Source organism: Urocampus carinirostris, chromosome 2, assembly GCF_059441175.1.
Source record: "Urocampus carinirostris isolate Australia breed hairy pipefish chromosome 2, RoL_Ucar_1.0, whole genome shotgun sequence".
NCBI lineage: Eukaryota > Metazoa > Chordata > Actinopteri > Syngnathiformes > Syngnathidae > Urocampus > Urocampus carinirostris.
This window is the reverse complement of record NC_142350.1, coordinates 15,945,241-16,089,419: the sequence shown is the minus strand read 5'-3', so window position 1 is coordinate 16,089,419 and position 144,179 is coordinate 15,945,241. Positions and strand designations below refer to the sequence as shown.

Genomic DNA, 144,179 nt, shown 5'->3' with positions numbered 1-144,179 from the left:
GTGCCCATTCTTCAGAGAATACTGCCAGGGAATTAAATGTGTCAAAGGGAATGAATCGGGGACATTCAGCTACCAGAAGATACTATAAATCATGATCTAAGTTTAGTGAGTGACAAAATATCCCTGTGACGTATCATGCAGTAACAACAGTAGAATTATTTCAGCTTGTCAATAACGCGTTACAGTACTCGTTAAGGAGAAAAGTAATTGTGTTCCAGTATTGCGTATCTTTGAAACACATTCATCCCATCACTTGTAGTAACTGTGTTTTTATAGGAATTTCTACGCGCAGGTAACGACTGAATTTCTAATCGGGTGTCTTATGTTATTAACTCTCACATCAAATGGTCTCAGGCTGCTTCAGGACTTTGCCGTCGCAACATGCACAAAATTAGGTCAGCGGGAAAACGGCAAGCGACGTTGACGGGAGGCCTGTTGTCACCATGACAACCTGAAACGTGTTGACACAGCTAATGGCGGATGCCCCCACAGCCCGCTTTCGGTCGGATGCCATTTGGACGCGCCATTGACGTTTTCATTTTGCAAAATCGTTAAAGAGACTCCGCTTTCATCCGTCGATGTTGCTCAATCAGTCGTATGAAGTCGACAAGACACCCTCGACTGTTATTTAAACTGCTATTATTGTCACAATCCTGCACTCAGTTTCCTTTTTCTCTGTAGGTTTCTCTCTCTGTCTCGCTCTAATTTCTCTCAAACTTACCTTACTTGGCCTTCGATCTACAGGGTTCAATTTTCCTTCTCTAAGCTTTGGTCCTTTATCTTGATTTCCCCACGGTTTTTCCTCTTACCTTTATTCATACTGGCCCCGTGATGAGTTTTTCCACGGCCCCTGAGATCTCTTCCTATAGTGATATATGTATAGTCAATGTATTAATGTTCATAACATTTCCAAGCAAAAGGTTTCAGTATTGAAGCTGTATCGATAGTTATTACCATGTAATTATTTGAATCGGATTAATACCAAAATACAAGTATCTCCCAGACTTAGTTCCTGTTATGGTGGTTTTTAGCTAGAAGAAAATTTGTCTTTAGTGTCTGCTAAAAATTAAAGATCACCGAAAGAGCCTTTAAAAATATTTCTCTTTTTGTCTGATAAAATTGGAAAATATTTATAAGTGTCTTAGTTCGATTAGGTTCACTACACTAGGTGTATTATTTTAAAAACATTTAATTAACCTGGCCTTCGACTTATAGCCATTTTTATTTAACCCAATGTCAACTCGTCCTTTTCCCTTTGTTATCACCCTATCCCCTTGGTTCCTTGCTAATTTGTGGTCTTATTTGTCACGCCCAAAGAGCACTCTTGTCCCTGTTTCTTGTTTTTTTCAGTGTACCGTAGCCCTGCCTGCCCTACTTTGACACCCATGCCCAATATCATCCGTTGTTGTGTAAACCAGAGACTGGATTTGGTTTGCATGTGAACGCCGTGTACAAAACCCCTCTAGAGTACTGTACTAAATGCATGCCAGCGATTTCATTCCTGATTAAAAATCGAGATTTCCTCGTAATTAGAGGCTCGGTTGCTGTGTAACTCTTCACATGGGTCACGCAATAGTTCAGAATCTTGCCACCCTTGATTGAAACAGACGCTTCATTTCGGGAGCTTCCCACTGAGATTAGCGAGGAGGGCTAAAGGTTAGGCAGACAGAAAAAGGGCGGGGCAGAGTGGAATAAAACGAAAGCACATGACACCGGGATGTTTGTCTGCTGGCGTCATCTTTTGTGGCATTGCATGTCTTTGTGTCACGTTCTGAGCATTACGTCACTAACAAGCATCGTTACTGATAATTCGTGATTAGATAAAGTTCTTACTACTTGTTTTAAAGTAACTCCGTTTATCCCAGATTACTGACATGCAAAAGTAGCACGTCACTGTCTTGTGTAATCTTAAAGAGCTTGCAAACAAACATTTAGCTGAGATACTCCATATCCATTTTGTCTATATGTTTTAAACCACTCGAATATTTCCTCCTTGATCTATCCTGGGCAAAGTTGACACAGGAACCCATTATATGGCATTGAAATTGGTGAATTATTTTTAATAAGTAGCGGATGCACTACTGAGTTATACTTTGCATCCTTTTTATTCTACGTTGTATATATCAATAAATACACATTTTCTTTAAAAACACGTTACAGTACTTACTAAGAAAAGTAATTGCATTCCAGGAATGCGTTACTTTGCAACGTGTTACTACCAATACTGCTTACAAGTGTCAACCAACTTTGTTGTTCATATCTCTTTCCGTGACGCGGCGAGCTGTTAAGTACCTGTAAACCCATGCCCCCCTCCCCCAAGCCCACAGCGCTCCTCACCTTGAATCGATGTCCAAAGAAAAGGAAAGCGAAGGTTTCCATGGCAACAGGATCTTCCAAGAGGAATGGGAAGAAGTTGAGGTGCCAAAATTACATTTGCAAAACACACTGTTTGAAACACATTTTTCCGATATAACATCAAACCAAATTGACGTCGGTTTGTTAGTTATTGATAGGTTTATTCTGTTTTTAATATTAGACACCTTGCAAAGGTGATTGCACAGGATGCCAATTTGTTATTTTGACTGTTATACCTCACCGTTTTTCGTTGTTTTGACTAGTATGCACTGTTTACATCATTGTCCCTATCAGTCAATCATGTTTCTGTTCGTTGAAAGCCACACACTTACAGGCAGATCTGCTTTAGTAACCCAAAAAATTGTATAAAAAGAAAGGGTTCTTAGAACAAGTTTGAATTTCTTATCTGAGGTTTGGTCGATCTCCTGTTCTCCTTGCAAGTTCAAAATATTTTGATGTCGTCTTTCCTTATTTTGAGTGATTACTATTTAGAAACTTATCAGTTACATACTTAGATCAGTTTTTTGCAACATTTCTCGACACGGGGCACACAATTTTTGATTTAAAAAACTCGAGTCGCACCCTTCGTCAGAACAGTTTAAAAATCAGATTCATGTTTTGTTTTTTTTAGTTTTTTTTTTCAAGCCTAAATAATTGTGTTGCCCAAATTGACTCTGTAAATTTTATGTTATACTTTGTGGTGACAGTTTAGGCGGTAACAGAAGTTATTCTTTTAAGTAATTTTGCAGTAACTTTGAAAAACACTATATTTAAAACTTATTTTACTTTATTTGTTTTCTTATTTTTCTAGAAAAACGAAAAATTCTAAAAAGTATGCGTGAGTGCAAGTTCTTTTTCTATTAACTTTTTTCTGTTCTGTTTTTTTAGTAAAATGAGAAAATAATTTTAAAACTGTTTATTCTTTAATTTATGTGATTTGTTATATTGTTTTTTTGCAGTGCAATATTAAACAGATTACCTGTAACAAAATACACTGATAAATATATTTCCCTGTACACTTCTTTATTTCCTGTGATGCAATTAGAAAAAAAAACAAATGCATTCATTCCAAATCAATTCATTTTTAAATTTGTTGATTTTGGGTCACAACCTACTGCTATACATTTTAATGAAATTGTAATATTTTGAGATGGGATATTTGAATTTTTGCCATATTCCGCAATATTGAAACAATTAAAAACTTTCAGTTGATTTGTTACGAGTCTAGAATGATTTTTGTTTATTAACATTTAAAATAAAGAGACTATATCACAATATTCTAATTTTCAGTGACAGAAAAACACTGACTTAGATATTATACTAATACAGGTACTATGTATACTTATACAAGGAATCCTGGTAGACTTACCGAGGCTAAGCTTAAATGCCTGTCTGGTCCAAGAGTTTATCATACCCTGCATGTTTGAATTTAACAATATGCACATTTGTGCCAACGGACTCGGAACGATCAATATAAATATTATCAACATTATCGACTTCTACCTCACGTTCAACTTTGCGAGCTAGCAGTAAATGTTAGACATCGATTGTCACACCGGATAGTCGCTGGAAGTGTTCGAATATAATGGAATTAATTTAAAATTTCCAGTCATAAAGTAATTTTTCACAGATCAATTTTTACGCCAAAGTATGAATGACCCTATTCATAAAACCATAGATAGAAACAATTCATTTGTAATTATTCGTGATGAAATACAAAAATATAATGGAGAAAGGATAAGAAAAAGTACTAAATAACTAAATTACTTAAAAAAAATCACAAGTATAGGCTGGCCACGGCCACATCCTTTTGCCACCACATAGCACCCCTGTTGGTACAATAAATATTTGAATGTGCATAATTAAAACCAAATGTGGTCATCCAAGCAAAGCAGCGTGGTGAGCTGCAACGCTCTATAGGGAAAATACTGGTGTACATAATATATTTCTTAAATAATCTGTGCTACTAAAAACAATAGTCATGGGCATTACTTGGAATTTTGGGATCGATCTGAGCCAATTGAATACGGGTGGTATCAATCGATACGGATCCGAGACTGATACTTTTTGCTAGAAAACTTCATAATGATTCAATCATTGACGCCACACCGCTGAATTAGTGTATAACTTCTTTAAACACAAAACAAATATTTTAGATAATGAAATGTCTTCTTTTTAATTGTTCTATTTTAATGTTGGACACCTGCAAAAGAGATTGCATGGTTTATCATTATGATTATTATGCACTGTTGGCCAGCCACGTTTCTGTTCTTTGATATCAAAACCTTTTAGGGCGGATTTGCTTTTTATCACCCAGGAGATTTATAAAATGAAAGGGCTCAGGGAAGGACCTATTAGAACAGGTTGGAATTTATTATCTGAGAGTTGGGTCCTCTCCTGTTCAATAACGGTAGACGTCTTCTCTTCTTAATTTGAGTACAATGCAAACGTTAACAGTATACAAATAAGTATACATATTTCACAGACTATTCTTCTATGCCGCAATTGACACTAGCCAAGTGAAATAATGGCGGGTAGGGCGGCGAAAGCTGTGCCAGTAATCAAATGGACAGAACAATTTAGAGGCAGTGGTGGATTTCTGACGCTGCGTTCTTCACATTTTTTTTTTTGTATAACTTTTTTTATCTAGCATTTCTTATCATATTTAAGCCTATGTTGTGTTTTTTCAGGTAAATCTGTTTTTAAAAATGTATACTTTTTAAGGGTGCTTGGGTTGAATTTGAGCAATGTTTGATGCTGTTTTGTGTGTGTTTGCTCTGCCTGAAAAAAGCCACAAACAAACAATAACAAATTTTTGAAGCTGGATGACATTTTAGGTTAAGTTTGATGGATTCCTCAACTTTACTGAACACATTATTTTAAGCGGTTTTCATCAGGATCTTGTTGTGTTTTTTGATCATTGAACGCATTTGGGGGAAGCAGGTACTGAAGGCATGGGTGCTCAAGAAAGAGGGATGAATTTCAATGACAAAAGGAGGTCCAAAGTGACAAACATGGGTTCACAAAACGACAAAATGTCCAAACAAAACCAAACCTGACAAATACCAAACCAGAAACAAGGAGCAAAACCGTAGAGACTGACAAGTGGCTAACTAAATGTCCACACCAGAAACATAAGAAAACAGACCTGGCATGGCAGTGGAATAGAAGAAAATGAGCCAAACACGTGCGCTGTTTAAAATGTCCTTATAAAGGGGTGAGGATAAGTGTGACAAGTGTGTTGATATTGAACACACCAGTGCCCAATTTCAAACACGCTCATCGCCCCTTGTGGAACGAGGCGCACAAAACCCTAACAGATCTAGGACATCACCATTCTCCAGATATTTTTTAAAGGCAGACGGACCGACTCACACACCCACATTCCTCATTACGAGCACCTGACTGTAATTAAGAAGCCAGTATTTAAGGACTGTGCCAACAGCAGAGGCTTCTGTGTCATTGTCATTCATTTCCATTTCCAGTTTTGTATTATTTTATGGTCTGGACTTTGACAAACGTGGTTTTCATTTGGACATTTTGTTTTTTGTTTTTGTTTGTTATGTTGTTTCTGATTTTATTCTAAAATGCAAGTCATTTTTTGAGCAATTAAAAACCCATGCTACTTGCTGATCACATACTTTTTCTTATTATTAAGATTCAACCCCAAGTCTCCTCACTCGGCCTCGCAGCGAAATGTTGTCAGCCGTTTCGATACACTGCTCCCTTCCTGGCTCTTGTCGAAAGATTTAAAAGAGCACATTGCTTCTGGAAAATCAGGAACGCTGCCGGCATTTTGAAAAATATAACGGTCTGGCGATAAACAATAGTATTAAAAAACAAGAACAAAAGAAACCAACGAATGCTAAGAGATATCGTGAGGGGCCTTCTTTTATGGCCTCCCTCCTCCACGCGGTGAAAAATTTATGCAAGTTCCCAGCAAAGAGCCCGCTGCGATTAAACATTCAGATTGTAAGTCTGAAATAGGAAGCTGCAATCGCTCACGCCTCCTTTTTTGCTGCATATTGGGCGCTCAACATTGCTTAATGTATTTATTTTGCTATCATTGATTATACCTGATTCTTTCAGAGGATTTACGTTTTAGCACAAAAAAACTTTGTGTGCCTTATTAAGTTTAATTAATTATCAATAAATACAACCCAAACATTAACAGTATAGAAATAAGTATACATATTTCTATCAAAACAGTTTCAGAAGAAAAGGCAAAATAGTCAAACCAATAAAGCAGCGAGGTAACAAATTACAAATACAACAATGTCCACATGACAACTATACCTTCCATTGCATAATATTTTGGAAATAAAGTCAGAAAGTGCAAATAGTGTAAACAAAATAAGGGAAAACCTTTGACTGTATACAAAATAAAACACTTCTGTAACAACTGTCTCGGACGAAAATTCAAGAAAGTCAAACTCCTCCAAAAAAACAGCCAAAAGATTAGAGGAGGAGTGAAGAATCAATCCAAGGACAATAGTATCAATCAGGGGCGATTTTCCGTTCAGAGCTTTGAGAGGGTTGAGCACCTAGAGTGTCTGGCTGGTTTTAAAAACTGCAGTTTCACTCAAAGTATTTAAGACCAATCCCCACCATTTAGGACTGTCACTTCCCGTCTGTGAAGATCACATTACACTTTGGGGTTAGCAGAAACACAAATACTATGCCATGCCCTGTCTTTACTATTGTATTTCTAATAGAGTACACACCAACATACACATACAGAAGAAAAATCATGGTATTTATTAGACAATGATGCATTTTTTTAACACTTCATAATTCCACCATAGACCTCAGGACTCTGTTGATGATAACAAAGTCATGGTATATGTAAAATAGTTGTTCAATATATCACCTGTATAAGATACTCTCACCGGAGCCTCCACAGACTCCTTCGCTATTCCGCAAGTAACACTAGCTGAACGAAATAAGAGCGGGTAGGGGGGTGAGAGCAGTTCAGTACAATTAGGCACACAAATGTGTAATGTACAGTGTCTTTGTTTAATGAGTGCTTATACTGATATAGTATTGTACAATTAAAGATAAAGCTTGGCTGTGTTTGGGGCTAGCACCACCCAGATCAACTCATTTGAAAAGCAGTGGGGGTCAAATATGTAACTGTCCTCAAAGAAAAACAAAAGTCCCTCCCCGGCGTTTGTTTATAGACAACAAACGCGTATATGAAGACCCAAAAGGCTCTGAGCTCCCTTGTGTGTTCTCTGTCCTGAATTACAGTGTTATTGCGGTACAGGCCAACGGCTCTCAAAAGCCACTTTCATTACCCCGGACAAGGCCTCTGTAATTTTAATGGAGCCACATACACAAGGCGGTGAATTTCGGCCGAAGGGACCGACCACTTTTGTGCTGGTCGCACACTGCCCTGCTGTTTTACAACTCTCAATTTGGATGTTTACCAAATGAAAACGGCATAAAAACTAGAATAGCTGTGCACCAAGGTTGAGACCCTAAACCACGGGTGGCCAACCGTTCAGCAAGAGCCAATTTTTCGTCCGCGTTACTACAAAGAGCCACATCATAGTTGTCAACGGGGGCGAGTCGATTGTTTTTTTTTCCTTTATTAATAAAAAGCCACATTATACACATGGGTACACATAAACATAATCTTTTAATCATGTACGCACGCATACACAAATCTCTACTTGGGTAGATCTGATGAAAATAACCACACCAACATGACAATATCAATAATTTTGAACAGTTACCATTGTGAGCACTGTTCCAGATCCATAATCGACTTGAGGTCGGAGAGCTCGGGATAGTCCTTGTCCTTCTCTTCCATGGACAGTTTCACTGCATCCAAAAGCTCAAAGAAGCAAGAGAGTACCTGGATTTTTGACAGCCACCTCACAGTGCAGTGCAGCGCCAGGCCACCTGGAAGCCCTTGGTCCAGCTCAGGGATGAGATTCCTGAATTGCCTGTGTGCAGATGAAGTTGACGATTTCCATCACAGATTTCATGACATTGTCAAAATTTAGTGATCTATTCACGAGTTGCTCCCTATGGATGAAGCAGTGGAAATCCCAAATGTCTGGAAATGTTTGATCAGTTTTGCATAGCCCCACCAGCCTGTTCATGGAGCCATGATCGGGCTGGCGCTCCATCCGTATCTCTTGCAGTTATTTTCGGTGTGGGTAGTTTTGCTTTTGCATACGGAGCCATCATTGCTTCTTTCACATCTATGCCACGAGTTCTGTCTTTTAATGGCACAATATCAAGGAGTTCTACTTTGATCGCACATTGATTTGACACAGACCGTGCAAATATTGCCGAGTGAGGCTTGTCTTGTATGTCACAGCTCTCATCCAATGCCACACTAAAATATTCACATGTTTGAAGGTCAGTTTGCAACTGCGATTCAACAGCTGCATTAATATCGGATATTTTTCGTTCCATAATGTGGCGAGACAGTTGAAGATCTGATTTGCTCTATTTTAGTTTGTTGTCTCCAGGAGCCAAGATTTCAAAAGCGTCAATGAGGCATTTTTTTAATGAATTCCCCTTCGTTGTATGGCTTTTTAGCCCGCGCTATGTTCCAAGCTAACTGATACATTCAAGCGTTACGGTCTCCGAGTGTTTCATAATTGTTTGGAGAAAATGAAACTATTTTTCTGCCTTGCTTTTCGTAGTCAAAAACTTTTTCTCACGAAGTTTAGTCCCACTTGGAAATTCCTGTTCGATGTTAGAGTGGAGTGAGCTGTAGGGACGCTGAAGAATTGACGATTTGAAATGTGCTAATGCCGCGCCACATATAAGCGGATAGGCTTGCCATTACGTTCAATAAAATAATATAAACTCTCCCACTAAACGTCCTGTGTTCTTCTTCATGTTTTCGTTTGGCTGTGCATTTTTACCTGCTACTTCAAGAGGTAATTTCACGACAACAATACGTTTTGTCAAGCAAATATTTTCTCGTCGCTCGTTTTACGTCACTCAAACAGGCTTACATTGTCGGTGTGGCATCTAGCTGTAGGGCTTAACATTTTTGATGCATGTCATGTTACAGTTCATAACAGCTCCTAAAGAGCCGCATGAAACATCCCTGCCCTAAACCGTTTTTAGGAGGCTCATTCCCTTCTAGAATGACCTACATGATTGTGATCCTGGCCAAACTTTTCTGGCCTGGGAGAGTAGGATGTCTTCCTGGGAAAGCTGCTTAGTCAGCAAAACCAAAAAATGCCGAGTGAGCTTGTTCTTCAGCAGTTTTCACACCTGGGGTTACCTACATGACTGCCTGAAAAATATGGTGTTGATATTCAATGTTTTTCTTTTCTGGGAGAGTGGAAGGTTTTTCTAGAAGAGTGCTGAGTCAACAAAACCAAAAGTGCAGAGTCATCAACGTACCTGACTGCCTTTTAAAATTGTGGTCATACTTATACCTTTTCCCCCTTTTCTTGGGGGGACAGACACACAAACAGATAAAAAGACAAACAAATATATTTGATCCCAAGCGAAAATATTAACACCACCCTCGCTTTGCCTGCGGGTGATAAAAATACGATATGGCAGAGGCAATTCCAACAGATGGTCTTAACTAATGCATTATGTGCCATTGACGGCTATGCACATCAAATTCAAGATGGTGGCGCGCAAGAGTGCAGTGACAAATGGCTTTCCACATATATATTTTTTTAAATCTCTTCTCTTATCTTTTTTACATTCAGACTACTGGGATAATCTCTGTCCAGTCCGAAGGACATTGCCAGTTTACAATACGGCAGCAGAAACAGCAACATTATTAAGGACTCGGCTCACTCTGGACACCACCTCAGACCTGCTGCTCTCAGGCAGATACTACAGGTAACTTAAAACAAGAATTAACCGGCTCAGAAACAGTTTCTTCCCCAGGGTCATCACCCCCCTTAACAAGTGCACAAGACTGCAAAAAAGTTTTCAGTATTCCCTTGTTAATCACGGCGGTTTGTTCCAAGAAGAACCCATGGTAGGCGCAATCCTTAAAGGAGAAAACTTTATTTTTTACAACTATTATACTAATTACAATTAAACTAATATACACTGAAAGCAAAGTGTGAAGAACCAGAACTGGATCAGGACCCGAACGCGTGACGTATCTCACACAAGCCTTTTATTTATGGGAAATGGGGAGTCATGCAAGTTAGGCAGCAGTCTGGCATGGAAAGACAGGAAGCCAGAGACCGACGAGATCGATTCCAATTGCCCGAGTTGATATCGGACGGATGGGGTCGATACCGAACTGGACGGGACGGACAGGATAGATAAAAATGAACAGGACAAACTAGACGGGTACAAAAACTGGAGAGAATAATAAACAGAACAAAAATTGATGAGAACGAACTGGAAACCGATATTAAACAGGACAAAAATAAACGGGCTCAATACCGGACAGAGAATACCAACAGGAAAACCCACTTCTTGCAGGGCAGAGGTTCATTGACGGGCGGACAAGGGAAGCGTGACAGCGCTGAGCTTAAAATAGACAGCTGGCGCCACACGGGCGGGGCCAATTGGGCGCCATGGCAACAGTAACACAAAGAACAGCCCCTTTTTACAGGCTCAAACTTTTGTTTAACATATAAAAGTACCATATATACATTTTTTTTAACAAAAAATACTGTACCATAAAATGATAATAAGTGGGGGAGCCAATCAGAATGCAGAACACAATGCACGATGCAAATCCGTGACCTAACTAAACAATCAAAAGTAAACAGCGTTATAGCGCGGGATTACTGTATCCTGCCTAAGTAAGGGATAATGGCTATTCATACCTTCTTTATTTTTCATTGCACTACTGTTACGATGCGCTTACATCTGAAGCCAGTCTCCAAGCACTTCGAAATGTTTTTGCCTATTTATCCTGCCATTGTTTTCATCCTACTTTTCTCTTTAAAATTTTTTATTACGCGTTTATCCTTGAGTGCCATGTCTAACCTCGTTGTAAACAATGTTCACTACATTGTTATCGATGACATTAAAGACAATTCTGATTCCAAAAATGAGTTTGAATCGGGCTGGTCCTGAATGAGCTTAATAAGGTTTATTTCCCAGACGACTAAAAGTCCAATCCCAGTAATATTCTGTCTTGTCAACGTCGCGCTGTTGTCATCGAGCAACGAGCGCTTATAAAGCGCATCTCCGGCAAATATTTGGCACCCGCTAGGCGTGTGAGAATTGGTTGAGTGTCGGGTAATCTATTAGCTGCTGGGTGGCGTCCGTCAATACGGGCGACGGAATCCCGACGGCACGCAGTCATCTCAGATTACTGGGATTTAAAGACCAGCCTTGAGGATTTTAATCTCTTACAGGTGTTAGACGGTGGATCAGTGGATAAACATTCGCTTCGATATTTGCCGGGGGAGATTAACAAAAAAAAAAAACAAGTTTGGTAAGAAGAATGTTGAAAAAAAGTAATTGAAGTTTGAATTTTTCTGCATACTCCTTCATTTTGAATTCAAATAATGTGTTCCCTTACGGATTTTCATATCAGACCAATTTTCTTGGCTTATTACCCCGTTTCTCATTTGGGTGAACCACGAAGTCCTATGTTTGACCAATATTTCATGTTGACAATATCTGTGTATTGCTTGTAAATGCTACATCCATTGCAAACTGGTCATCCTTTTTATTTTATTTGTATTTTTTTTTATTATATTTTAACTATTTTATATTTAATTTTTATGTTATTGTTTGTTATTGCATCATCTGTTGCAGCCAGGTCATTAGGGTGGAGCTTATGTGACGAATATTTTTTTATTTCATTTATTCTTTCATCTTACCCGACAAAAATGTTCCACTTCCACCAAAAAACTACACAGCAGAAGTTTCAGTCATGTAAGTTGATATTTAGAGGTAGCTCAATCACTGTATACATTTGGATTAGCGCCCATTAAGTCGGTTACACACACAAAATAATGATGGCTTAGGTACATAACACAGACAAGAAAAAAAGCTCAGTCCTTTATTAGAGTCTCTTTACGGCTGTCAGGAAAAGATTTGCCGTGTTTTTCAGCAATTTGCAGCAGATGCTGCAGATCAGTTTCATCTTTTGTGATATAACCACATTATTCCTGAATCAATTACAAAAGTAACTTTTCCATCAGACATCTTGGTGCGATCTAAAGCAGCAGCTAACTCTGGAGTTATGTTTTTCATGCCTCTTTTGAGATACCAACACCTGATATGTCATGACTTGTTCTTGGTTTATCATCTTCCAAACGACTACTGCTACATGATCATTGAATTGACTCACCCGCAATTTTTTGTTCAGCTTCAGATTCTAGGCGTCCTTTCAAGGTCTTTCCTTGATTTTCTTCAAGTCTTTTTTTCTTTTTCTGCTATTTTTTTTGGCAACACCTGTCATTGACCCCTTTCTTCCCTTTGCTCTTTGAGCCAACAAAAACTCTTTGTCTTCTGGAATTGTCATAATGTTGAGAGCATTAGTATGAGCAATGCCAAACAAGTAATCAAGTTCTTTTTTGAATTCACTTTCCAGGGCTTTTTGTGTTACTGTTTGTCGTCCTTTGTTCTTTTTTAGAGAACGCCATGCTTGAAAATGGTTTTCAAGTTTAGTCTGACAATTTTCTGGATCTCGAATTGGAATTTTTTCTCTATACCAAAATTATGATATTTCTTTCACTGTCACTGCGAAAGACGCTCTGATGGGCGTTTGCAATTCCAAGTGTTGATAAAGAAAGAAACCAAAAGCAATGTGAACTGATGGTAGCTTGCTTCCAGTGAGTTCAGACACATAAGTACCAAGCAGATACACTTCTTTCTTTGATCTAATTGAAACAATGTACTGCCTGATGCTGATCTTTGAATGTCAATCACTTCTTGGAGGACAAAGAAGGTCTGCTGGCCTTGTCTTCAAAAGTAGGTCAAGGGAAATTATACTAGTTGATTTAGACTGATTTGCTGAGCAATGACTTGTGGGTAATAATTGTTCGAGATACAAACTTACACATATGTGGCTTATCCCAGCATCTCTAGAACTCCCATTTAAGAAAAATGATAGAAAACGCCAAACTTCTCAGGAATTGAGCTACCTCTAAAATTTATTTTATTTAGACCAAACTGCACAGCAATTGGTCTTTTGTGTAATGGAACACAATTAGGGGGTAAGACAGTGACTTTTTGCAACTTTGAAAACAAGTTCCACCCTACTGGTCATCCTGACAGAGGGATTTCCTCATGTGCGTATATAACAAAGTGAAGAAAAGGAAGGGAAAGCAGAAAGACTAACTTCATTTCAGGACTATAAGGCACACATAGTCTCAGATCCTCTTCAAATTGTTGCGGTGCGCCCTGTGTGTGATGTAAAGCGGCAGACGTAAGGTTGGCCGCCCGCACTGAGACTATAAGGTTCGAACCTTGGTCGAGTTATATCTAAGACTTACAACATTTTTGGGTGAAATTCAATGTTTTTGTGAGATGGTCCAAATGTCCTACTAATTGCAACCTGTATCCGATCTTCAGTGACTTTTAAGCTACTCTTGTTTGGACGCCATAAGTTTCCAGCATGTGCAAAATCTGACAAGTAACGTCACACAGATGCATTGTTGGCGGAAGTAGTCATGAATGCTAACGCCATAGCATATCCAGCACTTTGAAAGTTATTGTGTTACCTGAACAGAGTTGTCCCCCCATGTATGAATGAAATCCAAAACCTCACTTTACCTCAATTGAATTCTTTCCCTGTTTTTATATTTTTGCTCTTGTGTGTTGATTTCTACGCCATGCAGAACTTCATGGGAACAGAGAAGCCGCCAGAGATGTTCAGCACACTGGAATAACAAGCACACCAACAATAGCCACAGGGCGCCATGGAAGTGATTGCCTAATTCAGCACACGTTGTTCTCATTGAGACTTTAGTATTTAAAGACAACTTTGACAGACATTAATTGTCATTGCTGTCTCACTCGTCTTTAAAAAAATAAACCTCTACGCTGTATAGTAATACATGCATTTATAACAGCCTCATTTTTGTAAGGACTGTGTTTTCTCCTGATCATTTACTGTTTATTTTCTCTCAATTTGACAAGTGTGTCTGTGAATGGATCCTGTACCTCGAAATCATAACACAAAGAGCTGAGACCATGGTGCTTGGGATGTGACAGGAAGATAACCATCTAGCAAGGAATCAAGGGGACAAAGTACAAACAAAGGGAAGACGGTGAATTGTAACAGGAGAAAAAACTTCGGGGAAATCAAGACAAGTGACCAAAGCTGTGAGGAGGAAAATTGAACCTGAGCTGAATGGCCCAAAAAGTTAATCGTATTCATGATCATTGATAACAACGTAGTGAACATTTTATACGAGACATAGCATTCTGGGACAAACACGTAATAAAAAGAAAAAAATAAGAAAAAGAACGTCGGGATGAATAGGTAGTGCTTTGAGACTGGCTCGAGTTGTAAGTGCATCAAAACTAAAGTGCAAAGAAAATAATAGTACAATAACATTTAGCAGCAACAAAATTCCAACAAAATAAGTCGATAAAAAAGACACATGTTTAGGGTGGTGATGGCCCTGGGAAAGTAACCGTTTCTGAGCTAGTCTTTAATTTAAGGAATCCTTAGCACCTACCAGAGGGCAGTAGGTCAAAGAGGTGGTGCCCAGGGTGAGAGGAGAGCGGGCTAGCATCACGCCAACTACCAAATAAACAACTTTTGAAAAATGTATCTTTATTTTCTGAATTGTTTCTTATGCTGTTATCACAAAATGGTTACAAAAAACAGTCGAGAGAAAATGTCGGCCATATGAAAACAAACTGTTAAAGCAGGGCAGGCAAACTATGACCTGCGGGCCTCATGACGGTCTTTTTTTTACATGACAATAATATGTATTTGTATTTATGATATGCTCCCCTGCATTAAAGGCTATGATGTAAAACCAGCAACAGTGTAATACTGTTGCAGTGTGCTAGTAAATCAAACTTGTCCAACAATAGTCTGTGAGTAACCCCTTCCAAAACCCAACTTCCCCCCCTCCACCCTACGTTGGTGGCTTATAGAGTAGCGATCTGCAGCTGAAGGCAGCAGTGAATCGAGCACTGTGGCACAGAAAAGGCCGCCATTGTTCAACGGCAGCCGTGACAATAGGAGCTCTGTCGCAGAGGATCATCTGTTTTCTTGGCTAGTTGGCCTGCTAATAGGGCTACTTATGCTCCGTAAATGGGCTGGAGCCGGGTCGCAAACAAACAAATGCACAAGCACGGCAGTGGTGGGCGTGTGTTTCATCAATTCAAGGGGCTTTTCGATTGGATGTCTTGGCACATATCCGCGGAAACGAGAACACGGATTACAGCTTGCCGACAACCCCAACACGGGTGCTTAGGTTTTTTTTACGACGCCGATGCTCACATTAATCTCACGCGACGCTCGTTTGGAGACGCCTGTTACGGTGCACTTTCACGTCAAGCTTATAAATCGCAAAAATGAAACGTGAGGTATCGGGATCAGTAGTGGGACTAGAGGTAAGATTGGGCCTAACGAATCCAGCCTAACCCGGCCACACGGGTATTAAAGCCCGACCAAGCCCCATCCTGACAAATTAACTGGATTTGAGAACCGAGCCCGAAGATAACCGGACTTTTCGGATTTTATTTGTGAGGGCCAGGTCAGGCTTCTCTTTCAGAGACGTTTCTTTTATTAATTACCCACCTGGCCTTGTTCTTTGTTTCTTTTTCCTTGTGTCGTGGATGATCCGTGGGATGGGGGATCTTTTCGGTGGAGGATTTGTGCAATGGACGCTCAGAGTGGAATGAATCTATCGTGCGGACTCTCCACCACGCGACACAAAGATAAAGAAACAAAGAACAATGACAGGTGGATATATTTTTTTTAAGTCAGCTTAAGAGGTGCCCAAACGTAATCATTGACATTTCAGGCCCAACCTCAGCCAAATTTCAGGTTACGTCTAAAATTTCGGATTCAGGCTTAACATCTTACAGCTAAGTGGGAATAACGAGTTACAAAGGAACGGACTCTTGGAATGCCATTACTTTCATGACATTGTAACCTGTTATTAATCAAATTTTGTAACTCATCTGTTTTTACAACATGGTGCATTACTTCATTACTTAATAAAAGCAGATCATGAATTATGACGTCCATCAATTGCACACCTATTAATTTATACTTTCCCCACATTTTTGAAATATTTCAAATTGTGTTTGCCATATAGCAATTTTGTACTGGAAAAAATAGTTGGTTTTTTTTGTTAGACCGATCTCTTCTTGCCCAATTCGGCTAAACCTGGATCAACTCGACCAATGGTAGCAGACGACAACATCATTGTAGATTACTAACATTGTAACAGTATTCTTGCTATCTTGCTCTGAATAAATAGGTGACACGTTGTGTTTGTAAGGTTTATTATCGCTTAATCAATAAGAGTAGCGATGTGATTGATATAACATACAAGCTGAAAGCCACCAGCACGATAAAGGAGGGTAGCATAATACAACTAAATACATTTACAGAGGCGCTGTCTCAGGCACAATGTACATGAACGCTGAATTTCTCCTTATGGAGATAATCTCCCTACCGAATATACTAGAATTCAAGCTATGTTTACAGCTATAAAAATAAAATATTAAAATAGGGTGGTCAGTTTTTATGTGCATATTCGGTTGTGAGTCATCATAAGTGAACGGTAGGAAGCACGTGGGGAGTGGGTGTTGTTTGTACAGGAAGAATAAAATCGACGGAGCAAACTTGAGCACAGAATTTATTGTAAACATGTGTTGAATTTTGGTCTTCTTACTTGTAAAATTAAAAGAAATTTACTGTACAGTACCTAAAAATGGAGAAGGATTTTTTCAAGTGGTTTGACTTGTTGAGACAAAATAGATATGGATTATCTCTTACGGCTGGCATATACCTTTACTTCTTTTTCTCGTCTTATCTGTCTATATTAAAGCAGTTTTAGGGGTCTGATACAATGCGAGTATATACGGTAATTTAAAACAAGATAGTTTTTTCAGAGTAACGTGCTACTTTGTGGTGTCAGTAATCTGGGGGGGGGGAACAGAATTACATTTTTAATGAAGTAACTACAAACCGTAACTACTGTTTTTCAGCCCGACACCGATCGGGATCGACGAGAAATATTCAAGAGGGGGTATTAAATGGAGACAATGGGCAAGACAAAAGGGAGAGAATGAGCTCACGCCCAACATTTTCCAGGTCAGCCCAATCGCCCCGGGCTAAACTCACGGCCAGTCTGTTACTGTTTTTCTTCTCCCTTTGCCCCCCCCAGCTTTTTCCCCTCTCTCTCTCGCTCTAACACTCTCGCCCAGGGGCAAAGTCGAGCCGGATTCAGCCGTTTCCATGGAGACCAGAGAGACATTGCTTCCATAGCAACGCAGCATCGCTTGCTGAAGCGTAGTCGTGTGTCCCTCCTCCTCCTCCTGTTCTAAATACTCGGCTGTAATTCTCTGATCTTTGCTCAGCTATTATTTTTAAACGTTGTTTATATTTTGGGGTACACGCCCCTTTATGTAATTAGAGGCCTGCCGCTCCAAAGTGCTCTAATTGAACAGCCCCGAAGAGGGAAAACATTGGGATCGAATGGAGCGGCCTCAATTACGCTCTCAATAGATCGAGAGGTTAAATACTCACTGAAAAGCTGTTAACTTTCGCTTCGCCTCCCTGCCAAGAAAAGTTGGCAATCAGGGCAAATTTATCAAGTATCGGTTCTGAAAACAGCAGATTAAACTTGTTTCAGGGAAATTATTTTAATGAAGCTTTGAATCTGTTTTGTTTGATTTGGATTACTATGGATTTGTTGCATAATGTCGTTAGTTTTTATGAACTTTCACCTTAATCCTCACATTGTCAAAATGTAAAATTCTAACCTCATTAATACCAAGCATCAATTCTTAAAAGTATTCTCAGTTCATCTTCAATTTGTTGTTGTTTTATCACATTTGGTGAACCTCAACTCATTGCGAGATGTTTTCCCTTTCTTTAGTGTTGTTTTGTCATGTGAAGAATGCATGGTTACAAAACTGTTAAAATATTGGTTGAGTAAAGGATCACCACTATCGAAATATGAGAATACGGTAGATTGTTTAGTAAAAACAAAGCAATCTACCATGTGCCAAGTCAACCGATTTACCCCAATTTACATTATTGTATTGGAAAAACAATACAATACATCTTAAAATTTCAAAAATTACACTTAACATGAGCCTATTTTTCTGCCAAAGGGGTAATTATTCATTTTATTGTTTTTATTCATTCTAACTCTGAGAAAATTGTTGCATTTTTAGCTGTCTGCTTGTGCTCATTTTCCTTGACTCTGGTGAACCCAAAAACCTTTTTATGACCCGTGGGTTTCCAGGGTTAAAGGGAAAGTGCGTATAATGGTACCACAAAAAGGCGCTTGATGATAAGACACTGTCCCTTTAAGGACCTTCCCATGAGAGTGGATTTTTTTAAGCCTGCTTATATTGGAAGGAGGATGATATTGTTTTTCAGCTTTAATTGCTGTTGTGATGATTTTTTTTGTCTCCCTCGTTTGAAAAAAATAACTAAATAAATAGAGTAGATAAAATAATAGAAAAATAAATGGAAATTTCCTGGCTCCGTTTTAAAGAAAAAATAAAATTTTACCCCAAATTATTATGTTGTATGGGTACACTTGTTTTTATCTGTTTAAAGGGACCGGTTGTATGATTTAGCACTTTCTAAAGGTAAAAATTACCTTGAAAAACAAACAATGTTGATTTGACTAATATGCAGAAATAAATGAATTATCCTATTTTTTAAAAACATGTAAATCAAGAAATCTCTCAAGTCATGTTTATTTTTTACAGCCTTTTATCATAAAAAGGCCTGCACAGACCACATTACACGATCCCCTGACCTGAAACCTACATGAGGGCAAAAAGTTCAGAACGAGGGAAGGAAGAAACTGTACAAAGGGGCCAGGCGTGAGGTAATTCCACTTCCAGGATAACTAGGATGAAACTGATGTTCCAAGGGCATCAACACACAATACACAAACATCATAAACATAAAATATATGTAGGTAATAACAAAATGTCCAGTTGACAGCTTCCTGCCCCAAAATCTTGACCGATGTAGCAGGTTCTATATAATTACGTACATCAGGTCCAAGTTCCAGTATGAGGGCTCGAAATGCAAGCACCTTGCAACATCCCGTCTCGTACTTTTCCCTCAAGGACAAGAAGAAAATTGTATGTGGCCAACATCACATCATTAAAACACTTTCACTGAGGTTCCAGATTGTATGTCAGAGGCCAGGGCATTTCACAGTACCGGGGCCGGAATGGAAAACGCTTTCGAGCCTGCAGATTTCTTCTTGGCTCTTGGAAACACAAGTAGACCAACATTCTCTGAGTGAAGCCTCCAAGTAGAAACTTAGGGGGCAATAAGATAAGAGAGATGAGAAGGGGAAAGTCCATGCACAATGTTGTATGTAAACCGGAGAGTAGTACATTACAGTAGTCAAGGTAACGAAGGCATACGTTATTATCTCGGCATCAGACTGGGAAAGCATGGGGCGAAGACACCATGTGGTAACAACAGTAAAGTTTCCAATTTTTGCAGAACTCATTACCGAGAAAAGTGCCTAGGAATGAGTTCATTTGTAACGCCTAAGTCCCAACACTGGTCTTTGCACTGGGCGGAGAGCATAATAGTGGACTGTGAATCTGCACAGGGGGAAAAAAACTGGTGCTGGGGGGAGGCTGAATTTATAGATTATTTATACGGCTGTCAAGGAGTCTCAGCCTCAGGAGGAGCGGGCTCAGCTTGCGACACGTGCCGGGTAAAAGCGGTGGAAACGGAATTGGTTTTGGGGTAGCGCCTTTAGGAGAAGCCGCTTAGCTTTGAGCCTGTCATCATGTCATTAGGTGAGCGCCGACGAGCCCTTTGGAAGCAACACTTTGGCGCACACGCAAGCGGGGGCGCTCTCACTCAGGTGGTGCAGAAAAGGTCGACTTTCTTTGTCACTTCGTATTCCATCAGGCCTGGAGCGTTTTGCCTTATCCAACATTTCCTTTTTCTTACAGTTGAGAGTTTTCAAGTTGGATGACGCGTGTGTGTGTGTGTGTGTGTGTGTGTGTGTGTGTGTGTGTGTGTGTGTGTGTGTGTGTGTGTGTGTGTGTGTGTGTGTGTGTGTGTGTGTGTGTGTGTGTGTGTGTTTGAGTGTACGTGTGGGGGGATGAAATGCAGTTGAAAACAGTTGTGGTGAGAAAAATGAATGTATGGATAAGGACAGACGCTTAAACAGAGCTTTTTTCTTTCTAAAAAACATGGCGTCCCTGCATCATTGCCGGGGGTGCGAGGGATGATGTTTCGTGCACTTCCACAAGAACGCGATCACAATGATAACCAAAAACGTGTGATCACGTCACCGAAAACATCGGGTGCTGAAAGGTTCTGGCAAAGTGCATGCATAAGTTCAGTGTTCTTGCAATGAAATGTTATTTTGCATCTAAAGTGAAAGCATGGTTTGGATATCGGATGTATCACAAATGAAAAAAAAAACAAGCACCATAGTGAAAGTTCTGCTTGAAATGCACAAAAGCCTTTTTTCTCAGAAGTTTTCTTTGAAACGAGTATTTTCAGGAAACGCAACAATGTTTGATAAAAAACTATAAAATCTAGAAACATACTTTTTTCTAATGAAATATGAGGATTGAAGCTTTCTGTAGACAGGTCCCAGGCCTTTATAGCTATAGATCAACTGTAGGTCTTCAAAAAGAAGTCAAAATGGCAAAAATTGCCTGCCACGGGTTCTTCATTTGAGCAAAACAAATAGCATTGAATGATTATACATGATACAAGAATATCCATCCATCTATCCATTATCTGCACCGCTTATCTTCAGTAGGGTCGCGGGGGTGCTGGAGCCCATCCCAGCTGTCCTCGGGCAGTGGGCAGGGGACACCCTGAACTGGTTGCCGGTCAGCCGCAGGGCACATAGGGACAGACAACTTACTTGCTCATTCACACCTAAGGACAATTTGGCTTCTGACAATTAACCTGGCATTCATGTTTTCAGAATGTGGTATGTAACCGGAGTGCCGGAGGAAACCCACGGGAGTACGGGGTGAACATGCAAATTCCGCACAGGAAGGCTTGTAACTAGATTTGATCCCATGACCTCAGAACTGTGCCACGGACGCTCCAACTACTCATCCATCGTGCCGCCTGATACAATAATGATTGACATTTAAATTCAAATATAAAAGGAGAGCTACAGTATATACTCAAGCATACCGTTTTTTATGTAGCATCAGAAGCAATATGGAATTCACAGCTTCACATATGCAAATATCCCGTGATTTTCAGTGCGAAATGCACAAGTTTCCCAACTTGCAGTGCAGCAAAGTATACACACAAATGACAACACACAAGCTTCGACCCCCTGGCAGGCGTCTAAATAAAAATCCGCCGAGCGGACCGGATGTGCATCATTGGTTGCCATGGCCACCGGGGAATATTCTTGAGGGTTGCCAAGGTAACAGCTTGGAAAACGCTTCGCCGGTTTGCCACTGACTGCTCTGAGCACAACGGAGCGATTAATGATTTTTTTTACGATGACGGGCTACGTATGTGGATGATCGGAGGTGTTATAATTTATGAGGCCTGGTGGAGATATGAGTTCAAGAAGAACATATAGACATATCGGTACGTGTGTGTTGTAGGACTAAAACATGCTAACAGAATACCTCCTGCTCTTTGGTGTGGGGCTATAGTGATTGCGACGCTTAGCAAGGCGTCGGGCGCTCATGCCAACAGGCAGGATGAGGGGGAAGAGAAAGTAGGACCTTGTTGCCATGGTGATGCAATCAGGATTCGGCTTTCCAACCCAGCTAGTCAACTTCTGGGTATTGGCAAAAATCTACCTGACAACAACATCCCTGCACACTCAAATCTATCTGTGATGTACAGTGAGGTTTTGTGTCTGGTGAGGCATAGACATATTTACAAATAAATGATTTATCATTGGATTAGCAGTGGAAGAAAACAATATGGAAATATGTAGGGCTATACAAATAAAAATGACTTGACTTGACTTGACATGTAGAAAAAAAATGCTTTAAATTGTATTTAATTCATTGGGTACCGATTCGGTCAGCAGGTAGTGCTAACGGTTTCCCACTCGAATTAATTTGACATAGCCTCCTATTGTCTCTAGCATTTATCATGAAGAAGGCAATACTCGAAACATATTTTATTTTATCTTTAAATTATCGATTCCTCAGTTCAATGATATTGATAATGATTCATCAGTGCAGAAGGAAAATAGTAGAGACACACAAATAAAAGTTACATGCGGTAGATACTAACAAACTAGATTGATTTACACGACCAGGAAATTAGAATCACAAAAAAACAGTTATGAGGTCATGTGTTACCAACCCATTTACCATCCTTGCTCTGAGGAGTTTGCATGTTCTCCCCGTGCTTGCGTAGGTTTCCTCTGCGCACTCCGGTTTCTTCCCACATTCCAAAAATATGCATGTCAGGTTTATTGGCTGGTCAAAATTGTCCCTAGGTGTGAATGAGCAAGTGAGTTGGCTGTCTCTGTGTGCCCTGCGACAAGCTAGCAACCCGTTTAGGGTGTCTCCTGCCTATTGCCCAAAGACGGCTGAGATGGGGTCCAGCATCCCTGCGACACTACTGAGGACAAGCGGTTTAGAAGATGGATAGAAGGATAGATGTTGAGACAAGCACTGGCAGTCTTGGAAAACAGGAACAGGGAAAGAAATCTGGTAGGAATAATGAAATTATTGATCCATAAACCCGATTAAGATAATCAAGTCATTTAAATGATCAGGTGTTATTTTTATTACCTTTCGGAAATGAAATAATATTTGCCCCTGCACCAAAACAGTCAGTTGTGATTTTTTTTCTTGGTTTACCTCACGGGAACCATAAAGTATCTTATTGGATGAGTTTGTAGAGTATGGTGGCACACCTGAAGAGGCCAACCTTCTGCTTTCAGGTCCGGGCATGTGTATATACAGTATATATATATATATATATATATATATATATATATATATATATATATATATATATATATATATATATATATATATATATACATATATACTACAACAACTAAATGTGTAAACCCTCAATATATTTTTAGGTGTATTATTTTGTCTCTGCGTTTCCCACTTTCATACTTTTCTCATTTCTCCTGCCCTATATTCATCCTCTAATCTGGTCCAGTCTGTCTTCTTGTCTGACTCCAGTAATCTTGTCAGGACAGATGGCACACACACACAGCAGCAGGAGCATCTGTCACCAACTTTAGATTACATCTTTGAATGAAAAAAAAGAAATAAACGTTCAACAAAATAAATGAAAATGGAAACCGGATCTGAATGGCCGCAGCAGCGCCTGGAGATTTCGCCATTTAGGGTTAGCTCCATTTTTATGTCAATGGTCGCACTAATTCGGGTGAACATTTACTGGGTGTAGAGATAAATGACAGGTTATTGCATTAGATGGAATAGAAAACAAAATTATGGCTTTATTTCAGTAGCTGTTTTCTCTCTTGGTATCAGACTTGATATCTTACCATGAACATTTTATTCAGCCCTCTGAGTGTCAATTCATTGCCTTAAAAGTGCTTTACACATATATTTTGATTTGATGTGATTTTTGCTATTTTTGTCTTCTAGTAGCAGTTTTATAGTGAAATTTCATATTCCAAAACATGGAAATTGGCGACAATTTCAAGTAACTTAATAGTATAAAAGCATAATGTAAGTCTTTCAGTAAAGTAAATTTTTCATTTTTTTAGGTGTTTTTTCATCTTTTATGTATTTCAAGTATCGCAATTGATAAATGATATCAGCATCTGTCCTCATACAAGTCATCATTTTAAAAAAACAATTCTCAAGATGTTTTGTTGTGATAATTTTCTAGTTTTAGCAGTACTATTGTCGTATTTGTAGTTGGTTACCAGTATGAAGGGTTAAACAAACATTGGGATATATTATATTTCAAGTAATTTTGCTTAATAATAAAAACTATATACTTTATTTCTAATAAATAACATTGATTTCACAACTAGGAGACGCTCAATACTACCGAACGTGCCTTTAAAAGAAAAAGAAACACCCTGTGTGGCTTTTGCAGCCACACGCTGCACTTTTTAAGTAAAACAATATGTGTCCTGACGCAAATCAATTCCGCAGTGAGTTTCAGGCAGGGCGTCATAAAACAACGGGACGTTGATCCCTAATCATCGTGACTACAGCTCAACATTTTGCATGTGATGTCAAAAAACAACAAAAAAAAACCACGAATTTCTAATAAAACGGATGATGGTCGCATTCCATTTGGCTGGTTGAGGGAGCGAGCACAGCTGTGGATTATGAAGTTATCCCAATGGAGGAGCCCTGCTGTTTTTCCACTTTGCGAGTCGTGAGTCATCTCAAATCGTGTCGTCAGGGTTCGCCGTACCCGCTATGAACTCAGCAAAAACAATTCGTCCAGTTTCAAAATAAGCGAATATTCTTGAAGTAAAAACGTTTACTTTTAGGTTTTAAAACCATTTCCAGGCTCATTTTGAAAAATCAGAAATCCCATTCGATTATGGTAATTGTATATGTCAGAGGTCTCAAACTCAATTTATATGGCCACAGCCAGATTTAGGGTCTGGGTCGAATCGAGTTTACCAGGAAAACCTCCCGTAAAACATTACACTGTTCTCAAATATATTCAAAAGCATGCTACATAAATAAGATCTGAAAAAAACAATAAAAATACATTTTAAAATAAATCAATCAATCAGTAATAAGTGAATCAGTATTTTGATGAATTTTATGATGAATGTTAAGATCAATCCCATTACTTACCTTTTCTCCTTGTTTATCTGCCTCCTTCCACTAATACACATGTGTCTGACTCATTGTATAAGGCTTTCGAGAGCTTAAAGGAACTGTACGGAATTTGTAACTTTTTTACTCACTGCCGCCATCTCCTGGCACGTGTCCTCACAGCCTCAGTCACCTCATTCATGATGTGCATGCAAGAACGTCTTCTTTTTTCATCTTTCTCTGGTTGGCATTTAGGCACTACTTGAAGCAGGCCTTTTCTCACTTTCAACATTTTCATGCTGCACTAAAAATAAAGAAAATTAAAAACTGTGGGGACGTCACGCTTCAGCATTCCTTTCTACGCCTAATTTTCCAATCTTACGTGTTGTGCCCCGAACAGCATTGATAAAAGTAAGATAAAAGCAGATAGGCGCGGTGGAAAATAAAGCATGAGGGCTTTTTTTTTTAACTCTGTAGGGTATTGTTAACACATACTTAATAGAAAATATATTGAACTTTCAACTTTTTAAGGACATCTCAAACGGTGCACCCCACCTTTGAGCATAGGATTGAGCCTGTAAATTGGGTTTATTCTTAGGTGTCATTGTATAATTGAGTATTTGATACATAAATAAGATAAAGGTTTTTTACTTCACAAGGTCTGACTGGGGCAGCACGGCGGCACAGTGGTCAGCGCATGTGCGGCACAGTTCTAAGCTCTCGGGAACCTCCTGTGTGGGTTCAAATCTAGCGACCAGACTTCCTGTGCAGAGTTTGTATGTTCTCTCCGTGCTTGCGTGGGTTTCCTCCGGGCACTCCGGTTTCCTCCCACATTCCAAAGACATGCATTTCAGGTGGATTGGCCAGTCCAAATTGTCCCTAGGTGTGAATGAGCGAGCGAATTGTCTGTCCCTGTGTGCCCTGCGACTGGCTGGCAACCAGTTCAGGATATCCCCTGCCCACTGCCCGATGATTGCTGGGATGGGCTCCAGCACCCCCGCGACCCTACTGAGGATAAGCGGTGCAGCTGATGAGATGAGGTCTGACTGTCGCAGGACCTTTTCGGAAATACCATATTCAAGTTTGAAGAGAATCGATTTTTGGTGGATAGAATATGTTATTTTCTGAGCTTTTACTGAAAAAAAAATCGGGTTCATTTTGCAAAATCTGAAATCCCATTTGATGACATTAATTGTAAAAATAATCGAGCGATCAATCGCCAATCGTGAACCCCAGTTTATGACTCTTTGGCCTGTCCTGAGCTCCTCGGTCTGGCAGGAGGCATTCAGGGTCCATCCGTTGATGTGTGATGCAACCAGTGGTCCCAATTATCGGACCAAGCAGGCCGCCGATTAGATACCCGTCAACGAATGATTCGATACTAGTCATCGGATGATTGATAGACAGAAATTCTGAGGATTGAAGGGGCGGCTATACGGATGAAGGGGAACGGAGGAAGCAAAACGAATGGGTGACAGGGAGTGGGGGATGTCGGCAGTGGGAAAGGAGACAGGGGGGTGGGCTACATGACGTTTGTTTCCATGGTAACGGTCTCCCTGTCTTCAGCACATAAAGACGATGCTTAAAAAAAGGCGGGTGCACGTTTGCACATTTGTGTAATGGCATTTTTGTCAATATATCAAACAGCCTTTTCCAGTTACTGTGTTGATTTCATGCAATTGAAGCAAATACGTTGTTTTAGTCGGAAAGGTGTTGTATTTTATTAAAACAGGAGGGGGTGAAAGGGGGTCGGGCTTTTTTGGGTGGGGTTATCATCATGCGGACGCCATTGAAGACGAGACAGGATTTCACTCGTTGAATGTTAGTCTGGTGTTAAAAATAGTTCTGTATGGGTACACGTCTCTCCAATGGGCTTAAAAATACAGCGATTTCATCGGTTTTGAAGGGATTGGGGGTGCAGCTTCTCAGAGCCCCTGAGATGGAGAGAAGTCTATGATTGACACCCGGCTACGGTGTGGGAGCCGCCCTGCAAGCATAATGGCGTGTGCACGACGTTTTGTGTTTTTTGAGGGGGGAAAACGGGTCTGATATCTGCGTGGAGCGTGACTGGCATGATGAAAAGATGCCAAGCGTCGCGCCAGACCCGCTGAGCTGGAAGAAGAGGACGAGAATGAAGAGAAAAGCAGGTGGGGGTGCCTCGGCTGGGGAATTTGGGTGTATTCGGAAGACTGCACTGCCCTCTGGCGTTTAAATTAATACTGAATATGAAAGAAACAGCAAACCTAATCAAGTTTATTTGTACAGCCATCCATCCATTATCTGCACTGCTTATCCTCAGTAGGGTCGCGGTGATGCCGGACCTCATCCCAGCCATCTTCGGGCAGTGCACAGGGGACACCCTGAACCCATTGTCAGCCAGTAGCAGAATTTGTATAGCCGAAGAGCTGCACAGATCACCATTACATTTCCTAATCTAATCACTCAGAAATGCTTAATATTTGACCACTAGATGGCACTGTGTTATCTGATAAGAGTTAAGGCCAGTGATCCATTGCACGATGCGACGGCAGGATGCCGGACAAACATGACGCCGATCTACGGCGTAAGAGATATAGACAATTTCTCGACCTATAATTTTTTTCATTAACATTGGTGCGATAGTTAAAGTATTATTCTCTAGTGTTCGAATCAATGATTTATGTTTTTTTACAGGATGAAAGTTTTTTGTACCGGTGGGAGGCACTAAATATCACACACTGTCCCTTTAAGCATGGATATTAACACATCCTTTGAGATACTAACAAACTAGGTTGATTTACATGACCAGGAAATTTTAATCTCACAAAACAGTTATGAGGTCATGGGTTACCAACCCAGCTACCAGTCTTGCTCTGAGGAATTTGCATGTTCTCCCCGTGCTTGCGTGGGTTTCCTCCGGGCGCTCCAGTTTCATCCCACATTCCAAAAACATGCATGTCAAGTTAATTGGCCGGTCCAAATTGTCCCTAGATGTGAATGAGCGAGGGAGTTGTCCGTCTCTGTGTGCCTTACATCTGGCTGGCAACCAGTTCAGGGTGTCCCCTGCCCACTGCCCAAAGTTAGCTGGGATGGGCTCCAACCCCACGACCCTACTGAGGATAAGCGGTGCAGATAATGGATGGATATCTGTGACTTTTATACTAGGCAAAATAACTCAGGAATCGGACTCCTTGATGTTCTCTCGTTAATTACTGGTAGTCAGGAAATACAGCTACAGTTGGTGTTTTGAGAGTGGGCCCTGGCTTTAGCAACATCCACTGGATATATTTAAAACTGCAAGTCATTTTTTATCTTGTGCTTCTCTTAGAATTGTCTCGTGAGCCACATAAAACGATAAGGCGGACCACATTTGGCATGCAGGCCATGAGTTTGACACAGGTGGGTTAGGTACTTAGGTTTTGCAAATAAATGAAATTTGCGGGTAAAAGCAAAATATCTGCCTGTTTGATTCCTATTTCTTTTTAGATTAAACTAATCTGCATCCAAGAGACCAATAGTTTGAATTAAGTTTATAGTAAAAAAAAAGGGGAAAAAACATTTATGAAGTTTAAAGTTATCAAAACGGTGGAGAAGTTAGGTGAAGAAAAAATAAAGTATGTGGTCGTTGTCTCTATCTTTAAAGAAACAGATTTTTGTGTGTCGTTTGTGAGTACTTCTATTCATTTGTCAGTAGAGGTCACTCTCGATTCGTTCGTCAGTCGAAAGTAATCAGCCGAATTGTACTTGTGAAAATAAAATGATCTTTTAACTCAATCCAAAATGTAATAAAAAGTAATCTAATCGTCTCCCCGGGTGTATAAACGAAATACTTGTGTCTTGCATTATCTTATTATGATTTAAGCGCATATGTCTAAGATAATTAACACCTCAGGATTTAAATTAACTGTATTCTACAAAAAGGAGCACATTTTCCCATTTCAAATGTTATGTTCAGATTTTACAGAAAGTTGTTGAAAACATAATCATTTTATAAAACATTAACATTTAAAAACGAAAAAAGGGAAATCTGAGCTTTTAAAAGGTACCAAAAACATCTGGGGAATTAGGAGAATAAAAGATGAGCTCCGGCTGTTTTAATTCATCTAGGACACCGTCTTTGAATTCAACCATTCCTAAGCCAAAGAGGTCCTGACTATTTCTTCTCCAGGGCCATCACGGCCCAAAAAAGGGCAAAAAAACTGGAAAACCTGTATATTACTTATGAATGGAAACATTGGTATTAATATCTTATTTGTCGACTTTCTTGGGGATTTTTATTGATTTGTATTGTTCAAATGTTACGATATAGTTACAACTTGCGCCTTTCTCCAAACACAACTTTGTTAATACAGTCGTACCTTTACTTAAAAATGTCTCTACATTTGAACATTGCCTCTAATTACAACTTCACGATATAAAGTCAAAAATACAGTAGTCTACGCACTGAATGCGTAGGCGTGAATCCCGGTACACTGTTGGTGTCTCTTTCCCGCTCTCTAAACAGTCTACGGTATGGCACCGCTGCAAAGAGCTATCATTCACAATGGACCGCACAAAAGACATGCAGGTAAGTGGACAAGGAGAAAAGAAGAGGAAGAGACTTTTTCTGGCCATTGAAACAAAGCAAGAGAACATAGAAAGGTATAAAAAGGTAGAGCGTTTGTGTTATCTTGCAAAAGACTATGGCAGTTATACATCTGTGGTCGCCATGATAATAAACAAAAGCAGACATCGCTGGATCAGTTTTTCAAGACACGCAATACAAAAAAAAAACACTGCTGAGGACCAGTAAACAAAAAGGCCGTTTAAACGGTAAATTAAAATTGCCTCTCGCTTTATATTTATTGTGCAGTGATATCATTTTCACATGTATTTGTTTCATGTTCCGATGCTCTTTTATGATTTATTCAAATATATATCATACTTTTGAGGGGCTTGGAACAGATTAGCACATTTACATTCAAAATGTATCTCTACTTACTAATCTTTCAGGTTACATTGCTACTCTCAGAACAAATGAAAATCATAGATAGAGGTATCACTGTACTTTTGACTATTTAGCCTTACACTCTTTTTCTCTTAATTTTCTCTTTTAAATCTTTATTACCTGTTTAGCCTGTAGTGCCAGCTGTAGTAGGAAATTTATCTGAAGTTGAAATGAATGAGCTAAATATTAACAGTTGGTTAATTTCGGTGGAAAAACACTGAATTGTGGGGAAATTACTTGTGTTAGGAACGAAGAAAGAAAGAGCATGCCAAGTGTGAATTTTGGGAATATCTTGGAATTTGAATGGTTCGAATAGGTTTTGAAGTAGTGGGATGGCAAAGGAGGAAAGACTTTTCTTTTACTACAGGGGTCAAGAAGGGACAGATAAAACAAACACTGGGGGGAAGCAGTTCCACTGAGGTTTTAATTGCAAAAAAAAAAACAATTTAAAAACAAATAAAACATAATATTGTGGGATTTTGAGTACAGAATAAAGCTGTAATGGTTTCACAATTGCCTTTCAATTTGGCTGACGGTCATTTATGCTACAAAGGGGCAGAACACAGCAGGCTATCACAAAAATGAAACCTAAGTCAGTGGAAAATTCCCCAAATCCCAGCTTCACAGACGGTGTCTGGCTAGTACTGATTAAACTCAAGGACTTCTAACTAAAAACATCATGGCAAACAATGTAGACACTGAATAACACCTGAATGAATTACACTTTATTTATATAAATAATCATTAGGTGGATTAATTACTACTATATAACAGAGATACAATTGACTGAAATACGTAATAAGAAGGCTATACCTGAAAAATCATGCAACCATGCCTTTTCATGCAGTGACACATTTCAATATTACAACAAAGGCAAATTGTTGAATGAAAACAAATAATTCACACAATTCATTCTGACATATGCATTAGTCAAGTAAAGTCATGTTTATTTGTATAGCCCTTAATCACAAAGAGTCTCAAAGGGTTGCACAGACCACAGATTATTGCAAACCACAGACTATATTACACCGTCCCCTGATTTAAAACCTACATGAGGGCAAGGCAAAACTCAAAAACTTCGACATTAGGAAAACGAAGAAACCTTGAGAAGGGACCGCACATGAGGTCATATCCCTTCCAGAATGAGCAGGCTGCAATGGATGTTCGAAAAACAAATAATACACACATATTGTCAACATGAACTATGGGACATTTATGAGCTATACAATACAAGTGTGTTTTAATCCTGTCATTAATTAGTTCCACTGAGGTTGCAGATCGAATCTCAGTGGGCAGATCATTCCACAGCACCGGGCCCGAATAGAGAATGCTCTCGAACCTGCGAAACTCTTCTTGGCTCTTGGGATCAGTGGTAGACCAACATTTTCAGAGTGAAGGCTCCGGACCAGAACATAGGGGGAAATTAAATCTGAAAGATCTGAGGGAGCAAGTCCATGCATGATTTTGAATAATACCAACAGAACCTTAAAATCTCATCCTAAGCTAACCAATGCAGGTTAGCTAAAATCGGGGTAATGTGGTTGAACTTTCTTGTCTTAGTTAAAAGCTTCGCTGCAGCATTTTGTACTCTTGATTTTGGATTTCGAGAGACCGGAGAGTAGTACATAATCAGCACAGTAATCGAGACGTGAGGTAACAAACGCATGAATTATAATCTCCGCATTGAACTGAGACAGCAAAGGGTGAATTTTTTTCAATGTTCCGAAAATGGAGAAAAAAAGGTTGAAGTAATATCTAAACGTGTGTTTGGAAGGACAGATACGCTTTTATGTGAAAACTAAATTTTTGACTGAGTCACTCTAGGTCAGGGGTCGGGAACCTTTTTGACTCAAAGAGTCATAAAAGCAAAATATATTAATTTTATTTTGGGAAAGAGCCACACCATATATTATGAGACAAATTTACTAAATTGCTAAACCCGCACCCCAGACAAAAGCTTAGTCTTCAGCACATTTATTTTTGATGATTTGATAAAAATTATGAAAAGAGAATAATGCCAGAGCCCGTGTCCCAAAATCAACAAACATACCACTTTAAACTTGTGTCTTTCTTGCAATTACTCAAGATCGGTTAAACTCATTTTGACCCTTTTTTTCCATACTTATTGGTTTCAAAACCAGATGTAAGCAGTTATTTTGTAAAAACGTCACAACATTCTGCAAACAGGGAGCCTGATGTGCTTATCTATGGCGCAGACGGCGTAGGGTGAGAGATGGGAGGGAGTGCTTGCACTTTTTGCATAGCTCCACCTATCCCTCCCACTCACCCAATCAAAAAACTTTAAATTCTCTTCCGGTGTTTTGGCGTATTTACAGTGTGTTCTGTGGATTCATCATAAGGTATCTGAACACTGAAGACAGATAATATAGTGAGGTTTTATATAACGGATTCTTTAGCGATGTACAGCCAGAACGAGTTTTTTTTTTTTTTTTTTTTTTCGTGCAACACCTTGACTGTAAATTGTAGTGAAAAACGTGCCCTATATATACTGCCAAGCACATCAATGTTGACAGCTTTGGTTTGGCTTTGTGAGTCTTTGAACAGGATTAATAGCTTACGTTTTGGACGAGATGTAGAAAATTTGCATGCAATCAAATTTGTCTCCGAGCCACAGGTACTCATAGAAAGAGCCATATATGGCTCGCGAGCCATAGGTTCCCGACCCCTGCTCTAGGTGATATTACATTTGTCAATATTCAGAGCAGTTTTTGAGAACAAGTCACGCCATTTAGATGGACCAATAATGAACATTTCTGTCTTTTCAGGGTTGAGGCGCAAGAAGTTGAGTGACATCCATCTTGTTATTTCAGTGAGGCAGGCCTCCAAATTTCCACAGTTTAGTGTGGCAGATTCCTCCATCATAAGATATAGTTTAGTTTTAACTGTGTATCAATGGAAACTGATATTATACTTGCGATTAATATCATCAAATTCTGAAAAGAAGGGGGCCAAGTACTGAACCCTGCGGAACACCACAGGTCACACTAAAGGGCTCAGATGTCATTTCACCATATTTAACACAATGCGTCCTATCTAAGAGGTAGGATCTGAACCATAAGATTCCTGCCAAGAAAATTTAAAATATTTTCACTGCCGGTATTGCCCTGAAAAGCATTTAAGAGCAAGAGCAAGTCTCACATCAGCTAAAAAATATTTGTGACTGGTAAAAAAAACCAAAAAAATAGTGAGCACACCTGAATTCAGTGTTAGGCTATAAGACAAGTAGAGATAATAGTGGGCCTAAAAGCATTAGCCCGAATCGAGGGTTTATAAACCCGAACCAGGCTAAAACCCGACGGATTAACTTGATTTGATTATCGAGCCCAAAATTAACCCGAAGCTTTAATTCACCACCAAAGTAAACACCAACCTTTACTTCGGCTGTGCGTATTTCAGCGCAGAACTATGTATTTCAGCTGGACTACGCAGCTAAGGGTTTGCTTGTGGCCGAGTCCTAAGCGCCGAAGGATGTGCGCGTTTCGGTGACGTGCAAGGAATGAAGGTAAAAGTAAAACTGAATGAATTGGCACCCAAAAGAAAATCATATTCTGAAGATTACAAGCTGCAAACAGTGAAATATTTGGCTGAAAAGCTGAAAGAATGTTTGTTAAGTTTGTAAGCTTGGGGAGAAGCAAAAATGACGTCTGACGGAAGGTAGGTGCAAGGAGGAAGCGGAGCATCTTTTACCCCAATTTCTTTTGATTAAGTGATTTGGAGTTAAACTAATAGTTTGGTTAGCAGGTTCTTTATCTAAATTATTAGTTGAATAAAAGCAATGCTGTGCAAAACCTCCATGAAGAGGAATTTTTAGGCCAGATTCTGACCCAGGTCCAAGATCATACCTCTACCACCAAGTGACTGAGCGAAAATCCTCACCGCCAACTTTAGCATCAGCATTCACCCATTTTTTTGGATGATACAAACTAAAAACGACGTGAAGGTTACAAACACGGCTCTCCTCTGTTTCACTCAAGTTATGTCCTCTACTCCTGGCGAGGACACGCATACAAGTGATGCCAACACTTTGGGACCACTTAGGGAAATAAGCCCTCGCCACCTTCTTTCTCTTTGCCGTCCCTTAATGCAACAGTGCAGATTTTTGAGAACGGCTGGGGAGCTACGTCAACGATTTACTATTTGTTCCCAAAAATGAACCTTTATGTTAATTTAAATGAAATCGGCTCACACAAAAAAATCAAGAGGAACATTACCTCTTGTGTGTAAGCATTGTTTTGCAAATGAGAAAGCGACACCACACCATATGTAGGTGTATGAAATGTAGTTCTTGTTACAGTGACTCACATTAGACTGTACATTTTCAGATATTTAGCTGACCTGATGTATTTGAATGTATTCTAGTGATTACAATAGTAATCGGTCCTTCGAGTCAGACATGACAATAGGGGAAATTGAGTAGTAGGACAGCAGTCTTACCATGATTTTGCTTCTGTTGGTTTAATTTTTCTGTGATAAGAATGTTGGTAAAATCAGAGGCTGTATTGGAACATTTCTCAAGATTTTTTAATGCAGAATGTTCTGGACAACACTCATGTTGTAGGCAAACACTACAAACTGCAAAAGTATGTCTAGGTAACAAGCTTTTATACTTTTACTGAGGCGTAGCCTAAGTAGTATGGGGCGGAATTACAACACACTGCAGTTCTTGTTTTTTTTTTTTCGATCGTTGCTCGATATCCTGCCGTTCAGCCATTTGGAGTCCTCTGTGGTTTTACAGTTTATATGAGGTTTGTCGTTTTTGGGATGTCATTTGAGTGCGCCCCAGCGTCACTGTGATCTTGCAGTCAGTTGAACCTCCTGTCATGAGACACGCTGGCAGTTTGTACGGTTAGCAAATATTCCGTGGCAATTTGTATAGTTAGCATAACCTCTTCTCGGGGACATTTTGTTTGTCCAGGTACCTTGCAGTTTACACAAAAATATCCATATATGGCTAGAGCTGATATTGGTTGGATCCCCTAAACAGGTCATAGGGAGCTTCATTTTCTGTGCTTTGTCTTGGGCAAGTACAGCCTGGTGGCACCCATCACTCTCCAGGCCTACATATGTTTCCACCCTGTCTCAAACCGGGGACCTTTTGAATGCTAGGTGAATGTGCTACCCACTGCACTATAGTACAGTCCTCAACACCTTGAACCAGGTGACACATTAGACAATTTCCTGTTTTTGGATGTTTCCTACTAACAACAAAGGCAACTGCTTAATTTGACACAGTTGTCAACCTAAGCTAATTTAGGGTTCATATAGCACCAGGCAAACATCAATCCATTATCTGCACAGCTTATCCTCAGAAGGGTTCAGGGGGTTGCTGGAGCCCATCCCAGCTATCTTCGGGCGGTGGGCTGGGGATATCCTGAACTGGTTGCCAGCCAGTCGCAGGGCACACAGACACTGACAATTGACTGACTCATTAACATTAACACCTAGGGACAATTTGGACAGGCTTATTAACTTGACATGCATGGTTCATTTTGGAATGTGGAAGAAACCCGAGTAGCTGGAGGTAACCCACGCAGGCACGGGAGAACATGCAAACTCCACATGGGGAGGCTGCGGTAGCTGGGCTTGAAACAGGCAAACAAAAAAACAACTAAATATAATGATTAACCTCTGTTTTTATTTTTTTTGAGCCACCTGCAAAACTTTCAGTCAAATAATGATTGTTTTGGTTTATTGTCACTGCCGGAAGGAGTTTTTACCTCTGTCTTGATGCGATTTCTTGATTCATTCCTTCAGGAAGGTTCTTTACAAATAATGTCAGTAAACACATTTTTCTTCTACCTGACACATGAGTATAACCATCAAATCTATATTTACATGGAAGGGAAGTTCGAAAGAGAGTAGAAGGGTGTTGTTATCAGTGTTCATCACGGGAGATTGTGCACATGTGAGGTGCAATAGTCGTAAAACTGTCCGCATAGAAGCAAAGATGTATAACGGTGCTCATCTGAAATCGCCCTTCCAACCTTGAGGGTTGAGAGTAGACGGCAAAGTGAGTCCCTGGCTACATCTCTTCTCCTTCAGGCTATCCAAGAATCTTTCAAATGCCTCTGTTGGGAATTTTAATCATTTATCGATCTGCAGAATTAGTTTCCCTGGATCTCTCCGTGCGAGTAATGAGGGTCATTCGTTCACATTACAACAGGTCCCGGTACCCTTGTCTTGAAATCGCATGTCCTTATGGAGTTCTCATACAGTGGACTTGTTATATTGAATTTCCAATGACCGCAATAAGAGACTATCGAATTGGACACTCTTGCTCTTCATTTCCCAGCAAATACAGTTGATTAATCGTCACCTCGTGAGGACCTTTTGGATTCGAAATCCTGGAAATTCTCTGAATTCCAGCGTCCCCATACATTGATTATGAGTGGATTTCTAGTACCTTCCATTTTTGAGGACTGATCGGGTCTCCAACCTGGTTCCCGCGGGCCCCAAATCGCCCCTTAAGAGCACCTGAGTAGCCCGTGGGCTGGTACTGAAAATAGATCACCAGTGATGGGTCACAGTGATTTTCTCGAAAATGTGATATCTACCTGGCATGACAAATCATTTACACAATCTGTGTCTTTAAAAATAATGTTAGAGTGGTTGAATGTGCTGATGTTAACCCTATGTCTAATCATTATAACCTGGTAAATAATGATATAATTTTAACAACATAGTAATAACATAGGATGCTATTTTAGAAATGCATTTAAAACTCATAGCCTGTCTTGCTAATCAGTAACAAAAAAATATTTCTCATATTCAAAAAGGTAAAACATTTATTTTCTATGCTCAGGGTTCACCTTTCTCCTAACCACCTGGGTTGTTGCAAAAACCACTACCTGTGGTGTTTCCTGGGCAGGTACAGCCTGGCAGCACCCAAACTTCTCTAGGCTGTTTTTGGGGTGGGGGTTTGCTCCCCCACATGAAACAGGTGATACTGCTTTCCATGGTTACCAGTAGCAAGAGAAGCCTCCTGATATGACTCCGATACAGCACCTTCATCATCTGGTCGCTGTTTTTTTTACGTGTCATCCCGCTGAGTCAGATCTTGTCATTGACTGGCAGCGGCGTGTGCGCTACAATTTAAAAAATAATTTCTTGTCAATCGTATGATGGATAAAAAGTCGGTACTGTGCCTCAGTAGACATGAACCTCACCTCACGTTACTGTTGGTGTCATTGTTTGTGGAGAAATGACACCCTGAAAAAGAGAGATAGCAGGAAGAATCATAAACACATGATAACGTAATAATTTATATTTAGGTTGAGAGGTGAGGGAGGGAGGGGGATATGGGAAGAGAGGGAGAGCAAGAGGGACTGCACCACATACGTTCTTTTTTACTCTCGTCGCTTCCTTCCAACAGCTGGACACTCCTCCTCCTCATCAGCATCGTCCCCATCATCATCCTCCTCATCCCGCTGCAACGAGCTCCAGTCGAAGCGAGGAGCTCGGGATGATGCGAGCGCTCTAAATGGGCCACGCAGCGTGGAGCAAAACGTTAGAAGATGGAGGGGGAAGCGGGAGGGACGTTCGGATCTCTGTGGCGGTCATTGATCCTGTTCGGAATCTTGCTGGTGCCCCCCGTCGGAGCTGGTGAGTACGAAACGCAGACGGTCATGCGAAACGACGACACGTGTTGCTCGAAGCGCCGCTTTGAAGAAACGGTTATCGAAAACGATCAGCCTGATTGATAAATGAGGTACAGGCACACGTGAGCGTTCAAATGATATTTATGCACGGTGCCTTCACCGTGCATAAATGACGTTTGACGTTATTCCATGCCGTTGACGCTTACGGACGTCAAGGGGGCGTTTTAAAATGCCGTTATTCATCGGTCGATCATGAAAAAGCTGGACGGCATTATTACAGCAGTCCCCTGATAAATGCAAATGAGTTTGCTATAGGTTGTGGACCGCATACACATATAAACAGGAAGAGTAGGTTAATGCCTTAACGGTCTGGACCCTTTTTGACTCAAAGTAGAGTTAAGATCACGGGCCCAAGCCCAAACCTGGCCGAAATTCGGGCTTAAAATGTCAATCATTAAGTCGGGACCGGTCGGGCTTCTCTCTCAATATTTTCTTTTTCCTTGGTAAAGGATCTGCACAGCATGTACTTACTTTTACTCAAGTAATGATTTCAGATAAAGACATTTTAACCCATCCATCCATTGTCTGCACCGCTTATCCTCGGTAGGGTCGCGGGGGTGCTTGAGCCCATCCCAGCTATCTTCTGGGCAGTGTGCAGGGGACACCTTGAACTGATTGCCAGCCAGTCGCAGGGCACACAGAGACAGACAACTCACTCGCTTATTCGCACCTAAGGACAATTTGAACCAGCCAATTAACCTCAAATGCATGTTTTTAGAATGTGGGAGGAAACCGGAGTGCCCGGAGGAGACCCACGCAAGCACGGGGAGAACATGCAAACTCCACACAGGAGGTTCGATCTCATGACCTCAAAACTGTGCTGCACATGCGCTAACTACTGTGCCGTCATGCTGCCCTTGGTTTAACCCAAAATCACTAAATCCAAAGAATTTTTCCTCCTCAGTGTTGGGGTAAAAGACGCGCGGCTTCCTCCTTCAACCTCCCTCACGTCAGACGTCATTTCTGCTTCTTGCCAATAGCTTACAAGCTTTACAAACTTTCTTTCTGTTTTGGGGCAAATATTTCACTATTTGCAGCTTGTAATCTGCAGAATATGATTTTCTTTTTTCAGTTTTCACTGTTGTTCGCTGCACGTCGCCAAGATATGCACTTCGGCACCAAACTGTTCATTCAGGCGCCGCGCTTGCAGTGCACACTGGATATGAGGAACCTTAAGTAAACCCCAAAACTACGTAGTTCAGCCGTAACGCACAGTTCGGCGCTGAAATTCGCAGTAAAGCTTTGTGTTTACTTTGGCGGTGATTTAAAGCTTTTGGTTTATTTCAGACTCGGTTATCGAATCAAGTTATACTGTAAGGTTTGGGCAGGTTCAGGTTTGAATATCCGCAACTTGGGTCGGGTCGGGCTAAATTTTTAGCCCCGGTCTTACCTCTTACTCAAAGAGACGCGAAAGTAAAATGATTTCCTTGGTTTTGAGAGCCGCACCACATTTTTTAGGGGAGGAATAAAAGCTAATAATTTTACTTCTCTTTGTGACGTTAGATGATTGGATAAAATCTTAGAAATAATAATCAAGCCAGAGCCTGTGTCCATGAGCTCCATTATCATAAAGACACAAACAGTTGAAACAAAGGACACGCTCAAATAATTGGGACACCCGATGACAAACTCACCTTTGACCAGCATCAAAGAGATATTGGGGAAAAAAAGACTCCACAAAGACTGTCAGTCGTTCGCAAACTCAAAAATCTGCTGTATTTGTAATTTAATGCCTTTGATCTCCCCTGTTGCTGTCAGTGGAAATAAATGTCTCTAAATTAAATCTAAATCAAATCTAATCTCAACAAATATACTACTTAAAATTTGTCTCTCTCCTGCAGTTACCTCATAACATGGAGGCGCATTTTGACCTTCATTTTTGTCCTAATTAATGGTTCAAAACAAGGTGCGAGCGAAGTTCTTTTGCAAAAATGTCACAAGATACTTATAACAAGAAGGATATGTGTGTGGACAGATAATCCCACCCCTACCACTTACCAAAGTTGGTATGTGGATTTTAATAATAAAGTGTCTCAACGGCGAACACAAATATCCCGTGAGCATCCATATGATGGATTCTGAGGGTTTTAACACCATAAATGTAAACTATAGGTAAAACCTTGCCCTATAAATTCGCTACACTAACACTGGAAAATTACTGAGAGGATTATCACAGCCTTAATTTTAACTCCAAGCCAGATGTATTTTATGAAGTAAGTCATATCCGGCTGGCGAGCCATACGTTCTGGATACCTGCTTCGGATGGAAAAATTCAATGAGGGGCAACAAAGGTGTAAACGTAAACGAATTAGATTGAATTCATAATGAGAGTAGTCATACTACATCAGTGTTTTTCAACCATGAGACCTTGACCTGTGTGCCTAGTTTTATCTTTGCAACATAACATGGCATTATTCAGTATTGTTGCTTTCTTCAGACGAGTAACTTTAACGTTCCTCCATATCAGAAGGTGCCAGCAGATTAATTTTGTTCTCATTCTATATACAGTCGTACTTCTATATACATGCTTAATTTGCTCCTCGTATGTCAAATTGCTCCTGTACCAAGCAAATATTCTTCATATGAAATAGTCAAATTGATCAGTTCCCGACCTCCTAAAAGCATCCAAGTCAACACTAAAGCGCTTTAAAACACATCTTCCGGATCACCAAAAACAGATTCAAATAGTAAATAAACATAAAAATACAGTTACAAGATTATGTAAATGAAAAGAAAATGTGAGTTTATTATGAGCACTCACCGTAACAAAGACGTAAGCAAGGTGCGGTAGGAGTGGGGAAACGGAATGTACGTAAGCACTTATGATACACTTAAAATTAGTTACTGTATCTTAAATGTATCCAAACACATATTTTATAGCTGATTTTTTTTTTTCTGTCATTCTCTTTTTTCCCGGTTTCAGTTTTTAGTTTTCACTTTCTTTTGCCCTTTTTGCTGGACTTGCAACACTTTCACTTTCTAATGGCCTTTGGGAAAAAAACACATCCAAGCATTCCTTTCCAAATGTTATGGAAATGTGGACAGCTGTAGCACAAAAAGCGCATGTATTAACCAGGTTGAGCTAGTGGTGGCAGTGAGCGGTCTCAAGTGGTCTCTAGCCTCTGGGATCTTGGATATCAAAATGGGAATTTTAGAGCTGCTCGTACAGTATACAGAGGTATGACATGCAGAGAGTAGTCAACAAGGCCCAGGATATCATTGCCTGCTCTCTGCCCAGTCTGAAAGACATTGCAGGCCTGCGATACCACAACTTAGCGGACGACATGATAAAAGACTCCCATCTCCCGAGCCACCACCCTTTTGACCTGTTGGCCTCTGAAAGACGCTTCAGGCCCCTTAAAACATGGACTGACAGGCTCAGATTGTTTCCCAGTGCCATCACCACCCTAAACAAGCATGCGATACTAATACCTATTTATAGGATATCTTGTCAGTTGCTTTGAAAATGTTTTTTTATATCAAATGTAGGGATTTATTTGGGAAATTTTGCCAATCAGTAACAAAAAGGTTGCGTTAAGCTCCAAAAACTTGGCGACCCCAGCACTACACCACACAGTGAAATCTAGTGGTCAAATATACACACTGTCCCTTTAATGTTAAAAAGAAAATGTGCTATTTTGACTGTCCTCACACGTGTCTTATTGATAGCTAGAATGCAGCATCCCCACGCTCAAAGCCATCTGGTCGAGAAGGGGGAGGGTGTCACGCCGTGCCCGGTCACCCCAGAAGAAAATGAAATTCCATGCAATATTATGTAATCCGCCTGATGGCTTTAGTATTGAACTGAGAAAAAAGAGTGGGAGTCAGTACATTAGTCTTTGAAGAATACCATTAGCGAAAGTGTTGTGTGCTCAAGAGACATTCACAGCTCTTTGTGTGCAGTTCCCTGTCCCGATGTGATGTCGTCGTCATGGCGACTCTCCCAAGTAAGACAGGTGGCATATCCCGAGAACCATGGAGAAAGCACGCTAACTGCTAAGCTAACGTGAGACAGTCACAGACAGTGTTGGGCCAGTTACTAAAAAATGTTTGTTAATTACAATTACTTCATTCAAAAAGTAACTCGGTTACCCCCAAGATTACTGACACTAAAAAGTAGCGTGCGACTCCCAAAGTTACCATCTAGTAACAAATTACCATATCTACTCTTACAGAAGACAACCTCTGTAAACTACCTTAACACAGACACATAATAAAACAAATAGAAGAAAATGTGGAAGCAGTGAAACTTTCCCATTTGTTGGCTTGTGCAATCTTGAGCGCCTTGAAATAAACACAGCCAACATGCCCCATATCCATTTTGTCTCTGGGCTTCAAACTACCTCAAGATCTGCTTCTCTGTTTCTCGGTACTGTCCAAGATGTTTTCATTTTTTCTCCAGTCATGGTGCATTGCAAAAAAAATTGAAGATTAAAAGGACCAAAATTAAGCACATGCTTACCTTAAATTCTGTGGTTACCTTTCTCCCATTGATTATACGTTGGTTTGTTCCTATTTGAGCTACACACCTTTTCCAAGCGCTGCCTACAACATGTGTCACTCAACCAAATTTGTGCATGTAAGTTGAATCCTGATTTTAGTTTAAAGTTATACATTCAGCTTGGATTTGCGTATGTATGGCAGGGAGAATATCTCCGTGACAAGAAATTCAGGTTCCTCGTACTCTGTGCTCGAGACGGTGCAACCCTATCTGTATTCAGTTCCACCACCTCTCAAATTATGTTGCTGGCGGATTGAGGGTTTTACGTGACAACTGTATGATTTCCATTTAATGAGTAGCCGAATAACACACCATGTGGTAACCTTCGTGGCGTAAGAAGTTTTTATTGATAAAGTGTCACAGTCTTTGTTACAGAGGAAAGTAACTGGATTTTTTGTCACGCGTCGGTCCCAACAATGTTTAGAAGACCAAGCACACCTTCTTGCTGATAGTCATCTTGCACAGTAGTGGGTTATACCTGTCAGATGGCAAGAAAACGTGTATTTGAACCCTTTTAACCTTGGAAATTCTGCTTGGATGTGAGTATATAGAGTAAGGGGAATATATCCTTTGTAATACGTTAGTCCCAACACTGGTCACAGCATGCAATGATATTTTGACATCCTTGTTTTGTCCCCATCAGACAACCTCCTGTCAGCTCCACTCAATGTGACAGTCAAGGAGATCGACGTCAACTCAGCCGTGGTCACGTGGGAAACCCTGGAAGGAGACCCTGTCATCGGATTCGCCATCACTCAACAGGTAAGTCCAGAAGCCGCATTGTAGTTAGCTTGTATTTCATTGAGGTTTACAAGTGCTTAAAGGAACGCTCTGTGAAATTTGAAAACTAAATGTTGCTGTAATGTATAGTGCAACCAAAAACAAGTTCTACAAAGGATAAGGAGAAAGAGAAATACAGAGACTCAAAGACCGAACGATACAATTTTTCTTATTTTTTTACCCAGCCTTTCACAAGGTTTTTTATTTTTCAAAGGTACCCCTGACAACAAGATGGTAGACGATCATGTCAGCTCATTCTAGATGAGTCTCCCTGTTATGTAATTTTAAGTACACATTTTTATATGATAGTACTCAAAACAATGTTTTTTCTTTAATGAAGTATGTTTTTTTGGTTTATAACTCATGGTTCATGGTTCACGGATCCCTTAACCGCATGGGTCTTCGGGGTACCAATGAGGACGCTATTCTGGACAGCCTTCTTCACTGTTGACAGTCCCTGTCCTGTCCCTGACCCTATCATGGCAAAGTTGGGACCAGTCCATTCCGTAATGTTGTTCCTCTCTTACTGCCACTTTGGACTGTGCCCTGGAGAATTATCTTGATCAGTCCTAATGATCTTGTGACGTGACCATACCGCTGAAGTTTCTGTTCTTCATAGGGCCCAATGTGCCCTCTGATGGTGTTGTGCACCGTTTCATTTTTCACATGGGCTTAATAGTGGATGCCTAGAGATTTCCTCTGGCATCGCATCTCCAAGGCCTGGATTTTCTTTCCAGTTTTTTTGTGAGAGTCCACGTCTCGCAAGCGTTTAGATGGAAGTAACCAGCGCTTGCATGAGTTTTTTTATTTTACTGCTATGTTCTTTTCCCTCCTGATGGGTTTAGGCTGGTAAAGTGCGGCTGTGGTTTAAGTTATCGTAGCCATGATTTCTGGTTCTGATCCATTTTCTAATATGAGAGCTCCAGGATATTTAAATCTAGCTCTCTGTGACTGGTGGGGATGTTTGTGGTCATACCTTGGGGATTGTTGGTCATTACTTTTGTTTTTTTTCTGTGCTAATTTCCATCCTTTACTGGGTTAATGCTTTGTCCAGGCGATTGACCAGATCGCTGAGTTCCTGTTTGTCGCCTGCCAATTCGGCAATACTGTCACGCATGATCTTCTCCGGGATGGTGTTGAATTAAGTTGGAGAGAAAATGCAGCCTTGTCTCACACCAACTGTGGTTCCAAACCACGCTCTAATGGCATCATTGATAAGTACCACAATATTGGCATTGGCATACAATTGTTCAATAGTCTAATCTAGTTTCTGTCCCATGTTGTACTTCCGCATGGTCGCCCATAAAGCGGCTTGCCCTACTCTGTCAAACGCCTTCTTGAAATTAACAAAAACGTGAAGGAGGTTTCTCTGGTGTCGTTGAAGCTTCTTACAACTACGAGGTGCTAAATAATACAAAATGTCCTTTAATGGAAGTTTAATAGAGCTACGTTAGCTTCATTTGGCTAAAGCATGGGTCCTAAGCATAGGTGTTCTAAACATGCTTAGTTGAAATACTAACCACCACAGTGTTTTGGAACCACATACATTTAAATCAAGCAGGCTTTTTGGACACCACAAATTTGTGGCAGTTAAGATATCGTTATATGGCAATTTTACATTGAATTATTTTTATGTTCCTCAGAAAAAGGACGTACGCATGCTACGCTTCATCCAGGAGGTGAACACCACGACACGTTCTTGCGCCTTGTGGGGTTTGGACGAGGACACCGAGTACATCGTGCATGTGCAAAGCATTAGCATGGGCGGCAGCAGTCCGCCCAGTGAGCCCGTCCTCTTTCGGACCCCCAAAGAATCAGAAAAGCTTGCATCCAAGACACCAGGTAAGAGATAACAGGAACATCAAACCTGCTTGCCTTGTGCTGCCAATGGAATGCTATTTGACTTCTCCCCTACACAATAAAGAAGCATAATTGCCGCGGATAACCTCCACCCTTGCGTAACGCTCACCCTCTCCAAAGCGGGGGAAAAGGTTTATCTGCAGCCGCAGCATGCGGCGCTTCCAATTTTATCAGGGCCGACCCAGTTAGAACGTTAAGAGCGGCCGCTTTAGAGGGACCCTGCAAATATTAAACACTCATCAGTAGGGGGTGATAAGAGAGGGGAAATGGGGGAGCATCAAATCTCAAAGAAACTGCCCCGAGTGAGGAGAAAAGAACACATTCTAAATACACTTAAAGCTGTATATAAGAGCAGCAAAGAGTTCTTTCATTCTTGTATCGGTTTGGTGCAGGATAATATCCACTTTTCTTCCCCTTCTGCAATATTTTTGAGGCAAATATCCATTTTGTGGTATAATATATTAAAAATAATAACATCAAAAACACATTTCAACTGAGTGAAACTTTATAACTGTGTGTTCCAATTGAAAATTTGGAAATGAAAAGAACAAAAAAGTTACCATTTATGATTAAAATTCTGCACTTAAAAATGTAGTAGCATGAATACAATTAGGATTAATCCTATTTTTTGGTGTTTTTTACATTTTATTTTTTATTTTCACATTTTCTGAAGATTGACACTATATACATTATGTGAATAGCACGCACTTCAACTCAGTTCTAAGGGACAATGTCGCTGTATTGTGTAATCATTACACGGTAATCCAACCTATAATGAGTGCTACACGCACACAGAAGACTACAAACTATGGAGACTTGATCTTACCAAACCGCTCCGTTTTTCTTCTCATTTTCTTGCCAGCCTTTCACAAGGTCTTTTGTTTATTAGGGACTATTTTACTTCCAACAATTACAACCTAGTAATATCATAATAAGAAAGTAGTAAAAAAAAATAAGTTGTTATTTTGTGAATGTGTATGAAACTGTTAGCACTTTTATGCCAATCGGTGACAAAATTTGTCTTCAGCTTCAAAAATGTCAGTGGCCTGTGCACTACACAATAGAGCAATAACTATTGGTTAGATATTACACAGTGTCCTTTTAAATAAAGTATGTAAACTTCATTTAACCCTCATTATATTTTCCTGAAATAAATACATCCTCAAATGTCTTAAAAACAAAAATTTCATAATGCGGGGTACTTCAAACCCTATTTCAGAAACTCTGGTTTAGTGTTCATTAATTGTGTTTGAATAATCTGTATAAAGGACTTCCTGTTAGAACCAGAACAGGAGGAGGACCCAGATGCGTAACGTTTACTCATAAGTTTATTGAGATATAGAGGAAAAACAAACGCCAGCGATCCGGTGCTTGCTGGACGAGGGCAGCAAGCCGCTCATGGGATCGGAGCGTGTTCGGAATGCGGAAGTGGATCTCCCGGAGCGAGTGATCGTAGCTGGTCAAACGGAAAAAAACGTGTCGATAGCTGGAGCGGGGGATCGGCTTGGTCGGTAGTCAAAAACGGGTAGTTGCCGGAGACAAACGGGAAATCAGGAACAGACGAGTGGGATACAGATGAAAAAACGGGACGGACGGGAGCCAGAGTAAAAGTGCTTGCCTTGCATAAGCAGAGGTTCGCTGACGGACTTAAAAGGGGTGCGTGAGAGCACTGAGCTTAAATAGGAGGATGAACAAATCAGACAAGTAGCAGCAGGTGGCGCCAAACGAGCGGGCACAGGTGAGTGCAATGAGTAATCATGAAACTTGTGGGTAACTTTTTTTAATTTTCTTCCCTAGACGAGCTCACAATGGAGGAAATGGGACAAGCGGCTCAGCTCCGAGCTGGTGAGGTCATTATCATCGCTGTCGTCCTCGTCATGTGGGCAGGTAAATATTACTTTGAAGGAAAGAGCTATGTGGCACACCATCTGGATTTTTTTTCAAGAAGTATTAGCCACTCCCAGTTGAAGTTTTTTGACAAACATTGGTACAACTTCAGTTCATATACAAAACCGTTGCATCGTTTTGACTTTGTTATACGCGTCGTTTTTTTCTAACTCAAGTGAAAGGGTAAATGATGTTCACTTATTACTTATATAATATAAATGTATCATTAAAAAAAATCATGCAGTGACGTGTGGCGAGGTTGGTGTGGTGAGGCATGTAAGATTTAAGAATACATAAACATACATCTTATTCATTATGTGATTGGCAGAACAAGAAAGCAAATATAAAAAGAGTAGCATAGAACAAAAATGTTCGATTTTCTCAACATATGAAATACGACTGAGCACTGTTCCTTTTCAATAAAATCATCACCACATTGGTGTGCCTCGATTTATGAAAAAAATGTGCATTCAAGAAGAAAACAAAAATACTAGCTGGTTTGACTTGTTAATTGCGAATTCTATTGTTTGGGCCTGAGGTGTGCGCCACATCAGAATTCTTGGTCTCACTATCGCCCTCTGCCATGAAGCAAGAGAATTCTGTGCCTCACTCTGTATGTGCAGCCACTTGTACATTACATACTAATTGTATTAATGATATTTATAGTATATTAGCCCTTGTTTATTCGCAGGGTTTATGTTCCAAATACAGCCTGTGATAGGTAAAATCTGTAAAGTAAAAATATTCATCTTTTACAGTTGTTATACAAATAAATACTCCATTATACATCAACAACAAAACAAAATGCAGAACATAATGCAAGTAGAAAATCCGTGAGTAGCGACACAGGAAAAGATGAACCGCGTTAAAGCGAGGGATTGCTGTAATGTGAGAGTTCTGCAATTTTGAAAATGAAGATCACAAAATTAAAAATACATGAGAAAGAATACATCAAACCATGTAATATATTTTTCAATTTATATTTCTATGATGAGGGGTGAGGCTGTGCCTCACCTACCTCCACTGACTACACGTTACTGGTGTCTTTGTCCCACTTTTCCATGCGCAGAAGTAGACGATGCTTGTTTTTGTGAAGTACAGATGCTGCCCTACTAAAAAACATGTTACGGATGATCGTTCGTGACTTGAATTTTTTCGTAAGTTGGTTGAGTATGTTTAAGGCTTGTATAAGTACCCTGTAATGTTTTGTACAAAAAAATAAACATTTCATAAAATAATATAGTCTGTAAAGAAATAAAGTTAAGTTTAACTTACTTTTGGAAGATGGGCTTCAAGAGTTAGGCAACTTCCTCCTCTATGGTAGAAAGTGGACGAAAAAAAGCAATCCAACCATTTTCAACCGCATCAAGCTTTCTTATTCCACTTTCATTTCAAAAGAAACAGCTCGCCTCTTCTAAACACTTTACACCAACCATATTGAATGGATGCACAAGATATTACACAATAAACATGTCAAAGTTCTTAGCGCCCTGGAGATAGTATAGACATAGACCGTATAGAATGTTTACACACAAACTAGGGAGAGGAAGCTGATTTTTTTACTTCCAGGTGGATGCTGGGTGACCTCTCACAGCGCCACACTCTAGTAGCGGCGGAAATAAGCGCTACAGTACTGTCCTGTACTCGGATAAAGTTGCACACAATACAAAATCTAACTTACAGCAATGTATGGATAGTTTTCGGCATCCCGAAAAAAAATGTTTGTATCGACCATTTTACGTCGAACGGTTGTAAGTAGGGGAGCGTCTGTACACGATAGTGTCAATTGTTAAAAATGCTACATCTTATCCTAAGAAAACAAGTTTTCAGAATGATGCCATTATAGTAGCTTTATTTACGAACTGTATTCATAGTTAGACAACTAATTTCCCTGATGTCCATCTTTTACTTAATGATCAGTTTGAGAATGTTACTAACTGCCACTTATGCGGAAGCAGACATATTTAATCTTTATTATAGCCCGTGCATAAGAGTGTGAATATCCATCCATCCATTATCTGCACCGCTTATCCTCAGTAGGGTTGCGGGGGTGCTGGAGCCCATCCCAACTATCTTCGGGCAGTGGGCAGGGGACACCCTGAACTGATTGCCAGCCAGTCGCAGGGCACACAGGGACAGACAATTTGCCCGCTCATTCACACTTAGGGACAATTTGGACCGGCCAATTAACCTGACATGCATGTTTTTGGAATGTGGGAGGAAACCGGAGTACCCGGAGGAAACCCACGCAAGCACAGGGAGAACATGAAAACTCCACACAGGGGGTTTGATCTCATGATCTCAGAACTGTGTCGCACACGCGCTAACCACTGCTCCGCCGTGCTGTCGAGTGTGAATATCATTGTCAAAATAAAAATGTTTGGCTGCTCGTGGCATTCCCTTTTTATGTTTAATCAACCTTTTTCCTGGGCATCTCAGGTGTGATTGCGCTGTTCTGCCGTCAATATGACATAATTAAAGACAACGAGCCCAATAACAATAAGGACAAGGCCAAAAACTCTTCGGAGTGCAGTACCCCCGAGCATCCACAAGGGGGTCTCCTGCGAAGTAACGTTTGAATAGCGCTCGCAGTCTGCACACCCTGCAATAATCTTCAATGCCTTCAGGACCGGTAAGAATGACAATTGACCTTTTTGTTTACCGTATTATCCGCACTATAAGGTGCACCTCCTAAAAACAGTCTTTTGTCAAAGAGTTTTCATACTTTGAGACTACAGTAAGAGTGCATTACGCTTACTGCCTATAATAGTGCAATGATTAATCAGTCAATAACCATTACTGATTACAATTGCAAAACCCTGTTTGCATCAGGAATAATCCCAGATTGAAGCTGTGGGGGCGCTGTTACTGTACCACTAGACCACCAGTGGTACGGATAACAAATGAAATGGCAGTAGAGCTTATCTCATTATCACACTATTTTTACAGAGCCAGAAACACTGATATGTATAGTGCATTCTGATGCTTCGCATAAGACAATAACACTTGTTTTTTTTTCTAAGCCACAGTCCATATATTACTTTGTTGTTCGGCTAATGAAATTATGAATAATATGTAGGTTTATTTATTTGTTAATCTGACTGTGCCTCACCAGACACAAACTTCACCGGAGGTCACTGACATACAACCTACCTTAAGAAAATCTAGACTCTTTTCTTGTTATTGTTTCCTTGCTCTTTAATAGCAGTCAAAATTTAAAATGGTTTGCCACTACAACCCATAAAGCTGTAAACATTCCCACGGAATAGTACCGTATTTTCTGGAGTATAAGATTTTTTTCATAGTTTGGCCGGGGATGCGACTTATACTCCAGTTAAGTCCTTAACAGATTATCATATCATCGAGTTCAACATTTTTATGACCGGTACTGTAGATCACTTTACATGTTATTTTCACCCTGAAACACAAGGAGGCGCTCTAGGCCAGGGTTGATGATTTCAACCTTGACCACGACATAAAAGCGGAAAAAGGAAGAATAGTCCCCCCTCGCAGGAGTGCGTACACGTCACTCACGCTATGTCATTAAAACCATAAAAAACAATTCGTCTCTCACTTTTATCTCACTTTTTAGGAATGTAATAGGTAAAATTTCACTAAAACCACTACGTCTCTCATTTGTTGGGAATGTAATAGAACGCTAATGCACATTTGAGCAAGTCACGTCATGTTCATTTGTGACGCCCTTAATCTCAAAGGGCTGCACCGACCAAAGACTATTACAGACTACAGACTATTATTACACCATCCCCTGATCTAAAACCTACACGAGGGCAAGGAAAAACTCAAAAACCTCAACATGAAGAAAATAAAGAAACCTTGAGAAGGGACCACACATGGGGTAATCCCCCTTCTAGGATGACCAGGCTGCAACAGATGTTGTAATAACAAACAGTACGCAGATATTGTCAACATAAAATATAGGTCATTCATAAACTATTGAATAGAAGTATGTTTCAAGCCTAGATTTAAACAATTCCACTGAGGTTGCAGAGCAAATCTCAGGAGGAAGAGCATTCCACAGCACCGGGGCCCGAATGGAGAACGCTCTCGAACCTGCGGATCTATTCTTGGCTCTTGTGATCACTAGTAGACCAGCATTTTTATTTTGCCTTTTTTTCCTGATATTACTGTATAAAAAAATGTTATGCGCTCTACCATAAAGCTTATTACAATGGAATGAAACGTCAAATTATCAACAGATAAAACAGGAGACAAACGTTTCTAATTTCTAGTCATCATCAAACGAGATGTACCACATAAATAAATTGTATTAAATGTAAATGGTCTTCATTTAAATCAATGAAGATCTCCCAAAAGCACTTTACAACGTGCTTCAAACTTACCCATTCACACACCCTCACACGGCAGCATCAGCCATGCTTATCAGGAGACACTTCGACATATAACACGAAGGTGTCGGGAATCAAACCTGCGACCTCTTGATCACGAGATTATTGCTTTACCTCCTGAGCTGATGCCGCCCCCAACTTGAATAAACGGATTCCGTGGGGAGACTATTCTCGGCACTGGCACATCATCTACCTCCTGGACCTACTGGGTGTTGTTTACTAGTAAAATGTACACAGAAGATGAAGATTTGATTGGATTTAGTGATTTGGAGTGAAGATGATAGTTTAGTAAACATGTTCTTTATGCTAGAGTTATCTGAATGACTCTTAATTGTCAGGACCGGTACAACCAGTGGACCCAAATGCGTCACGTTTCACACAATGCTTTACTGAGGGATCGGGGAAGTCAGGATGAGAGGAAAAAGACCGCAATCTGCTGCTTGCTGGGCAGGAAGAGCGGGAAGCCCTCGCGAACAAAGCGTGATCAGGGATCGGAAGCAAGTCGGGCAGCCGGGACGGGAGAACGGAGGGTGGTCGGAGATCGGAAGCAATTTGGGCAGCCGCGACGGGAGATGGAGCGTGGTCAGAGATCAGAACAAGTTGGGTAGCCAGGACAGGAGCAGAGCGTGGTCGGAGATCGGAACAAGTCAAGTACCCGGGACAACGGAGCGTGGTAGGAGATCGGAACTAGTCAAGTAACCGGAGACGATCGGGAAGCCAGGGACAGGCGATCGATACAGGAATCGGGGTACGGAATCGAGCGTAATACAGGAACAGGTCGGGAACAGAACGGGAGCCAGAGTAAAAAAAATGCTTGCCTTGCATGTGGGGAGGTTCGCTGACGGTCTGATAAGGAGTGAACGAGAATGGCATGCTTAAATAGGAGGAGGATTAATAAGGGAACGAGTGGCAGTTGGGGCTGTAAGAGTGAGCGCAGGAGTGCAGGTGAGGGCATTTGACAAATCATGACATTAATATGTTACGTCGTTACTGACGGGCGTGTCTATGATATGCACTTACGTGTAACGTATGTATAGAGTGTTGTCTATTTTATTTTCATTTAAAATTGCCTTTCAAGATGACATGTATGTTTTTGATGATTCTATCTTGGTTTTGCATTTTTGGCTGGTCTGACTCATAGCCTGGAAAATATGGTCCATGTGATTGACACTTAAACGTTTTTATTTTGAAACTTTTGCATTCTCACACTTGCTTTCTCACATCGCCCCCAATTCTCAAACATTGGTTTGGGACAGCTCTACTTATTTGTTCATGGATTATAAATCATAAAATAATTGCTAAAGAGCATAACTAAAATGAATTAACTCTCATTCTGTCTCGTATAAACCCATTTTGGGTTCTTCTAACAAGTAATCAGGGAGGGAAACAATCTACTTGGCTGAGGTAATACAATCCTTCACTGTCTACTTAATAAATATTCGGTGTTATCTCAGTCAGTAGGATTAATGGTAAACCCTTGAATGAGTTTCAGTGGAGAGGGAAAAGGATAAGCCATGTAAAAGATGATTATGGAATTGCTTCCAGCGCATTTTCTTCTGTTTCAGAGCCCGGGAGCCATTCTGCAGCCAAACATGCCGGAATACAACACTTAACTTTACTTGGCACCGTGATGAATCGTCGGAAAACGAAACGGGATCCAGCAGAACAGGAGAGGAAATCATATTTCGTCTGCAATGAAAAGCAGCCGTTACAGCGCACACACTTGACTCCTCTTTTATTTTCCGGGGTTGTCGCCCCTCCGTCGGCTTCTTCTCGACATTTGGAGGATAAAATGTGACAAGGTTTTTTTTACAGCACACCGTATATTCCTCCTACGAGCCACTGAAGGAATCGTCTGCGGAGGTGTTTGGGAGGGACGTCTCGTGGCTTTTTAAAAGCTCTTTGGTGTCGATGGGTGAACTCCGGGGTTCTTAAACATTTACCGGGTGGAGGTCTACTGCACATTCGATGCAATGGTTATGTGGAGCGTGATGAAGATTTTATATGCAAAAACGAAGAAGTGGGACTTAATGAGGAGGCGTGGCATGCTCTCAAAATCATTTTGCAGCCTAGAGCAGGGGTGTTGAACATGCAGTCTGCGCGCCGGATCAGGCCGGGGACACAATGCTCTTTCTCTTTCTTTCTTTCTCATCCCTCTTTACCTCTTTTTTTCTCTTTCTGTCTCTCTTTCCCCTCTCTTTTCTTTTTCTATCTCTCCTTATTTTTCGCTAGCTTTTGCTCTCTCTTTCCCTCTATTTCTTCTTTTTATCTTTTGTCTATTCTTTCCCTTTGATTTTCCTCTTTCTCTTCTTTCCTTCCTCCTTCCTTTCTTTCTTTCTTTTTCTTTCTTTATTCTTTCTTTCTTTCTTTCTTTCTTCATTCTTTTGTTATTCCTTTCTTTCTCTTACTCTGTTTCTCACACTTGCTCTCTCTCTTTCATTCTTTCTCTTGTTATTTCTTTTCGTTTTCTTACTCTCTTTCTTACAGTATCTCTCTCTCTCTCTTACTTTCTTTCTCTCCTTCATTCTTTTCTTTTTTCTTTCTTTCTTTCATCCTTTCTTCCTTTCTTTCCTTCTTCATTCCTTTCTTACTTTGTTTTTATTTATTTATTTTGTCCTGTCTTTCCTTCCCCTTTCCTTATTTTTTTCTTTTGTTCTTCCTTTCTTTCCTTATTTCTGTCTTTGGTTCTTCCTTTCTTTCTCTTTCTCTGTTTCTCAAACACACTCTCTCTTTACTTCTTTCTTGCCTTTTTTTCTTTACTTCTTTCTTTCTTTCCTTCCTTCATTATTTCTTTATCTCTCGCTTTCTTTCTTTCTTTTTTTCTTTCGTTTTTCTTCCTTTTGCTTTTTCATTATCTCTCTCTCTCTCTCTCTATTTTCTCTCTCTCTCTCTTTCTCATTCACTGTCAAAACTAATAGTCCAGCCCCTGTGAGAATATTTTCGCCACCCTGCGGTTGACACCCCGAGCCTAGGGGAACCCAAGCAATGAAGCAAACAGTTTAATCTATGTACTTTTGTTTTGAATTGTGACATTGATATGACAGAATACTATGCTATTTGTTTATGACTTAAGTGGAATCAATGGAATCAAACGTTGTCGGGACACCAAATACTCACACACTGCAACAGGGAGTCTCTTATGTGCCCTTGTACGCTGACTAGTGCATAAAAATTGTGGAAAGATTAAAAAAAGGGGCATCCGGTGGACAGTCGTTCTATCAGTGCACTCCAATCGTTTTATGAATCAAGTGGTCCATTATGCACACTAAAGCATGATAGTTCTGATACTAGTGTGTTTGAGTTATTGTACTATTTAAAATGTGCATAGGTGTCATACACCAATAACAGGAGTCCTACTTCCAGGCTTAATATAGTGATGGGGATATAAAGCTTACTAGTAGTAAGGCTATTAAGTGAATAGTAGACCTGAGGCGTTCAAGGTGACCCAAACTCACTCTAATCATAAGAATAGTAATAATAATGATCATGATAATACATAAAATAATAACAATGATATTAAAGCAACATTGTGATTTACTTGAAGTCTCCTAGTCGTTACGCATATTTTATTTGTTAAAGAAAATGATTGGATTTTTGTATCTGCTGATACAGAATCCTGAACCCAATAAATGAGGAAAAATATAATTTAGGGCTATTTTATTTTTCTCATATTTGCATGCAGATATCTACATGTACACATTGTATGTCAACTTATATGTGGCTATAAATAGACAATTTTATCAAATTTCTATTCAAATACTCAGAGTTAAACAAAGTTCATATCTCTTTTTAAGCACTACATTTGTTAAAATGCATTGAAAAACTAAAAATACAACAGGGTTTATCCCAGAAGTGATTTTTTTGTTTTTGCTTAAAATATCATAAATAGCGTAATAAATAAGAGGAATACATGCTTGTAGCTAAATAGCCAGTACAGAAAAATGTAGCCTTGTAATTATTGGAATAAGTTCAGCCAAGACAATGTAGTACAACTTCTATTGAGCACAGTACAAAGGAGTGGGCACGGGGGACAAGCGTAGCACCAAACCACTATCTTAAGTTTTTCCACACCAGCAGTACACAATACAGCGACATCTCGTGGTTGGATGAAACACAATGTCCCTTCGAGAATGTTAGCAAGAACATAATAATAATCATTCAATCTATTATGTATTGTACGGTTCTAAAAAAAATCTCAAAGCGCTCCAGCGTTAGGGTTAAAGGTCCTTCTAAACGAAACCCAGTTTATAACGAATGATGAAATATTACAGGGTTTAAAACAAGGGACAAGTAAAAAGGGGGAAAGAATGCTTTCCCTAAAGAGCTGAGGCACTTTAAAGGTGTGGTGCGTCATTTGAAAACTTAAACCTGCATGAATTTAAGCCAGGAGATGGCAGCAGAGTAACAGACGGTTTTCCTTTATTTCTTAGACTCGAATTAACTCTTCTTTTTCACCTATTAGGGGGGTTTGTTCCACCCCGAACAGGTTTCATAAACCTAAAATAAAAGCAAATAGGCACAATGGAAAATGAAGTATAAGGGCTACTTGAACTCTGTTATGCATTGTTAACACTTCCTTAAGAGACAAAATATTTAACTTTCAACTTTTTGAGGAAGCCTCAAACTACGCACCCCACCTTTAAAGAGAACTTACTGGCATCACATGATTGTTCACGAAAATTACATTAATTTTGCGAGGGAGGCAAGTTAGTTTCTTGTTATTGTGATACAACAGTGGGATTCCTACTTTCTTCCGCCTATTTTGTGTTCTAGTTCTTTAACTAGTTACACTAGTAAGACAGTTGTGTTACTCATGTGCTAAAACTGTTCTACGAGTGCACATATCAAGCAGTAATACACTAGTGCAGTGGTCGGCAACCACCGAGTGCTCAATGTCTGATAAGATTCTCACAGCCCTAATCGTAATAATAATAAACCCCAATCTGCTATGTTATCATTAGATCACTCGAGACCTAAATAACATGGGAAACAGAATTAGATTTGATCTCTTTTCACACAAATCTTAGGGGCCGGTCACACAGACATTTGCGGCTGAATCACGGCCAGAAATTTCTGCCTGTGAGGCGGATGCTATTGGACGCTTTGAGATCGCCATACAGACGAGATACAGCAGTGCTTAACACGCAGTCGGAAATTCGCGCGCGGTTGGCAGCGCGAAAAAGTTTTGCGCTGCTCAATACTTTAGAGCACGGGTACACAGCCTTTCACGAGCGTATCGAGGCTGAACCACTGCCAGAAATTTCTGGCCGTGAAGCAGACACTGTTGGGCGCTGTTGGACGTTTTGAGACCGCCATATAGACGAGATACAGCAGTGCTTTACTCGCGGTCGGAAATTCACACGCGGTTGGCCGCGCGAAAAAGTTTTGAGCTGCTCAAAAGTTTGAGCACGTGTTAAACCGCGTGCCGCACACGTGGTCAACACGAGGTAATGACGCGGAACGACGTGCTCTGGCCGCGGCCAGGGCGTGGTTACACATGGGTAGGACGGGAAATTTCAGCGGGTAATCGTGGGTGGAGCTTGGTAATAGCATGTTCTGCGCCTGTATCGCGGTGTTATTAGGTGAAATTAGCGTGTTACGCGTGTGACAGTCAAACGCCTTTCTCCGCGTATATACAGCGCAATTTGCCGAGCACACGTCAGTTGTGCTCGAGACGTCAAGGGGGTGAACATGGATCCCCGTCAGCGTAGTGAGCTCGTCTTAATCCATTTTTATTTCTTGACATTTCTTTTCAAGATAATAAAATAAAAATGATGCCATAGCTTGAAATCTTGATCTTCACGGGTCTGTGTCTTGAGCGGTTATGATTTCTACAGCCCGGTGTTATCCGAGAAATGCATCCCTGCCGAGATTTGCATCCCCTCGCTACTACAACCACTTTTACCTCGTTTTATCTCACTTTTAGGGAATGTAATGGCGAACATATAACCAAAACCACTTCGTCTTGCATTTGTTGGGAATGTAATACAACTTAAACCATTCCGTCTTTGTTTTTGTTGTGAACGTAATCGAACGGTAAATCCTCCCCCCCTCGCATGAACGCGCATTCTGCTGCGCTTCCAACAAAAGCGATCGTATTCTATATAAAACGCTTATTAAAACAATAAAGCGAGCTAATTATAACAATTGGGAGATCCTAGTCTATATAACACGTTTATTTAAACAATAAAGTGCGATCGTATTTTACAAAATGCGTTTGTTAACGCGGATGAAAAAGTCAAAAGCGATCGCAGCAGAATGCGCGTTCACGCGAGGGGGTGGGGGGGTGCTGGTGTTGCGTAGGAGTCGGATTTGGGCACAACACCGGCTCGGGAGCTTTTATACCCGTGGTCCACACGAGAAAATGACGCAGAAATGACGCGATGAGGAAGCGGAGCAGTCGCCGGCGTCTGTTTTGCGGGCATACCACCGATGAACAGCGGGTTGGCCAATTTTGCGCATTTTCCATCGCGGGCAACCACGGGAAAAAAAAAACGCAAAATTTTAGCCGTGATTCAGCTGCAAACGGCTATGTGACCGGCCCCTTACTTAAACGATAGAATGTTGTCTAGCCCTTGATATCTTAAAGCGCATGCTATTGTTATTGTAGATTATTGTAATGGGGCATTATGGGAATAAATTTAGCCAAAACAATGTTACAGTATTGACCAATCACTTTCAAGATTAAAAAAAAAAAGACAATGTCTTTTCCCATGCCAACCGTACTCTCATTGCCGCGATCTAGGCTTGATCCCGTTGCATCTAATGTTGAGCAAACAAGACTAATTAACATCTGCCCATATACTATAATTTAGCATTGTTAATGGCACATTTACACCAATAAATATAGTATAAGTAAGTGCAAGTTTCTTCTTATTGTATGGCCCCATGTTTGGTCGAAACAGCTTACCCTTTTGAGGCCTCCTACGGTAGTCTCACTTGAAAGCACCAATCTGTTTTTTGTTGTTTTCATAATCAAGTAAAACCAGCAACAAGTCAAGTCACATTTATTTGTATAGCTCTTAATCACAAAATGTTTCAAAACAATCCACAAGTGACAATTATACCGTCCCCTGATCTTGAACCGACACGCAGGCAAGGAAAACCTCAAAATCTCAGAACAAGGAAAATAAGAAACCCTTAGAAGGGGCCTCACAACACTGAAACTCATAATTATTTCAAGCAGAGGTTTTACTGATGTTATAAAACGTAAATTGGCATGCACACATACTCTAGGTGAAATAATAAACACGTGCCAGAATGCTACTACAGAAAACCGCGCTAGGCTTAAAAGCTATGTTAGAAAACAGTATTTTGTAACAGTAAGAGTCAGACAGGACTAAATAAAAACAAAATCATAAGTATTCACCATTTACAAAGGCACATACGTCTCGAGTGGTAGGAAAACATTTCTGAACACCGGTACCAAGCAACCTATGGCCTGGTGGTTGCTGACCACTGCACAAGTGGAAAACTCTACTCAGCCCAGTTTTTCTTCTTCTAAAACTGCAAAAAAAGGGTTAGGGATATTTCTAGTCATACTACCATTCCTGTATTTATTCACGCAAGATGTACCTGAATGAGACTCATTGTACCAGTCCGCCTCAAATATTCTATTAGTGTCAATTAAATCACGAACAGTCATTTTATTAACGGGCTTTAATCTTTCCTCTTGTGTACTGATTTGTCTTACAAGTGGGGACAGAAAGCACACTGGTACCATTAGTACACGAGGACAAGCAATGGTAGGACGTCCAATAAAAGCCCAAGCACTTTGCACTTACTTTTTATTCTGCGGGTGTGAGACCCCACCCCGACTCACTCCACTTCTCATTATTGCAACTGTGGACTGCGACTCCCATTAGCTGCCTACCACCTCAGCGCTTTCCTGCCTCGTTTGCTCTCACTGTCAAAGCTTGTGTCCTTTTGTTGTTGTTTATCCGTTTCGCTTTGGCTGGCGAGGCTTTTTTAAAGAAATGCTTTTTGTTGTTGTTTAGATTTTTGGCTGTTGTCAGCCTCAACTGAGCACATATTTAACTTAAGCGGTTAACTGTTAGCTTGAGTAATGTCTAGAATCACTTTAGGAGTCGCTAGCTGCGCTGAGCATAACATTAGCAACTAGCTTTAGCAGCTTCTTTCGTTTTCTTCAAGCGATCAGTCTGACCCTCGGCTTGAAGTCAAATTTTGGATTCGACCCTCCGTCCTTTTTTATTTTAACGCCCTTGTTAAAAAAAAATCATCTATATGGAATCTAAACCTGTAAACATCAGCTAATTAATTTTCTTCATTGTTGAGTGAGGAAATGAAGTCAAAAGTCCATCCTATTTTCCAAGAAAATGTGAATGTCCTAAGTATGTACTGTATTACATTATCAAAATAAATATTTTCTGTGTACCTTTTTTGTGGTTTCTGAGTTGATGACTTCCTTGTACTATTTTGAAACATTTTCAGGCTTTTGAGCCGTGTCCACATTTAGGACTTGTAACTCTTAATCTGTATAAGCGTCCCCTTGAGGATTTCTTCAGGATGACACTATTTCAGTTTCCATATTAACACCTTACCACTGGACCACCAGTGGTACAGATGACATACAAAAAGCCATTATAGCGGATCTTATTATCACCCTTTTTTTAGACACTGCCAGAAACATTGATTTGCATAGTGCAGTCTCTCCACTTCTTCCTATGCGTTCCATACAAGTAGGGTTAGGTTTGATAGTTGAATATCATTCCTGAAGCTGTCTGCTGCCAAAACTATCAGTGTGCACGAACCTCCCTCCGTTGCCTTTCCTCACATGGTTTATCTGTGCCTTGCCATGTATGTATTTTTTTCTTTACCATTATTTATATTGCTTGTATTGTATTGTAACCCGTGTGTGTGTCTGTGTAAATTGTGTTTTGGATTGTTGAGTGGGGAATAAGGAGGCATTCTTATTTCTATTTCTATTTTAATTTGAATTTTGAAAAGTGCCACGATTTCAGAAGACAGTTTGTCCATAATCTCGGGAGGAAAAGAAGAGCTTTCGGTCTCTCTGCTTCCTCTCGCTCTTCTATTAAAGCGAGCTTTGAGGGAAGCGCATTCAATAATTCAGGCGGTTAAGTAAGGAGGTTGAGACACGATGTGCCCGAGTAACCGATTGGCTAAGGCAAAAATCACATGACTTTCAGGCTCCCACAATCGTGACAAGATGACGGGAGTCCATGTATTAGTCAGGGTTGGTCTATTTACAACAGCGGCTGGAGCAGGGCTGGGAAAATTGCAGCCCAAGGGCCACATATAGCCCTCTAGCCTTTTTACTTCAGCCCGCCAAAGGAAAATGGTAAAAAATACGGTGTGTTTCAAAATGTTCTATATCCTTTGAGATGTAAATATCACAGAAAGTTAAAACATTGTTGACGCAAATTGAATTATAAAATATTAATGTTGACAGATATATGATTTATTTTTCTAAATCTGAATGAGAAATTTAAAAGCATGAGGATGATGTGAACAATTTTACAAAATGTTCAAAATGCGCACCGCCTTAGGCACAGCATACGTCATCAAGTCGGTAATCCAGCTCCTGCCATACACGTTGAAGCATAGCATGGGTAAATGTCCCCAGCAGATTAATATTTTTTTCTTTTCTTTTTTAATACAAATTATCTGCTCGTAAGTTGGTAAGGGGGATGCATATCCATCCATCCATCCATTATCTGCACCGCTTATCCTCAGTAGGGTCGTGGGGGTGCTGGATCCCATCCCAGCGGTCTCCAGGCAGTAGACAGGGGATACCCTGAACTGGTTGCCAGTCAGTCGCAGGGCACACAGAGACACCACTCACTCGCGCATTCACATCTAGGGACAATTTGGACCGGCCAGTTAATCTGAAATGCATGTTTTTGGGAATGTGGGAGGAAACCGAAGTGCCCGGAGGAAACCAACGCAAGCACAGGGAGAACATGCAAACTCCACACAGGAAGGCTGTTTGCTGGATTTGATCCCATGACCTCAGACCTGTGCCGCGGACGCCCTAACCACTCATCCACTGTGTCGCTTGGGAATACATATGTTTATTATAAAAAACAATATTAAAATTCAAAAGATATCACATTTTATTCACGGTTTACGGATTCCTTAACCACCAGGGTTGCCGGAGCGCCAATTCCTGTGGGCAAGTACAGTTTGACGGTGCCCACCATTCTCTAGACTGTTTATTTGGGTAGGGTTTTGCTCCCGACATGAAACAGTAGCTTCTTCTGCTCCTGGTGACCATGGAAACCAGTATCGGCTCCTTATCCGACTCAGATAAAGCACCTTTATCATCTGGTCGCTGTTGTTTTTATTGGTGTAAAGCGCCATACCGCTCTTCGGAGATGAGCTGGAACTCAGCACTGGATTCGTAATCACTGGGCAAAAACGATTTTGCAACATTGCATTGCATCAGTTTTGCCTTTTATATTATTGTTCAAATATTCACTATAAGTCTTTTGCTTTTGTGACATATTAAAGGCTCTTTGTCTGGTAAAGGAATTTGCGTTTTGTAGGTTTTATTTCCATATTCAAAAAAATTATGTATTGAAATGAACGAATATAATGGTTTAAAAAAAGTACTAGCATCGAAAATGTGTTGATTTGGTGACACTCTTCTCCCCAGTGTACCCAATATTCAAATAGCTGGCTACATTTTTCTTTACCTACTATTTTTAACATGTATTTTTTTTAATTTATCAAGGTATTTATAATAATAATAATAATAATAATAATAATAATAATAATAATAATAATAATAATAATAACAACAACAACAATACAATGCTTTTCAAAGTGCCTTTCTGGGCACCCAAGGTCTCTGTACATGTGAGCAGGACACAAAAATAAACGAAGAGTAAAACAAGGGTAAAACAAGTAAAAAATGGATAGCCAATAAAGCACATTAGAATTAAAAGGGGCGGTGAGTGAGGCAGATGGTCAAGAAAAGGCAAATCTGAAGAGGTGAGTTTTGAGTACGGATTTGAACGTGGAAAGGGTCGCAGAATTTCGGAGGTCAGGCGGCAATGAATTCCAGAGCTGGGGGGCAGAGCAGCTGACAACCTCCGAGTTAACGGTATTGCATTTTTATATTTCCGAAGCATTTTTATCAAATTTATGTTCTTAAAAAAAGGGGCATCATTAATTACAATGCTTTAATCATGACCGTTTCAAAACCAATTTAAATAAATTCTTTATTAACAGATTTTTAAAGAAGAAATATAACATGTACTTTTAAATGGCTGATTGTTTATTTATTCATAAATGTAAATCGTCACTGCTATTTTAAAAAGACGTATCTTCTTTTTTCTCATTTTTTGAATTTTTGCCTGAATGCAATTTGAAAAAAACGCATTCAAAACAACTTTATAAGAAACATCAAATAATGGAGATTTCTTTATAACTATAGGCCTGTATTAAATGTTTCCCTCATGTATTGCAGAGGTATCAGATTCGAGACTGTATGGGTAGATACAAAAATATAATTTAATAAAATAAAAAATAAAAAAAAATTATGTCCTTCAGGGCCTTTTGCCAAATGTTTTAACCCAAGCGACCCACAGCTCAAAACATTTTCCCATCTCTGGGCTCTTGTCAAACTGAAATATTTTTCTACTAATTACTCACATTAGTTTTGTCCTACATGTGAACTGGTAATACAAACAAAAATAGGGTACTTTACAATAGAAGTGTTAATGATTTTGCATCCAGTGATTTAAAATCCAAGTTCACATTTTGATCCTATTGTTAAATTCAACAGTGCTATCTGCAGGTAAGAAATTGTAACTGCACTTTTATTAATCTTAGCCTTGATTTATTAAAACCCCACCGGACTCAAATCCCCAGTACCGGTAATCAGAAAATGTGAAAAAATATTGATAAATAGGGTCAAGGTTAATCATCCTTTAGAAGACAGACATCCTTGACATTATGATATCTAAGCAGACTCGGTCAATTATTATCTCCCATTTTTAATCTGAATCAGGATTTTTAATCCGGCCCGCCGAACCAAAAATGTATAAAAAAGTATTATTTTTAAAAAAATGTGGTTTTGGTGCCACTCTAGCCTCCTGTGTCGCTGTCCATAATAAATACATATTTTCCCAAATCATTAATGTATACCGCACCAACATTTATTTTTTAGCAAGTTGCATTGTTTTCTCATATTTTTATTTTATTTACCAAGATATTGTTAGATTATGAAAATAGGTCACTGAGAATGCTGTCACTATCACATTTCAAGTCAAGTCATGTTTATTTGTGACGCCCTTAATCACAAGGAGTCTTAAAGGGCTGCACAGCCCACAGATTATTGCAAACTACTGACGATTATTACACCCTCCCCTGATCTGGAACCAACATGAGGGCAAGGAAAAACTCAAAACCACAACATGAGGTAAATGACGAAACCTTGAGAAGGGATAAACAGGAAGTAATGGATGTTCCAATAACAAATAATACACAGATATTGTCAATGTGAAATATAGGTCATTCAGAGTTTTCTAGCTATATTAAAATTGTCATTTATCATCACATCATTACTTTGATAATAACATTATTTACTTTAGTTGTTGTAAATGCACATTATATCCAACCACATATTTTAGTGTAGTATTTACTTGCTGATCAGTGTACCTTCGACCAATGGCCTTATCACATGACCTTGAAGACTCAGCAATGTGCAGTACTAATCTTGTACAGGGAGTTTCTGTTTTTTTTTTTTTTGTATTGTCAGGTCTGAGTATCTGTAATGCTGCATGTACAACTATTTCACTATAAGAGAGGGGCCGAAACATTCTTGCATGCCTTTTGGTGGAAGAACGTGTCCCCGTCAACTGGTCCTGAGTGCACTCTGATTTTACCTTGATTTTGAAACTGAATAAATGACCTTAACTGCTTTGCCTCTCTTCAGCTCTATTTTTTCAAAGTCCAAGTCCAGATGCCGGAAAAGAACACGCGGCGAGACATCGGAATGTCCTTCGCCTTCATTATTCATCAATATAGTAGAAAAAAGATGGTTGCATTTCTATTTTTTTAATGCATATTATTAAATACTGATAAAAGGGGGAAGAAAATATGACTTTGCTTAAATTCCAATTGGATGAAGTTGTCTAAAAAAAGCGATAAAATAAATAAAAATTCCTTTGTAAGTATGATAATTCTTAAATAAGTATTAAAAAATTGTATATATATTATTTTCTAAATGGATTGCCAAGCTATCGGATCCAGACAAATCAATAATATTTTTCCCCCTAGCCCGCCAAATTTTCGAACCAAATGCTGCTTGCTACACAAAACGTTTGCGCACCCCTATTTTAATACTTTTGAACAAATACAGTAATACCTCGGTTTCACGTGGGATGTGTTCCAAAAGCGTCCCGCGATAGTCAGAGCCCGCAAAGTAGAAACCCCTTATTTAATTTATTTAATGAATTAAATATTATTCATTATTCAGGAACAAACCCAATTTATAGACTCAAATATTTGTATGACAAATACCAAAGTCTTTTACTTTGTAAACTATTTTTACAAATAACTTCTATTCTGTCAAGACCAGAACAGAGACAGGACCCACTTGCTTTACGTTTCTCTCAGTTTTATTGGAAGGGAGGAAACTGTTGCACCCACGATCCAGTGATCGGTGGGCGCGAAAAGCATGTCGCTCTGAACGCGGAAGTGGGACTTCCGTGGCGAGCGATGACGGTATCGGGAACGGAAAAACAGGTCAGTAGGCGGGACAGGAGAGCAAAAACGTCGGCGGGGTCGGAAACGAGTCGTAAGCCAGGAGAGGAGAGTAGACGTTGTCAGGAACAAAAACGGGTCGAAGCCGGGGAACAGACGGGAGCAAAAAACAGATGGGAGTCAGAGTCGAAAAAGGCTTGCCTAGTGTAAACTGAGGTTTGCAGACGGACTGACAACAGTTGACAGAAAGGAGTGGGTTTAAATATGGACAGGGAGCCAATCAGAGTCTGAGGCTGTTGGCGCAAAATGAGCGGGCATAGGTGCTTCGCATCAGTAATCATGACACTATTCTGTCAAATTAGAATTATTTAAAATAATCTTGCCGTTTTATGGCACAACTGTACAGATTAAGGACATGAGCCTCTTTACTTGACATGATTCTTTTCCGCCATCACGTGGACGCTATGGAAATCTGAATTTACTTTCTCGTAATGTCCTACTGAAGCAATTAATTTTTCCATGATCAAATGTTTTTGAAAAAGCACCATGGAGACACTATGGAGCATCAAAGACTCGCTTGTAGCTCCAGAGCAAGTTTAGCAGGTTGAGAAGTCAATGTTTGTTGGGGATAGAAAGCATCTTCCTCAATTTAGCCAGTCAAAATACAGATTAGAACATAATGCTCAATGATAATCTGCAAAGCAGCGAAACAGAAACAAATAATCTCTGATACAACAAGGTATTACTGTATATAAAAAGTGCTTTTCTGTCATCTTGTGGCATCTACTATAAAATATTAAGATTCGGGTTTTTTTTTTTTCAAGTTGATGGTCGTGATTATTTAGCTATTCCTACTTGTAGCACCATAAACAAACAGGGACATACTTTAGGGATTTAATCCCATCAGCTTTTGTTTTCCTGATAAATAAAGCTGAGTTTATATTATATCTTATATAACCGGGGCGGCAGTAGCTCAGGAGGTAGAGCGCTTGTCCTGGGATCAAGGGATCCCAGTTCGAATCCCTGCTCGTCCGTGTTAAATGTCGAAGTGTCCTTGGGTAAGACATTGAACCCCAAATACCCCCAATAAGCAGGTTAGCGTCTTACATGGCTGCAATACAAGGCCGCTATTGGGAAATGTGGAGCACATTGTAAAGCGCTTTGGGAAGTCACTGACTTGAAAAGCGCCATATAAATGCAGATCATTTCATATAACCTGGGAATGTGTTAAAGCAGAGGACATCATTGAGGGTCTTCAGTGTTTTTTCCCGTTCAAGTTGTCGCTGCCTGGTTCATGTAGTCAGCCCAATGTCCAAAATCGTGGGGTTACTACGTGACACGGCAAGTCTGAGGGGGAAAGAAAGAGAAAGACTATTTCAGTGTATACAGTTCCCTTAGAAAGGTGCTGAAGTCAAATACATTGCAGTTATGCAGGTTGTTCCAAAATGTTTGACCCCATTTTGTCGGCCAATAATTTTTTAACCATTTCCAATAGAGGACTTTAGAATTTCACAGCTTGTTTTGAAACATTTCAAGTTTTTGTGTGTGACATTTGACATTTCTATCCATTCAGGTTAACAAATGCTGTTCATTTCAAAAGAAAAAGCCATTTTGTGTGTTGGAGAATGCTCGGACTCACCGAAGACACCAACTACAAAACAAACTAGGCCTTGGCACCCAAAAACCTCAGGAGCTGCCTATGCTAACCTAAAAAACAAGATGGCCTTCAACTTTAGCAGAGACAGTGTAGAAACCTTCCTGCGTAGTCCTCGGAATCGAGAATTAAACCTTACAAGCATGCCTTCAGGCATTGAGGGAAAGTGATTAAACTCAAAGAAGACAATTTGGATGATCGGTTAGCTGCACTGGTAACGGTTACCGCTAATATGCTTCAGCGAATTTCGCAAAAGCTCGATATTGTGCTCGATATTGAGTTACAGGCGGCGCTCATATTGAACATTTATTAAAATCTGTCAGAACCTCCATAAATTTCTATTTTTATTTGTAAAAATAAAAAAATAAAACAAATGACATTCCACTGTATTTACTTTCATTAAGATCCATGAAGTAGTTTCCAAGATACAGTCACTTAGAATGGGCTCAGCCATTTTGGAACACCATGTATTTTGAAGAAAATCGAAGCCAAATAAATTGAGTGCTGACATAAAATCGGGCAAGGGGAGCAAGCAAAAATTGAAATTTCTGAGATGCTAAATGGTTTGGGTTGATCATTGAAGGATGACAACATATATCAGCAATACTCAGTCGGCATCACCTGGAATTGAACCAGAGCTGTCCAGAGCTCTGCTTACTGAATACAATAATATGTTAAAGTTTAACTCTTAAAATTGTGATTTGAATTTATAGGACATTAATTAAACGTATCGTATATTACCTGAGGTGCTTTTGTACAATAAAGAGACATTGTGTATTTTTTAGAGCCTCCTAGTGGTAAAAGAACTGAATTACTTAAAAAGTATTGATTTGAATAATAAGCAAACACGCTTTAACTATTATGAATTTGTAATTTTGTAAGTACTCGTGAGTCAAAATGTTTGTATTTATTTTACATAACATGAGGTTCACTTAGAGGGAGCCGACATGATTGTCCGAAATCTTGCTGTCATGGATAACCCCAAAAAGCAACAACCTTGTGAAAAGCTGGGCAAAAAAAATAAGAAAAAAATCGTGCAATTTGATCACTTTGAGTCTCCATAGCTTGTATTCTTCATTGTGCAATGTAGGACTAGTTTTCCGTTACACTACACAATACAGCGACATCTAGTGGTCAAATACATCTAATACGTTAAGGGGATGATACATCAACGGGGAGAGGGAGAGAAGCATACAGATAAGAAAGACCAACCTGTTCTAAAGGCCATTACCTGAGCATTGTCTTTTTTATCACATATCCTAAGTTACAAAGGCTGATCGTGTCCAAAGGGTGTGGAAATTAAAGAATAGCAACTAGATTGGCCAATAGTGCGAAAAACAGACTAGTCAAAACAACAAACAGTGCGCTATAACAGTCCAAATAACAAACTGGTATCCTATAAAATCTCCTTTCCAGGTGTCCAAACAGTGTCCCTTTAAGTATTAAAACCCGCTATCCTTTTTTAATTCACTGTATATTAAACTGTGTCTTTCACAAAACAAACAAAAAACAATTTATGCGAATTGGAAAAAACGAAAAAAATTGGAAGGAACAAACAAAAACGTAAATTACACTAAAGTGAAATATTTCAAAGTATACTTTTTAGGGATGATTATTACTGATTCGTTTTAATAAATACAACAACGCATAAAACATCAAACTTGCCTGAAGAACGCTTCATCCAAATCTTCCTCTAGTTCCTACAATTTGACGAAAACAAAACAAAGTTTTAGATTCTCACACATTACATACTGATTAATCGTGTCACATTTTACCCGGGTTGCATTATTAGTGCTCTCAGATGTTCTCAAGTTGTTCATCAGCTCAACATTTGCTTTTGTCTTTGCCACCAACACGTCTTCTGTCTCGTTGACCCTGGCTACTTCTGACAGATAAGATAAAGACAAATATCAGAGAATAATAGTCAAACATTCTTTAAGATGTGTCGGAATGACAGTTTGATGGGCAGAAGAGGCCCAGTCTGACCGCATCTAAACACTTGCCTGAATAGTCTAACGCAAGTTTCAGTTGTTTGAGAAATAGTGGCCAAAGTGTCTTCAGTTTTATTTACCTTTTGGGCTGGAGAATCTCTCAAAGTAAGAACTACTGCTGAGATCCTCGCTTGAACAGGACTGAACTGTCTCTAAAAAGACAGCAGAGGAAAAAACACTTCAGGACTTATTGTGGCATCTAATAATGTTGGGTACCTTACATCTCTGAATAAAACACAAAATAAGAGAGACAAGCGACACCAATATTTTCCCATGAGGAGATGCTTCATAGTCAAAGCCTGATTCGCATCTGACCAGAACTGCAACAGCTTCCCTATTTTATTGCTAACAGTTGAATCACAGGGTCGATGGGGGAGGAGGGTTTAACATAGCCGGAGGACACTATCGTAAAATAAACATCAAACAGACCATCGCAAAACTATAAACATCAAACAGACCAGAAAAATAAACATGACAATGCAGCAGCTTCTCTCCTCAGGTGAATAGCTGAGTGGTTCACAAGGTGATAAAACTCTTTGAAGCAGGAAAACATTTTACTCAACTGTAGGGACCCTATATAAATATGACAATTCTAATTCTAATTCGAAGGCTAACATTGTAGTAAATTAATAATAAATGTATTTACAATCATCCCATCAAAAAAACGTGGACGTTTAGATTCTAGCTCATCTATGTGCGCACTGTAGGATAAGATAAAAGGGATTATTTAGCTCCTTGTAGTGATAAACAAAAAACATCATAAAAAAACAATATTGATTTAAATGACAAAAAAAAAATACATGAATGATCATAAAAACATGCATTTAGAAAATACTAAGGTCAAAAATTAAGCATTTGTTTCACATAAAATGAGCCTCACCTAAAGGGAGCTAAAATAATTGTCTGTCATCCTGCTGTTACGGGTACCAAAAAGAAAAGTCTGAGCAAAAAATGTGTAAAATGGTGCGTTTTGCTGTGAACATCCACTATCTGCAGGATTTAGAGAGAATTTAGTTGGAAGAACATTGCCAGATTCTTTATTACCCAAATTGGGAAAGAATTGTTTCAGCAACCATGCAGGAAAGCATGTGGAGACAGACATAAACGACTTGCATATATTTTGGCTTTCTTTAGAATACAAGATGACGGGGAGAAATTATGGTACGTTTTAAAGAAGATTATGGGATACGGGATACCCAAGACATTCAAGGTGCTCTATTTAAGAACCCCAGTGGTTAAGGGATCCAACCAACCAATCAACCAACAAGAAATATTGCAGAATAAAGGATGAGTACTTAGTAACAGTTTTTTTCTGACACCAAGCAAAAAAGTAATAACCAGACTGAAGAGGAGCTCCCCGCCGTGGAGCAATGGGTGTACATTATGGAAGAATTATTTGCAATGGAGATGACATTTTGAATGAAAATACAATACAAAACCAATTCGAGGACAAATTGGAAAATGGATGGACTATGGAATATCAAAAGATACCACTTCCAACTAATGAAGACTAGATGAAAATGACTTGGTCAAAATTAATATTTCCCAACACTGCAATATTGTCACTTTTTTGTTTTTTTTGTTTGACAAAAAACACACAAAAGCAAGTTGCAAAAACAATATGGTGCATTTTGATCACTTTGAGTCCCCGTGGTTTGTAGTCTTCATCGTGCATTTTATCACTCATTTTTAGCTGTACACCAGTTATAAGAGTATTCTGTTTTTAATATTGAACCGTTGCAAAGTATCTATTACAGTCTAAACTTAGCAACCCTACAGCGACATGTAGTGATCAAATAATGCACAATGTCCCTTTAAAGATCTTGGACCACGGCTGTACAGGTGTCTTACCTCCTCGGTTCCCTTGCCATAGCTCAAATGCAACTCCGAAGGCCTGAGCTACAGTCAAAGCTACAGCCTCAGCCTAGGGACAGAGAATATAAAAACACATGAAACATGATATATTCAACAACATTTTTTAACCTGGACCTACTTCCTTCTTTTTGGAGCACAGGTAGGCGTGGCACTCCAGCGTCCCGTTGATGGTGTTTTGGGCGATAAACGCAAACACTCGGTCATGAACTTTGTCCACCGTGCAGTAAGATATTCTGCACATTTTGGACGTAAAGAATGAACAATTGGTGACAGGAATACAAGGTCTTTAACCAATGTTGTCCTTGACCCACTGTGGGGCATTGCACAAAAGAGTATTAACAAAATCCAGGGTAATTGAATAGATACAGCTTTATCTAGTCTGGCCGCCACATTTTTTTGCAAAATCGGTTGCACGTTCAACAAGCCAGGGTGAAAAGGTGGTGTGGCGGCAAAAAAGGAGAGAGTCAAAATCAGAACCGGCAAAACAGGAGAGAGTCAAAATCAGAACCGGCAAAACAGGAGAGAGTCAAAATCAGAACCGGCAAAACAGGAGCAGCGGAGTCGGACTGGCAGGCAGCGGAGTCGGACTGGCAGGCAGCGGAGTCGGACTGGCAGGCAGCGGAGTCGGACTGGCAGGCAGCGGAGTCGGACCGGCAGGCAGCGGAGTCGGACCGGCAGGCAGCGGAGTCGGACCGGCAGGCAGCGGAGTCGGAGTCGGCCCGGCAGGTAGCGGAGTCGGCCCGGCAGGCAGCGGAGTCGGAGTCGGACTAGCACGCAGGGGAGACTGAATAGCAGCCAATCGGCATGGGAGTCGGGCAGGCAGGCATGAGAGTCGAACAGGCAGGCGTCAATTCCTCCCGGGACCCCATTCGAGGCACAGCAATGGCCACGACGGGCGGGGCCGTGGTTCGAACGGGCAGGGAGTCGAAGTCGGACTCAGTGGGCGCTTGCCAAGCTGCGTTCTCCAGGTCTCCCCAAATCGCGCTGGGATCGTTCGCTGAGTTCTTGTCGTGGCTGGCTCATTCTGTCACGGAATCGAGGTGGAAGGGGGCTGTCACGAGGCGTGGTGGAGGGAAGGGGTGACCGGACCAGAACGGAGGCAGGAGGCAGGAAGGGAGAACTCATATGCGTTGACGATCATAAGTTTTATTTAACAAAATAAAAGTCGCCCAATACTCCGGGACCAAAACAGAACAATACAGAGTTCCTCCGGCACGAACTCAACAGGACAAGGCATAACAGACGGAAAATGTTTAAACCTAAAACAGGACAAGGCATAACCGACCTGGGATTGTGTAATGAGCCAGCGCCCGCCAAACCCAAAATCCAGCCTTAAATAGCAGACCAGCAATCAGCTGATCTGCTGCAGCTGAGTTCGGGGGCGCGGCAGACTGGTAGCCATGGCGACCGTGACAGCGATGTCAAGTAAGCTGTAGATACTCAATCATTACTCACCAATTATTTCCATTATTATTCCCGGTTGAACCATGATGGCTGCCAGACACAATTGCACTTGAACATTGACTGATTTTCAGTTTTTATGGTACCATGTCTGCACTTTCGCTTTTAAAGTGTATATTGGGTTATGAAGGCAAAATACATGTCCGATGTCTCGCCGCATGTTCTCAGACCGAATATTTGGGACTTTGAAAAATGGAGAGAAGCGATGCAGTTGAGGAGCCTTATTACAAAGTTTCAAATGAAGACAAAATCAGAGTGCACTCGAAATTTTTTAACTACAGTTTAAATAGAAAAGGTGTGTGGATTTGCAAAATGGAACATGAAACTTCAACAGGCAAGGAAAGGACCTCATATCTTGTTGTAGAGCCCTTTTTTAAAACTGGTCCCCGCTGTATTTTGAAGGTTGCATGATAAGGTAAGGGCCGACTCATCAAACAGCCATTGCTGAGAAAGTACTGATATGAAAGGATACAGCACGTAAGAACGTCATTCAAATATGTGGATGAACATAAGTGCATTGATAAAAACTAAATGAGTAATGTTATTTTTGAAGTAGTGCTGTGATGATTAAACAATAAATTCAATGTAGCTGGAAAACTCATGTTATGTTGACAACATACTCATTGACCTATTTTCATAACAGTTATCTATGGGTATTGGGGTTTTGTCTATAATCATTCTGAATATTTGTGGATCTGCATTTTCTTTTTACTGTGAATGGATGACTAGATGTTCCAAAGTAGATTTCGTCGTTCTTTGACAATGACAATACATTATCTGAATTGAACTGAACAAAGGAAAGAGAGAAAGCCTGGCAATTAAGCACTAGCTCAATTTAACTGTATGTTTTTTGTCTATTGAAATGAACTGCATGCAGTAGTTTAGTGGTAGCGATTTACCAAAGTTCGATTCCCAATTCATCAAAGACAATTCTTTTTTGTATCGTGAGATTATTTTTAAAAATTATATTATTGTCTTTTAAGTCTTATCACATGTTTATTCTGGAACGGCACAACTAATCTCATTGTAAATTATGTTATCTACTACTAAAGCCAATTCCTAGTTAACTTTTTTCCAGTGAATGATTTATTTATTTGTTTTATTTCATTCATCCCTCATATAGAACAAAATTTTTGTCTCTTTGATGAGGAAACAGATGAATGGGACCTATATATACTGTGCTGTATTACCCTCATCAAAGACTTAAATTAAATCACATTTGCAAGTTTTTGAATCACTTTTTAGAATCTGGGTAACAGCAATAATTAACATTCTGTTTTAATCAAAACTCTTATGGGAATTTGACAAGCATTCTTAATTGGGATAGTAATAAACTGACAGCAATAAACTATATACATGGATAATTATCAAATAATAGCAGCAATTATACAGTCATCACAGATTATTAAAATGACAATAGCCTATATGTAAAGTTTCAATGCAAGATAATTAAAATAATGTAACATAAGTCCAGAGAAAAGCTAAACCCAATAGACAATAAATGTATCTCTGGAGATAATCATAGCCTGGTTGTTAGCCTGGGATGGAGCCAGATAGCTGTAGAGAATAAATCACCAAAGTAACTGAAACGAGCTAAGTTTATCATGCTTTCATGCAACCGAATTTAGGTGAAATTCAGCCAGGATAATAAACATATTCCAGCTTGGTCCCTTATCTTGGTTTCGTGCAATACCCCTTTGGCTAACTGAGATTTTTTTGAGGGAACCCGGTTCACACACCTGTATATGGAGACGTTTTCCATGAACATATTGGTGGAACTATCATGGAGGGTGATCCCTTGAGGAGTCACTTTAAGGTAGACTTTTGGTGCTTTCTTTCCACTGATTTTAGCCTGCCACCAAAAGATCTTTAGCGAAACATTCTTAAAAGTTTTGAGCATATTTTGCTTATACCGTGGCAATGATCCTCTTTACGGCGGCAGCTGCAAGTTCCTCGCCTTTGGGTTGCTCCACCAAGGTCATGCCAAGGTGACGCAGGCTAAAGGTCATACCCTCGAGGATGGTCTCTCTTGTGTCGGTCCAATCTTCTGGAAGCTCTTTTCAATCAGAAGAGTGGAAACGTTGGATAACAAAATCAATTAGAACATAGGTCTCGAATTTGCAGCCCGCACGGTGGTAGTTTGATGCCCCGGCTTCAACATAAAAGTTTAAAGGGACAATGTGTATGATGTCACTCCTGGTGGTAATGACACAATTGTGGGCCATCTTGCTGCTGCTTTTGTTTTGTTTTGTTTTTTTTGCATTCTTTTCTCTTTTTCCACTTTTTCTTTTCATTCGTCTTCTTTTCTTTATTGTTCCTTTTATTTGTTTCTTTTTCAGTTTTATTTATATTTTATTTTATTTTTTTTGCTTTTTAAAATTTATTTTCTTTCTTTTTCCCTGTTTTCTTTTGTCTTTTTTCTCTTTTTATACCTTTTCCCCCCCTTCATCTTTCGTTCTTTCTATTTTTCCTGCTGTTTTCTCTTTTCTCCGTGCTTTTTTCATTCTTTGTGAAAGGCTAGGCAAAAAAATAGAAGAACACGGTGCGTCACTCTGAATCTCTTTGAGTTTTCTTCTTAATTTAGCACTCGATGGATTTTGCACCACACAATACAGTGGCATCTAGTGGGCAGTTATTACACACTGCCTTTCATATAAGTATAGCCCACCGAACATATGGATTCCTTTAATGGAGATTTATTTATTTTCATATGAATTTTTCATGGTTATTGTTCTTTTTAGACCGTATTCTGTGTAGCAAATCTTAAAACAAGGTATTAAAACAGCTGAATGTTTTTATCAGAGCTTATTCTGTGGAAATCCCGATTTAGCCCAACCTTAACCAAGCGTTGCACAGGTGGCCCCCAAGTCAGTTGAGTTTGAGACCCCTGAATGAGAATCTAGCAACATAGTTTTAAAAACCTCTAGGTCATAGGTAACACCAGTGTAACGTCAATGTCTTATCTTGCAAAACAACCTATGAGCCACTGCAGTTAAAGGTCAAATATTTGGGAGTAGGAAGTGTGTTATCACATTTCCAAAATCGACACAACAAGCAAGCGAAATCCGAAAAACAATGTCACTACTGCTGAAGAAGTCTGTTTTCTTATCAGTTTTGGTACCGCCTGGCCCTGAACTTGTATGCGTGTTTACGTATGTTTCCTCAGGGCAGAGTAAATAGGGGGAAGTGTGCAAGGGTAAGGTTTTATTCCATTTGAGGAAGTCCAGCACCCTCTGGTGGTTAGTTTTTAAGTTTTATTTTAATGAGTCATTTTGGGTCATCTACCCTCATGCACAACACAATGTAAGCACAGTGAAAATGACCCACTTGGATCCCGGTGTACCTGTTTCTGCGGCAGTCCAAAAGGACAAACATTTGGCTAAACACACCATTGCCATGGCGACCGTTGACTAAAGCCAAAAGAGAACAAACATTCCGACGCACCATACGTCAAAGTAAATGTATGCAACGAAAGCACTAAGTAAAGCAAGCGGCACAAACTCAATTTACTCGGGGGCCCCCAAATTTAGGGCCAGGGTCACGTGGGGCCGCATTGGGTGTTCCACCAGATAAGCACATTCCACTATTGTCAAATTTCGTCTTTTTCTTACACTAATAATAGGGATCTTAGGACTTGGGAAGCCAAATTCAATATATGAAGAGAAAAATATCGTATATTCTTCGGACTACTAGGTTCATATAAAAACCCCAAAGTGGCCAAGAATTTGAAAGTACGCCTGATAATCATATGCGCCTTGTATACCACAGAATACGGTCGATGATATTGAAAATGCATACAGTAGAGGTTTTATGGTATACTATCTATTTGTGCAATGATTAATCAATAAACATCGCTGGCCAAAATCGCAAAACATTGATAGGCTAAACAGTATCTCCACTTCTTCACCAAGCGGAATGCAAAATTAAATGCACGATGCACTAAATCGGTGTTTCTGCTACCGTGAGTGAAAACAGTGTGACAAAGACATTGGTAAAATGGCGGCGCCCTCTGTTGGCTGCGGCTGCATCGGCCCGCTACAACGGGTCAGGTGTATCGACATTTCGTTCTGTGTACATTGTTACAAAGAATGACAATACAAAGGAAATTATTATTATTATTATAAACTCGAATGCCCTTTCATAGGTTATCTGTACCACTGTTGGTCTAGGCAGGTATAAAGTGTCGGCACTCTCCTAGCCGCAACCCATGTTCGATTCGCGTTGCTTACAATATTTGCTACTGTGCTCATTAACACAAACCGTAAGTGTGTTATGGACTTTTTACGCGCCTTATAGTCCGGTGCGTCACACAAGCCGCAAATGGCTTGTGGGCAGAGAGTTTGAGACCCCTAGAGTGAAAATTGAAGAAGATTATGAGAAGCAGGCAAGGTGTATAAGTCAAGTCATCTTGGATAGCCCTAATCACCGGAAGTCTCAAAGGGCTGTATAGACTACAGACCATTATTACACCATCCCCTGATCTAAAACCTACATAAGAGTAAGGAAAAACTCAAAACATCAGCATGAATACAAGATATGGAACATAACTGTGTTTTAAGCCTAGAATAAACAGTGCCGATACTCTTTAAAATAATTAATCCGGTTATCTTGGCAATATTTATGACTCTTTTGGCGTTCGTAATACCTGATAAATATTTTTGCCTATATACCCTGACGTTCTTTTTATCTGGTTGTCCTCTTTCAAGTCTGTATTACAGTATGTGTTTATCCAGAAGAGCCATGACTAATCTCGTCGTGAACAATGTTTACTCAATGTTAATAAAGACAATCCTAATTCCATTTCTAATTGAAACATGCCAAACAACTACTTCCAGCAAAGAACATAATCTGAATAGTAATAAGAAAAAAATACAATCAAGTTCCTTGTCTTTTTAATATGGATGTTCTGAATAACGTATTAATACTGGGTGTATGAATGAACAAAATAAAATAAATATAAAGAACTGGGCTAAAGTCATGATTGAGAATTCTGGTGCCGTCGGTGCCGGTAAGGAATGTTTTCCCAGAAAACCGACCATGGGCTGTAATCTATACCACAATGTACTACTTCTGCAACAAGTGGGTCATTTACCCAGAAGCCTTAATTCCGCCGCTAATCACGCAACAACCTGAAAACAACCTCCCCCAAATGAAAGACTTGAACTCAAAGGGTCTACAGGGTATTGGAAAAATTATTGACAGGGTAGATAACCTCTTTAGAACTGCCCGGGCCATTTTGCATTTTGTCACCTCAAAATTCATGCCTGCATTTTTATTTTGTTCTCTTATCTTGAAATATAATATTGGATTGCATATTAAACCTTTGTAAAAATGTTGGATAAATTATCTAAAAACTGTTTTTATTTGGGGTTTCAATATATCATCCCAAAATCATGAAATAAATCGGGACTTTTTTTAAATAGTGATGCCTATCACTATTTATTAACTAATATGCCGCAGGAAATTTTTGCCCAATTTTATCTTAGTAGATAAGCATGCCAATTTTTCAGTACGTTTGCTTTCTTCCAGTTGTCGGCTGAGTGACTGTAAGATTCATCCATATCAGTAGGTGGCAGCAGAATACTGTTTTATTTTTTTCACCCTAACCCTAACCCTAGCCCTAGCAAGGGTTAGGGTTAGGGTTATGTGAATATAAATCAGTCAGTAATAAATTATCAGGGTTAACCTTAACCCTAACCCTAACCCTAACTTAGTAAAAAGTAAATTACCGTAAATCAACATAACACAAACGCAGGGCCCCACATTCTACAAACAAGCCACCACAGTTAGGAACACCGTCACCAACACAAAGTACCTAATTAAACAAACACTCACACCTACTACGGAAAACTGTATATATGTCATAAAGTGTAAACACTGTGACATTAAATATATAGGAGAGACAGGAAATTCAATCAGATGTAGATTAGCACAACACATTTACAACATTAGAAACAGCAGGAAAACTAACACACACCTTGTAGCCCACTTCATACAACATGGACTACAGGCACTAGAAATATGGGGCCTACAAACAAACAGCAATTGGACGCAAGAAGAAAGACGCAAGGCAGAAAAACACGGGATAAGAAAACTCAACACTCTCTTTCCAGATGGACTAAACAAACGCAGGTAAGACAAGAAACGCTCCAGTTTCCTGAATGGCCAGTGCAAAGACTTACTTTCTCAAGGGCCTCCAATTTTTGGGGGACCTTGAGAAAGAAAGATTGCTTCCTAACCTAACCCTAACCCTAAACCCTAACCCTAACCCTAACCCTTGCCCTAACCCTAACCCTTGGGGAAAACACCATTTGGCCCTACCTCACCCAGACCCTTGAGTTTGCGAACCTTGCCCTAAAGATCTGAATTCAATAAATTTGGATGTTGCGTCCTGGAACAAAAATTAAAATGGTAAGGAAAACAAAACTGACTTGGAATCGTTGTTATTTCAATTCACAATTACTGAGTAACATTAAATAAAGTAGTACAAAGTTTAAGTTGCTATATACTAAAAGTTTTTTATTCACCTCTCTAGGATCTAAATTTAGCTTAGGATGCCATAAAAGCAAGGCAATAATCTAGGCAAAAATTAGCGAGTGACTAAATCAATCTATTTATAATTTACAATGACACTCGATTAAAATATACGATTAAGGTTACAGCCCTCAAATGGATAAAATAAGCAAAAATGTAAGTTTTTAGGAGTAGTACTTCTCAAAACAAGCAAATTGATCAAGAATAAACAAGAATAAATCTGAATTTCTTTCGAAAGACTTTCACTTTTACGTTTAGATCGGGGTTAAAAAGCACATTTATTGCTTACTTCTGTGTCTTGTTGCAGTCCACGACTGTTTAACAGTAGCAGGTCTTCGGATTATAGCTCGTCCGGCTGATTTCAGCGCGTCCATTTCGGTTTTGTGTGCGAAAAGTCTGCAGAATTTTCTCAAATGATGACTAAACTGTACTGTTGCGGGGCCGGTGCGCACTTCATGGTCCGTCGGAAATCTTACTTTCGGCGTGAATTAACTGAAGAGGCTGGCTTGGATGTTTTGAAAGTGAGTTCCTATGTCACATTTGTGCAAAATGATGAAAGATATGAGTAAAGATGTTCGCGTTTTACGATTTTAGTTCAGCAAAAACCCCAAGTGTAGGCCTACGTGCCAGGGGTGCTCACAATTTTCAGCATGCGAGCTACTTAGAAACTCAGCAGGTCAAAATGACCATCCCACCACAAACAATGCAAAACATCAAATTATTTTTCCAATGTTTTCGAGATGCTTCAATCACACTTAAAACTAAAAACAAAGAATATTGATTTAAGGATATCTAAATTGTCCCGATTTCTGTAACCGAAAGTTGACGATCGTTATACATGCAATGGACGTAAATGGAAATAGTCACATTGTAAAAAGTGTCAACAGCGGGACTCAATTTGTCTGTTTTTCGTGGCCAATAGTTTCGTTTAAAACACTATCGAAATAAATAAGCATACCTGTCAAGCTCCGGGGCTCCATGCCCTTATAAACTGTCGTATTTTCCCTTACAAAATACAAAATAATCTTGCACCATATTTTTTTCCCAAACGTGTTTATTTATGTAATTCAACATGTTGTATTGTACATGTGTTTCTTTATATCATATATATTGTTAATTGACATTTTGTTGTGAGATACTGAGTTGCTCGACATGAATGAGGTTTATCATAAAAAAAAGTTCGAAAATTAAGTAGCTTGCGCTTTCACTGTAGAGGGAAAAAATACATGCAAATATAATTAAGTAGAATGTTTTTATTCAAATTATGAATTCATTTTCTGCATTAAATTATTGTTGGTAATATACTGATTAAAGGGATAACCACAAACCTGTATTTTTTCATTTTCTCCTTTTATTCTTCCTTTTTTTTCTTAACTTCTTTCTACAAAATAATAATTCGTGGTATAATGCATCAAAGCAAGTGAGCCGTTTGAAAGCCGGCTCCCTTTAATGAGTTGAGCCGAAAAAGCCGGTTCTCAAAAAAGAGACGGACTTTCTTTCACTACACAACTACCACAGAATAATGCATGATGGGAAATCCCCAGGCGGCCAACGCATGCGCACAGTAGCATCAAACCGCTCGCTTCGTTTGCAACGAAAAAAAAAACGATACAGAGAGAGAGGCTACCGCGGCGAACTCGTTTAACTTGATTGATTTGCCGTTTCGTGATAGTCGGTGTATACCGGATGGTACCCAGAATTGACACATTTGCGTTTTTCCGTACAGATTTCCTTGTACGTCGTACACGTCTCAAAACGCATAATAAACGTACTTTGTACGGCAAAAACGCACAGGTTGACAGGTATGAATTAGTAACATTGTACTCCTCTGCTGTTGATTAACTGCATTTGAACTCTGGATGGCAGCGTGCCCCGACAAATACAAAGCCCTGATTCTATTTTCCAAGATCACCAAGTACTGACTTATTGATCAACTATTTACTAGTAGAACACGATCGCTGTATTGAACCCTCAGGTGCTCGCTGTTATTACAACCAGGACCAATAATGCCATATGTAGAAATAAATGAATAAATAAATAAATACCCACAAATACATGCCATATAAAACAATAAAAACATAAACAAATCACTTAATACCTAAATATGTTATGTAAATGTGTGTGAAAATGTATAGGTAAAATATTCATATATTTTTGCATTTTGACATTTATCTATTTTGATATTGAAGTCATTTATTTTGTCGTGTATTTTGTCATTTATCTATTTCTGTATTTATTTTGGCATGCATCTTGTCATTTAGTACTTATTTTGGTCATGTAACAGTAACTATACCAGTAAACTCTAAGCCATTATTGGCAGTAGTATAATGAAATATTGCAATATTTCTTTTGATTTGTATTTTAATTGCATGACAGACAACAAAGAACCATATCAGAATGTTCTAGTTTCTAAGACAGTCCTGTACTAATTATCTGCTCATGAGGTAGTACTGTACATGAAATGAAATGAAATGAAACATGGAAATGTATTTAACAACTTATTTTGTTTCAGGACAGTTTACGATTGCACCACAAAAAAATACTAAAACGAATCAAATGAAGTCAATATCTTTCACATAAATTAGCTGATCTAAACTATTTTCTTATTTGACCAGAAAACCAAAAAATAATAGCATATATGTTTTACACATTAATTATATTTTTCTAGAAGTACTGGATGTAAAAAATGATTAAAAATGAATCTCAAAATCCGAAGAAGAAATGTGTACTTTTTTACATAAAATGAGGCTAACCTAAAGGGACCCGAGATATTTTTCCATCATCTTGCTTCTACGGGTACCCCCCAAAACCAAAAGCCTTGAAGCAGGGGTTTGTTATCTGAAAACTCAAGTCTGCAATGATGACTTTAAGCCAGGAGGTGGCAGCAGAGTAAAGCTTGCTTTGCTTCTGTTTCAGACACACTCTTCTTTTCCATCTTTTTGGGGGTTTGTTCCGCCCCAAACTGGACTGTTAAGAGCATATTAAAAGCAGATTGGCGCAATGGAAAATAAAGCAAAAGGGCTCTGTGAACTTAGTTGGCCATTGTTAACAAGATTCTTAAAAGAGAAAATATTTACTTTTCAACTTTTTGTGGACCCCGCAAACGACACACCCCACTTTAAAGAAAGGCTTTGGAAAAAAACAAGGAGAAAAGTGGTGGCGTATGGTTACTTTGAGTCTCCGAAGTTTGTGTTCTTCGTTGAGCTTTTTAGCACTCGTTTTGGGTTACAAGATATAGCAACATCCAGTGGTCATTTTTTCAAAGTTACATAGCTGTCATTTATATTTGTACCTCTGTCTTTATATTTTGTGCAGTTTATCTAATTTTTAGTTTCATTTCAGTTTTATACTGTGTACAGCGACCTCGAGATTCCTGAAAGGCGCTTTGAAATAAAATGTATTATGATTATTACTATTTCAAAGAAAATAAAACATCTAGTAGTGGGAAAAACAAAAAAAAACTACAGTCAACCTTTCTTTAAATCTCCAAGTTTTAGAAACAAATTATTTTAATAAGTGTTGGACACAAATAGCACAGAATCTGAAAGTCTTGCACAGTCTCCAGCAAACACCTTGAAAAGAAGTGGGTGAAATCTGTGACGCTGATACCGATTCAAATGAAACCTGTGAAAAAAAATAATAATTCCATAAATCAATTTTCCCTTTCTCTGCCCCCCCCCCTTTTTTTTTCTTACAACATGAACTGAATTGACTAAATCAGAGCAATCCACAACAACATAAGAGCACAGACATGAGCAACAATTCACAAAAATCCTCCCAGGTTGAAAAATGAACGCCGTGAGGAATACAAAAATACTGTCTCATAATCCACAAATAAATACAAGTATGAATAACACGATCGAAGTGGCAGCTTCATCACAATTGGCCTTGTAAACTCTACACGTTCTAGTGACACCAAAAAAATGAACGGCACCTTTAAATAAAGTTATGCTAATTACATCAATTGAAGTAAAAATGGTAACACGCACAGCACTTGGCACTTAAAACTAAAATCAACATTCCTTTGTTAGCTCATGTACATTTTTGTAAACAACTATGCCATTTTTTTAGGCATTGGGAGACAATCGGTTTGGGGATTTTTGTCACATCAAAACTGTTGCGGTTCCCTTCTTGACAAAATTTAGGTTACGTTTTTATTGTGGAGGGGATGAAATAAACGAAATAAGTCCCATGTTAAGCTAGTGACACCTTATTTTACTTGCCCGCTAAAAATGTCGGACATTTATAGACGTCTGTTAGAGGAAATGACTGGAAAAAATATTAAAAAAATAATAGAAATACTAACTGTAGTGTTTATCTGCAGAATTAAAAGGGGCAGTGTGTATTATTCAGTGCTTCTTAGTGGTAAAAAAAAAAGTCATAAAAACAAGACGATTGATTTAAAAAGAAAGAAAAATACATGAACTACGATGTAATCGTGCATTTTTTAATATAGTCGTAAGTTGAGAAATTTGCATTAAATGACAAAACACAATTGTGCCTCATCTTACTGCTATGGGAACCCCCAAAAAACAAAAACCTTGCGAAACGAAGGGGAAAAAAAAAAAAAAAAAAGAAGAAAAATGATGCTGTTTGGTCACATTATTACTCGGTAAATTTGCACTACACATTACAGACATGAGTCAAATATTACACAATGTTCCTTTAAAAGGACCTATAAAGGTGATATCGATTTTCACTCTCTTGAAGTACTACTTTTGTAAAATACATCCTCAAATAATGAACACATTTTTAGCGCTTGTTTTTGGTTGCAGTACACAATACAGCGACATCTATAGGTCAAATAATACACACTGTCCCTTTAATGGCATTGTAAAAAAAAATCCACAAAATACAAATCAAGTAACGAGCGCTTACTGAGAATTATTTAAATTCGTTTAGTTGGTGTGGCCAAGGATTTAGTACTTTTCAGTTGTGGCTGTGCCATGGACAATTCTGCATGTCTCAACCACAGTAAATATATCGCCGATACTTTTTTTCCCGGCGTCATCAAATTGTCATCGCGTAAAGTTAACGGTGACCTTGAAGCATGAAGTTTTACATTCATGTATCTCTTAACTTGATGTCTTTTGTGTCTTTAAGGCAGGGGTGTCAAACTCGTTTCAGCTCAGGGAGACACATATGGTAGGAAAAGCACTCTAGCAGAGCCTGACCAGTAGATCAAAGAAGGAGGAAGAAAGAGAAAAAGAACATTTGAGATAAAAGAAACAATGGGAAAAAAGAGAGCACAAAGAGAATGAGGGACACAAAGAGATAGAAAGAGAAGTATAGGGAAAGAAAAAGACAGAAGAAACAAAAAATAGAGAGATAACAAGAGTGAGAAAGAGACAAAGAAAGCAAGGGGAAAAGAACAGTTGAGATGAAAGAAACAATGAGAAAGAAGACAGTGTAATAAAAAAAGAATGGAGAAAAAAACAGAAAGGTAGAGAAATGGAAACAGAGAGGGAAAAAAAAGGAAGAAAAGAAGAAACAAAGAAAGGGAGCGAGAGAGAAAAAGAGAATGGGAGAGAGAGAACCAGCGTGAGAAAGGAGAAAGAAAAAGACAGAGTGGAAAAAAAGTGAGAGAAAGAGAGAAAAAGAACATTTGAGATCAACGAAACAATAAGAACACAGAGAAAGAAAAAGGGCATGAGCGATAGAAAGAGTGAGAGAGAAAGGGAGATAAAAAGAACCAGAAACAGAAAGAAAAAGATTGAAGAAAAAAAGCAGAGGAGAGAAAACAAGAGTGAGAAGGAAAGAAACAAAGAAAGGGAAAAATAAAATGAGAGAGGGATAAAAACACAAAGAACACAGAGAAAGAAAAAGGGCATGAGCGATAGAAAGAGTGAGAGAGAAAGGGAGATAAAAAGAACCAGAAACAGAAAGAAAAAGATTGAAGAAAAAAAGCAGAGGAGAGAAAACAAGAGTGAGAAGGAAAGAAACAAAGAAAGGGAAAAATAAAATGAGAGAGGGATAAAAACACAAAGAAAGAGAGAAAACAACGGACATAGAGATAATGAGTAAAAAGAGAGATAAAAAGACAGAGAGAAGGAGAAGGAGAGAGAAAGAGGAAAAAGAAATAGAGACAGAAATAGAAAGAGATATAGAAAAAAGACAGAAGAGAAAGAAAGACAGAAATACAGCTACGGTTGTTTTGGGAGTGATACCCGTCTTTGTTGACATCAAGTGGACATATCTAAAACCGCATGTCATTCATTAAATCTGTTCGCGGGCCTGGTCCGCCCAACGGGACTGATGTTTCACACCCCTGCCTTAAGGGAAATGACGAGTATGAAAGGAAAACTCTGAACTAAAGGCGCCGCCCCGCCATTTACTCCTCCCAACCCCTCTTCAAAACGCTCCCTTCGAATGTCGATATGTATGCAGGAGTCCCGGAGTGCAAAATCTGTCAGAAGCTTGTCAACTCTGAAGGACCCGAACAGGAACCGAGTTGAAAACAAAAGTCGGAGGGGTAAGAAGAAAAACAAAGTGGGTGGAGTCATTTCTTCAAGGGCTGGTAGACTGAGGCATTGGGGTCCAGGGAGGAGGGACTATTGTCCATGAACTTGGAGGAGTAGTGAGGGGTCACCGGGCTCAGGTTGCTGCTGTCGGACGAGTAGGAGAGACTCGGCATCACTGCCATTACCTCGGCTATCTTCTGCTTGAGTTCTGCTATTTCTTGATCCCTCTGGTGGATCTGACCTGCAAACGCAGAAAGAGACACATTTCCAACAAGGCCCGGTACTGGTCACTGATCTCAAACCTACATGAGGGCAAGGAAACTCAAAAACCTTAACATAAGAAAATAAAGAAACCTTGAGAATAAGTTCTAGAATATAAGTATGTCTTAAGCCTAGAATTAAACAGTTCCACTGAGGTTGCGGATCGAATCTCAGGGGGCAGAGCAATGCGTAGCCCCGGGGCCCGAATGGTGAACGCTCTCGAACCTGGATATTTCTTCTTGGCTCTTGGGATCGCTCAAATCCAAGTGAAACAGGGTAGTATTGATCCATACCGATCTGATACTGATATATTTTGCTTGGAAATGTCACGATCATTAAATAATTGACACCCCCACCCCTACAATGAGCACAGCAAAAACATTTTAGTAACTACAAATGATTATTTTCAACTTTATTAAAGGTGGGGTTCATCATTTGAGGTGTACCTAAAAAAGTGAAAAGTGACATATTTTTTCTATTAAGTATGTGATAACAATCTCTAACCGACTTCAAAGAGTTCTTATGCTTTTATTTTACTTTTGGCAGAAAGGAGGAATGTGCATGCCAAGAATGCAAATCATTTTAATCGTCGACTTGTCACCGACTATTGAAACGATTAGTCGAATCATCGGTTTGTTCATTTTTTCTTAAATTTAGCATGAGGTTGATTTGACGATGAGGCGAAAAAATTGGCACAAAAACAATATATCTTTTAGTGAGCATTCAGCGATTTTGTAAAACAAAAAAAAAATACCGTTTTTTCCAGACTATAAAGCACCTAAAAACCCTAATTAGTCCAGAAATTTGAAAGTGCGCCTTATAATCCAGTGCACTTTGTAATCCGGTACCGTATTTTAGCAATGATCTCATTGATAATCATCGCTGATCTACACTAAATCACAAAATATTGTATGGAATGGGAATCAAACATGAGTAGTGGCAGTGAGTGTGCCGACATTTTACCACTGGACTGCCAGTGGTGCAGATGACATACGAAAAGGCATTAGAGCTTATCTCTTAATCACGCTTTTTTTTCTGCCAGAAAGACTGATTTGCATAGAGTACTCTGATAGATTAAACATTTGTCCAGTTAGAGAATGGATAAAACGAGTCTTTCAACAAAATACCATTCAATCTCTTTTATGAACGTATACATGTTAAACCGGTACGCTGTCGGTGCACTGGTAAAGAAGTAAAGAGACTATTTAACCCAGGGCTGAGCAATCCAAAATGTCAAAAGAGACATAGTGGACTACAAAAAACAGGTTTGGAGCCACAAATATGTAAAATCGTTATAAAAGTGTTGTAACTGTAGCAACACATACTGTATCTATCCATATTCATAAGAATGTGAGAACATCGTGTAATGTTTGTCCTTCTGCAAAAACAATATAATTTTCAAATATCAAACATAATTGCAAAAACGCCATTAGGGGATGTCAAAGATGTCCAGAGATGCTTATTGGCGACCCCCGGTGTAGCGGAACCAAAACTGATTACTACAGAGCACCACAAAGAATACAAACAATGAGAGACTGAATTGCACTACAGACGCTGCCCTACTTAGGAACTAGATAGGTTCCGGACGATCAATCGTAAGTTGAATTTGTTCATAAGTTGCTTCAGTGCAATATTTTGTATGTTTAATGTCTATATACAAAAGTCAATTCCATTGAAGTTGGGAAAAAGTTTAAAATGTCAGTAAAATTAGAATAGAATGACTTGCAAACCTTTTCTAACCCATATTTAAATGAATACACCACAAAGACAAGATTATCCATGTTCAAACTCATAAACTTTATTTCCATAAGCAAATAATGATAAACTTAGAATTTTATAATTGCAACAAGTGCCAAAGTAGTTGGGAAAGGGGCTTCTTCACCATTGTGTTACATCACCTTTCCTTTTAATAACACTCAATAAACGTTTAGGAAGTGAGGAGACTAGTTGTTGAATCGTTGATAGTGGAATCCTTTCCCATTCTTGCTTTATGTACAGCTTCAGCTGTTCAACAGTCCGGGGTCTCCTTTGTCTTATTCTGCGCTTTATAATGCGCCACACATTTTCAATGGGAGACAGGTCAGGACTGCAGGCAGGCCAGTCAAGCACCCGCACCCTCTTACTACGAAGCCACGCTGTCGTGAGACGTGCAGTGTGTGGCTTGGCATTATCCTGCTGGAAGAAGCAAGGGCGCCCATGGTAAAGATTCTGTTTGGATGGCAACATACTTTGTTCCAAAACCTGAATGTACTTTTCTGCATTAATGGTGCCTTCACAGATGTGCAGGTTACCCATTCCTTGGCCACTCATGCACCCCCATACCATCACAGATGCTGGCTTTTGCACTTTGCGTGCATAACAGTCTGGGTGGTTCTGTTCTTCTTTGGACCGGAGGACACGACGTCCACAATTTCCAAACACAATTTGGAAAACTGACTCATCAGACCACAGAACACTTTTCCACTTTGTATCAGTCCATTTTAGATGGGCTCGGGCCCAGAGAACCCTGCGGCGTTTCTGGATGTTGTTGATGAATGGCTTACGCTTTGCAACATAAAGTTTTAACCCACACTTACGGATATAGCGTCGAACTGTATTGACTGACAGTGGTTTTCCAAAGTGTTCCTGAGCCCATGTGGTGATGTCCTTTACACATTGATGTCGGTTCTTAATGCAGTACCGCTTGAGGGCTCGGAGGTCACGGGCATTCAATAATGGTTTACGGCCATGCCGTTTACGCACAGTGATTTCTCCAGATTCCCTGAACCTTTTCACAATATTATGGACGGTAGATGATGATATCCCTAAATTCCTTGCAATTGTACTTTGAGGAATGTTGTTTTTAAACTGTTCAACAATTTGCTCACGCAGTTGTTCACAAAGAGGTGAACCTCGCCCCATCCTTGCATGTGAATGACTTAGCTTGTTCGGGTCTCCCTTTTTTATACCCAGTAACAACTCTCACCTGTTGCTAATTCATCTGTTCACCTGCAAATAGTTGGTTGATTTCCATTCATCCACTTTCTGAGTAGTTATTGACACCTGTCCCAACTATTTTGGCACGTGTTGCTGTCATCAAATTACAGAGTTGATGATTTTCTCCCAAAACAATAAAGTTTATGAGTGAAGACAATAAATATGTTGTCTTTGCTGTGCATTCATTTAAATATGGGTTGAAAAGAATTTGCAATTTACTTGGATCAATTTTTATTTGCAATTAACACACTTTCCCAACTTCATTGGAATTGAGTTTTGTAAGTATGTTTGAGGCTTGTATAAGTAACCACTATTGTTTTGTACTGAAAAATAGACATAATAAAATAAACAAAATGACATGCTCTATAAAGATAAATAAAATGAAGTTCAACTTACTTTTGGAAGATGGCCTTCAAGAGTTAGGCTACTTACTCCTTACTGGTAAAAATGTGGCCCAAAAAAAAAGCGTTCTAACCATTTTCTCAACCGCATCAAGCTTCCTTATTCCACTTTCATTTTAAAACAGACAGCTCGCCTCCTCTTTACAGTTTACACCAACCGTATTGAATGGATGGACGAAATATCAAACAGCAAAAACGTCAACGTTCTTAGCGCAGTAAAGATACAGTACACGTAATAATTTATGTTTACACGCGAACTAGTAAGTAGAAGCCGGATTTCTTCTTCAGGGTGGATAATGGGTGACCTCTCACAGCGCCACCACAGCACTACAGTAATCCAACTTACAGCAATGTCTGGATATTTTTTCGACATCCTGAAAAAAAAGTTCGCATCTACCGTTTCACATAAGTCGAATGGTCGTAAGTAGGGGAGCGTCTGTATTTCTCTGCTTATTTTCTTCTAACAAGGTTTTTGGGGGTACCCGCGGCAGCAAGATGGCGGACAATCGTGTCAGCTCCTTCTCAGCGAACCTCATGCCATCGAGAGGGGATACTAGTTTCTCGACCAATGAGATTTTTTTTTTCAAACAGATTTTTATATGACAGTTTATAAATTATTGCTTGATTTTCAAATCAATACAACATATATTATAAGATATATATGAATGTATCTTGTTTAATTCTACAATACGGCGCAAAAAAAAAGAAACAATATCCTTACGAGTCGTTTATCGAGGAGTGCCATGTCTAATCTCGTTGCAAACAATGTTCACTATGGTGTTCATAATGAAAATCAAAACAATTCTAATTTATTGGTTATCTGTTTTGGTGGGGAAAACATACCTGTCAACCTGTACGTTTTAGCCGTACAAAGTAAGTTTATTATGCATTTTAAGAAGAAAATCTGTACAGAAAAACGCAAATTTGTCAATTATGGGTACCATCCGGTATGAACGGCAAATGAATCAAGTTAAACGAGTTCGCCGCTATCTTGGTATCGTTTTTTTTCGTTGCAAACAAAGCGAGCGGTTTGATGCTACTGTGCGCATGCGTCTGCCGCCTCGGATTTCATGTGGTAGTTATGTAGTGAAAGGAAGTCCGTCTCTTTTTAGAGAACCGGCGTTTTCGGCTCAACTCATTAAAGAGAGCCGGCTCTCAAACGGCTCACTTGCTTTGATGCATTATACCACAAATTATTATGTTGTATAAAGAAGTTAAGAAAAAAAGGAAGTATAAAAGGAGAAAATGAAAAAAAGACAGGTTTGTGGTTATCCCTTTAATCAGTATTTTACCAACAATAATTTAATGCAGAAAATGAATTAATAATTTGAATTTAAAAAATGCATTATTCTACATAATTATATTTGCATGTATTTTTTCCTTCTACGGTGAATGTCCATGCTACTTCATTTTTGAACCTTTTTTATAATAAACCTCATTCATGTCGAGCAACTCAGTATCTCACAATCAAAATGTTAATGAACAATATATATGATATAACGAAACACATGTACAATATAACATGTTAAACTACATAAATAAAAACGTTTGAAAAAAAAAATATGGTGTAAGATTATTTTGTATTTTGAAAGGGAAAATACGACAGTTTGTAAGGGCATGGAGCCCTGGAGCTTGACAGGTATGGGAAAAACAAATCATGTCCCTAAATAAAGCATCTGACATTCTAAGATAAAATCAATTACTTTTGAGCATTCGATTCTCAAGGTTTTTTAATAATACTCAATGCAGAGTTTTATTTAGTTTGCGATCAAGGGTTATGCCAATAAACACAAGACTTGGGGCAGGTAGCTCAGAAGGTAGAGTGCTCGTTTTGGGATCAAGGGATCCCAGTTCGAATCCCAGCTCGTCGTGTTACATGTCGAAGTGTCCTTGGGTAAGACACTGAACCCCTAATACCCCCAATAAGCAGGTTAGCGCCTTACATGGCTGCAAGGCCGCTATTGGGAAATGTGGAGCACGTTGTAAAGCGCTTTGGGAAGTCATTGACATGAAAAACGCTATAAAAATGCAGATCATTTCATTTCACTTGTATGTTAAGTACAGGACAGGCATTTAAAGAGGTAAGATGAAGAAAATGACCTTGCGCTATCTCCAGCTGCCTTTTAGCGTCGCCCAGTGCAGAGAACAGATCTAGCTTGATCCTGGTCTCGGCGCTCAGGCTGTTTTCCAGGTGTTGAGTCTTCTCTTGCATGGCGGACAAAGCCGACATCAGCACCTCGGTGTCCTTCTCATTCTCTTTGTACTTGCGCAACTCCTGCGGATGAAATGCATGCAGTATAACCGAGGTACTAAGATTAAATAGCGACGACTTTGTGCTCCTGGAGCTTACCTGGCACTTGCCCTCCAGATCTCTAATCTGCTCATCTTTCACTTTCATGTCCGTGCCGAGCTTCTTGCAGTCCGTCTCCAACTCTCTGATACGACCGCGGAGTGAATCGTTCGACTCCACTCTGCAAGGGAAAACAAGAATCGACTTCGATTGCTCTTTGATAATTGGAACTTTCTCGTTTCGTACCTGCTGGCCGCGGCCAGGGCCACTGCTCGGGCGGCCGTGGCCTCCTCCATCTTTTTTCTCTTCCTCTCGTCAGCCAGCTGTTTCTCGGCGAGAACTCGGGCTTCCTGCTCCGCTTTCAGCCTCTTTTCCAGCTGGGACATGGTCTGCTTGTCCTTCTGCTTGGCCTGGACCGAACTGTGGAGCCTGTTGTCAACACAGTGTTAAATCTTACATTGAGGCGGAACAGACATTTTGGCATGCAACTTCCAAAACCAACGACGAGTTAGGACCGATATCAACCAAGCTCTGGAGATAAAAAAATAATAGTAATTAATAATTGATCAGCTTTCCAAACACAATTTGCTGGCAGGTTATTTTTGTTTATAAATTTCCCATGTTTTACCTTTTTTTAATTATTTGACCATTAGTTGCCGCTTGTTTCAAGCTGAGAGCTAAGTTTTGTTCCTAATAAACGCAAAGGGAACCCAGTTGGACATGCATTTAAAACATAACAGAAATGTTATCACTAGGTTATTAACCCATTTTCTATTGGAAGTAGAGTTACATAGGCTCAATCAACTACTAAAAAAATGTTTACGAGAAAATTCCAATGACCCAGCACTGGTGAGCTCTTTTCAAAACTGTTGCGTGGGCACGTTGGAGAACCCTGATATTGGGCAACCAAAATGGAGTGCTAAGAAGCACAAATAAGAATACAAACTCCAGGTACCCCAAATGAACAAACCGCAGCATTTAACTCTATGTTTTTTTGGGCGTAACTCTCTCTAGAGGAGTGGCTCTCAAATAGTGAGGTGAGCATGGGGGCAACAGAGCCAACAACATTATAAAGGACTCTTTTCAGCCTGGCCACCACCTCTTTGACTTGTTGTAGTTGCACAATTCTTCATTGCACTATTGTTATGATGCATTTACAACATAGGCTGGACTCCACTACCTTGTAAATATTTATTTTGATTTATCCTGACATTCTTTTCTCTCATTTATCCCTTTCAGTTCAGTTCTGAGGCCATAGGTTCAAATCCGACTACCATCCTATCCGAGCGGTTTTTGCATGTTCTGCGCTTGCCTGTGTGGGTTTTTCTACGGGTACTCCGATTAATTTGTGACTCCAAATTGTCCCTCAGAATGAGTGAGTGTATGAATGGCTGTCTGTTATATCAATTCTAATTCTAATTTTTGTGTTAAACACAATGTGGCCCAACCTAACCGAGACCGTAGACCTTTTTGATGATTGACAATAGTATCACAAAACAAGAGTTCACAAGCAGCTTGGCTTTCAATTCACCCACTTGTTCTGGAGTAGCTCGTTGTCCTGCTGGAGCTGGCCTAGTTCAGAGCGGAGGTTGCGATCTTGGCTGGTCAGAGAGGACAGCTGACCCCGCAAATCCGACTCCACCTGTCTGTTTGCCTGCAGGTCTGCTTTCAGGCGTTTCACGTCCTGCTCCATCCTTTTTGTTAAAAATTCAGAGAAACACAAGACTTGTTTGTTAAGTGCAGGAGAGGTCATTTTTCCTGTCATCCGGGATTACTTATTTTTTTTGACATTTTCAACCGTCAATAACAAGCAATGACTTCCAACTTTTTGACGTATGCGGCCAACGATAACAAAGCATGGCCTAATTCAAGCACTTTTTAAAGGCCTTAAAAGCCCATTTACAATTACTCCAGTACAATTGAAAGAAAGAATCAGATGTGAATCATGTATTTTACACAAATATATCTGAGATTTTACTTTATCTTGCATGTGCATTTATCAAGATAATATTCTGATATTTTGAGTGAATTGTGACTAATTGTTCATTTGTTTTTGAGTAAAATCCGTCCCCAAATAGGTGTCGGTCGGGTCAGGCTGGATTCTTTAGGCTTGATCTTAGCTCTGAATCAGACTGCTGAAAGACATGGCTACAATTTCAAGCGTTTACAAGTGTGTCACGCAATTATTCAAGCATATTTCAAACCTTAAAATCAAAACATTATGATTGAAGCGTTTTCAAGGATATCAAGCACACAAACCTACCCTGTGAATGAGTTTGAATTGATCTCTTACCGTACTAAAGCATCCATCTTCCCCAGCTGGTTGTTAGGGATGCAGTTGTCCAGCGGATCTTTGGGACTTTTGCCACCCCCTTTCTGCTTTTTGTCGTTTTTATTGGCGGTTGAGCCTGTCGGAACGCTGCCGTTGCTGAAACTGTGATTTCGCGGTGACACGTTGCAGACGCCGCTTCCCGCGGCGTTTTTGTAGTTTTTTCCGCTTGCCGCCACTTCGAGCGTATTAGAATCACTGTGCGCGTGCTCACCCGCCGCATCGTTGTTGCTCAGTTTCTTTGCCCTGATGTAGTTTTCGATATATTCCGTCTCCTGTAGTTTGGAGTCCAGTGTGTGTATAATGTTATTATTTATTCCGATTGTGTTTTGTTTTTTGCCTTCGCGCTCTTTCCCAGTGCTGTCCTTCCCTTTTTCCCTGTACTCCAATTCTGGCAATGGGACTGACGTGGATTTTTTACTGGGGGGACCTCCATTCTGAGACCCGATGGAAGGTTCTGTTTCCGAAATCACTTTAGCTGAAAGACAAGAAAAGTAATAATAATAAGAAAAATAAGGAAGAATAACAGTATTCCGTTATCAGAAAAAGAAATGTGAAATGTTACATTCGACATGTTTAATACATTTAACTCATTCGCTGCCATTATAGCTGTGTTTTTCGACCAGTGTGCTTGGGACCTTGTCCATAGTGCTGCAGAAAATTTCCCAATTTGATCTTTGCAAACAAAAAGCACACCTTTGTTCGATCTATTTCGCTTTCTTCTAGTGATCAGCTGAGTAACTGTAACATTAGTCCATATCAGTGGGTGGCAGCAATTTATTTTACAAACTAATTATACGCTCATAAGTTATAACAGAAATTTATATTTAAGAACCTATTTTGTTTGATGACCGTGTTTAAGATTGATTTGCAAAGTTAAAACAAATCAGATAAAGTTAAAATTTTGAAAATTAGTTAAATGACTTTAACTATTATCTTATTTTATATAAAAAAAAGTTAAGATGTAGTACAATATTTTTTTTTCTACTGGCAGATATTTTTTATTTTATTTTGAATTTTATTTTTGGAAGACAAATTAAATACCCTCAAAACACCCATGAAAAACAGGTTAAAATATAGTAAATTTTAAAATTACAATAAAATGATTCCCCAAAATTAATAACCTGTACAACTGGGATCACAAATCATGAGAAAAACGTAACATTAGCCAGAAATCAGGATTTAAAGTAATCTGATCAAAAAGAATATTACATTGCTATTAACTGCTTTCTACAATAGTTAAAAAAAACATGTTGGTGTAAAGATTAGGGGGCGGCAGTAGCTCAGGTGGTAGAGCGTTCGTCTTTGGATCAAGGGATCCCAGTTCGAATCCCGTCTCGCCCGTGTTACATGTCGAAGTGTCCTTGGGTAAGACACTGAACCCCTAATACCCCCAATAAGCAGGTTAGCGCCTTACATGGCTGCAGGGCCGCTATTGGGAAATGTGGAGCACATTGTAAAGCGCTTTGGGAAGTCATTGACTTGAAAAGCGCTATATAAATGCAGATCATTTCATTTCATTTTCATAAAGATATCCTTTATTTTTGCTCAGGGGGGTCTTTATACTGGTTTTATCTCATTGTACATTGCATGTTTTTATACAGTACTTCTAGTTGCACTTTGGTATCTGAGAAGTGCTAAATATATTAACTTGGATATGGATATACTGTCAGTTTAGGCAACGTGATCATTTAACCTTGAAATAAAACTGGTGCCAGGAATTTTTGCAAATATTTTCAACAGATGGTGTGCTCCCCAGTTTTTTAAACAAAATCGTGCCGTGGTTCGCAAAAGGTTGGGAAACACTGCATCAACGGCTAAAAACGGCAAATATTTTACACAACAAGTACCGTAGACCATTACATACGTCAAACCTGTTTTTCCTCATTTAGCCGACAGTGAATGAGTTGATTTTGAAAATTCCTATGGATTTCAGCTCACCCTCTTCTGCCTCCCGCTCTTGTCGCTGCAGCATTTGTTGCTCAGGGGGTAGAGCCTGTTGCAGCAGCTCCATGTAGAACTCGTTTTCCTTTTGTACCTCCTTCTGTTTCCTTAGGCGCATCTTGTAGCTCACATAGCTCTTAAAGCCGAATCCCAGCGTCACCACCGGGTAGCCGATACTGCCGAAAAGACACATGTTAACACAAAGTGTTCTCTTTTTTTATTCAAGTCCAGTAAAGTCAAGTCATGTTTATTTGTACAGCCCTTAATCACAAAGATTCTCAAAGGGCTGCACAGACCACAGATTATTGCAAACCCCAGACTATTATTACACCATCCCCTGATCTAAAACCTACATGAGGGCAAGGAAAAACTCAAAACATGAAGGAAAGTAAGGTAATACATTTATCTTTAAAATGATCCACCTTTTTTTAGTTCGAGTAGTTATGAAAATGATTAAGAATTATAAGCAAAATTTGCTTTCGCTTGTATTGTAAAAAAGAAAAAAAATCACCACAGAAAAATGCCACAATGCAGGTAATAACACAAAATCTATTAACTGAGGTATTTTTGCTATACGTTTAAGTCATTTGGCCATTTTTTGAAAGACTCTATCAGTGCCACCTGAGCACATTATAAGGTGGCGCTTCATAACAAGCACTCTTACCATTGACCTTTTCCAGAATTGAAAGACTTACCAGTGAGCGGCAAAAGGTCGACACAAGTCAACATGAAAGTTCTTCAGGTCTTTGAAGCGAATGGCCGCTTCGATATACACAAACAGGATCCACAATGACACCGTAGGCAGACACACTCCTCTTTCTGGGAACACATGTGCATAGAATTGGTATTATTTTAGGAGGCATTTAAAAAAGAAATTCTGAAACCGAATTTGTTTTTTCAATTCGGTACGGAACATGCAGTGTTCCTTCCATAAGTATTATAATGCAAATATGTCAAAAGGCAATTCACGCGCCGTGGGACTCGAAAAAGCTAAATTCACATTTCCGATTTTTGGGAGTGAAATCTGATGTTTATCTGAGATCGTTCACATTTTAAACTCAATGTGACAAGTATGTGAAATCCTGTGTGAATACAAATGACCTGCATGCACAGACATCACACATTATTTCCTCAGTGATTGCTGAAGTACTCATGGATGTTAATGGCAGAGCGTATCTAGCAATTATAAAGTTTTTGTGCTACCGGAGGCAGCACATGTACAACTGCATCATTTTAAAAAGAAGATTAAGAATAAAGAGAACCAGGATTTTGACAATGGCGTTTGGTAGGCCAGTGGAAGCCACGTCTGTCCACAGAAACATGTGAGTAGGGAGTCGCAGGTCGCATGAATGCGTTCCGACCATTCACACAGCATTCCAAAAGATAAGATATGTATCGGATTTAGGACCACATTGCCGCTTTATGTTGTTGGATTCCGAGTAACCTGGCCGCTTTTGGTGAGTCTTTTGCATTAGCGCCGGTTTTGCCGTGTTCCTTGGTTAGCTTATTTTGTCCCGCTTCACAATTGTCGCCATAGCCTCTGACGCTTTTCGTTGTTGGTTTCAGGTTAGCCCGGCTTCTCTATGACGGTTTTTTCCTTGCATTTTTCTGCAGAGGCTGCCCCCGCTTTTTGTTGATCGTCCCACTTAGCTCTGTGTCGACGGCTTTCCGTGTTTGTTTTTTACAGTTAGTTCCTTTTTGTCTTCTCGCCCTTTGTTGTACCATTACAGCATCCACCTGTGTCAACTCCTAGGCATTCTCCACAAAAACTTCCAAGACTTCATTTAAAACACTCGTAACCTCTTTGACTTTATCAACACGTAAACCAATACGGTGAGCGCCTTCCTCTGTGATCTTCACATGACAAGCTGTCTTCAAAGTGCACTTCCTTGTAAAATACTTGCAATATACAGATGAAATACATTAGATTTTATACAAAATAATGTACCTTTCTTCACATTTTGAAAGTTTGAAGATTTGAGAATACCTTTAACCACCAAGTGGGCCATTATACAACTTGCATCATTTGTCCTTCAAAGCCTGTAATGCTTACCTGTGTGCCACACATACTGGACCCATACATAGGTGCTGGCAGCAAAAAACAACCACTGCACTGGGATGAAGAGGAGGCAGATGATGTCTGATGTGAGTGCCACAAAGACAAAGAAGAATGAGAATGCCTGAAAAAAAAAAAAAAAAAACAGGAAAAAGATGTCAAGAAAAAGCGTGACTCAGCATCACCGTGACCAAATCTACACTCATACCAGTCCCTGATATCGGTAAGAATCGTAGACACTGCGGAGGAAAAGCCAGAAGGGCCACAGGTACTCAAACCTGAACTCCAGCACAAAGTCAGCCAGCAGAACTAAGACCCAGACGACCAGGAACTTCAGATACAGAAACGTACTGCAGGGAGAAGAAGAATTGTACTAGTAATATAATTAATGCAATGTGAAAATTCAGCAATTTAAAAAAACGAACATCCCAAAATGTTTACATTTACCATTGAATATAGTTTCAATTTTATATTCCCATGTTGACAAGTGAGGCACATACTCACCTGCCTCTCCTCAATGCATTTTACTGTATTATAAATCTCCCTAGGACTAAACCCATCACCTATAATTGCATGGCGGCGATTGGCCAAATGGATAATATATAATAATGTTGAACATTTGTAAACACAATGGGATTCTAATGCAAATAAGTGAAATCCTTAAAAGTGTAAAACTGCTTCAAAAGATAAAAAAGGCATGTAATTCAGGCTACTGCATGGACAACTTATTTAGTGTTCCTCATTAAAGAATGCTTGGATCTTTGAGCCAGCATCCCAAAAATCGTGTTTTTTTATTTTATTCTGTCATTTGAGTCAGTTTAAAATACTATCTTGAGGGAAAAAACAGGATGTTCTGTGGGATGAGTCACTGGGCTAATGTTAGCAAACACGGAACCAGATTTAAATATGTTTTTTCTAGTGTGCCTATATATGCCTTTATCACCAAAGCTGTTCGGGGCAGAAAACATCAAGAAGAACGTAAAAAACGATATGGCATGTAATGCGGCAACTGAATACATTTATGTTTTGTGTAAAAAAAACTAAAACGTGTTTCATGTTCGCCATAGAGCGATCCTCGGATCTTTGAGCCTGCATACCAACAACATGCACATTTTAGTTTATTCCATACCTGTCAATCCACACATTCTGTCCGTATTTTGTTCATTTTTTTAACCTTTCAAATTGTGTACGCCATTGTCTCGGTCACTGGTAGCAGACGACATGGTACACATGGCCACAGTACATTAGCATATGTTGTCCTCCAACGCTTAAAAAGTATCCAATAACAGTACTAGATAGATAATTATACCACCAGGATATAAAATTATCTCAACAACCCACTTTTGGAAATGTAAATTTGAAAATGTCTTTTCCAAAGTCGTAGCAACCTTGATTTGTTTTATTAATCCAGTTGTGAATTAGCTTCTTATGCAAGAGTTTTGTCGTTTGAAAGATAAATATTTCCATCTTTCTCCATTTTTAAATGTAAAAAAAGCGAAATTGCAATAATTTGTTTAATTCCCCATTCCCCCCACCCTCAAAGAAAAAAAGATTTACATTGGGTATCACTTGCTATTCGAGGCAGCAATTTGAAATGTAATTTCGTTGTTTTGTAATTTTCCTTTGTAGGGTAAAGTTGTGTTCTCCTCTTTTAGTTTTGAATATGCCTTCGCTGCAAGTAAAAAATAAAATAAAAACACTTAACAGGGGTGGGCACTTCAAAACTTTGGCTCCAGCCAACCTGTAATATTAGTATATTGTTAAGCTGTTTTTGTTGTTGATTTTTGTAAATATTTTGCTGTTCCCTTATGTTAATTAGTGGTTTGTGTTGTTTTATCTTTTGTGAGGTGCGCAAATAAACATCATTCATACAGCCAAATTGAAAAAGACAAAAATTGAAATATGTCTTTCTGAGATGACACCAACATTTGCAAGGAATACAAAACCAGTGCAATTTTAAAGTGCTATTAATTTATTACTATATTAGGAAAAAAATGGTGTATAGCTAACAAATAACCTATACTTTATGTTGATGATGTCTGTACATTGTTTGTTGATGCCCTTGCAACAACCAGTTGAGTTTTTCCCTTGCCTTCATGTGGGTTTTGGATACGGGGATGAGATTTCTTGCTATACAAATAAGCCTGACTTTACTTGTAAAAATGTCATTTTTGATGAGGGTGGGGACTTTATCTACTAGTGTTACCTTATTGTATATTGAATGTGTATATACATCATAATGAGTTTCATTTTGTTGTCTGAAAAGTAATGCACGTATACATTTGGATTCATCCCGGGGAAAGAAATCCATATGCTGAAAGAATTGTTCGTGTTGTTTATATTCTACATAGCCAGTGTGAGTCCATAGGTGCCGCGTTGTGTTGGTAGGGTTAATTGTCGCTTAATAAGGGGAATTGCAATTATTTATAAGGGGGATTGGCTAAAGTTGAGAAGAAGTTTATTGTGGCAGATTGAGTTCCTTTGAATAAAAAATTTAAGGGAAATAACGCAATGTTCTTTGGGATGAGTCACACTAGCCACTGGGCGAGTGCTAGCAAACGCGGAGCCAGATTTGAATGCTCTACTATTAGCTGCTAGCCAGGAACAAAACAACACGTTTGAGGTGAGAAATCTAACCAAAACGTTTATCGCCGTCTGTGGAATGCTCGTAATGTATAATATCGTGAATAAGACAAATGAAGGACGACATTGAAAGCCGCGCCATTGTTCTCCGATTGCATCCCTCCAAGCCGTTTTTTCTCCCCTGTACCTGCTATATATACCCTCGGTGATTCGGTTCCGTTTCAAGGGCCGCCTGAGTTTGCTGCAGTCCGCATTGCGCCGCTTCATCCTCCCCCAGAAGATTTTCCCGATGTGTCGGTTCGGTGACACGAGCACAAGACTGTCATTCGCTCACGGTGATGTTCACAAGTCATTCAGGAGTCGCCATTGTTATTAAAAATACACGCCTAACAAAGAAATAAATAATAACAGTCCTCGCAAAGCCCCTCCCCCTTTCACGACACGCCGCCTTCGCTGTCGCGACGTCTGACGTGATTACGACATCGAAGGACAAAATCCGGCTCTTTCTTAAAGAACTGGTTCGTTCGGCTCGGCTCAGTGATTAGATTCGGCTCTTTTGGTTAATACGCGTCTCTCCAGATTTTGGAGAGTTTTGTTTTGTATGTACCACATTCATTTGTCATTCGTTTTAGAATTTAATATTTTTCTATTCAATAGTTGCTTTATTTTTTTCCAAATTGAAGTGAATTTGATTAAAACTTTCAAAATATTTAAATTTAGAAAAAACACCCACAGAGATGACGTCAATATGATTGACAAGAGCACCTTCGTAAGAGAGAGGGAGAGAGAGAGAGAGCGAGAGAGTGAGAGAGAGAGAGAGAGAGAGAGAGGGAGTATGTGTGTGTGTGTGTGAGAGTGTGTGTGAGAGAGTCAGAGAAAGAGAGCTGGAAAGAGATAAAGAGAGAAAAACAGAGATAGGGAGCTATAGAGAGAAACAGAGAGAGATGGAAAGGGAGATAAAGGGGGAGAGAGAGAGAGAGAGAGATAGAGATAGAGAGATAGGGAGTTTGTGTGTGTGAGTGTGTGTGAGAGAGAGTCGGAGAAAGAGAGCAGGAAAGAGAGAAAGAGAGAAAACAGAGAAAGGGACCTATAGAGAGAAATAAAGAAGGACAGAAAGGGGATAAAGGGAGAGAGAGGGAGAGAGAGCGAGAGAGAAAGAGAGAGAGAGAGAGAGAGAGAGAGAGAATGAGGAAAGATAAGATATATATATATATATATATATATATATATATATATATATATATATGCATCTGGAAAGTATTCACAGCGCTTCACTTTCCCCACATTTTGTTATATTACAGCCTCATTCCAAATTGTATTAATTTAATCTCTTGTCTCAAAATTCTACACAAAATACTCCATTATGACAATGTGAAAAAGTTTTTTTTTTACTTTTTTTGAATTTATTAAAAATAGAAAACTAAAAAATCACATTTACATAAGTATTCACAGCCTTTGCCATGAAGCTTAAAATTGAGCTCAGGTGCATCTTTTTTCAGATGATCATCCTTGAGATCTATCTACAGCTTAATTGGAGTCCACCTGCAGTAATTTCAGTTGATTGGACATGATTTGGAAAGGCACACACCTGTCTATATAAGGTCCCACAGTTGAGTGTGCATGTCAGAGCACAAACACCAAGCATGAAGTCAAAAGAACTGTCTGTAGACCTGCGAGACAGGATTGTCTTGAGGCACAAATCTGGGGAACGATACAGAAAAATGTCTGCTGCTTTGAAGGTCCCAATGAGCACAGTGGCCTCCATTATTCGTAAATGGAAGACATTTGGAACCACCAGGACTCTTTCTAGAGCTGGCCGGCCTTCTAAACTGAGCGATCGGGGAAGAAGGGCCTTAGTCAGGGAGGTGACCAAGAACCCGATGGTCACTCTGTCAGAGCTCCAGCATTCCTCTGTGGAGAGAGGAGAGCCTTCCGGAAGGACAACCATCTCTGCAGCAATCCACCAATAAGGCCTGTATGGTAGAGTGGCCAGACGAAAGCCACTCCTTAGTAAAAGGAACATGGAAGCCCGTCTGGAATTTGCCAAAAAGCACCTGAATGCCTATCAGACCATGAGAAACAAAATTCTCTGGTCAGCAATATATAGAGATATCTTGGATGAAAACCTGCTCCAGAGCGCTCTTGACCTGAGGCTGGGGCGAAGGTTCATTTTTCAGCAGGACAACGACCCAAAGCACACAGCCAAGATCTCAAAAGATTGTCTTCAGAACCACTCCGTGAATGTCCTGAAGTGACCCAGCCAGAGTCCAGACTTGAATCCGATCGAACATCTCTGGAGAGATCTGAAAATGGCTGTGCACAAACGTCTCCCATCCAACCTGATTGAGCTTGAGACTTATTGCAAAGAAGAATGGGCAAACTGCCTAAAGATAGGTGTACTAAACTTGTGGGATCATATTCAAAAAGACTTGAGGCTGCGTTTGCTGCCAAAGGTGGATCAACAAAGTATTAAGCAAAGGCTGTGAATACTTATGTAAATGTGATTTATTAGTTTTCTATTTTTAATAAATTCAAAAAAAGTAAAAAAAAAAAACTTTTTCACAATGTCATAATGGAGTATTTTGTGTAGAATTTTGACATAAGAAATTAAATTAATACAATTTAGAATGGGGCTGTAACATAACAAAATGTGGAAAAAGTGAAGCGCTGTAAATACTTTCTGGATGCACTGTATATATATATATATATATATATATATATATATATATATATATATATATATATATATATATATATATATATATATATATATATATATATATATATATATATATATATATATATATATATATATATATATATAAAGAGAGAGAGAGAGAGAGAGAGAGAAAGAGAGAGAGAAGGGAGGAATAAAGATATAGAGAAGAGAGAAAGAAAGTGAAAGAGAGAACGAAAGTAACAAATATGGGGAAAGGAGAAAGAGATAAAAATAGATATAGAAAGAGAGCTAGAAAAGAGAAAGAGGAAGGAAAAAAATCGGAAAAAAATGGGGGAGGGGAAGAGAAATAAATACATAGAAAATAGTGAAAGAAAGAGAAAGAGAGAACAGACAGACAGACGAAGAGAGAGAGAGAAAAGGGGCGCAGCAAGAGGGAGAGTGATGGAGAAAGATAAGAGATAGAAAGAGTGAGAAATAGAGAAGAGGGATTGACAGAGAAAGAGAAAACAAGAGAGAAAGAGAGAGAAATAGAGCAATAGAAAAATAGATATATAAAGAGAGAGAGAATGCAAAACAGAGAAGTGAGACATAGAGAGAGGAAAAAGAGGGTACGAGACAGAGTGATCGATAAGGAGAGAGATAGGTGATTGACATAAAGATAGAGGCAGAGACAGATAAAAGAGAGACAAACGTTTTGAATGGGGTCGGTTCATTGTGGAAGAGGAGCTTCATAGAGCTGGCTTCAATAGTCGTTTCGTTCGCGAACGACACATTGGTATCACATACAACATGGCCACTGTCCGTGCTACGCTTTATGTTCACGTCGTGTTAACTGTTAATTAAGGTGAGCCTTGCGATAGTTCTTCCCTATTTCTCTGTATTGTGTCAATTGTTGTAGTTTTCTACCTCTAACGTTACTTTGACACAATTTTCAAGCCATACTTTTCCGTTCGGCACGGCGAAACGTGCCCGCGCGAGCATCGCCACGTTAGACAGCTTGTCCATTTCACCCGATAGTAAACCTACCACACAATTCGTAGAGGAATGTAAGTGGCTTAATGTCAATGTTTGTTTAAAACTTTAAATATTTTACAAAAATTGTATCAGTGTTTCTTAAGGGGACTTTGTTTTTTAGCGCCTCCTAGTGGTAATCTGTTTTAAATCAGTAAAATAAATTATATTCATTAGAATAACGAGTAAAGCTAAGGGTATCCTAAACAAATTAAAACCCATGTACAAGCTTGGGCGGGAAAAACGATGACATTTGGTCACAGTTTGGTGACTGAGTATATTTTGTCTTTTAAAAAGTATTGTTCTCCTTAAAAATGTAAATGAAATCTTTTTTTAAAGCCTATTATTCAAGTCCAACAATCCTTTCAGTCAAATTATTTACCTGCCCTTTCTTTATCTTCCGCATTTCATATCTCTTGCATTCTATCATTACATACTTTAGTGATTGTCTCCGTAATTTGTATTCTTCCTTGACCTTTTTAGTACTCGTTTTCGTTTGCACTATGCAATAACAAGATGTCCCTGATCTTGTCAAATGTTATGTAGGGCTCAGGGACCTTAAGACTTTTCATAAAGAAAAAGGTGACTGCATTCTACCAGTTGTGTAATTCAAAGTTGATCATTTGTACGAAAATAACATTTGTTGAACCAAATTATTATTCCTTCCCATTTTTAATTTTTGGGGGGAATTTAATGTAATGTAATTATTTTAAACTGCTAAAACACACACAAATGATCATAAGTGACATTTTTAGTTTCATACCTAATATATTTTAAACTGAACCCTTGGTGTGTGTTTATCAGAATTGTATTACTTTTGAGTAATTTAACCTTTTTTAAGACACAACATACTACAGTTTACATTAGATTATGCTATTAGATAGACAACCAATGTTAATTCTACTTATATCATTCTTGTGTTGATGTTCTTCTAGATGACTACTTTGAAGGACAGCATGGATAAAATGGCATCAAATATTGAGGGCAAGAAAATAAAAGATATTGGAGAAGAATCAAATAATGGAAGTGATGTAGAAACTAATAAAGCGGAGGAAAATGTGAGCATAGAAGCAGAAGAAGATCAGAGTGAAGAAGATTCAAAGGAAGAAATTTATGAGGACTGCAGTAATGAAGAGGAAGAGACCGATGAGTTCAGTTCCAAAATGCAAAAAAAGCCCCACCAACTTCCTGTTCAAAAGAATTCTGGAGGTCTGAACTTGAACAATGAATTGGTGCATATGAGAAAAGAGGTACGAAGGGTGAGAGCGCTCCTCAGCAGAAAGATTATCCGTCAAATTGCTGTTCTGAAAAAGAAAAAGGGGAATGAAGCAGCCATGGAGAAGAACCAGAGGCGTGTCGCCAGATTAGTGGAGGAGATGCACGTGATGGGCGCGCTCCCAATCGACCTTGTAAGTTTTTTGCCGCAAAACCGTGAGAAAACCCACACACTTTTTCACCCGACTTCATTCTGATCCGCCCGTAGGTCACCAAGACGGCTCTGCAGAAGGATCTCAACTTTGACGAGGTTTGCAAGAACCCAAAGTCCACCATGTCCGACAGAGCTTTGGCTCGCATCGCCTCCCATCCCGAGTTCAGGAAAAGAATCAAGGACATCCGGACCGCCGTGAAGTCTTTCAGTGAGGAAAGAAGGAAGAGAGGGAAGCTGACAAAAGTGGAACAGAAAAACGACAACACAGATGTAGTTAAGTACCCTGGAGGTTGGAAAGCAAAACAAGCAGAAAAATGGAATAAAGTATTGAAACAAAAGAGACTCGGAAAAGGAGAGAAAAAGATTAAAGAGACTAAAGATACTATTACTTCTTTGTCTGGACCTGACAAGGACCAGGTTGCTGAAAAGAAACTACAAACTGAGACTGAAAAAGCCAGACCAGGATCAATCAAAAAGAGTGAGCCCCTAAAGACGGAAAGGGACAAACAGAAAGTTAAAACTCAGGAATCAGAAGCCAAAGGAAAAGTTGTGGCTCTAGAACCCCAACCTAAAATCCAAGTTAAGGCTCCAGAACATCACTCAAAAGTCCAAGTTGGGGTTCCAGAACATAAACCAGGAGTCCAAGTTAGGACTCTAGAACATCAATCAGGAGTCCAAATTAAGGCTCTAGAGCCTAAACCAGAAATCCAAGTTAAGGCTCCCAAACATCAACCCGAAGTCAAAGTTAGAGCTCCCAAACATCAACCCGAAGTCCAAGTTAAGGCTCCGGAACATCAACCCAAAGTCCAACTTAAGGCTCCCGAACATCAACCCGAAGTCCAACTTAAGGCTCCCGCACATCAACCCGAAGTCCAACTTAAGGCTCCCGAACATCAACCCGAAGTCCCACTTAAGGCTCCCGAACATCAACCCGAAGTCCCACTTAAGGCTCCCGAACATCAACCCGAAGTCCCACTTAAGGCTCCCGAACATCAACCCGAAGTCCAAGTTGAGGCTCCCGAACATCAACCCGAAGTCCAAGTTGAGGCTCCCGAACATCAACCCGAAGTCCAAGTTGAGGCTCCCGAACATCAACCCGAAGTCCAAGTTGAGGCTCCCGAACATCAACCCAAAGTCATAGTTAGGGCTCCCAAACATCAACCCGAAGTCCAAGTTAAGACTTGGCAAAATAAACCAAAGCCAGCACAGAAGCCTACAAAAGACGAAGATAGTGATTCAGAACTCTCTGAAGGCGAGGACAAGCCGTACTTTGACGACAGCACAGAGGAACGATTCCGAGAGCAGTCTTCGCAGGAGGACAGCGACGACGACTTTTTTGTGGGTAAGGTGAATAAATTCAAGAAAAAGACTACTCGAACAACTGAAGCATCTGAAAAAGACACCGAGGGAGGAGTGAATCCCAGTGACAAGAACCAGCAAGAACTCGGTGAACTCGAATCGCGATTAAAGACGAGAGCAAATAAACTTGAGACCGTATTCTGCTCGTTGTCAAAACCCGAGCGGGTTGGGCGGGGTGCGAGCAGGCGTGGCCCGAGTGAGCGTGGTCGAGGGAAAGCCATCGGCAGGGGTCGGGCAGGGTTTGAAAACGTCAGAAAGTTTCAAAAGGGCAAAACGGCGAACAAGTTCAATAAACCAGACGCCCAGCGATCCGATCGGACGCCGACAACAGCCAGAGGGCGTGGCCGAGGAGGTCCCGCCCATCGGCCGCCGCAACAAGCCCTTCATCCGTCGTGGGAGGCCAGTAAAAAAAGAAAAGAGCAACAGGGGCATATTCTGGCTTACCAAGGCAAGAAAATCAAGTTTGGCGATGATTGATTTATATTTGGGACGTTTATTTCAATAAAGAGAACCCTTTTTACGGTTGTGATTATTTTTCAATAGGATTAGTGTACGAGGAAGGACATTGTAAGGATTTGAGGATGAATGTTTTCATTGTAGAAAGCCAAAAAATTGTCTAAATGGGATAGTTGGTGCCGTATTTTTTGGACTATGCACACCTTAAACCAAACTTAACTATAAATATGAAAGTTCACCTGGTGCTCCTTATACCTGGCAAAATGCTGTGGTTGTGCATACTGTATTTATACATGTGCGTAGCAACAGACTTTACATGATACATCGTTGACCATAATCACAGAGCATTGTATGTAATAAATATCCAGTGAGCATCGACACCTAAACCCATCAAAGCACCAGTGATTCACAAGACATGAAAAGGAATTACATCTCATTATCACAATAGTTTTACTCAGTGGTAGAAAGAAATTATAGAAAAAAGAGATCACATTTTGTCCTGAAAGTATGATAAACACAAAGTGTGATTCCTATTCAGATACACTAAAGAGTTGTTTCCTTCGCTGTGCTTTTTTTTGTGTTTATATATATTTCAGGATGATTTTCTTTTTTCTTCGTGCTTCTAACATTTGTTTTGGTCAGCAATATAAAAAAAGAATGACCTTTCTTCTGTTATCTGTATCACTAGTGGTCTTCTCGTGGTTAGGTTTTGGCCTTGTCATCGTCGCCACCCGGTTTAGATAAGCATCCTTTAGGGAAAACTATTATTTTATTTCATTTCTTTATCATGGATGCACAGGCCCAAGTAGAGATTGGAATGGTCGATAGAAGTGTTTAATCTTATATAATGCTTCAACTCCTCATTCCATTTTTCCTTTTCGGGTGATTTTTTTTTTGTTTAACATTGTGATGATTGTTGAAACTTACATGAAATAATGTGAAAAAACAAGCCACTGTGCGAAATCCAATCATTCATAGGTTAAAAAGTATTAGTACAAATTTTGAAATTGTATATATGGTAAATGCAGACTGTATTTTATAATAATTGCACCCTATTTATATTTTTGGGCTATAATACATATTTGCCTGTTATCTAGCAAAATGTTTTTTATTTCTACTAGTCATCCCAAGAGCTAAGAAGAGATCTGCAGGTTCGAGAGCGTTCTCTATTAGGGCCCTGGTGCTGTGGATAGCTATTCCCCCTGAGATTCGTTCTGAAACCTCAGTGGAACTGCATATGAATAACCTATATTTTATGTTGGCAATATTTGTGTATTATTTATTATTGCAACATCCATTGGAGCCTGGTCATCCTGGAAGGGGGATTAGCTCATGTGCGGTTCCTTCTCAAGGTTTATTCATTTTCCTCATATTGAGGTTTTTACGTTTTTCCTTGCCCTCATGTAGATTTTAGATCAGCGGATGGTGTCATAATAGTCTGTAATAATAGTTTGCAATAGTCTTTGATCTGTTCGGCCTTTTGAGACTGATCATGGGCCATACAAATAAACATGACTTCATTTTGGCAGCCTTGAGGTTTCGTAGTGTAAATCTCGAACTCTGTGGAAAGAATACATTTTTAATATTTAATGGAGAGAAAAAATGCGCTTGTATTTGTTAAAATGCAGTACTTATTCCAAACTGAAAATAAATGTGAAACATGTTAATCATTTTCTCATGAAAATTAATTCCAAATACAGTTACATCTCATCTCATTAGCTGCACCGCTTATCATCAGTAGGGTCGCGGGGGTGCTGGAGCCCATCCCAGCAAGCAGTGGGCAGGGGACATCCTGAACTGGTTGCCAGCCAATCGCAGGGCACACGGGGACAGACAGCTCACTCGCTCAGTCACACCTAGGGACAATTTGGACCGGCCAATCCACCTGAAATGCATGTCTTTGAAATGTGGGAGGAAACCGGAGTGCCCGGAGGAAACCCACGCAAGCACGGGGAGAACATACAAACTCCGCACAGGTAGGCTGGTAGCTGGATTTGAACCCACACAGGAGGTTCCCAAGACCTTAGAACTGTGCCACACACGCGCTAACCACTGTGCTGCCCTTAGAGTTACATGATTGATTACCTAAAAATTCAAGACTTGTTTTATGAAATCCTTGAAGTAGAGTGGTCATTCAAAGGAAAAGGCTAGATGTTTCTGTATTGTGTCGAGCAACCGAAAACGCGTGCCACACAGAAGAATACAAACTATGGAGACTCAAAGTTTTTTTTTTCAGGTACCTGTATCAGAAATATGTCAGCTCCTGGGTGGGGCTCATGGTATGTCAAATAAATACAAATCAATCAACCTACGAGTGTTTGAAAAAAATGCATGCTTGTATTTATATATTATTGCTTATTTTTGGAATCAAAATGTATTTTTTAACAAATGATTTTTGATCATTAAGAAGCGAAATAAAACGCTGTCCTTTCAAGCACCTTTTGCCAAAATATATTTTAAATGGGTCATTTAATAAAACACATAGACCATATTTTCCGGACTTTCAATCGCAGTTTTGTTCATAGTTTGACCGGGTGTGTGACTTGTCCCCCTGAGATCTGCAACCTCAGTGGAACTGTTCTAATCTAGGCTTAAAACACACTCCGATTCTGTATTATATGAATGACCTATTATTTTATGTTGACAATATCTGTGTATTATTTGTAATTACAACATCCATTGCAGCCTGGTCATGCTGGAAGGGGGATTATCTCATGTGCGGTCCCTTCTCAAGGTTTCTTCATTTTCCTCATGTTGAGGTTTTTGAGTTATTCATTGCCCTCGTGTAGGTTTTAGATCAGGGGATGGTGTAATAGTAATCTGTGGTTTGCAAAAATCTGTGGTCTGTGCAGCCCTTTGAGACTCCTTGTGATTTAGGGCTATACAAATGAACATGTTTTGACTTGACTTCGTGGTTTTTGCCACCTTTATCAAATATTTTTGGGCTGGTGCTATTTATAATCCGGAGTGATTTATGTTCTGGAAATCACAGTAAATCTATAGCACTGCAGTTAAACAAGCAGCCCACGGGCCAAAACAGGCCCCCCTAGGTTTTTAATTCGGCCCGCAAGACAACACTGAGAAGCACAAGAAACAAATGACCTGCAGTAATATTTTTCTCTTTTTTCCCCCTTTTCATTTTGCTCTATTTATTCTCTCACTCTCTTTTTCTCTCTCGTTCTCCCTTTCACTCTCTCTCTTATCTTTTTCTCTCTCTAGATTGTGCTCTTTCACTATTTTTCCTTTTTCTGTCTATCTTACCATCGCTCCACTCTTCTACTCTGTCTCCCTTATTTTCTCTTTTTTCTCTTTTTCTCTCTCTCTAACCTAGTCTGGCCCTAGTGAGATTTATTATCTAAATGATAGATATAAGGAAATTGTTTCACATCGATCAGGCTGCCTTGCAGTACTTCTCATGCATATTCAGAATAAATGACGAAACTTTAGGTTTGCTTGTTGTGAACTCCTGCCATCAAGTGGTGATTTTCCATACAAATATAATACCCAGCGGCTTGATAATTACTGATAAACCTAAACCTTGCTAATATATTGTTTTATTCATCCATTATCTGCACCGCTTATCCTCAGTAGGGTCGCGGGGGTGCTGGAGCCAATTCCAGCTATCTTCGGGCAGTGGGCAGGGGACGCCCTGAACCGGTTGCCAGACAGTCGCAGGGCACACAGAAATAGACAACTCACTCACTCATTCACACCTAGGGACAATTTGAATCAGCCAATTAACCTGACATGTTTTTGGAATGTGGGAGGAAACCGGAGTGCCCGGAGGAAACCCACGCAGGGATGGGGAGAACATGCAAAACCCACACAGGAATGTTCGATCTCATGACGTCAGAACTGTGCCACGGACACGCTAACCACTCAGCCGCCGAGCTGCCCTATATTGTTTAAAATAAAACCAAAAATAAAATGAATGTTTAAGTTTTGTCCCTCAGGGACAATGCTTTTAAAAATGTATTTATACGTTGTGGTACTGAATGAGTTAAACATGTATGTCTTCTGCAGCACGGCGGCGCAGTGGTTAGCGCGTGTGTGGCACAGTTCTGAGGTCATGAGATTGAACCCCCTGTGTGGAGTTTGCATGTTCATCCCGTGCTTGCGTGGGTTTCCTCTGGAGAATCCGGTTTCCTCCCACATTCCCAAAACATGCTTATTTGGTTAATTGACCGGACCAAATTGACCCTAGGTGTGAATGAGCGCGCGAATTGTCTGTCCCTGTGTGCCCTGCGATTGGCTGGCAACCACTTCAGGGTGTCCCCTGCACACTGCCCGAAGATAGCTGGGATGGGCTCCTGCACCCCCGCGACCCTACTGAGGACAAGCGGTGCAAATAATGGATGGATGGATGGATGTCTTCTATTGCACTGTGTGAAAGTTATTGATTCTGAATAATTTTAGTCTAGAATAGAGATATAGCATTGTACACAACACACAACAGTATCCAGATTTCCTTTCAATACAGTTGTATAAGTGAATTCCGGTTTCTTTTACCAGAAAAGAAGAGTGTCATCCTTTGTCACCTGATTATGTGCCACCTGTCTTTGCACACACAAAGACCCCAGAGAAGAGGCGAGCCATGGAAAGTCGGGAGAGGTTTGATGTAAGAGAGTTTGGTATCATCCAAAAGTGAAGCTGCCAGAACACTCATAAATCTCTCTGCTGAAAAGGATGGACCAACAGTTGAAATGGAAGAGGAGACAAAAGCTGGTGCTTCATATCGTGCCAAAAAGACAGGTACTATTTCAGTACGTGATGCTACGTGCCAAACAGACCTGCCATCAGAGGAAATTGAATCACTGCAATATGAGTGTCAGCTACTCCGGGGCGAGACCTTGACATTGGGGGAGAAACTGAGTCCCTCAGATATTCTTGAACGGAGCAGTTTTGACAACAAAGACAAACTGGAAGCTCTCACTGGACTCTACGAATATTTAGTGTTTACAGCAGTGCCCGATCTTGTAAAACTAGCCCTCAAGGATAACAAAAACAACACACCCATCAAAAGCTAGAATCAGGCTTAACCTACCAGTTTCATTTTGGTCTTATTCATTTTGTGTCCATCACTCTACAATCTCTAGAGTTTTAAGAAATGTGGTTAATGTTTTAAACGAGATGTTAGTACCTGCCGGTGTGATATGGCCTGAGAGAAAGGATGTACAAACATCCCTGCGGATGTGTTCCAGAATATCCTCCAAAGAATGCAAGTCAAGATTGTTTTGAGATAAATATTGAAAAAGCAAGAGCAAAAACCTTTTTTTTTCAGCACTAATCTCACAACACCATAAAGTACATGATTGGTATAACACCACAAGGTGTAAACTCCTTCATCTCCAAGGGCCGGAGTGGGCGGACAACTAATGCACACATTACGGCAACCAGGTGTTTTTTTTTTTTACACATCCTACAGCTAAGGCAGCACGGCGGCGCAGTGGTTAGCGTGTGTGCGGCACAGTTCTGAGGTCATGGGTTCAAATCCAGCTACCAACTTTCCCGTGCGGAGTTTGCATGTTCTCCCCGTGCTTGCGTGGGTTTCTTCCGGGCAATCCATTTTCCTACCACACTCCAAAAATATGCATATCAGGTTAATTGGTCCAAATTGTCCCTAGGTGTGAATGAGCGAGCGAATTGTCTGTCTCTGTGTGTTTTTCATACAAAAATTCCGCTGCAAACTGAAAATGAATGAAAATGTTTAAAATCATATCATGTGTTTTAGTGGCTTTTTGATTGAGGGACAGCTTCATGCACAAAATGTGTTTTACTTTGCAGTAAAAGGCAATAAACCCATAATATTGCGCCTATGAATCACTAAAACCAAGAGTTACAAAGACAAATATATTTGTATTCTAAAGTGCGAAAGGAGGGAGGAGCAAAAACAAGTCACGTGTCTCCAAATATCTCTCCCAGTTGGTCTTTATGTTGGGCGTCACATTAGCTTGCAGCGTGTGTAGCTCCCAAATGAACGTGGACACTAAGTCCTAAAATCATAAATGATTATTAGTCGTTAATTTTGTTTGATGAAACAGGAAACGATTATCTTGTGAATTATCATCGGAATGATCAAGTTAGGTTCTACTGGAGTTGGTGAGCTAACAGAATAACAACCTCACGAGTTTGTGGACATGCTGAGCGACGCTATGGTCACCAGAGAGCCTGCGAAGGAAACGACTGCAAGTTCGGAAATTGGACCTTCGGGTGTTTCTTTTTCTTTAAATTATTTGGACTCAATGCAACTTTCTGGAGAACTCCCTAAGGGATCTGTGGCTGAACCAAAGTCCCTCACACTCTCTTTGAATCAAAGCCACAACGATCAAGACGAGGTAGCTTTACCTGCAAACCCTTGCACTGTATGCAACATGGTGCATCAATATTGAAAACGCCTTTGATTTTGTTGTTCGAAATATTGCTTTGATGAGCATTTCTCACTATACGGATGCATAAAACCCCCGTAAATGCTTACATTTTAATGATGTGGTTTTAAAGATTGAAAAGAGCGGCGTTTTTTTTGGCAAAGCGCTTGCAAATGCTTAAAATTATTGCCATGTTTCTAAACAAGTCTGCTAAATAAATATGAAGACACTGCTCTCTGGTGGCTCCACTTTTCCATTCATTCATCCCCCCCCGTTAGTTGTGGTTAACTGCAGCTGGCATTAGTTTGTAAGGCATTGTCCTGTGAAGTGTCATCTCCCTTACATGTTGCGCCCATGAGGAAAAAGATGCATGCTCCACCTTAACAGGGAAATATGAAATGGTTATTAGTGCTAGGATTGCGTATCAGTCATGAGCGTTTATTTATGGGACATGCAAAAATCTAAGGTAGCATTTCCCAGTGGTCAAAAGGAAGAACTTCCCGTAACTGAAAATCTAAGCTCCATATTACGATTCTGCTGTTTTTACCGAGCGCCTGTATGGGGAAAGATTTGTCTCAAAACAAATATATTCACAATTTAATCAAGATCTTAAAATCAGACATCCTGATAAATGCACAGACAAGATTAAAAAATGCCTATGTTTAAAAAAGTGCCCTTTTACTTTTAATGGTTTTAGAGAAATTGGAAAATTAGGCTTTTAAAGTCCTCAAAAATGTGTACTAACCCTATAATGCATGTAATTTAATTTCAATATTTTTGGAAAGCAGCCATTGTGCAGTATTTTTCTCAGTCAAATTGCTCCAACCAGCTGAATACAAAATAATAATAGTAATCACAGTGTTCATTTTACCTCTGAAAAGTGATGGGTCCTGGGGACTTGCATGCTAAAAAATCTATGGGTCCCAACAGAGATCTATGGGTCCCCAAAATTTAGTGTTATCGGGGATGAAATTGTTAATCGGCGACAAATATACAATATAAATACATATATTCATTCAGTTTTAATCAACACAGTTTATTGGTCATACAAATCACTTATCACTTCAAGATTTTTTGTTCCACAACAATATTGTACATTATACAAAATAATATTGCTGAAAAAATTACATTAATCTATATTTTCATTCAGTTTTAATCATCACAGTTAACTGGTAATACAAAGCAGTTATCACTTCAGTTCACAATATTGTACATTATACAAAATATTATTGCTGAAATATGAATCTATATATTCATGCAGTTTTAATCATCACAGTTAATTGGTAATACAAAGCAAGTTATCACTTCTGATTTTGCAGTTCATATATATTTCGTGGTTTGCTGTCCCGCCACAGTTGTAATGCCTTCTAAAGGTCCAATCCAATATCATCCTCCTCATAGCGTAACCAGGAATATAATTTAGTCCTTTTCGGCAGAAAAGTCCTTTTCTTGCTAGGAGTATTCTTTTGTTTATTTTCTTTCGTCAAATCGTTCACTTCAACACACGTGTTTTCTTGCCTCCGCGATCTTCCGAAGAATTTCTCCGCAGTTTTTTTCAATCTGGAATTATTGCCGTTGTTATCACATTCTGCATTATGTTTCGACTTATTACTGACACTGAAGAAATTACCAATTTTGTGTTGATTTGCACCTTCCCTCGACGACAAGCACCACAACAATGACGTAATCTCAAAGCAACGAGATCTCGTTTGCCGAGATCGGCGTGCAGACGAAAACTCGAACCGCGCGACCAAAACAACAATGGCGGATCTGCCTGGCGAAAAGTTTTGAGTGCGGTAAATCTTTGTTAAAAAAAAAAAAAAAAAAAAGTAATCGGGTAATAATGACAATTTTGTGTGAAAAAGGTTGCGTCCCGGGGTCGCACGTTGATTTGAGACTATGCGTCCCCAGCAAAAATGATGCGTCCAGGATGCAGGGACGCGGGCAAAGGAGAACACTGTAATCATTATAATGATTGTGAGAAAACCAAAATGATAATGGTTCGAAAATTATATTTGTTAGAAAATGTTTTGGTCTGATTCATGTAGCTTAAAGGGACAGTGTGTGAAATCTGACCACTAGATGTCGCAGTATTGTGTATTCACTGCACTGTAGTGTAACTGAAACAAGTCTCAGTTAGTTATGTTTTTTTTGTATAGCCCTTAATCGCAAGAAGTCTCAGAAGGCTGTACAGACAATCCAAAGACATCATTAACTTGAAATGTAGGTAATAACAAAATGTCTGGTTGACAGCTTCCTGAGGTCAACATCATCCATAAACAAGACTAGAAAACAAAAAAAGTAGACAGGAAAATAAAAAAAACTGAAAAGGAAAACAATAAATGAATATAAACAAGAAAAAAAGACAATCTTAACAGGAAGAGGATGTAAAGAAAAAAGAGAAAATAATAAAAAAAAGAGAAAGGAATATTAAATAAGAAAAGGAAATGAGAAAATGGGAAAAGAAACAAAAAAAAATCGAGGTCCTCGACCCAGCCCTCATGAGAAACACGAAAAACAAAACCAGGAAAAGGAAAAAAACACAAGAAAACCTTTTTTAGGTTGAAAAGTTTGATCTTATAATGGGAAAATAAACGCAATCCCTATCGAGCTGTGTTTTTGTTTCACAATTATTCCAAAGAAGAAAACAAACTACGGATACACAATGTGACCAGACCACACAATTATTTTGATTTATTTTTTTGCCCAGCCTCTCGGTTGATGGCAGACAATTATGTCAGTTCCCTTTAGGCGTGGCTCATGTTATGTAACTTAAGATTTCTTGAGTTACTAATATTTAAAAAAATGCACCTTTTTCATATGTGTTTTTCCTGCTTTATTAAAATAATAGTTTTTTTTAAACCACTAATAGACTGTAAATAATGCACAATGTATCTTTAATAACTTGTCAAACAAGTACAGTATTATATCGTGTGCATGGTATATGTAGATGTAATGCACAGGAAAATGTAAAATAATCATTTTCCTCATGTTGAAGTTTTTGAGTTTTTCTTTGCCGGCATGTAGGTTTTAGATCAGGGGATGGTGTAATAATAGGCTATAATTTGCAATAATATGTGGTCTGTGCAGCCCTTTGAAACTCCTTGTGATTAAAGGCTATACAGATAAACATGACTTGACTTTTCATGTAAAATGGTATAAAAAATCATATTACCAATTAATAACTAAGCAAAACTGTGAACCATCACACAAAGGGCATTTAAAAAAAATACTGTTAGTTTGAGGAATTTCCATTTAATTTTACATAGCATAAGGCTTACCTAGAGGGGGACTGACATATTTCACGGATCTTGCTGCTAAGGTACCCGAAAAACCTTGCTGTATAAAGGCTGGGAAAATAAATATGGTGCCGCTTGGTCACTTTGAGTTTCCGTAATTTGTATTCCTCCTTGTGTTTTTAGCATTTTTTTTATCAATTGCACTAAACGATAGAGCGACATGTTGAGATCAAATAATACACACTGTCCCTTTAAGAGGTCATATATATAATTTTCTTGAAAAATGTTGACTCATTGATATGAAATCCTCCAAAAATTAATATTGTTCTCAATACAAAAGTGATATTATTTCCATGTAATTGCATTATGCAGAAACAACGCCAGGATTTAAGAATTAGTTATTGTTGATATAACTTTCCTTGAAACTAATATGCCATTTTTCTGTCCTCACAAAACTTAATGTTATAACCACTGAGTAGTGGACTGAGCATTACCAATTGGCAAGATCACAACATTGGCGACATTTGTGTTGAATTTTGTTTTCAGGTTCACATTTAAAACAGTTTGTGTGCAATTTTCTTGTAGCAGATGGAAGAAATGGAGGATGATATTGACCCTGGTTGTGAAGACAATCTCACGGGATCAAGTGTCAACGAGTTTAACGATTATCTGCCTACAGAAAACGAGAGTGAGTAGACCAGGGTTTTTAAAACCAGTATGCTAGGGCACTCTAGGGTGCCACGAGACCTTGTCTAGAGTTCCGCAGGGAATTGCCCATTTATGTCTTTACAGAAAAAGCATTCCATTGCTCAATACCGTTGTTTACTTCCAACGATTATCCAAGGAACTGTTACATTCATCTACATTAGTTAGTTGGCAGGAAGTTACTTTTATTTTTATATGCTGGCACATATATAGCTTTTGTAAACACTCAAAATAAGGACGAAAGACACATGAATTTTAAAAGTGTAAGGAAAACGGGAGAAAACTGTGGAAAAACTCGTAGATAATAAACTCCAACCTGTAATAAAATTTCAACTTTTGCGCTGGTTAGTTGCAGGTAATGAGCTAAAAGTTGTCGAGAAAAAATCGAGAAGAATTATTTAAAACAAAAAATATGGAAAAGAATACATGAAAAATAATTGTCAATTTCAATTACATGTTTTGTTTTTGCATTGTGCAAGCCAGTCACCTTATTTAAATTGGACATGTTCAATGTGACCGTGTGTATTATTAATTGCAGGCGTTGACAACCTTTTTTAACCTGAGAACTACTTTCTACTTTTACAAAACCGGATTTGCCCTAAAGAATGTAAATCCAAGAAGGGCAACGTTATTAGCCATTTGTGACACTAATGTATACTGTGCCTAATAGTCAATATAATAAACCACATTGGGGTAAACTAGTCAAAATAAAGAATTCATGCTTTGCAGGTGTCCAATATTGAAAACAGAATGAACTTATCATATACTTAGTTTTCTGCTCATGTGGTAGTACAGAAACCAAACAATTTTATGCAAAATATGTGCATACATGATGAAAGTAGGAGTCCTGACCTTTAAGAATATTGATGTCCCTCTTTCTCTTCCCTTTCTGCTTCTAAACTTGCTCTATGATTTGCTTTTTTCCCTTTACATTACAAATCCATACTACATTAAATGAAGACTGAACTTCCATGTAGCATTATTCAAAATGGATGGGAATGTTGCTCGTATGAAGTGTAAAGAGAAACTCTTTCTGTAGCTTATTAGGCATCACTCCTTTAGGTGACACTGAACCCCTAGTGCCCCCATTAAGCAGGTTGCTGTTGCCGCTATTGGTGTGTGTGTGTGAATGGGTTAGTGTAAAGCACATTGTGAAGCGCTTTGGGAGGTTTTCAGTGACTTGAGAAGCGCTATATAAATGCAGACCGTTTACTGTTTATCTAATAACCTATTTTGTTTGAAGCTGTTCAAGATTGCACTGCAAAAATAATAAAGTTGAGATGTTGCACATCATTTTTACCCCCCAAAAATAGAACATTGTGAAGAAATGGTTCCATTGTTATTTTTTTGTGCTCATTTTAAGTGCTTGCACGTTGTCTAAAAAAACAAGAAAACAAAATACAGGTATAGCAAAAGTTCAAAAACCTGTTGAAATGTGGTAAAATCTAAAATGACAAAAATAAACAAAAATGAATTACCTGTTATATCCTGAGTCATGGTGGTCAAAAATCCTAAGAAAAACTTTATACTGTACTCTAAATTCAGACATTATAATTTAAAGAAGCATTGGTGATTATTCAGGGCTACCTACTGGTGAAATGTTTTTTTTTTTTTTTTTTTTAATTGATTGGAATAAGCATAAATACATGAACTATCCAATAAATATGCACATAGTTGTAGGTTTAGAATTAGAATTTATTTTACATAAAGGGAGTGGACATATCTGTCCATCCTAATGCTATGGGCACCCTTCTAGCACTCATTGCACTACGCAATACAGCGACATCTAGTGGTCAAATATCACACAGTTACCATTAATGAATAAAAATGTGCCTTGGTTTCAAAAGGTTTGGGAAAGACTGTCGTGGACCCTCATTAAAGCAAACAGAACATGTAGCAATAATCGATGCATAGATGAGTATATTTTCAAATAATATCGGTTATTTGTTGCTATTTCTGTCCCAGATCCCGATCTTAATCCCAGAAAGACGCGGAACGACACTTCGCTCGTTTTGCTTACGAGAAAATTTCTGGAAACTCTGAAGCAGTCGAAAGATGGCATCATTGATTTGAACCTAGTGAGCGAGGAACTCGGGACCTCCAAGAGGCGTATCTACGATGTCACAAACGTCCTGCAGGGGATCAACCTTATCACAAAGATCTACAAGAATCACGTCAAGTGGTTGTAAGTACAAGTCTGGGGACGTAATGCTATCCTAACACTTTTTAAAATTGTTTTTATTTACAGGGTTGTTCGGGTGCTATTTAACTATTTGCAATTCTATTTTAACGGTTTTAGACTCAGATCCAAAATATATTTGTTAATATCAGTTAAACAAGAAGCAAAAGATCTAAGTCTTTAAGATTGGAATGATTGACGCACTCTGGTTTGGAGCCACCAATATCATTAAAATGTGTCCAAATTTGGCTCATGTTTTCTGCTTTTCATAAATGCTGTAATTTCCTTTTTTTTCCCTCTGTCTTGAACTCAATTTTTTTCCAACACCCAATGAGCCTTTTTCGTGTTTCTAAACAAGTGTAACTTGTATAAGTTGCACGCGCATTGTTGAGGGAAAATGGCAGTACAGTGGGACCTCGCTACTTCGCGGTTCGACGTTCGCGGATTCAGAGCTTCGCGGTCTGTAATGGTTAAAAAAATAAAAAAATAAAAAATATATATATGTATATATATATATATATCTCATCTCATCTCATTATGTGAATTTCCCTTCGGGGATGAACAAAGGATCTATCTATCTATCTATCTATCTATTAGCTGCACCGCTTATCCTCAGTAGGGTCGCGGGTGTGCTGGAGCCCATCCCAGCAATCAGTGGGCAGGGGACACCCTGAACTGGTTGCCAGCCAATTGCAGGGCACACAGGGACAGACAACTCGCTTGCTCATTCACACCTAGGGACATTTTGGACCGGCCAATCATATATATATATATATATATATATATATATATATATTTTTTTTTTTTTAATTAATTTTTTTTTTTTTTTTTGAAGGGGCGTCGCTACTTTGCAGATTTTCACTTTTTGCGGGAATCCCCCTCGGCCGACGACCCTAGTCTTTAAAATGGAGGCACTTCACACACTGGTCCAGACCCGTTCTCGTTTCCCGGTGTTGTGCCCAAATCCGACTCCCGTACAGAATCCTCCCCCCCTCGCGTGAACGCGCATTCTGCTGCGCTTCCAACAAAAGCGATCGTATTCTATATAATACGCTTATTGAAACCATAAAGCGAGCTAATCAAAATAATTGGGCGATCGTAGTCTATATAATGCGTTTATTTAAACAATAAAGCGCGATCGTATTCTACAAAATGCGTTTGTTAACGCGGATGAAAAAGTCACCAACGTCACGTCTCCCGCCCGGGCCTGCAATGGCTCTATATGGCGCTACACGGCCCTCTTTGGGGGGAAAGGGGTAGGAGGGACCTGTGGGGTTAGGGGGCGGTGAAGCGGAAGCCGCACCAAAACCGCGCGGTGTTGTGCCCAAATTTGACTCCCGTACAAAATCCTCCCCCCCTCGCGTGAACGCGCATTCTGCTGCGCTTCAGACAGGCCGGCCCGCTCGGCTTGTTGCGGTGTCGTGCGTATCGCGCCCGAAAGTATCCGCGCCGCGGGTTAGGGGCTCGCTCGTGAATAGTAAGGATAAGCGGTGCAGATAATGAGATGAGATTTTTTTTTCTTCTTTTTGAAGGGGCGTCGCTACTTCGCAGATTTTCACTTTTTGCGGGTGGTTTTGCTCCCCATTAAACGGGCCTAAAAAAAAATAATAAAAAAAAAATCGTTTTTTTTTTTTTTTTTTTTGAAGTGGCGTTGCTACTTCGCAGATTTTCAGTTTTTGCGGGTGGTTTTGGTCCCCATTAACCTGGTCTAAAAAAGAATTGTTTTTTTTTGAAGGTGCGCCGCTACTTCGCGGATTTTCACTTATCTTGGGTGGTTTTGGTCCCCATTAACCGCGATAACCGAGGTCTCACTGTATTCATGTCAGTATAACACTGTAACCACTAGATGGCACTGTACATTCTATTGCAAACGAGAACCCGTGCCACAGAGCACAGCCTAGCACCAAGTGGCCAGACAAACATGGCGGCTTCCATAGGTAGGGATTCCACTTTGTAAAAGAAATAGACATTTGATTTTTTATTTTATATAAATTAACATCGGTATGATGGTTCAAGTATTGTGTATCGTGTTTAAATCCTTGTTTTTCCTTTTTACTGACTAAAAGTTTTTATGTACCACTAGGAGGCACTTAATATTACACACGGTCCCTTTAATAAGTGCTTGAGTTTCGCCGTGAGAAAGGTGTTGGAACCCTATTTTTAATTCTTAACGCGTGTTTTCATAGAGGTGGCTGGCTCAATCAAGAGGTGATCGAAACAATAAACAGGCTGGCAGTGTCAGAGAGTCGGCTGGACGAGCTCATTGAAAGCTGCGCGAGAGAACTTCGCCGGATGTGTTCGAACGACCTGCACAGCAAATATCCTCCAAAAACGAGCCCGAAAAAATGACAATATGTTCCTTGCATTGCAAGGATCGGAGAATGCGTTTGTCTTCCCTGACTGAATATTGTCACGTATGCTTATATAACCTACGAAGATGTGCAAACCCTTCCCATGATGAGAGCACAAACTGGCCTTGTGATCAAAGGCCCCGAAGACACAACAGTGGATGTGGCACTCCCTAAAGACGTATGTATTTTTCTTATCTCCTCTGTTTAAATCTCTCTAAGACCAAAATGGCTCAAAACGATAAACCAAAGAAGAAGAAAAACTAAACAAAATAGAATAGAAAATTACTCGAATAACAAACATAAGGACAAACTGCTTACCTCGCTCTCGCTATTGCTCTCGCTCTCTTGCGCTCTTTCTCTCTCTTCAGCTCTCTTGTGCTCTCTTTCTCTCTGTTAGTCAGGCTTTAATCAAGGTGCGCACCCCCCAAAAAAATCGACTGATTTAAAAGCATGTACTGCTCACCTCTCACCCTCGCTCTATATCTTTCTCTCTTTTTTTCTCTCTCTCGCTCTTGCTCTCTCTTGCTCGCTCTATCTCTATCTCTATCTCTCTCTGTGTCTGTGTGTCAGGCCCTAATCAAAGTGCGCCCCAAAAAAATCAATAAAAAAAAAAAACGACTAATGTAAAAATACGTACTGCTCACCCAGCTCTCCCTTGTCCTCTTTCTCTCTCTCTTTCTCTCTCTCTCTCGCTCTTTCTTACTCTCTCTGTCAGGCTTTAATCAAGATGCGCCAAAATAAGACAACCCAAAAAAAAATCGACTTATTTAAAAATACTTTCAGCTCATCTCTCGTTCTCTCTCTGCTCTGTCCAACAAGTTGCGGATTTTCACTGTTTGTGGGTGGTTCTGGTCTCAATAAACCGTGAAAACCGAGGGATCTTTGTCATCCATGATGTCACTAATCGCATAACGATATGCGATATGAGTTTTTCATTTTATTCAATATTGTAAAATGCGAGCCTCCTATTCTCAGAGCTTCCAAGTCCACCTGAAGAGCACCCGGGGACCGATTGACGTCCTGATCTGCTCTGATGAACCTCTTCCCATGGAAGTCAAAGATTGCGCCGTGAACAGCAACTCCAACGGCAAGCTCACAGAAAACAATGACTTGTACTCCTCACTTGCTTAAATGAGCCTGAAAAGCGAGCTTTGTTTTTACGAATATCACATTTTATTCAGTATTCAGTTTTCAGTTCTGATGAATCAAACTTCTTCCAAAGACCTACAGAACTTGGCCCACTTTATCCCAGAAGGGGATGTCATGACCTTCCGTTTATGTTTGGATGCACGCCTTCTCAATAGATTGGCCATGTATGTGCAAACTGTTACTATTTCACCTCTATGACAATGAATGTAACTTCATATTATTAATATGTTGATTAGTGTCTTCAAAGAGAGAGTAAGGAAAGATGTAGTTCATGTGTTAGGTTAGTTTTTGTAATGTTCACAAAATTGGGGCTCTAAGTAAAGAGTGCCCTTGATGTTTTCTTGCTTTGTCTACCTGGTTGAAATCACTTTGAAAAGTGGTGAACATAGCCACTATTAAATGAACTGCTTACAAATAGAGCGAGTGCACATTTTTTGAAAGCAAAATGGTTCCATGACATACCTGTCAACCTCAGCCAATTGCTCCTCTTGTTAATGATTGCAATTCCCTTCTTCAGCGATAACTTACAAACAAGACGTAGCACCTATTTACTCACAAAAAGATAACTATTTGTTGGTGATAGGAATGCTCTTGTTGGTGATAGGAATGTGTGGAGAGGTGTTGTGAAAATATAGTGGGATGTTTGGATGTGTCCTAAGGGATGGGCAGGGCACCTGTATGATGCGGCAGGGGTAAACCAGTAAAAGTTGTCGGGCCCTGCTTTTGAACAGAAGAGTGTGCTGTGTCACCCTGACCCGAGACACATGGCCGCTCTCTTGTGTCCCTTTTCATCTGGAGGGACGAATGCATGACCAACTTGCCGATGTGCTTAACTTGTTTGGGTGTTTGGGCATTCAGGTTGGCCATTGTCAAATGTTTTGTTTTTTTGCTACTTTTTCCTTTTTTCTTGTTTTTGTGTATGTGTTGCTGTCAGTCACCCCTCTCGAGGGATATGACCAGGGTGGATAGATAGATAACATAGACTATTTAGAATAAAAGCATTTGTGTGAACAATTTTATTATAATAACCATATAAGGGAAGCAATTCTTCCACCATATCTTGTTTCTTTCCCCACTTGCGGTAAATTATTCTATGTAGCAGTGCAGGATTTACAGACTTCATCTGATCTGCAGATGTTTTTCTATCTACCATACCTTTTTTCTTTTTTTTATCATTTTCGACAGATTTTGCGGCTCGAGATTTTAAGAAAAAATGGTTGGGAAACTGAATTACAGAGTCCTATTTAAAGACACATTCCTGTTATGTCAATAATGAGCCATTAATATGAACTGACCAACCAAAAGAATATTATTGGAGATTATTTTTAATGTATTTGGACAACCACACGACGCACATATGGTAAATAGGCCTAATTCTCAACCTGCCAGGCTAATTCTCAACCTGCCAAGATTTATCCTTGCGTGATTTGAGTTAGTATTATTTTAATAAAACTTTTTAAAGAATACAAAATCTGAAGCAACATATCGACCTATTAAAGTATTCCTGACATCGACGTCAGAATGAAGAAATAGTGAGTGGATCTTGATGAGCAATAAATGTCAGATTTTACTCGTTTAGGCTTGCATATGTACTTTTCGCCTTTGGAAGACAAGTGTATCACTACACACTCGTACTTTAAATTGTGGCCTGCATCTATATGCAGTGCCGCTAGATGTCAGTATAACCCCATTGACATACTCTACAAAATGTTTTTGTTACTAAACTCTACTGTTTCATCTTTCCCTATGTATGTTGTTCCAACTTCAGAAGTTAAACACGCCCTTGTATGATGAAACGAATCTGGTCCTATGTCATAAAGTCATAAAGAAAAGAGAGATAATTTAAAGGTATTCCCAAAGACGTTTTTTTGAGTTAACCACCTCCCCACAATTTTGTTGCAAAATATTCCAAACGCCGAGGGACTCCAGAATTTCAGTCTCAGATTTGACTGATTTGCCTCATATCCTCTGGAGCGGTTACAATATTGATGGACCACATCACTTTTGAACATGGTGAATCCCAATAACACAACATGTGAGGCAGGTCTGAAACTGTGACTACTTAAAGTGAACAGCTATTGCATCGTTCTTTTTGTTATATCATATCTTTCAGACATCAAAGAGCATAGTTCCAACACAAAAAATAAAAGTACAAAAATTACAGAAAATAACAATTTGTAAACACTTATCGTCATAATCACGTAGCCTGGAAAGTTTGTCTTATTAAACGACAATGTACACATGCCAGCGGTGGGCCATTAAGGCCTTCTGTGCTAGCCTAAAAAGGTCTGAATCATTTGATATTAATTATCTTTCATCCATCCATACTTATTAAATATTTTTAAATTGTCTGACAGCTTCCTTTCATTGCTTTTCCTCTGGATGTGCTGCTTCCAGATGTGTGCTTTCATATTCAAGCATTTAACGAATCACATTGAAGCCATTACTTCTTGCCAGGTCCATTAGGCGTTTACAATCATTTCGCAGGCCCTCGGTCATAAAATCAGTGACGCTAAAACTATTGGTTTAGCCAATAATATTCCGAGTTGGAGAGTCACGGCCTGCTAGCAGGCCTTTAGAAACGTCGGCAGTTTCACAAACAATGATTGGCTAGGAGGTTGTAACGGAAGTATCACAATGAAAAACATTAATTAAGAACTCCTATGTCCACTGCTTCTGTCAAACTGACATTTTCAGTCTTAATAAAAAACCGTATGCCAGAAATACGCCAGGACAGGCTCAACTTTCAGCATTAGCTTTGATTGCAATAGAAAAGAACTTGATGGAACTGAAACCCTAACCTGTACAACAGAGTTATTGAAATGTTCTCGAGGTTGTGGTTATTATTAATGCATTTTATAGGTGTCACAGCTGTAGCTGTAATGATTAATTTTATAATCATACATTTTTGACTGAGTGTTGGATTGATTCAGATGTAGCACGACTGAAAGCCCAGATGGGATACGCACGACTTCCCTCTGTTAAGATATTACTTTAATTTTTGTTATTTTTATATTTTGTCTAAAAAAAAAAAAAGACTCAAATTCAAAACATGTACTCTTAAAAATTATATTTCACAGAGCTGTATGCTTTGGAAATTTCAGAACGGATTTATTTGATTTCAAATTGGAATGCCAACCATCTTCGAATTGTTTTTCTTTGTTGAAGTAAAACGTCAAGATTAAAAACAGCTTCAACTTGATGATGTAATCCGTTGAGAGGTTTGACTACCCATATTGGCCTATAGGTGGCAGTGTTTCTCCTCTAAACCCTTGTAAACCCAATCAACCCAGTTCCCTTTAAACACGCTAAGTTCAGAGAGTCACTGGATCACTACATTGATTGATTTATGTTTTGTTTCTTAGTCTTTCTTCGTGCCTTTAAGATCTTGCACATGAGATGGAGGGTGGGATGTTTCGGAAACCAAAATAACCGTGAATATTGAACCCGGTGGTATTGAATCAGGCCTGACGTCAGCCTCGCCTTCCCTTGCCTCAAGAGGACACGGTTAAAGATCATTCATTAAAGCTGTCAATCATTTGGTCAATTCTTCAATGGAGTTTCATTTTTAGAGTGCACCTCCTTGTCTCTGACTAACAGAATAAGGGCGAGAGGGGGGAATACTCTGACCATTTTAAAGAGGACTATATCACGACTTGAGACGTGGGTTGACCCGGTCTTCCATAGAGTACTGGGTCAAAGGCAGGGGCGTGAAACTCATTTTAGCTCAGGGGCCACAAGGTAAAAAACATTCTCACTGGGGCCAGTCTAGTAAGTTAGTAGCATAAAAATTGTGCCTTTGCTGGGGGCCTGAGGGGGGTCTTTTCGGACACTCACAGTTAAAGCATGATACAGGAATGTAAGATTTTCTTATGGAACGATTATTAAGGTCTTTTTTTTCCTCCACTACGATTTAATCTAGGGGTGTCAAACAGGCGGCCTACGGGCCGGATTAGGCCCGCTAAGGGATTGAATCCGCCCCGTGAGACAACGCTGAGAGAAGCGCAAGAGAAAAATGAGCTGCAGGTTGAAATATGCCCAGTTGCTGTTGCCAAAGCCAGGTGCCTCTCACATAGTCGCTGTACTTGTATTTTTTTCTCTCTTTCTCTCTCTCCCTTTTTTTCTCTCACTGTCTGTCTCTCTCTTTCACTTGCTCTGTCTCTCTTTTTTGTCTTTTTTGTTCCTTTTTGTCTCTTTGTCTCTGTCTCTTTACCTTACTTTGCGCTCTGCCCTTTTTTCCTTTTCTCTTTTTTCTCTCTTTTGAGCTTTCCCCTTCTCTCTTTATCTCCTTCTCTTTTCTCTCCTCTTTTTCTCTTTGGATTTCTTTCTTTCCCCCCTTTCTCACCATTTCTCTTTTTATCTCTCGATTCTCAAGTTCTCTTTTATTTCTCTTTTATTTCTCTCTCTTTCTTTCCTTGTCCCACACTCTCCCTTTTTCTGCCTCTCTTTCTCTTATTTCTTTCCCCCTTTTTCTTTCTTTCTCTCTAAACTACTAGTCCGGCGCATGAGAAAATGGTTTGTCTATCGTGTGGCCCCTGGGTTAAAATGGGATTGACACCTGTGCAAACTGGAAAGTGACAAAATATCTTACAAACACTAACTTAATTATTTATTAGATGATTTAAAAATCCTTCTGCTTTGACTTTTATTTTTTTTAATACCAATTTTAACCTGAATATGGAAACTTCGCTGTTATATTTTACGTCAATTACTACAATTATGAATGAACGAATTGTCTTTATTGTCATTGAAAACGACGTAATGAAAGATCTTATACAACGAGATTAGACATGGCACTCCAGGGTAAACATCTAATAAAGATTTTAAAGAAAAAAATAAGAAGTCTGCCATGATCGATAAGGAAAAATATTTACAGCGCCATGCCTAGGGACTGGCCTAAGTTAGAATGGTGCAATGACAAAAAAAGTGCCTCCTGACAATGGTGCAATGAAAAGTAGTGCAATAAACATTTAGCAGAAGCGAAAACTGCCAAATAAGTCGCAAGATGTATATTTTCAGTTTTGCATTACTGTACTGTTTGTATCTATTATATACAAGAGCTAAAGCTTCCCGGGTGCCGTTTTTTTTATATTTTGTATTTTTTGCATTGCCTTAAACAGCCCATCTGTGACTTTTATGTAGAATAATATTAGGATCGATTTCCTTAATTATTCCTGGTTGATTATTGGTCATTTGCAAATGAAGTTTGCGAGTGGCGCCTTTCTTTGGTAACATATAGTTGACATATTTAAACTACAAGTCGATGCGATGCTTTTTTTTTTTTTCCTGTGCTTCTCTCAGCATTGTCTCGTGGGCCACATAAGAAGATGTGGTGGGCCACATTTGACCCGCGGGCCATGAGTTTGACTCGTGCTCTCGGGTCAACGGTGACACCTTTCGAAAGCTGTCTTGTTTCGACTCGAGCGACCGAACAACACAAAAATGAGAGCATGAGATAGTAAGAGCCCAAAATTATGAGAGTGTGGGTGAGTGAAAGAGAGAGAGGGTGAGAGAAAACGTACCACTTGCCTTGCATTGGCTCGCTATGGAGCGTCGTAGTTTTGCGTCGTGTGACGCTGACCAATCAGCCGCCTCCCAAATATTTTGGCTTCGTGAATGAAGCGTAAAGTGAGAGAGCGGGACGGGCCCTGGTTTGATTCATGAAGCTTGATTTCACCATTGCCCCCCTGGAGGATAGATTATGACTGTTGAGGCCTGCATCACGGGACTTTAAAAGACACCTGTCGCCTTCATTTTTCATAGTTTTGTTGATTACACAGCCATTTTTTTGTGTGTGTAATTGATCAAAATCCATATTTTGTTTTGTTTTCAAACAAACACCAATTAGCTTTCCATAGACCCATTTCCAGCCTGCGTCATGACTGGATCATCTTCAGGATGCCTGCACATTGTTGACCCAAGACAGCAGAGTTTGAATCGAGAGCGGGAAAATTTGTATGTTGAGTTGTGTTTTTAGAGTAGCAATTTACAAAAACCACATGCCTCGCTGCTGTGTATAGTTTTAAAGAACACAATTTTCTTTGCCATTCCCAGAGGAAACTGTTTTTTTTCCCCAAAAGCACCTGTGGCTGCAAGGCATTAAAAGAAGTGACTGAATCGAGTACATCATTAAGGAATGTCAGTGTTTGTGGTGCCCATTTTATAACTGGTAAATCCACCGATCCATCCATCCATTATCTGCACCGCTTATTCTCAGTAGGGTCACGGGGGTGCTGGAGCCCATCCCAGCTATCTTTGGGCAGCAGGAAGGGAACACCCTGAACTAGTTGCCAGCCAATCGCAGGGCACACAGGGACAGACAATTCACCCGCTCATTCACACCAAGGGACAATTTGGACCGGCCAATTAACCTGACACGCATGTCTTTGGAATGTGGGAGGAAACCGGAGTGCCCAGAGGAAACCCACACAGGTACCGGGAGAACATCCAAACTCCACACAGGAGGTCCGATCTCATGACCTCAGAACTCTGCCGCGCACGCGCTAACCACTGCCCTGTCGTGCTGCCTTTAACTGGTAAATTATTGTGGAAATTTGTTTTCGATATACTTGAATGCCAAATACCTTAGTAAGTAGAATTAGTGTTGGGACGCTACCAACATGTTTGTGTTTTTGACACAAAGTTGCACAGCCAATGCTAAGCTGTCTCTAAGCTAACGCTTATCTAAAGCTACACTAAGGCTAAGCTAATGTTAAGCTCAGCTACAGTTTAATTGGAAGAAAATCGGTTTTGTAGTATCTTGTGAAAAGCTGGGCAAAAATATGAAAATAAAAACGGTGGACTTCGGTCACTTAGAGTCTCTCAAGTTTTTATACCTCAATGTGCTTTATAGCCCTCGTTCCCGGTTGCACTACAGACTACAACATCTAGTTGTCAAATGATACACGCTGTCCCTTTAAAAAGTCCTGTTGGCTATGGTGAACTAGCTGCGTTTCCTCGGCCAACTGGACTGATATCACTAAAAACGCGACGGTTAGCACAGTCTATCAAATACAGCAAAATGCATGCACCAACTTCCCAGAGGTTAAAGACCATCCTGAGGGGGGCAAAGAAGGTCTCAAACCAAGTAACAAATGTGTTTTCCGACTGCGTTTGAAACTCCTTGACCCGAAACAGACGATCCCGCAAGCTCACACGCTTCGATCTGGAAATGGCTTCCTGCATGTAGTCAACAAGCTTTTGGAGTTTCATAGCACGCTATTTTTGTGAACTCCTGCTAACAATACACACTGTCTCTTTAAAACTTCACCAGTGACAGCCTGATTTCCAATGTCTTTGAAATACAGTTCCCGGTTAATGGATCCCTTAACCACATGGGTTGTCGGGGTACCAATAAGGACTCTGGACAGCCTTCTCCACTGTTCATGGTCCCTGACCTGTTCTTGGGACGTGGCAAAGTTGGCACCAGTCCATTCCTTAATGTTGTCGGTACTGTTCTTATTCGGTCTTCCTCTCCTCCTGCCCCCTTGGACTGTGCCTTGGAGAATTATCTTGCTGACGACTTGTTAAATTACTATTTTAGCTGCAAATGGCTAGTTTTATCGCAACATCTACATGGGTATATAGAGGCCCATTTCCAACAACCAGCACTCCGGTGTTCTGATAGTACATTGTGTTTGCTGATTGCATTAGAACACCTTTGTGCAATCATTTTAGCACAACTGAGAACAGTTTGGTTGTGAAATCTATAAAACTGACCTACCTTTGACCTAGTCAAGTATATGGAGCATCACATTTGAGTGTCTGATTCAATTTTCAGAAAAAAACAGAAAAAGAGAACTTCCATGTGAAATTTAATGGTCTGTTCTTGTTCTAAGAAATGAAGACTAATACATGCAAGAAATTGCCAAGAAACGGGAGATCTACTAACACGGTGTTGACTGCTCCCTTCAAAGAACAGCACAAACAGGCTCTAATATGAGTAGAAAGAAAAGTGGAATACCCTGCTGCACAACCAATCAAGAAGGACCAGTACATTAGACTCTCTGGGTTTGATTCCGGAAATAGATGCTTTACAGGTCCTCAACTAGCAGCTTGGTTAAATCGTAAAAGCAACTCACCAGTGTCAACATCTACAGAGAAGAAGCAACTAATAGATGCTGGCCAACAAAAGGAAGAGAAGAATAATATAGAATATTTATATATAGAATATATGGGTAAAAGATCCCAGACATTTGAAACCCCATTTTATAAATCAAAGTGAAAACACAATATTGTCTGAGTGACCCCAAACTTTTGAACGGTAGTGTATCTGATTTTATGGTTATCCAAACTATTGATTGATTATAAAAAGATATTGATCTGTTTAATAATTGATTAGTTGGCCAAAAACAGATTCTTGTTTGTATGTCCAAACTGGAGATATATTTTCGACTTTCCCCTCTCTCGTTGACCTTTCCGGATTTATTTTCGAACAGTTGAAGAGAGAAATTGCTCAGTTTAGCACATAAGAGGAGTTATCTGAGGTAGAAGCCGGATGACTCATTCTATGTGCTTTATCGTTGCAACGAGAGAGAGAGCACAAGGGGACGTGGATGTTCTTTCTTGGATTAACTGCCACAGAACATGCAGTGAAAAATCACTAATGTGCAGAAGCAGCATGGAGGCTATTGCAATATGCAAATACGAGCTGTCCTTAAAATTCAAAGCCCGGAGGTCCGGGGAACTCTGACTGCGTTCTTGTAGGAGATGAAACAAAAGTGTTGCAAAGGAGCAGGGGATAAGTCGTGCTCGTAATGTACTTAGCAGAAGCCGTGCTTCATTTGCTTTCCACCCCAGCGGACGCTCGAAAGGAGGAATCGATGAAGCGCACGAATCCATACTGTAGGTGTATGGGGCTGATCATTAGAGGAAGTGATTTTTTTGCTTTCCTTGTCACGTGGTCTTTAGAGGTTTGAGTGTACAAAGGTTTGACCCCCTTCAGGAATATTTGGCCAAACTGTCAACTTTGCACATCACACTCTGTGTGGGCTAGAAAAGAAGTCTCAGGAGGAGCGAACTCGGAGAGCCAGATGATTCCGTCGACTCGGCCTCGCCATTTGCAGCTGGGCCCTAGCTTGGAATGTGATGTCAAATGTCTTCCTGGTTCGCGGTTTGCGTTTCCCCTCGTCCAGGCGGAAGAGTGAGAAACCATGCAACAGCAATGCGAGGCCTGGTTTGACCCTTTAGCTGGTCTTCTCTCAAAGTGTGTCTTCACTTGATTGCATCAAAGTAAATTTTTTATTGTCATTGATAATATGATTGCACAATTCTGGATTTTTTTCCCAAAATTTTAAACAAGTATATGCGATTTTTCGATTTTAAAAGGAGAGTGTTTTTTTGTGTTCATTTTTTTTTTTTTTTTGGTGAGGGCATAGTCATAGTTGCATGCTTTAACCTTACGAAAACAGCACCCTCTTCTGGGCAGCTGTGTTAGGGTGACAGTGGGTGCGTGACATTGCGTGCTGCTTGCAAACTTTGCCTCGCCTTTATTGGCCAGTGTATTTCAAACTTGCCGCTGATTGGCCGGTGCTGTTGAAACCTTAAGTATGGTCAAACGCTCCATCACTTAAATAACAAAGGGGGAAAAAGCACAAACATGGAACTGTAAATCCTTAAAAAAAACAATGTCTTGCGATTATACAATCATACTACGTAACATTGCAATATTGATTATATTTCAGTTAATTGCGCAGCCCTAATTGATAACAACATAGTGAACATTGTTTACAACAAGATTAAACCTGACTCTTCAACTGAAAACCAATCCTGCCAGAGGTACAGATTGATGTACAGTATTCCTATGATGTATTATGGTTTATTTTTTGCGGTCTCGATACTTGGCGAGAATGTATTTCACCGAGGCCTGATCCATTACCCATATAATGAAATATCCAGAGCTACAACTTGTGAGAAACTGTTACATTTGTCACAGAAATATTTTAGTTATCACAGAGACCTAGCTCAATCCAAGGAACCCCAATGCTAGTGTGAAGCTGGTTGGTCGCTCTTTTCATCACTTTCGTTGTATACATTATCTCATCTCATCTCATTAGCTGCACCGCTTATCCTCAGTTGGGTCGCGGGGGTGCTGGAGCCCATCCCAGCAATCATCGGGCAGTGGGCAGGGGACACCCTGAACTGGTTGCCAGCCAATCGCAGGGCACACGGGGACAGACAATTCGCTCGCTCATTCACACCTAGGGACAATTTGGACCGGCCAATTCACCCGAAATGCATGTTTTTGGAATGTGGGAGGAAACCGGAGTGCCCGGAGGAAACCCACACAAGCACGGGGAGAACATACAAACTCCGCACAGGAAGTCTGGAGCTGGATTTACCACGCAGGAGGTTCCCATGACTTGAACTGTGCCACACATGCGCTAACCACTGCGCCGCCGTGCTGCCTGTATACATTATATATTACGGATATTTAATCAATAAAGAAATGTTTCCACTTTCCAGGGTTTTGACTATCGAGGAACATTTTTGGATTGTGACCTACACAAATAAACACCCATAAAATTTGTCATATGAATTAAATAATAGATAAATAAAGCACGTAACACTTAAATATATGTCATTAATGCAACGTTATCATCCTTCGTTTTCAGCTTGACTGTTGCACCGCCCAAAACGCAACTGCACCTGCCTGTGCGAACCACACAGACTTTAATTCAAACACTGCCTCAAACCTTTTCAGTCTGAATGTAGCAGTGTCAGTAAAACAATAAGGGGCAAAAATAATGGATCTTTTTTTTTACCCCCTGTGGACTGGTACCAAATGACTTATGGCCTGGTACGGGTATGCGGTCCAGTGGTCAGGGAGCCCTGACCTGAACCAATTAGCTCCATTCCTGGAAGAGAGGGCTATCAGTCGTCATTTGCATTTTATTTGCACCCCCCTATTCTTTGCAATGTCATGGGGGAAAATTAACCAGTGTTCTGTTTTAGCCAGATTTGCATCTCATTTGCATTTGAGTTACTTAATAAGGGTTACTTGGAAGGACGACCCCATTCGGAAAACTCCTAGCGGCTTGCAGACGTTTCGGCGGACTCATTTCATTAAGGCAAACAGCCGTTTGACAGAGCGCCGTTGGATGTAATCGTTAAAAGGGACGGCGGCTAGCAAGCTGTTTGTAATCAGGCGCTTTTTGCCGGCTTGTGGACGTTGTGCCATATTTATTGTAAGGATGAAAGATTAGGCGCGGAGAGGATAGCAGGCGGCATCAATCTCCATCAGGATCTTGGGGCAGGCGCATTAATCATTCCATCTATGGAAAATTATCTTCATTGGACCGGCGGGGCCAGCGAGTGTTTGTGTGCAGAAACGGACAGAAGGGAAGTTAGTGGCCGACTGAGCAGAAGCACCGCGGCCAATACTTCTTCATCGATCCGGCAGGCCCGAGCTGGCCGTTAGACAGTGTTCTGTCCTGCTAATGCATTCGCATGGCAGCGCCTGACTGAGCGGTCTCACACCTGGGCACAATCGTTTGGCTGTGACGGATTATTTTTCCACGAGCAACTGCAGTTTTCCCTGGGCTCCCTTCTCCGATGCTCATTTCTTGTCTTGTTTTTTTTATAGTGTCTGTGTGACGTCACATGCGTACCCATATGTAAACAGTAGGCCATACTGGATGGGTCCAACACGCATTTTTTTTAAATTGGGTCTACACTGTTAGGTCATTGGTCGTTCAAATTAAAGTGGTGTCAAGGTGTCATTTTTTTGTTTCCCTGCTATGGTAACCTCTCAGGGCAAGAGAAGTAAGGAATTGTCTACGAGGAGGCAACAGACATGGTTATTGGTTGTTATATCATTGGAACATTTATAACAATTACAACACTAATAATAACAAGCCTACTGTAAATACACTGTACAGTGGAACAATTATATGTCTTCGAAACATCACACCAAATTCCCTTTCATTCAATTTCCTAAATGCTTATCCTAACAAGGGTCGTCCAGGTTGCTGGGCCCATCTCAGTCATGTTTGGGGGGGAAACCAGAGTTACTGACGGCATAGGGAAGAGCACACAAGAAGGCCTGTACCTGGGATTGAACCCAGGAATTGGGAACTGTGAGGCTGACATGCAAATAGCAACACTCTGGTCACTATTGTCGTACACAAAACGTCACGTTGGTCCGTGTGCCAAGTAATACAAATATTAACTCGCCAAGTTCACTAACCTGTGAAAAACTTGTTGAGGTTATGTGGTCATGTTCTTGACTCAGGGATCCATGCATCCTCAAACTCCATTTCCAAAGGTTTTTCCCAAAATGAAATTCCAGAACACTGGATGGATGTAGATTCCTTGTCAAGTCAAGTCAAGTCAAGTCATTTTTATTTGTATAGCCCTTAATCACAATAAGTCTCTAAGGGCTTCACAGATTAGTACACTATGTTACACAGACTATTTTTCAGCCGACAAGAAGAGTAGGTTATTATTCATATGCAATGGAGTAGAAGTGAGTTTTAAGTTTAGATTTAAACATTTCCACTGAGGTTGCAGATCGGATCTCAGGGGGAAGAGCATTCCACAGCACCGGTGCCCGGATGGAGAACGCTCTCGAACCAGCAGAACACTTCTTTGCTCTCGGGATCACCAGAAGACCGGCACTCTCAGATCGTAGGCTTCGGACCGGGACATAGGGGCAGATCAGATCTGAAAGATAAGAGGGAGCAAGTCCATGTATGATTTTGTACAATACTAAGAGAACCTTGAAGTCACATCTTTGGCTAACTGGGAGCCAGTGCAAGTTAGCCAAAATCGGTGTTATGTGATCGTACTTTTTTGTCCTAGTTAAAAGCCTCGCTGCGGCATTTTGTACTAGCTGAAGAGACTTGATTCTGGACTTCGGGAGACCGGAGAGTAGTGCATTACAGTAATCGAGACGGGAGGTAACAAATGCATGAATTATAGTTTCCGCATCAGACTGAGACAGTATTGAACGGATTTTGGCAATGTTACGAAGATGGAAGAAAGCGGTTCTAGTAATTTTCTTTACATGCATCTCAAAGGTTAGATCAGGGTCAAATATGACACCTAAATTTTTAACTGAGTCACTCTGTGTGATGTGACATTTATCAATGTTCACAGCAGTTTTTGAGAATAAGTCACGGCATTTAGATGGACCAATGACTAACATTTAGGTCTTTTCAGAGTTAAGACGCAAGAAATTGAGTGACATCCACTCTTTTATCTCAGTGAGGCAGGCCTCAAATTTCCACAGTTTAGTGTGGAAGATTCCTCCAACGGAAATGTGCTCGTACATACTTGAGAGTGTTGTATTGGTGGTTACTGGTGGAATGGTGAATGGCTAGGTTGTAGTGTGGACGCATCAGCAGTTGTGTCACCCTGGGTCAACACTAGACGCCCTCACCAGGGTGGCCAGCCACAGGGTGATCAGCCTCGAGCTTGCATCAGTTCTAATCCTTAATGAGAGTTGCTTTGATGGGCTGCACACTTCTAATGGGACTATGCATGGCAGAGACGTCCTTTTCCCTGAGTCAAGCCAAAGATGACCGCATGCCTTCTGACTTGTTACATGGGGGGCCCAACAGGGGTCTTTCCTCCTAATGAAAAGCCACTGGCTGCTTTTTTATGCCGTCTCTCATACTGCTTCAATGGCTTTACGCAGGCTTTGCCCCCGGATTCCCAGGTCAACCAATGACTTGGTGGTAGATCTTGTGACAAAGCCTATGCAGCCCACTTTCACTGGGTGGACTTCAATGTTCAAGCCATGTAGTTTTGCTTCAGCTGCTAGCTTAGAATAGCTCCCATGACCCAGTACTGGTCCGTGGCCCAGTTGTTGCCGACTACCACACAAATGGATAGAAGAGAAGTCAGTGGCCGACTGAGCAGAAGCACTGCAGCCAATACTTCTTCATCGATCCAGCAGGCCCGGGCTGGCCCTTAGACAGTGTTCTGTTCTGCTAATGCATTCGCATGGCATCGCCTGACTGAGCGGTCGCACACCTGGGCACAATCGTTTGGCTCTGCCCAATTATTTTTCTAGGAAAAACTAGCGTTTTCCCTGGACTCTCTTAGTTTTTGTTGTTTTTTTAAAGCGGGATAAGAACGCTTTATAAACAGAAGTATGACCTTTTACAAAACCAGTGATAGCTTAGGAGTCTGTTTAACTGTGCTATATTTGATATAAAATGTCACTGTTTTGTTTAGTTTAACTGAAAACGACACGAAGCACAAGGAAGAATACAAACTACGGACACTTGAGATGACATTTTTTTGCCCATCCTTTACAAGGTTTTTGGGGACGCTGTAGCAACACAAATGGCAGACAATTATGTCTACTCCATCTTAGTGACCCTCATGTAAAATAACTACACATTTCCTGACCTATGGGTATTTTTAAAAAATGCACGTGTTTATTATTCAGATCAATTGTTTTGATTGTGAATTGAGTCTCTTTACAACAAAAAGGCACTAAATAATACACAATGTCCCTTTGAAAGAATAAATGAATAAACACAGAGGCGATGATGCAATGAGAAACTATAGGGAACACAGAGCCCCTTGGGAAAAAGGGGGCATTTTATTATTCATTTGGTGAAGCTACGTATTGATTAATCAAAATTGAATCTACCGCCCTCTAAATCTGCAAAAGTTGTTTCCTAATCCTTTGGATCTCTTTTGTGATAGAATCTCCTCAAATCTTTAAAAAGGTAGCTTATGAACAGTTATCCATAGTCAAGTTTTACTGTCCTCCACGTTGGATGAACAATGCTCTTGGTGATTAATATAAAACCTTTGCTAACGTAACTTAAAAGCTTTAATCTCTTGGTTAATGTTTGCTTTAACTTGCGAGGTAAGGCAAGTTCCAAGCTTTAACGAGGTAAAGCTTGAAACTTTGAAATTCACAAATCTTGTAACCTTTATCGTATTTACTCCAACATAAATGGTTATGACTGTAACTAAATGTTTTCTTTTGATTGAGATAAAGCTTTAACTGCTTTAACTGGAGTTGAAGGGTGTTTGTAGCTTTAAATCTGTGAGATAAAGCTTTGAAGCTTTAACCCTTGACTCAGAGCAAGACAAAATAAAATTGGATACAAGTAAAATATAAACAATATATTTTTAAACATATTTGATCAATTAAAGGTTTTAATTTAATGTTTTCTGAACAAACTCATATATTTGGGTCTCTCGACATCTAACAACTAATTTACCTCGGCTGCCAGTGTATGAGTTATTATAAATAAAAAGCAGGTTTTCACTTATATGGGACCTACATTCACACTACATTAACGCTACGTGATTACAGCAAATTGTTGATTCCTTAGCTTTGACTTAATTCCCCACCATTTATTTTCCTTTTTCAGTCGGCAGCAGATGTTCGAAAAGCACAACAAGAAGTCCATCAATGAAGCAACGCTAAAGAGCCAAATTATGATTGGGAAAACAGGGGGGGGGTGTCATCTTTTATGAGCAAGTAATAGTTCCAGCTAAAGCAAATGCAGCCATTAGACAAGAGAGACAAGAGGAAAGCAGTCGAAAATGGGCAGTATCTTTCCAATTATCAGCATGGAGCATGTTCTTTCGAGCCAGCTGAAAGGACAGGTTATTAAGCTTTAATGCTTCAAAGCATGAGGACCATTCAAGGCCTTCTTTCTCATTAGACCGACCACCAGGCTGTACATGTGTGTGAGTACCAGCGTATATGGAAACACACACTTGCTAGTACCGTATTTTCCGCACTACAATGTGTCTTCCCTCCACAAAGAAATAGTCTTTTGTGATATTTTTCTCATATAACATCCACACAGAACTATAAGGCGCCTAAAATTAAAACTATAGTTAGATCAAGTCATGTTTATTTGGATGACCTGTAATCACAAAAAGTCTCAAAGGGATGCACAGACCACCATTACAACATTCCCTGATCTGAAACCTACATGAAGGCAAGGAAAACTTGAAAACCTTAGCATGAGGAAACTAATGAAACCTTTAAAAGGGGCCACACTTGAGGTAATCCCCCCCTCCAGGATGACAGGGCTGCAATAGGTATTGCAAGGGCATCGACAGAAAATAAACATACATCATCAACAGGATATATAGGTAATAACACAACGTCCAGTTGACAGCTTCCTGTCTCAAAATCTTGACTGATACAGCAGATTCTAGATAATGGTTGTACATCAGGTCCAAGTGCAGGTACAATGGCTTGAAATGCATGCACCCTGGAACAACATTACTCATACTTCTTCCTCAAAGACAAGAGTATTAGGTCAACATCATTCATTAGCAATTGGATATACGTGTGTCTTATGCATAGATTTAAACACTTCCACCGAGGTTGCAGACTAAATCTCAGAGGGATTAGGCTTTCACAGCCCCGGGGACCGAATGGAGAACACTTTCAAATCTGTGGATTCATTTTTGTCCCTTGGAACCAGTGGTAGACCAGCATTTTCTGAGCGAAGGCTCCAAGCAGGAACATAAGGGGCAATTAAATCAGAAAGATATGAGGGGGAAAGTTCATCCAAATTTATGTATGATACTAAAAAGAAGCAGATCAAGTTCTGAGTCGTATGGAACGACACAGGTAGCACTGAAAGGCTCAGATATCATATCACCATATCTAACATCCATCCATCCATTAACTGCACCGCTTATCCTCAGTAGGGTTGGGGGGTGCTGGAGCCCATCCCAGCTATCTTCGGGCAGTGGGCAGGGGACACCCTGATCCGGTTTCCAGACAGTCGCAGGGCACACAAGGACAGACAACTCACTCGCTCATTCACACCTAGCGACAATTTGGACCGGCCAATTAACTTGACATGCTTGTTTTTGGAATGTGGGAGGAAACCGGAGTGCCCGGAAGAAACCCACGCAAGCATGGGGAGAACATGCAAACTGCACACAGGAAGGTTTGATCTCATGACCTCAGAACTGTGCCGCACACGCGCTAACCACTGCGTCGCCGTGCTGCCCTCGTATCTGACATATTGCGGCCTATCTGTGAGGTAGGTTCCAAACCATGAGAAAACAGTTTTTAGAGACCAATCTATTCTAATAAAACATTTTGATCTAATATGTTGAAGGCAACATCGAGATCCAGCATGCAAAGGCATTAGAACCCGGATCAAGGCAGTGAGAGTGTCATATCGTATCCATTAGATCAGTAGGGATACAAACGACACATAAAAAGGCATTAGGGCTTTTTTTCATCATCACCCTATTTTTCATCACGGGAAAATGGAGATAAAATAGAAAGTCATTCTGAAGAATATAAATAAACACAAAAAAGCTCAAGAAGGGAACAACTCTGATAATATATTGGACTTTTAATGTCACTAAATGAATACATTGTAAATTTAAATTGGTATTGTGTTGAACGTTTGTCACAATGCTTAGCTTGAGCTGAGAAAAAAATAAATACTTTTTTTTTATTACTTTCTGTTGTCTCCATACTCTAACATTTGTATCTGGTACGGTGACTGAGAATAGTGTGAAAATGAGATTAGACCTAATGCCCTTTCATACCATCTATGTCCCTAATGGCCTGGTGTTTAGGATTTGGTGCTTCCACTATCAGGGTTCCCTGTTGCCACCACTGTTATGCAATCATGGTCAGCAATATTTTTCGCCTGGTCAATAGTGTGGTAACTAACTTAATGGTAAGCATTTCAGATTCAAGCCGTGTATAAGGTGCACAGGATTATAAGGCGCACGTTCAAATTTCTGGTCAATCTGCGTTTTTTTAGGTGTGCCTCATAGTTCTGAAATACGCTATATGTCCACAGTTAAGCACCTCAACACACTGCCAGACACAAAGCTTGCTAATGAGAGCCTGAGTGCTGCTTGCTTTTCGCCAGCATTCAGTCAACAAGGGCAATTCAATACATTCGCTGTACGGAATAAATGCATCAATGGCGAAAGCTTATCTACTCTCTGCATAAAAAAAGTATTTGATAAATCCTTGAACAGCTAAAGAACATGTCATTCGATTTATTTTTTTGTTTTTTTTTGTTCCAGGATGGGCAATTCTTTAAAAGTAAAGTACAAAACAACAGTGGAGAAAAAGTTTCAGTGTGGGGGATGCAACGAACAATGATTTTGATATCCAATTCATATTTGTGTCATGAACCAGAACAGGAGGAGAACCCAAATGCGTGATGTTTCTCACACAAGCTTTTATTTTACGGGAAACGGGGCTGTCATGCACGTTAACCCAAACGCCAGTGATTCGGCGATCGTTGGGCGGAAGACGTAAGACTTTGTCCTTCAGGTTGAAGGCGATGCTTTGGGCAGAGAGTTATCGTTTCCAGTCTGGCGTGGAATGACAGGAAGCCAGAGGCCGACGAGATCGCTACCAATTGCTCGAGCAGATACTGGACGGATGGAGCAATACCGGACAGGACGGGACAGACAGGATTGATATCAAAACTGGGTATCGAAATTAAACAGGAGAAAATAGATGGGAACAATACCGGAAAGGAAACACAGGCAGGGAACTGGACAGAGTCGAAACCCACGTCTTGCAGGGCAGAGGATCGTTGACGGACTGACAAAGGGCTTAAATAGAAAGGAAGCCAATCTGTCAACGAGCCGCAGCTTGCGCCACACGGGCGGGGCCAATTAGGCGCCATGGCAACTGTGACAATTTGAATTGTCTTTATTGTCATTGATATCAACATAGTGCAACATAGTATGATACGAGATTAGACATAGCACCCCAGGGTAAACGCGCAACAAAAATTTCAAAGAGAGAAATAAGATAAAATAAGGTCGAGATAAATAGTCAAAACTATTTACAACATAGTACTTAGAGACTGTCCTAAATTATAACTGTAGTTCAATAAAAAAAATCCCAAATGAGTTGCAAGATGTTTGTAAGGTTTGTAATTGACATGGTTCATCAATTATTGAAATCCGATCATATATAAAACGATCTGTATACTACAACAGGAGATTAAAAAAAATATTTCATTTGCAATTACCCACTTTTTTGAAATGGACAGTTTGCATTTTTTACCCATTAAACGTTGATGCATTGTGTAGTGCATCCAGAAACAAGTGCGGGAAAGGAACAAAACAAATCACGGAAAGTGACCAAACTGCACCCTTTTCTTGTTATTTTCTTGCCGAGCAATCCACAAGGTTTTGGGTTTTGGGGGGTACCCATAGCAGCAAGATGGCGGATGTCAGATCCTTATAGATGAGGCTCACGTTGTGTAAAATAAATCCAAATTTCTCGAGAAAGATTATTTAAACAAATGGTCATTTATAAGTATATAGGTCGTGTGTTTTTTGTTAATTTTTAATATCGTTTTTTTAATGAATGCATTTTTTAACTTCTGAAAACACAAATTAATACACACTGCCTCTTTAAGAAAGAGTATGAAATTGTTCATTATTTTAATTCTATTTTTGATTTTTTTTATTCGGAATTTTTTATCCCATTCCAAGATCTCGTTTCTCTTACTTTACTGTATATGTATGTGTCAGAAGGACCAGAACAGAACAGGAAACCCCAGAGCGTTCGTTACAGTTCTTTATTTAGGGAAGCGTACAGGGCTAGCGGGAGACGCGATGGCCGTCGGACATCAGCAGCGGAGCCGGGAAAGTAGCTTCGGAACACGTAGCCAATCGGAGTGCGGAAGTCTAGCAGGTCAAGTTTACCGAGACTGGAGAGAAGATCGTAGCGTGGGACGGAAGCAGGTCGGATCGGAGGCAGGCAGAATCAGGTAAACAGATCAAGACGGAACAGGTAATCAGGAGAGTCCTACAGGGTACAAACGTAATCCTCAGACGAAGAGGTCTGGGCGTAGCGTGCTTAAGAAGGGAGAATAAGCCAATCAGAGGGCGTCCACGTGATTGCTCCAGGTGACTCGAGTTAGCAATCACGACAGTATGTCGTAACGGTTGTTATAATTATTATATTTTTATTAGCATTTTTTTGTTTATTCCCTGAATAATATCAAAATTAAAAGCTCAATTTTAAACTCCTTAAATTCCAAATTAAGTGCAACATTTATTGGAATTACTTAAAGATAAATTATTAACATTAGACTTATTCATGCATTTTTACCTTACTGGTTGTACCTACCTACCTATACCTCCCTAAATAGCTGCACCTACCTAAACTACCTATACTTGCCTACTTAATATACATATCCATACATATACTTACCTTTCCATTCGTAACTATACCTACCTACCCATATGTAACGATATATATCTATCTATACCTACCTACCTAACCTACATATACTGTACCTACCCATCCATACCTATATCTACCTTCCCATAAGTAACTATATCCACCCATCCATACTTACCCATACCCACCTATCTAAACTTACCTACATAAATCTACGTATCTTTTTTTTTTTTACTTCTACCTTTCATGCATGGAACAGAGACATCATGAGCGAAAACAACTATAAGAAAATGACCTACAGTTTCTGGGTTGATGCCCCATAGAGACCTTGAAACCAGATTTGAACCTGGTAGCCCCTACCTAATGTGTACAGCCGTGGCTTGGAAATTACAGAAAAGGCAAATCTCTTATGTTCAATGCTAACAACATACAGATTGCTAGCCAATGAACATTAGTTGCAGTTGGGCAAAAGTTTAGCAACTGGCATTTGGCCAACTTGTTCTTCATTTTAATACTAATTAACCCGTTCACTGCGATAGACGGCTATCCACAATTCATCTTTGCTTTAATATCCCGCCCTCGGTTGTTTCCTCACACAATCGCCCGCTCGCTGTTTCTATATGCCGAGGATTACCGTAAAGGGCAAGTTTGTGTTGACGCCCTCAGCTCCGTTGGACAACTTCCAGTAAGTGCGGTTGAAGGCGGCCTAGGAACGTCCGTCCTGCCGCGTTGCCACAGGGACGAGGACGGCGGTTCAGTGCGGTCGCCCGTTTAATACGCTTTGACCCAGAAACAGCCAGTCTGACCTCTTTAGCTTCTGCTTATAGAAAAGCTCCTTCCCTCCCCTCTTGCTCTGTTGTCCTTCTGTCCCCTTATGTGTGACGTGACCAATGTTGGGTGCATTACTGAAAAATGTAGTGAGTTACAGTTATTACTTATCGTGTTTTCATGATCCTAAGGTGCACATAAAAGTGTCAGATTTTCTTCAAATTGTGCGGCGCCCCCTACTGTGCAGTGCGCCCTGTGTCTTATGTAAAGCTGCGGGCATGCACAATAAGGCTGGCGTTCACACTGAAGAGCTTGATGCTCAATTACGATTTTTGGGTGAAATACGATGTTTGTGCGAGGTTGATCACATTTCCAACTAAATGCATCGCCTGTCACTTATAAGTCTCTTTTTTGCTAGCCATGACAAGGATGCATGATGTCACACCAATGCATAGTTAACGGAAGAGCTCATGGATGCTAACACCGTTGCGTATCTAGCAATTTGAAAGTTTTTGTGCAACTCGAGGCTGAACAGAGTTGTTCCCCCCAAATATTAATGAAACCCAAAACCTCACTTTCCCTCCATTGAATGCTCTCCGTATTTTCGTCCACAATGGTTTG

General features: G+C 39.8%; 5 protein-coding genes and 1 long non-coding RNA gene across 9 annotated transcripts; 3 read left to right on the top strand and 3 right to left on the bottom strand.

Annotated features, from left to right (window-relative positions):
• Nucleotides 1–35,813: 35,813 nt before the first annotated feature.
• On the bottom strand, nt 35,814–37,925 carry LOC148371184 (uncharacterized). Its single transcript, XR_015849773.1, has 3 exons — nt 37,517–37,925; nt 37,345–37,387; nt 35,814–37,263 (listed from the first exon to the last, which is right to left on the bottom strand). It is a non-coding gene; the product is annotated as an uncharacterized LOC148371184 (long non-coding RNA).
• Nucleotides 37,527–59,628, top strand: fndc5b (fibronectin type III domain containing 5b). Its single transcript, XM_088329112.1, has 6 exons — nt 37,527–37,780; nt 42,981–43,099; nt 44,761–44,959; nt 46,775–46,864; nt 49,304–49,496; nt 52,800–59,628. The coding sequence occupies exons 1-5, from the start codon at nt 37,693–37,695 to the stop codon at nt 49,441–49,443; spliced, it is 636 nt and encodes a 211-aa protein (XP_088185238.1). The 5' UTR covers nt 37,527–37,692; the 3' UTR covers nt 49,444–49,496; nt 52,800–59,628.
• LOC148371182 (low density lipoprotein receptor adapter protein 1-B-like) lies at nt 58,226–79,014 on the bottom strand. Its single transcript, XM_088329111.1, has 9 exons — nt 78,731–79,014; nt 73,821–73,963; nt 73,647–73,759; nt 70,565–70,679; nt 70,423–70,495; nt 68,652–68,723; nt 68,356–68,465; nt 68,246–68,280; nt 58,226–66,273 (listed from the first exon to the last, which is right to left on the bottom strand). The coding sequence occupies exons 1-9, from the start codon at nt 78,813–78,815 to the stop codon at nt 66,219–66,221; spliced, it is 801 nt and encodes a 266-aa protein (XP_088185237.1). The 5' UTR covers nt 78,816–79,014; the 3' UTR covers nt 58,226–66,218.
• Nucleotides 79,015–81,914: 2,900 nt separating this feature from the next.
• LOC148371181 (macoilin-1-like) lies at nt 81,915–100,154 on the bottom strand. Its single transcript, XM_088329110.1, has 11 exons — nt 99,930–100,154; nt 97,368–97,509; nt 97,157–97,283; nt 95,799–95,922; nt 95,101–95,279; nt 93,124–93,637; nt 92,366–92,524; nt 91,077–91,259; nt 90,891–91,011; nt 90,641–90,815; nt 81,915–85,143 (listed from the first exon to the last, which is right to left on the bottom strand). The coding sequence occupies exons 1-11, from the start codon at nt 100,007–100,009 to the stop codon at nt 84,941–84,943; spliced, it is 2,007 nt and encodes a 668-aa protein (XP_088185236.1). The 5' UTR covers nt 100,010–100,154; the 3' UTR covers nt 81,915–84,940.
• On the top strand, nt 99,693–108,344 carry srfbp1 (serum response factor binding protein 1). 3 transcript variants are annotated; one of them, XM_088329109.1, is made up of 3 exons: nt 99,693–99,782; nt 104,369–104,842; nt 104,917–108,344. In XM_088329109.1, the coding sequence occupies exons 2-3, from the start codon at nt 104,369–104,371 to the stop codon at nt 106,696–106,698; spliced, it is 2,256 nt and encodes a 751-aa protein (XP_088185235.1). In that variant the 5' UTR covers nt 99,693–99,782; the 3' UTR covers nt 106,699–108,344. The 3 variants fall into 3 exon arrangements, with proteins under 3 accessions (XP_088185235.1, XP_088185232.1, XP_088185234.1); XM_088329106.1 differs by lacking the exon at nt 99,693–99,782 and adding an exon at nt 103,136–103,266; XM_088329108.1 differs by lacking the exon at nt 99,693–99,782 and adding an exon at nt 103,275–103,468.
• A 4,254-nt stretch (nt 108,345–112,598) lies between these two features.
• Nucleotides 112,599–123,084, top strand: LOC148371179 (transcription factor E2F6-like). 2 transcript variants are annotated; one of them, XM_088327819.1, is made up of 6 exons: nt 112,599–113,012; nt 116,870–116,969; nt 118,952–119,171; nt 121,352–121,483; nt 121,580–121,694; nt 122,492–123,084. In XM_088327819.1, exons 1-6 carry the CDS (start codon nt 112,815–112,817, stop codon nt 122,645–122,647), a joined length of 921 nt encoding a protein of 306 aa, XP_088183945.1. In that variant the 5' UTR covers nt 112,599–112,814; the 3' UTR covers nt 122,648–123,084. The 2 variants fall into 2 exon arrangements, with proteins under 2 accessions (XP_088183945.1, XP_088183944.1); XM_088327818.1 differs by having other exon boundaries at nt 116,867–116,969.
• Nucleotides 123,085–144,179: the final 21,095 nt, after the last annotated feature.

What these genes read in the sequence shown, in the direction of transcription:
- fndc5b (XM_088329112.1), top strand. Translation starts at nt 37,693, where the DNA reads ATGGAGGGGGAAGCGGGAGGGACGTTCGGATCTCTGTGGCGGTCATTG. An exon ending in GATTCGCCATCACTCAACAG is followed by an intron (nt 43,100 to 44,760) that starts GTAAGTCCAGAA and finishes TATGTTCCTCAG; the next exon opens with AAAAAGGACGTACGCATGCT. An exon ending in GCTTGCATCCAAGACACCAG is followed by an intron (nt 44,960 to 46,774) that starts GTAAGAGATAAC and finishes TTTCTTCCCTAG; the next exon opens with ACGAGCTCACAATGGAGGAA.
- LOC148371182 (XM_088329111.1), bottom strand. Translation starts at nt 78,815, where the DNA reads ATGGACGCGCTGAAATCAGCCGGACGAGCTATAATCCGAAGACCTGCT. An exon ending in ATGGCAAGGGAACCGAGGAG is followed by an intron (nt 68,724 to 70,422) that starts GTAAGACACCTG and finishes CTGTCTTTTTAG; the next exon opens with AGACAGTTCAGTCCTGTTCA. An exon ending in GAGATTCTCCAGCCCAAAAG is followed by an intron (nt 68,466 to 68,651) that starts GTAAATAAAACT and finishes CTTATCTGTCAG; the next exon opens with AAGTAGCCAGGGTCAACGAG.
- LOC148371181 (XM_088329110.1), bottom strand. Translation starts at nt 100,009, where the DNA reads ATGAAGCGGCGCAATGCGGACTGCAGCAAACTCAGGCGGCCCTTGAAA. An exon ending in AACGAGCTACTCCAGAACAA is followed by an intron (nt 91,260 to 92,365) that starts GTGGGTGAATTG and finishes TGTTGACAACAG; the next exon opens with GCTCCACAGTTCGGTCCAGG. An exon ending in GCAGCTGGAGATAGCGCAAG is followed by an intron (nt 85,144 to 90,640) that starts GTCATTTTCTTC and finishes CTGCGTTTGCAG; the next exon opens with GTCAGATCCACCAGAGGGAT.
- srfbp1 (XM_088329109.1), top strand. Translation starts at nt 104,369, where the DNA reads ATGACTACTTTGAAGGACAGCATGGATAAAATGGCATCAAATATTGAG. An exon ending in GCGCGCTCCCAATCGACCTT is followed by an intron (nt 104,843 to 104,916) that starts GTAAGTTTTTTG and finishes ATCCGCCCGTAG; the next exon opens with GTCACCAAGACGGCTCTGCA.
- LOC148371179 (XM_088327818.1), top strand. Translation starts at nt 112,815, where the DNA reads ATGCTGAGCGACGCTATGGTCACCAGAGAGCCTGCGAAGGAAACGACT. An exon ending in GCCACAACGATCAAGACGAG is followed by an intron (nt 113,013 to 116,866) that starts GTAGCTTTACCT and finishes ATTTTCTTGTAG; the next exon opens with CAGATGGAAGAAATGGAGGA. An exon ending in AAGAATCACGTCAAGTGGTT is followed by an intron (nt 119,172 to 121,351) that starts GTAAGTACAAGT and finishes GTGTTTTCATAG; the next exon opens with AGGTGGCTGGCTCAATCAAG.